Source organism: Lygodium microphyllum, chromosome 3 (genome assembly GCF_053477565.2).
Source record: "Lygodium microphyllum isolate KBCC chromosome 3, Lygodium_microphyllum_v1.1.10, whole genome shotgun sequence".
In the NCBI taxonomy this organism is placed as follows: domain Eukaryota; kingdom Viridiplantae; phylum Streptophyta; class Polypodiopsida; order Schizaeales; family Lygodiaceae; genus Lygodium; species Lygodium microphyllum.
In genome coordinates this window covers 24604068-24748246 of record NC_141137.1, presented here as the reverse complement: position 1 = coordinate 24748246, position 144179 = coordinate 24604068, and the positions used below count along the sequence as shown (strand labels likewise).

Sequence of the window (144179 nt, the reverse complement as noted above, 5' to 3'; positions counted from 1 at the left end):
TCAAGAGGAGGGAGAATAAGAAGCTCAGTCCAGTAAAAGGAAATCAAAGAAGTCTAAGAAGAAGACAACACAGAAAAAGCAGGAGGAAGAAAGGAAGAAAAATGAGAAAGTGGATTTGTAGAAAGTCAAGAAAGAGTCAAAGAAAGAGGTGGAGGAAAGGAAGAAGAAAGAGAGAGAAGAGTCTGAGAGGCTAGAGGCAAAGTTAAAAAGAGCCAAAGAAGAGAGGAAGAGAAATGCTGCTAAAAAGGAGGAGTTGAGGAAGAAGGAAGAGGAAGACATTGAGCTAGCCAAATGCAGGTCAATGGAACAATAAGGTGAACAAGATGAGATGGACACTTTGAGCCCAAGGAGAGATGAGGGCCCGAGTTCAAGCACACATGTGCCTGAAGGCACGCCAACCACAGTGCAAGAGGGCAAGGGCAAATCCCCCATCAATCCCATTCCACCCCTCATGGTACCTACCCCCACGACAACAATGCCTACTCAAGGCACCCTAACCATGGTAGATACCAATAATCTTATGGCTTGGGTGCAGTACTTTATTAACAAGGAACTGGCTCAAGCAAAGAGTGTGGAAACCCCAACCGTAAGGCAAAAGAGAACGGTAACAACAGACATCGAGTCAAGGAAAGATCCTACATGGCAAAAGGTGGAAACTTCCACAACTCCCATCCCACAACTATGACGCCACCCGCTAACTATGATGAGTATGTCGCGAAGCTACTCTTTTAGTTGGAGAAAGCTAAGGAGGAAAAGAGAATAGCAATGTGGCTGCTTTGGAAGCTAAGAAAGAGTTAATGGCGGCCTTCCAGCTGGAAAAAACCCGACAGTGGCCATGTACCAAAAGGAAATTAGCAAGCTAAAAACAAAGCTCAATACCAAGGAAGAAAAGGAGGAAACCTAGAGAAAAGAGCTCGAAGATAAGAACCAGGAGAGCTAGTTGGACTACAATGTGAATATAAACTCTTAATAATGCAACATGAGGACCTGGAAGCTCAACTAAAGAGAGTCCAACTAGGCATGGATAAGCTCGCTGCTACAAGAGAAGCAGAAAGAGAGTAGAAAGAGGAAGAGCATCATCAAGAGGTCGAAGACATGGCAGTAAGGGTGATGCTAGAGATAGATGAGCAGGAGAGGTTGGAGAGAGAGAGATCAAACATCTGAAAAAGGAGGAGGGGATAACTCAAAAGTGGAAAGAATAGGAATCGGCAATAATAGCCCTAACATAGAGGCAGGGGGAGAGCTTGGAGGAGATGACGAAGAGAGCAGAAGAGTGGGCAACCCGCAATGAAAGGAGGGTAAAAACCTTGGCGCGCCATCTGGCTCAAGTGGAAAAAGACAAAGTACTCTCGTTGAAAGCAAAGTAGAGGCTGCCCAAGTGGGCTTTGAAACTCAATAACATGCCTTCCTGAATACCTTACTAGATGTCACATAAGCAAAGGAAGGAGAATCCATAGGAGCCGTAAAGAAGAAGCTAGGGATAGCACGTAGGGCCCTGAGAGCAGGCATGCAGATGCCACCACAACCTGTGGAAGTTGGCCTTAGCCTTGAAGAGCAGTGCCACTATCTCTTATTGGCAGGCCTAACCCCACAAGAAGTTGATGCACTTGGATTCATAGAAGGGGCACAACAAGAGCCAAGGCAGGAGGAGAAGGCTGAAATGAACTTTGAAATGGAACTGCAGGAGAGGAAGAGCTTGTCCCACTGCCTTCTTCCCCATGACTAGATGAGCAACAAGAACAAGCAGATACCTCCATAGCCAAAAGAAAGGCAGCACTAAGAGAAAGGAGAAAAAAATGGTGGAGGAAACAAGAAGAAGATGGAATGCCAGACCAATAATAGTACCACATGTACCTATCCCACCATGCAAGGACTAATTCTTAGCAAGCTTCCACGCCAACCTTGTGATCTGGGAACGGCAATAAACAACTAGGAACCCCTTCGATCTTAATTTCCAATTCACCACCAACCTGCATAAAGTTTTTCCCATCAAGATGATGGAGGAGGTGATTAATATCGAAGGCAGGCTCGGGGAGAAATGACTGAAGGAGAGAGAATGAAATCCCACTCTATGAGGCATTGAATATGTTGAATTTTGGCAAAACAAAGTTTTTAAGTGCCAAGGTCTGTGCATGGTTATGAATGCCAACTTACATGGAGAATACGGATCTACGACGTCAACATGGACACTTGGATGGCCTTTTGCAACATTCAACCCTTCGAACAGAACAACCCAACGTTCATGCCATACCCTCGAAGGCTAGGAGTGGATTTTGACCCCAATGTCCACGGCCGATATGACTTCCCAATAATCTATAATCCGCATTGTACTACATAAGAAGATGCCCTTATTTTCACATTAACCCCCACTCAAGACGAAAGCAAAAGAAGTGAAATACAGATGAAATGGAAGAAACAAGTAGAGAACAAGCAAAGGTGCAAGGGCAGCCTCTAAAATCAAGTTAAAGGCAAAAGCACATTTTTAAGTGAAAGGCACCCCAAAACTTTTGTAAAAGAGCGCCAAGCTCCCTCCTATGCAAATTGTAAAAGGGTAGATGGGCATAGGTTAAAGAAATAGGCCATGTAGAAGGGAATGGAAAAGAGGGCCTTGCCACAATGGCCAGTCATGTAAAAAAGGGGATGACTACCCAATGGATTTTAGGGCATGTATATAAACCCCAAAAAGTGAATGAGAACTCATTCTTTGGTGTATGGCAACAAGAGTCTCTTCTTATTCTCTTCTTCTCTTCTATTTGCTTGCTTGTGTGTTCTTGAGAGAGGGGGAATGTAAGAGTGTGAGGGAGTGAGTGTGTGAGGGTGAGGGATTAAGGAGGTGAAGCTCTCCACCATCTTCTCTCTTCTTCTTCTTCTTCTTCTTCTTCTTCTCTTCTCTTCTCTTCTCTTCTCTTCTCTTCTCTTCTCTTCTCTTCTCTTCTCTCACGCACAGCTATGGAGGATGGAGCTTGGAGGTGGAGACTTGACGATGCTTGAACTTGCATCAAGAATTGTGGAGCTACCCGTGTGCTTGATGGAGGAGGCAACTCATTCGGGCATCGAGGTAAGCTCATTACACCCCTATAGGATTGAAGGCGTGTTAGCTAGGTGAGAGATAGTCATAGTAGGTGCTCGCTTGAAACGCTTGAACAAATAAGCGGTCCATGGGTCTTGGTGGTTGAAGCGCAAGCTCCCTCTACACTCAATGCTTTATTACTCAGCTCTTCAGCACTCTTGGCCTCAATCTTCTTGGCATCTACAGCCACTTGGAACTGCCATTGTTTTCTAGAGCCCCAAGAGAGACACCAAGGAAAAAGGGTTTCTACTACAAGAAAATCTATCTTTTAACATCAACAAGCTTTTGTTTCATTCTTGAAACACCACTTTGAATGGAAACAAGATCACATAGTTTCATCTTCATTGTCTTCATAGTTTTCTCTCTGTCTCTCATAGATAGATACATTGTTTTCATAGAATTAGCTATCCCTTACATATGATCTCTCTCACAATAGTATACTCTCAATAGTACATCAAAAACTCACCACAATAGTCAATAATCACTCACAATAATCCTTCTTAGGTCGTGGATATACCTCCCAAAGGGTGTGTCATATGCGAAGAGGCACCAGAGACATCATAGTGTCCTATGAGATCTGGCTTCTGTCACTACTCTTCTATAACCTTCTGTGAATCTTCATCAGCTACTTCTTCACTTCAATTAGCTTGAATAGAGCTTCCATTCATCCTTTTCTAAGACAAGAACACTTTCCAAAACATCCATACATCCAACATAATACTCAACAAAAACAAGCATCACAGACCACAAAACAACAGGACAACAAAAGAACAGAACTATAGAAGCTACAGAACCTTATAGAAGATCAACAAAGACCATAAAAACCACAAAAATCAAACCAAAACCAATTCAATATTTCATAAAACTTTTAACACAACATCAACCATCTCTCAAAACATCCATTCAATCATCTCAACTACCAAAATAGGAATAAAACAGAAGAAAATGAGACCTTACAGAACCAAACAAAGAGAATCACAAAACCTTGTAAAACAATATATCCTCATCAAAAACTAACATAAACCCTTCAAACATACTCAAACCATTCCAAACACTTCAAAACATCTTCAAATTCAAACAATCAATCACCAAAAGCAACCATTCAGCAACAAAAACAACAAAAAATCAATCCAAAAAACAAATCATTTTCACTTTCAACATATCCCCACACTTAGAAAGGAAGCGTCCTCGTGACCTCAGAAAGAAAAGGAGAATAAAAGCTCTAATATTTGCTAAAAAGAATCTTCAATCCATCACAAGTCACCAACTACTATCACTTCCCCAACATATCAGCTTCATAGAGCCTAGATCTAAAACACATATGAAAGGAAAACCAAATTTACCAAGAACCATTCCAACATCACAAAACCAAAATAACTCAAACTATTAAAGGATATAAAGTTCGGCATCCAAGTATTCAACTGCAATCATGTTATAACTAACATCATCAATCTTCACAGCTTCATCTTCATTAGCTCCACACAATCAAAAAAAAAACACATCACCCAACACAAAAATACCCATATACAAATATAGTCTGAATGGCATGAATCCCCAAAAATTGGAGAGCAACAAGAAGTTTCCATTAAGAAAAAGATGATACAATCATGAAAAGATCCACTGCTAAATAGGATGAAGATGATTCTTCTTAAATTGCATACTAAGCTTGAGGCACTCTAGAGCTTTACTCGCATCAACAAAATGTTGAGGCACATTCTGGAGGAACTATAAACAACACATCCTTTCCAGTAAGATAATGAACCTGGTAGGGAAGGCTTATACAAAGTAGTATAGAACATCCATTTGAGCAACAATCACATCCACATTTGGATCTATGATCAATGGGGGGAATACTCTTTCGAGTATTCAGGTTTGACTAGTGATGCATGAAAGAAAGATACCAACAACAATGAGCTACAAGACGAACAGTCGTATCCTCATAAGTAACATGCACTCTGGAAAAATGAAGATAAGGGTTCGAACATGCTGTAGACGTATCCCAAAACCATGGAATAAGAGGTGAGGTTCTGTCACACAGAATCATGCACTGTCCATTCTCTTCAATGAAGAATGTCATGATCATAGCCAGGTGTATCCAGCATTGACTGGGAAGGAAGGTTAATATAATCGGAGGGATAGGGTAATGGAACAAGAGGAGAACATTGTAAAGGAGGATAAGACAAATCATAAAATGAGGGTAAATGAAGAGATAAGAAAGGTGGAAAAGATGGAGAATTCAACAAAAAGGTTCGAAGGGAATCCATCGAGAAAACAAAAGGAATAGGAGGAGTAGTAGGTGGAGATTCAAAAGGGGTAGGAGATAATGTGGGATCAGCAATAAAAGAACAAATGGTAAACACAGGAATATGAGGAGATCCAGAAGGGGTAAAAGATAAAAGCGAAATGGTAGCAAGACTGGAGGAAAGAAGGGAAACATAAAAAGGGAAACAATATGCCATAAGAGAATAAGAAAGGAGATCAATAGGATCCAATGGATAAATAGAACAACAAAAATTAAGATCCTAGAAAAAGGACTTAGTAAATAACGGATGATCAGCAATATAGCTCAACAATTGAGTTTGTAATGGCTGGATATCGGATTTATGAAATACACTCTTGAGACGACAAGGTTCCAAAGCATCAGCCTCCAAAGGTGGGTGCCAAGCATGCCCTCTACACCAAGATGTTTGCTCATGATAGGTCTTCAAACTTTCTGCTAGCAGAAGCTCAATTGAATGCACATACATGACAGCTTGCAAGATCACATCCCCCACATAAACATTCAACTCCTCCTCATCAGGGATTTGCAAATGGCCTGTCATATACATGAAGGTTAACAACTGGACCTCATGGGAAACGAGCTCATCCACAAATCTATCAAATACAACTCTCAATAAGTCTGCAGACCATAGATTTGACCACCCATACTCTAGAGGTTCCAAATCCACATTGCTCAAAGAAATATGCAAGGCAAGCCTATGTTGATTATATTTGATCCAAAAGGATGGAGGAAGAGACACCAATTCAGTATAACGGATAAAATCTTGTAGCATGCAATCCATATGCTACTGAAGGTGGTCCACTTCAGCATAAAACCCATCACACAATTTAGATTTATATTGCAACTGATGAAACTCCTGTTCGAAAGACAAAACAGAAGATACAGAAGCTGGAGGAGGAATAGAAAGAATAGCCACCTTTTGGTGAAGTTCTTCAATAAGTTTCTTTTGGGACTCTACAGTTTCCTGAGAGTACTCCAACTAACCCTCACTAGAACCAAATTTACTAGCCAAAGTGACCATTTCCTCAAGGGTAGAATTTTTCTCAATCGCCAGATATGCATTTTCCTCCCCCAATTTAGTGACGATAGATTCCATCTCGTGAATGGTTGCCTTCTGTGAATCCATTAAGGTTGTGGCAGCAGTCATTTGTTTATGGATATCACTGAGAGTAGCCCTTTCTGAAGACAGATCCTCCAATGCCTTACTCAACTGACTAGTTAGGTAATCCACCTTGTCTTGCATGGAAGTGTAAACACTTGTGTACAATGTTTGAAGATAAGAAGTGAGGGTGGTTTCCAAAGTAGACTGGACAATTGAAACCATCTAGGGAAGCATGGGTCCAGATAATATGGTTTGTAAAGATAAAGGGATCTGTGAATCTAGTTGTCCTTCCCTTTGTGCTGAAAATAAATTGGTATAGGAGAGGAATGAAGGAAGGGCACTACTAGAAACAATAGGAGCAGATGCTTGTACATTGAAATCTAGTACAAGAGGACTGGAAGGACCCTTCATATGAAGGCGTTTTTGTAATTTAAAAAAACAACGGGGAACTCTTCATCTTCTGAATTAGGTTGCATGGACGAAGGAGAAGGGACTAAAGGTGGAGGCTGTATTGGCAAAGAAGCAAGATCAAACACTGGACACCACGAGGAGGAGGTGCAAAAGTGATAATGCATTGTAAGAAGGTACCATAGGAGACATTACTGAGTTGACCCTTCCATACTCGCTGAAAATGTTGATCCACTTTGAATAGTAGAAAGCGTGCACCCTCTAGAATCTTCACAGAAGCTGTGAACTCCTTGGATAGATAGTTAGATGTAAGTTTGCCAACATAAACCAGTCCTAGAGGAACCAACATGATTGCTTCTATACGAGAGAAGAGATATGGGCAACAGATATCCTTGAACTGTTAATAAGCTGGTTGAGAAGCAAGGGGGTAGAAATTTCCTTCTTCAAGAGCGTGACAATCTCTTCAGCAGTAAGTAACTGGTTACCGTTGGGCACAAATGAAGTAGAAATGGGCAAGCATAGTACTTCATTGATATTAGATGTAGATAAACAAAAGGTGCATTTATAAACCAGACCGGGCTGGTTTTTATAAGAAGCCAAGAAGGAGTAACAAAGCTTCTCATCCACAGGCGGTAATGTGAGGGCAACAAATGGGCGGAGGCATGCACGTTAAATGCAATCTGCCTCTAAAAGGAGGGAATAATCATGGACTACAAGGGAAACATGCTGTACCACGATCAGAGGGGTAGAAGAAGGTGCCATTCAAATTATATCAAAAACCCATACACACACATACACACACACAACCAGGAATAAAAAGAGAAAACCTGCAAAACCCACAAACAAAACCACCACTGAGACCATCGACAGGAGAAAGATTTATGACAAGATTGACTAGACTGGATCGGACCATCCCAAGCAAACCACATCCTACAAAAAATTTGACATGACCTACATACATATGCAACTGAAAGCTTCATGATATGCATAGCAATCAAGCACTCTGATCCCCATAGACAAGCACACAATAGAAAACAAAAGTGTCACGCATACCATAACCCAGACATAGACTCAAAAAGTCATGATTGAACCAAAAATGCAGACCAAAAATATAAAGAACACTGATCAAACCAAGGGCATACTAATAATCCCAAATCCCATGTAATGTTTATCATCCTATAGTGCGGTGAAGTGGGTGGGTGAAACTAACGACTCATTTTTTTAAATGATAAATTAAGCATAGTTCATTATTAATTTAATATGTTAATGCATGGTGAGTCGAAGACGTAGCCCAGCCCCTCTCAGACATGACACGACTTAACTTGATTGGGTCTCTACTAATCCAGTTCATTTTTACAATTATATGATGTGTGGCACTTGAGTGCATGCATGTGTGACTTCAGGGGATTCATTTTAATTACAATTTAAATGTGTTTGTAACGTATATACGTGTGCACTTGTGAATGGTTTTTTAATTTGCAAAAATTAAGTGGGTTTATAATGCAAAGGTGTGTGTGCAACAGCGGGGTTCCTTTTACAATTTATGAGCAACATTTTGGTTTGTTGTGGTTTGGATTTTGCTTTGTGTGTTTTTATTTGTTGGGTTTTGTGGTTTTTTTTTCCATACTATGACGGTATAGTATGGAGATATTTTATTTTGTTTTATGTTTTTTTTAAAACATTAAATGGAAAGAATTTGGGGAAGTATAATGGAATGGTTGTTTGTTTTTGTTTGATTTGTTTTTGGTTTTTTTCTGTTTTTCAAAAAAAACCAAGAAATAGATTTTTTCATACATGAAGACTGAAAATCATTTTGTTTCAGATTTTTGAAAAATTATCGATCATGTTTTCGAATTTTTAAAGAATTTTAAATTATAAGTATATTTTTATAAGATTTTTCCATGAAAGAATTATGTCCCAAAAAATATGTTGATATTTTCCATTCCAACCATCCATTAGCTTTATTCCTATTTTTGTAAAAAGCAAACTCAAAAGCTAAAAGCTTGATATATTTTTGTAAATTGGGCTATTATTGAGCATGAAGAAGAAATATACATAAAATACATGCTTTGTGAAGCGCTCACACAAGGCATGGGGGGAGATTGCACCCAATTGGTCTCTTGCTCTTGTCGTTCATGCTTTTTACCTTGTAACTTGTGCAAAAAGTAGAGTTCATTGTTCTTGGGGACCTTCCGGCATTCACTACGCAAGCATACAGCATCCGATCTGCACACCAGAACCATACAAGATGGGGATTGGGTATTGGTTTATGATAGCAGTTTAGACAACCAGCATAGTGCCATGTATAAAGTGTCCAAAAGATGGTTTGGACCCTATGTGGTAAGACAGTTGTTTGATAATGCTACTTATGCATTAAATGAATTGGATGGGACAGCCATAAAACTTCCGATAGCAAGGAAAAGAATCAAATTATTCAAGAGGCGAGAATTTACTGCCTATGAGTTGCCAGAATTGGAAGAAAATGGTGGCCATGATACATGGGATAGCCATGAAGATATGCAAGATGAAGAAGCAAAGGATATGGTTACAGAGGATGAGAAGGACTCAGAATCCGGTGACAACTAGGATTTTGGCACATACTGGAGGATGTGCAGGTTCAGAGGGGGTGGATGTCATGATGCTATGCAGACACTGTGTGAAAAAGCATGGAATGCATCATCATCTGACTTCTTTATTGATCTAGAGAGTCAGTGTGATCTAAGTCATTAGTACTAGTGTGAGTTGCATGGATTATCCAAAAATACTAGATTTTTGGATAATGTTAGCCTATTTTTTATATTATTTATTGTACAAATCCAAAAATTTTAGAAAAGCTTCTAGATTAGGATGGCATGCAAAAAGCAAGTTACTTTTTCAGCTAGTTATGAGATTTTTCATAAAAAATACATATTGGCAAAATCGTGAACATCGCGATCGATGTTGATAGGCTAAAAACTACAGTTTGAACTGGAAGAGGAAAAAGAAATGATCTGGGAGGTCCATTATCGGGTGTCCTAAGGTTTTACCCCCCTTTTGGAGCCAACGAAGCCATCAAATTTGGGTTTCGAGTAGCAGAGAAGGGGCTGTTATTTCTAATCCACGTTTTTGTTCTACGAGGGAGCTCCAGGAGATCTAATGCCTGGAGAGTGCTTTTGAGTAGTGCCGGCCAAAGGATTTCAGGCTCTATCAATACATACTGATTTGATTCATTGTGCTTTTTCATTATTGTGTTTACCTCTTGTGTATTATTTATCTTCTCTTCCATCTCCTATCTCTACTTCCTTCTACCTCTGATCCCCGATGGATACGACCTTTCGACAAAAACCCCTCTGACAACGGAATCCACTGTGGTCTCACAAAATCCATCGTGGAATATGCCTCCTAGAATCATGTTAAGATGAGGAAAAACCACCTTCACCAATAGGGGAGCATGTGGGCAACAGATAGATCTCAGAATTGATTATGCAAATATTATTAGTCTCCCCACTTGGGGAGGAGCAAGAACATCCATTTCACAGAAGCATCTTCATACAAGTCAATAGCCTTAGGAGATTACCAAGTAGTAGTTGCAAGGTTGTTGAATACTTCTCTCATTTATAGAGGCAACACTTCTTAAGGACCTTTCTTCCATCAACACCAACTTTGTAATACGACTACACACTTTCTAAAAAGATGGTATACCACCTACTTTGTATCTACTACTATAGGAAACAAGGTTGTCACCATGGTCAAACAATGTAAGATTTTCAATCTTCTCAAATATGATCCTATGTACTATGAGACCACATCCTTGCATGTTATCATTGAGGCCTACATGCTCATACCGCCCAAATAGTTGCTTCATCACCCACTGATTGACAAACTACTAGTTGAAGAAGAGCTCCATGTAGCAAGTTGGTTCAATGTCGCTTCATTCCTAGATAATGTCATGTCTTATCTTTATCAGCTATTGATTTGGCTCAATGCCCCAAATGCTCTGGGTAAACTAGAGTACAACCTGAACTTTTATAAATTGTGGAATCATGATTCGTCTTTTGACGTACATAAATAAAAACCCATATCCTTTATGACCTACACACATTATGACCTAAAAGTGCTAAAACATAAAACCACCTACACAAACTATGACCCACTCTTTGAAGCTGGGAAGCTTGATATAATTTTGCTAGGGAGAGAAAGGCATGACTAGATTTCCAAGATCAAAACTCAAAGATTGAGAGACTAACTCCAACATATTGGAAAGTCAAACCTTCAAAGACCTTTAGGAATCCAAGAGAGACCAAGAAACAAAAAACTTAACCCCAAACAAGTAACCATTATCTATGATGAAAAGGTAAAAAATATAGAAAAGGCTTGGGATTCTAGATTTTACAAAATCAAATTTCAATTTTGAAAAGAATAGTAAATGATATGAAATTGAATTTTTGTCTAAAGAACCTCACAAGCACCATTCCTCTCAACCACAACACAACCCATACCTATTTGAGATCCATTAAGAATGAGGATAAACACATTTTCTCTACCTAGCAAAGACATGAGCTAAAATTGAAGGTAGGTATGTAGGTAGTAGGCCACCTATGGTTTGTTGGGATAAAGGGCAATGCTCATGTCTGCCACCCGTAAGGGCCAGGTTGTACATAGTACATATACCTATCTAAAACATTATTGAGGTACACTCTTCAATACCACAAATCGTGTGTCTCTATCTCTTCTCTCTCTCTCTCAACCTACATCTCTACACAAAAGCTCCATTGTAGCTAACTCAACAAATCGGTATCAGAGCTTGGTTCATGCAATCAAGGGCTTGGCATTCCTTCAGGTGCAAGAGCTTGAAGTTGAAGAAAAGTTCACTGTGAAGAGTCTACATGCAAGGCAGCAAGGTTTGAAGATTATTCTTGAAGCTTGAAGCTTCCCTCTTCATTTGAGCTTGTTGGCAGCCATCATTGGCTGCTTGGGGACCCTCCCCATCATCTCCAACACTTGGACCAGCATTCCAATCTCTTCAGGGCTGAAGGCACCATCAACATGGATATGCAGATATGGTTTTCAGCATGCTCATGACCTACAACAGTTGCTCCTCTTCATTTGGCATCATGATTGTGCTCTAGACTTTGCATCTAATACTTAGCATTAAGCATTGAAGTATAGTATTACACTTGGGATTGATATACATTCAGCTTCAAGTCTAAAATACACAATATTCAGATATGAAATAAATAGAACAACACATATCTTTGTGTGCATGGTGCATACAGATCATGCTCATTTGATGGCCATTGGATATCTTGATGATAGATGCTTTGGGAATCATGTGGCATTGCCTTGAGGCTGTTTTGAGCTAATCTTGGTAAGAATTTGGCTCCATTTGCAGATGTGCTTGTGGATGGAATACACAATCCATAGCTTGCTATTTATAGGTAGCTCTCTATCCTTTAATGATATTGGTTCTTGGATATGCATCTTGATGTGTATACATGCTCAGGTGATGTCAAGACACTGAGGAATGATATGCATATGTATTGAAGTGCATTTGGGCTGATTTTGATTCAGATTTCACTCAATTTTGACAAAGATTTGGCTACTAGAATAAAAAGCTGAATGACATTTTGACTGCGTATGCATTATGTCTTGCTTCTAGACTTAGTCTCGTGCATTCTATACCATGTATTCATGCTTATGGTTGATATTACATACTTGGTTTTGATTTCGGAATGCATTTGAGCAGTGATTACATGTCATTTTTTGGATCAACTTTACTTACAAGTCTACTACTATACATTCATGATAGTTTCATGCATATCCAGGACAACATACCTCACTGTCAAAAAATTTGATGTTTTGAGCACCTTTGCATGGTCTTTAGAGCTCAATCTCAGTCAGTAGTTTGAGAGGTTATTTCAATTTTGAATTTTCACGACAGTTTTTTCTTGAATGTCTAGGGGGCTGCACTCCTAAATTGCAGGACAACCACCTATATTGTTAGGATTTTATGGACTGCACTCTTGAATTGTAGGACATCCATCTGTATTGTTAGGAATTTCAAGACTTCATTCTGCTTTTGTCAGGAAATTGGTATGTTTATTGTCATTGAATGCTTTTGAGGCATTTTGGGCAATAAATTGATGTATATTCTTGATGTACATACTTGGGGATATTCCTAGCATACTACTAAGTGGATTTTGGAGCTTTCATTGCTTGGCATTAGCTGTCATTTATTGTCATACAATTATTTGGCAGTGAATGATTGCTAGCAGCAGCAGTGGCAATTATCTTATGCATATTAAGAAGCTTGAAGTAGCACACAACTTTGCAGTTTGGAAAAAGAAATGCTATAATATCTTGTTGCAGAAGAAGCAAGCAAAGCCGATTAAAGTAAAGGGAACAAAACCAGCTAATGTAGAGCAAGACGATTGGGATGAGCTGAATGAGTTTGCATGCTCAACCATTGAGCTATCAATTTCTGATGCCTTGTTGTTTAACATTGAAGGGTTAGATTCTGCTTATGACATTTGGAAGAGACTGGAAGAGTTGTATGCCCAAAAGAGTGCTGCAAGTAAAGTCTACTGGTTGAAGAAAATCATGGATTTGCATATGAAAGAGGGTATAGCAATGTCTACTCACCTTAGTGAGTTTAACTCATTGATGATGAGCTCAAAGCTATGTTCTTACTTTGCACTCTAATAGAGAGCTAGGATACCTTCAAGATTGCTATGAACAATTCTAATGCTATGATTTTGTATGCTGATGTAGAGAGTGCTCTACTCATAGAAGAAATGAATCGATGGAACAATGATCCAATAAGTCTTCCAATGCTTTGCATACTACAGGCAGGTCATAGCAGAAAGGCAAATCTGATAGCAAGGGACACAATAAATCGTGTGGTAAGGATGTTGAATGCCATCACTCTGGCAAGAAGGGTCACTTCAAACGTGACTGCTATAAATGGAAGAAAGAGAAAGGGAAGGGCAAGAAGATAGATTACAGCAAGGAAGAGAAGAAAGAGAGTCAGCCTATTGAAGAGCAGTGTAAAGATTGAAGAGGTGAATGTAGTCAGCCCCCCATGAGAGCAACTGTGGGAATGATGTACTCTTTGTCTCTTCATGGTTTAGTGCACATGCTTTGATAGCCGATACGGATGATGATATGCACACTTGGATTTTGGATTCATGTGCCTCTTTTCATGTCACCGCTTATCATGAGTGGTTTACAGAGTGTATAGGAGGTCAACATGTTGTTGTCCATCTTGGGGACAATTATGCATGTGACATTACAGGCATTGTCAATGTGCAACTACAATTTTAGCATGGATCTATCTTCACTCTTCAGAATGTAAGGCATGTACCACAACTCAAGAAGATCTTAATTAGTATTGGTCAATTAGATGATGATGGTTTTCATACCACCTTTGGATATGGGAAATGCAAGATTTGTAAGGGATCTAGGGTTATTGCTAGAGGCTCAAAGAGCGATACTTTGTATCCTCTCCATGTATCTAGTGTGCATGACCATGTTTTTGCCATGACTAAGTAGCCAAGTGTTTCCTTATGGCATGGCCGGTTGTTTGGGACACATGAGTCAAATAGGAATGAAAGTACTTTCTCATTTGGGTTACTTGCCTTGTCTTCATTATGCTGATTTTGAGCACTATGATCATTGTGTTTATGGTAAGCATGCACAGACATCTCATAAAAAGTTTCTTTCACTAAAATCTTTGACTCTAGAGTTAGTACATTCCGATGTATGTCAGATGCCAGGATTATCTCTAGGAGGAAAGAAATACTTTGTCACATTTGTCGATGATGCTACATAGAAGGTATGGGTTTACCCTATTTGTAGCAAGGACGAAGTGCTTGACAGGTTTCAAAAATTCTTGGCATTGGTAGAGAATCATACTGATAAGACACTTAAGTGTCTTTGCTCTGACAATGATGGGGAGTATGTATCCAAAGCCTTTCAAGCATTTTGTGACAGCAAGGGGATAAAGAGGGAGCTCACTGCCCCTCATAATCCACCCCAAAATGGAGCTGTAGAGCGCATGAATCGGACCATATAGGATAAGGTCAGTATGATGTTGTCTCATGCTGCATTATCCCATGGATTTTCGGTAGCGTTTGTTATGACAGTCGTTCATGTGGTTAACAGGTCACCAAATAGGTCTTTGGGGGGGGAGAGTCCCTCAGGAAGAGTGGTCGGGCAAGCCACCCTCTTATGCTCATTTGCGAGTATTTGGCTACAAAGCTTTTGTGCACATATGGAAAGAAGAACGCAGCAAACTGGAACCAAAGTCATGTAAATGCATATTCCTAAGATATGGTGACGAGGGTGAGATGGGGTAGAGACTTTGGGATCCCAAGAAAAGAAAGATAGTATGCAACAATGACGTCATCTTCCATGAAGATTGCATGCATAAGCAGCCCAAGAAGACCAAGGAAGTCAAGAGGGTTGTTTTCAGGGAGGATGGACCTTTTAGATAGTCATTTGTGCCCAGTGGATAGCAGTGTATATCTGCTCTCCTGAAAATGCAGGAAATGGTGTTGGAAATGACTAGCAAGGTATTGCCCATGATACACCACAGTTTCAGCCTAAAAACATGTAGTTAGGACATCATGCTGGAATTTCAGAACAGCAACCTATACATGCATAATTACAGGCCCCTATTTCAAGAAAACAAGTTGTAAATGTAGATTTGCAAGCCCAGCAGAGCCAGCAAATGCAGCCTTCGCTTCATAGGTCGACTCCACCATCAAGATCACTTGACAGGTTTGTTCCTAGTGCAAAGTATGATGTAGATTATGTCATGTTGACGGATTGTGGTGAGCCGTCATGCTTCAAGGAAGCAATGACTAGACCGGACAGCAAGAAGTCGTTCAAGGCCATGCTGTAGGAAATGGAATCACTTGATAAGAATGGTACTTGGGACTCGGTGCTGCTGCCTAAAGGGCAAAAAACTCTTCCATGCAAGTGGGTTTACAAGATGAAGGTCACTTTTGGTTCTTCGCCAAAGTATAAAACACGGTTGGTTGTAAAGGGGTACAAGCAGAAACATGGAATTGACTTTGATGAGATCTTCTCTCCCGTATTCAAGATGACTACTCTAAGAATCATTTTGGACTTGGTTGTAGCTAAAGATATGGAGCTCATATAGATGGATGTAAAGATTGCATTCTTACATGGTGATCTACATGAGGACATATATATGCAACAGCCTGAGGGTTTTGTTGCTAAAGGCAAAGAGACGATGGTCTGTAAATTGAAACGGAGTTTGTATGGGCTGAAATAGGCACCGAGGGAATGGTATCATAAGTTTGATACTTTCACGCAGTCTCATGGCCTTCAGAGAAGTCAAATTAATCTCACTGCTTGTACACCAAGAAGGCAGCAAATGGCAGCTTGATTATCTTGGTTTTGTATGTTGATGATATACTGATTGCTAGCAAGGATACTCATGACTTGGATTCATTGAAGCAAAGTCTTCATGGCAGCTTTGACATGAAGGATCTTGGTGATGCCAATCACATTCTTGGGATGCATATACTCAAAGATAGATCAAAGGGGTTACTCTATCTATCTCAGCAAGAGTATGTATCCAAGATTTTGCAGTGTTTCAATATGTAGGGGGGAAGCAATCGGAGTTCCATCGCCTCCATATGTGAAACTCAGTGCAGAGGACAGCCCTACATCTAATGATGAAAAGGCCGAAATGCCAAGATTCCATATGCTTCAGCCGTTGGCACTTTGATGTATGTTATGGTTGCTACATGTCCAAACATTGCCTTTGCAGTGGGAGTGATTTAGCAAGCACATGGCAAACCCTTGCAAGAAGCATTGGGAAGCAGTGAAAGATGTTATGAGATACCTCAAGGGTACAAAGGATTTGTACATCTGCTTTGGTAAGCAAAAGGCATCTATCATTGGCTTTACGGATGCAAACAATGCTAGACATGCGGACTACAAGAAGTCCACTTCAGGGTATGTGTTTACCTTGACAGGGGGATCTGTCTCTTGCATATCCAGGCTGCAGAAGTGTGTTGCACTGTCTACTACGGAGGCAGAGTATGTGGCTACCACTGAGGCATGCAAAGAGGCCTTATGGTTGTCACGTTTGGTTGTTGAGCTTGGGATTACTGAGGTTCCTGTTCTCCATTATGATAGTCAAAGTGCTATCATGTTAGCACGAAACCCTGTCTTTCATGCAAAGACAAAACACATACAGGTGAAGTATCATTTCATCAGAGAGGTACTTGATATAGCAAGAGCATTGAGTTGGTCAAGGTGCACAACATTGATGCTAACTCTGTAGACCTTCTCACGAAAGGTCTTCCAATAGAGAGTTTTGCCCATTGCTGGCAAATGATGTGTATTGGATAGGTATAGTCTTTTCAGCTTTGTACATACTTAAACCTAGTTGATTCTTTTTCTCTACCTTTGGGCACATTGCCATTAGGGGAGAGGTTTTTGGGATAAAGGGCACTGCCCATGCCGCCCTTAAGGGCCAGGCTATACATACTACATATACGTATCTAAAACATTATTGAGGTACACTCTTCAGTACCACAAATCGTGTGTCTCTATCTCTTCTCTCTCTCTCAACCTGCATCTCAACATAGAAGCTCCATTCCAGCTAACTCAACATGGTTTCAAGCTCTAAGGACCAACCTTGAGAATTCTAGTTGAAAAACACCAAACTACCATGGATCTCGTAGCCAACTATGGACTTGGAGACTACAGTAGAGCCACATCTACTTATCCCCACTTTTAACCTATGTTGCTGGATTGATTGAGAACTACAAACTAACCACCAAATCAAGAAGGTTTATATATGATATAAAAGCTCATGGGAACAATAACAACCAGCATCAAGTTCACCCCAAAGATAGTATAAGAGACATTGGGCATTAGAATGGAATTAGAAAATTATGTTAAAACATAGAAGATCCCCCAAGTCTCTCAAAGGTAGGATGAGACCTCACTAGTAACAATTGATGGAACCATAGTAAAAGTAATGGCCAATGAATGAGTTTTTTTTAGAGAAATCCCAAAAGAAGAGATGAGGGTGATAATACAGTTATTTTATGATATTTTCACCTATAACAAAACTTGAACATCCTAATGAAGATTCATAAATGACTCCTCGAGTATATCTTGACAAGAAACCTAGTTAAGTAGGACTTAAATGCTTTATGGCTAGAACATGTCACAAAATCCTTGGCCAAGTCACAAAGGGTTGCTCCAAAGAATTCTAAAGTAAAGCTTAATCACGCAGAGGCCAAGCACACTATCATCAACAATGGCAACTCACTTATCCACATCATTATTATCATTGTAGAAGTGCCTGTCAAGGAGATCCTTGCCACCATACATAGACCCACTCAAACTATCCAAGGATTCATTTGAGGGAAAAATGGAAAGAGAAAAGAGGCAAAGAGGAGGAAAAAAATACTAGCCATAGTGATGACACAATCAAGAGAAAGAAGAAGCAAAGAAAAGAGGAAGAAGTAAGCTCATTCTTATTCTTGAAGGAATCCAATGAATGAGACATGAAAGAGGAGGATTGATTGTCTTAGAGATGCTAAAAGGAGGTCAAGAAAGGAATAGAGAAAATTAGAAACTAGAATGAGACAATCATAAGAAGAGTATAAAAGAGCTATTAGAGCGTTTGTAGAAGAGTTCGTGCATAGCAAGGACTAGTCCATCACATAGCAAGTAGGAAAACTTATAGCTTAGAAAGGAGAAAGAAACTCAAGAAATGGAAGGAGAACACGATAGAGGAACCAAGCACTAACTCTATGACCCTCACAATGAGTGATGTTTGCACATGCAAATAGTCCTGGGGGGTTGTAAGCCATCCTCCCCTTCCTAATCCATCAAACTAGGGAATGGGTCTTCCCCTCCCCACTCCTCAAAAGCTATAAATTAATCCAAAAAAATAATTATATAAATTACAAACAAATTAATTAAAATAATTAAAAATACATATAATAGATTTATAAAAGCTTGGAAATAATGAACATGTCTCCAAATCTAATTTAACAAAGATAAATATAAAAATAAACTAGTATATCTAATTTTTAAAAATACAACAAAGTTTAAAGAAAAACCGCAAATTGTAATCCTAAGGAGAGTGCTCGAATAGGTGGGGTGCTCCTTATTGGAGCCAATGTCACCATTCCCTCTACAGCAACACAAGGAGAGTGCTTGAATGAGTGGGCCACTCCCTTATGAGAGCTAGTGTCACCATTCCCTCTACAAACAATGGCCATCACAGGGGGGGGAGGGGCGGGGGGGTTGTTTTGGCACACTCCAAAACATGCCAAGACTCCCAAAGAAAGGTAGTAAGGGTGCCCTCCCTAGCCTCAAGATAAAGTTAGAAGGAGGCTTGATGCCCCCTTCATGGTGGGATCCCCTAGTAGAGGCCTTCTTCCATGTAGTAGCACAACTAATTGTGCCCCTCTCCCTAGGTCATTTCTTAGAAAGGTAGTAAGGGTTCCCTCCCTAGCCTTGAGAGAAAGTCAGAAGGAGCCTTGATGCCCCCTTCATGGTGGGATCCCCTAATAGAGGCCTTCTTCCATGTAGTAGCACGACTAATTGTGCCCCTCGCCCTAGGGCATTTCTATAGCAATATTGCCCATGTGGGTGGGGGGGGGGGGGGGGGGGGGGGGGGGGGGGGGGGGGATCAAGTGGGGGGAGTAGGGATCGCGGGAGGTTGATACCCGTATCATAGCCTTTTGACTCGCTTTTCCCCTATTCTCAAGATATAATACATGCCTTTCCCCTTTCTCCAAGACTGGCCTTCGTGGAGAAGAAGAATAGTGTCACCCCTCTTACTTTCTCTCATTTGAGGCCATGGAAGAGAAATGATGTAAAGAGGGAGAGAATGAATGTGTGAGAGTGTTTGTGTAACTTTCATAGAGGAAGCAATGTGGGCTTCTCTTGAGCTATGTCATAAAGGGAGAAAAATGAGATGGAGAGATTATAACCTTTTATATTTCCTCACATACATGCAAAGCTACTGTGTATATCCACTTTTAATCTTCTAGTTTGCACATTCAAGAAAGGATGTAGGTTCTTGATCGTGGTTCTTTGAGATTCGTTGTTGGTGGTTGGTTTTTTTAAAATTCTGTTAGGATGATAATCTCTAGAATTGTCACCGTCTATTCCTCAGAGATTCCAGTAATCCATTTACTCGTTTTTTTTTTTGAAAAAGAAATGTGAATGAATCAAAAAATTTCTCCCATTCTTCTCTTACTCAAATACAATGATTCTTTTCATAGTAAAACATAGTGAAGAGTGTCGACTTGATTGCACTTGACAACTACCTTCACTCCATCTTTGTGCTTGTAGTTCTTTCTTTCTTTGCCCATGGTGGCTAAAGCTAAAATTGAGTGATTTGTTGGATCTTAATGCTTGAAGTGCATAGTACTTCTAAAGGAAGGGGAATTTTTTTATCAATTATTACTTCTTGCAATCTCTCCTGCCTCTTCATCTTAAGCTAGTCGAAGTGCATGCTATGCTTGACCTTGTAGCCCATATGAAATGATCAGCATGCATCCTCACAATGAAATAGATGGAGTGCATACTATGCTTGACCCTTCCCCATACAAAATGATTAAGATTTATTCTCACTATGAATAGATGGCAGTCAATAATTTTTTATTGACTCCTCACTCTCATCTAAATACTATCTAGTTTGTTCATAAAAGCATGATCAAATAGAGGTGAGTAAACTTTTACAGTAGGAAGAGTTGTAGGCTGAACCAAATTTCACTCCTATTTTGTAGGAAATTTATGCTCCAACTCTCTTTTGGATTCTTTGAATGAGGATCCCTTCAAATAGAACACCAAGTGTTGACTTGGAGATTGATTTATTAGTTGGCAACACACTTCCACATCCTTCCAAGAATAAGGAGATACTACTTTAGATTTTTAGTAGTCTTGGAGGGCTCTAATGTGAGTAAAATGGAGACATCTTATTTATTTTTCCATCAAAATTTGGCTCCAAATCTAGGATTGATGGCATGTATCAGAATTTTCATGGGTACCTTTGGTCCAAGCCTCATGTGACTAACATATTTCCTAAATGCATATATCACATCAGTCATTGTTTAGGTTTTCTATAATGTCATTGTGTCACATAACCCTATTATATTAGTAATAATAAGCATAAAAATACGTATTTTCATGGGTATTTGAATGGGGCCATTGGCAAAGGTTATCCAAAAAGCAAGGAAACAACTAGCATTACATGTCACTTTTGTAAGAATATAGTGTATTACCTCAATAATTGCTATTGTAAGGCATACTACATTTTACCAATCTCTCCATGGAGCATTTGATGATGCATGTGGGTATTCTCTATTCATGACTTTTTTTTTCAAAGGCCTCTCTCAAAAAATTGATCATGATTTGGCAACAACAAGATCCTGAATTTGAAAGGTACCTTATCACATGTTTTTATAAAAGAAAAACATTGCTTATTGTCACAATGTGAAACCAAAAACTAGAATCTATTTAGTAATGTTGATCATCATCAACTTTTTGTGAATGTTATCGCACAAATTTAAAAGCATTGTTACCAATCACAAAAAAAGGGATGCATTTGTTTTGTGATGGGACTTTAACAATGTTATGCATTTAAAAAAGAAACACTTGTTTCCTTTTTTCAATGGGAGTCATTTCATTAAATAAGATGTATCCACATATAAGTGTTTCATCTTTAAAATATCTACTAAGGATCCTAGTTTAGGAGTTTATTTAGTAAATAAAATGCATGGATTTGGACTAACAAACCTTTGCAAGGTTTGGGTGCACTTCGACTTCACCCATAAAATTGAAGGATGGTGGGCTATAATGTCCTGCTCTAGATTTGATCCAATATATTTTATTTTAGTTTCTACAAATGGCATTCCATATCCGATATTTTTTCCTTGCAATTTCTATCTCATCAATTTGAAGGGCTTGGCGGTGATCACCATCTATGATATAGAGGAGGGAGACACACACATGTAGAACCTTTTTGGGAATGGTTAAATAATGTTATGAGAGACTATGGTCACCCTCAAATAGGTTTTCTTGGCTTCATCGAAAATCAAATTAGGGTAATTAGGATAATGTTTAACAAGGTCCTCAATAATGTGTTGGAGAGGAGAGCAATTGCGTTTATTTCATTGGAACAAAGTCTACTAAAATATTCCACCAAGCCAATCCCTCCAAGCCTTTGAAATTAACACCTTGTATTGTGAAAGAATGGTGATTATCTCAAATACATGAGATAACAAAGAAAAATGTATTGCATATTAGGTAGCACTTGCATAAACTACCGAAGGAGAACGTAAAGCTTTAGTGCAATGGCTATGATGGTGGGAGAATAGAATTGACAACTGTGTCAAGCACAAGTACATGCAAGCTCTTTCTTTTTCATAGATGTTATTATATTCTTCTAATGACTTATATGATTTCTACCACACTTGTAGGTGTAGCTGACCCCTGGGAGTGTGCTCAAATTCCCAATACTAAGTTTTTTGAGAGCATGCATGCAAGTTGGCAAGATGAGGAGGATAGAAAAACAAAATTATATTTATATGATGCATGTGTAATAGACGTAATAAACTCATACATTCAATGTTCTTATTAGCTTAGCATTCATGACTGGGAGATACAATGAAAATGGTCCAAGCATTGGTGTCTTGTTAAATAGTGTCCTTGCACGAAACACTCCTTTCCTCGCATGTGTTACACAAGCTGTCCAAGGTGCAATTGTGGGTAGTCTTTTTTATGGAGAGATCACTCTCATTGGAAATGGGGAATGTTGGGGTAAATGCATAATAATTTGAGACATTTGATAGACTTCTATTATTTTGAAAGTTGCAACTCGCTTTGATGGCAATCTCTCACTTGTCTTTCAACACTTCCCTCTAGCTAACTATGTATCCTTCTCTCTATCCCAAGAAAGCAAGAACATAAGACTAGCTTCAAACTCACCTATCTTATCTTCCTTTGTTATAGTCTAAAATCATGAAGGCTTGAAGATGGTTCCATGACCCAAATAACATGATCGATGCTATCACTCCTTCATATCCAAACATGATCGATGCTATCACTCCTTCATATCCAACACCAAGCACACCGATGAGTCGACAAGGTAATAGAGAAGAAGAAGCACACCAATGAGTTGACAAGGTAATAGAGAAGAAAAAGAAAAGCAAGAGAATGATGTAGAGCTTCACCTTTCCTCAATCCCTTCTTACTCAATACACCTCTTACACACATACACACACTCTCTCTCTCTCTCTCTCTCTCTCTCTTACTCTACAATGGAGGCAAGATGATAGAATGGAAGAAGAGAATAAAAAGCTTCAATAGTTGCACTAACAAAGCTTCCATAGCATGGATGCACCAAAATGGTTAAGAAAACTAAGACTTCCCATTCTTATATAGACCAAGATTAGGGAAGATAAGATCGACATTAATCAATCTAATCAAAACCTTGAGTAGCAGTATTTTGGGCTATATCTTCTTAGTCTTCAGCTCAATGCTGCACTATATTTTGTGATCCCCTATGATCTAGGTCAAATGAAATGGCCAATTGGAGCATGTTAAATGTATATACAACGTGATCTAAGCATGGATAAGACCCATGTAGATAAAAATGAGCTAACACATCAACTAGGCATAAACAACAACTCATAGATCAAAGGTGGCAAATAGATCGACACACAACATAAGCACTTGTACACCTGGAGGAGGACCTACATACCAAAACAAGCCGAAGACAAAATATCCCAATAACCCAAGACATGAGAAGGAATCAAAATGGTGACCTTGCCTTGCATCCCCTTAACCATGTTTTATGAATGAACCCTTTGATGAATGAAAATAACCTTAAAATTCCAATAGTCAAAAGTCTCAATGCAATGAAGATAAGGATCATGCATTCCACTCAAAAACAATTCTATTGAGTGAACATTATGGATAAAAAACTCTCTCATTACAATTATATTTCCAACATCCATCTCTATCTAACACATTGTGTTTTTTCTATCAAGCTTTTTCCTTCTACACATGTGCAAATAATAGAGCAATAAGATGAACAAGTGAAAAGGTCCAATAGTTGTAATGCATATGTTGCAACAAGCAAAAGAGGTTGAGCTTTGGTGTCTTGGCATTTTGAGTTTTAGGTTTTGAAATTTTGCGTTCTTTTTTCTTCAATGTACACAAAACCAAACAAGCACAATGTATGTTCAATCCACAATGATGTCACATGGTTTATTTAAGCAAAAAGAGTTTAAGTTTTAAGTAATGTGTTTTGCATTTTTGCAGTTTTGTCTTGTTCTTTTGAGTTGTGTATTTCCTTTTGGTCTAAGAAATCAAGTCTTTCCAATCTCAATCTAAAAAAACCATTTCTTCCAATTTGGTCATCTTAATCTAGCCGCATGTGTTTCAGGTATGCAAGTTGTGAGCGCAAATGATCGATATCTCATCAACCCCATCCACTCAACCGAACAAACCTCCTATCCTATGACACATAGAACTATTAACATCTAGATGGTTGCACCATCCTTGATCTTGGGAACGAAATCAAAATGTTGAGTTAAATGCACAATGGTTGGGATATTGCATGGACTCTTATTGTTTTAAAATCTATAACTCACTTCGGCAATAATCTCTCACCTTGTCTCTCAATACTCTAACTAACCACGCATCCTTTTCTCTATCCCAAGAAAGTAAGAGTACAAAAATATCTTTGAGGTGCTATAAACTAACCTATCTTACCTTCCCATATTTTAGTCCAAAATCTTAAAGGCTTGAAAATGGTTCCACAACCCAAACAGCATGATCCAATGCCGTTTCTCCTTCATATCCACTATTGAGCACACCAACGAGTCAAAAAGCTAATGGAGGAAGAAAAAAAGCAAGTGAATGATGTAAATCTTCACCTTCCCTCAATCTCTCACTCGTCGCACCTCTCACTCTCTCTCACTCACTTACTCTCAAAACCAAAGGTAAGATGATATAATGGAGGAAGAGAATAGAAAATCTAGTACTAGCTACTTATCTTCATCATAGAGGTTGTCAATGCCACTATGGCCACCATGCCTATCTATCGCTTTCACATAGGCCCCACCTCCTCCACCCATGCCATGTACATGTATAGGTACTCCATGTGTGGAGTACAATACCGATGATATCACTACAGTGATGTACTACTCCAATGAGGGTCTCATTTTACATCAGAAAATGCAATATTTGATCGACAATTACATGCCTTAGGTTCACGCAGGTTGGCTACGTTTCAAATTGCTTGCATGTGGTGTAACTTTATGTTTTTAAATTTCTATGAAATGCGATCCAAGTAAAATAATTTGTATTTTATATTTAGGGACCAAGATGAGCAATATAGAAAATGTGCATCGCAATGGTACATCAAGAGTTTGGGGTTGGCTGGAGCAAGAGTGCCCTTCTTCAAGAGATGGACATGCTACTGGTAACACATTGTGATATATATGGTAACAATAATACCCCATTTTTAAATATGTAATATTAAAGACAAAAGAAAAACCTAGCTTAATAAAATCAAAGCAAGCTATAATATATGCAATCAACGAAAAGAAGCTTACATGGTTCTTACATAGCTAGAGGTATTTTTGTGCTTCTCATGAATAAGTGACAATGTGTGGACCCCTCTACCATAGGGTAATTTCTCAATCTCATTCCCCTCTACAAGGCAGTGAGCATTTGGCTCTTCCTAGAAGCTCCTAGTCTAACACTTCTTGTGGAAAACCTTTTGGGTAATTGAGACCACCCTACCATAGGATGAACCTACTGCGGATTTTCTCTCCCACTTTCCATTTGATACAAGGTTTGCTTACTTATCTAATTATCTACCACATTAGTTCAATATATAAAAAGAAAACATAACCTTTCTTTCAAGTTGGAAAAACATTGTCTTATTACATCAAATTCTATCCATATATAGGACTCTAAAGGCAAGAATTACCAATCCACCCTCAACTAGCATTATGGCCTTCTAGGAGACCTTTTGAGGGTTTATAAGGGATTAGAGTAGTCTTAATGAGTCCTATGCATTATAGCAAGAGGCCCCCTATCTCGTTGGTGCCTCTTAGCTAAGTCTTAGTCTCTACAAAGAGACCTCTCATATTTGGATGAATGGCTCCTTGGTGAAGAGATCCTTGGCCAAAGTGTGAAGGTCCTCTAAGAGGATTGAGGTTGAGTAGCCTTGGGCTATCTTGATTAAATCTTGGATTTAAGAGTATGGGCTTCCAACTAGCTCCTTGGAAAGTTTAGAGTGGTTAGAGCTTCTAGTCCCCTTGAAGAAAGTATTAAAATACAAAGTTGATCTCATGTGAATTTTATATTGTGCTATTTGAAAGACCCTAGATTGTTAGGAACTAATGATTGTAGGGCTGATGTTTCTTTGCTTCGATTATATGAACCTCCCTTGAAGCTTATTCCCCTACCCCCCCCCCCCCCCCCCCAAAATTCTTGATAAGCTCAAAATTGTGAAATGTAATGTTGAAGAAGGGATGAGAAAGAGCATTGACATCGTGATGTAGCTCGACAACAATTTTTGTATATATAGAGAATTAGAATCTTTGTTTAGCTAATAGAGAAGCCAATTGGCCCTAGGACATTCTTCATAAATGGAAAGTTAAGCGACCACTAAGCATAGTTCTTAACAATCATTTGTCATTATTTATAGCTTGCCTTGGATAAAGAGGTTTCATTTCTCCAAGATTAAGCTTGGAAAAAGTGAATATCTAAGAGCCGAAGTGTCTTATCTTTTGTATCCCCTTTGTAGGAGGCACAAATAATCAATTGTGCATTTGTTCTAGGAATGTCAAGGAAGGGAAAGCATTGTGATGGATGTTTAGAAAAATGGACAAGAGGTACTAGATCACAAACAAGATTGATTCCAAGACCTCAAAATTCTTTAATGATGTTGCTAGTTTGGATTATTAATCCCTCGAAGCATAGAATCTCATTAGCGTTACTTCGATCAATTTGATTTGGAGATTCAAGAATATTTGCATATTTAAAAACTACCCTTCGTCTAGGAAATTTATGGGCTCAACTATGAACCTTGGGGAGGAGATATTAGTGGCTTGAAAGAGCTCAAGAAAGAAAGCTTCAATTCATAAAATGATTGATAGGAAACTTTCCAATGTTAGTGGGCCCTCTTATTTGATTGGTCCATTGTTTAACTAGTTTAGTAGTCAATCTAGGACTCATCTTCTTGATGATGTCAACATTGCTCATCCATAGGCACTATTGAAAAAAGAAGGTTAATGTCACCTAGTACCTTGATAAAGTCATAAGGTTTGAAAACCAAAACATTTCGAATGCTTCATAATCTCATAACTACTTTAGCAATCTTATCCCCCCCCCCCCCCCCCCCCCCCCCAACCTTCTTAAAGAACTTAAATGATTATGTTTTCCTTTGACAAAATGTGCCTTCTACAAACACCTTGACATGCTGAGCTTATAAAAGTCTATCAAATTCACATCTTGCGTACACTCGTATCCAATTATCCTTATTGTACTTAAGGACCTTTGACATTACCAATCCCTTTATATGCAAATTTCTTTCCAAAATATTTCCTTGTTAGGGCACCTTTGTACCCTATCATCATATATAGGTTTAAACTTTGTATCTTGGAAATTTTGTTCCGACTCTCTTTCATCTAGAGTTTTCCATAGATATACTACCACTAGAGATTATGAAGGTTGAGGCTATAAAAAACGTAGGCAATGTTTGCCTTAGAATAAAAATTTAGAGACAAACAAGAAACTTGCTACATTCGCTACAATACCCTGTAGAGTACCATTGTGCATGTGCACCATCTTTGTTGACAACACTTGTGGGAATAAAGCATTGTTGCTCTTGGCAATATGGCCGAATAACCCATTCACAAAAATTTATTTTCGTATTCTTCTTTCAGGTTTTGGTTAGCATTTGAAAATAAATAGCTGATAACAGGTTGAGCACCTAAATAGTTAAAAGACATGTGACCTTGTGAGCTTGTACATATATGCAATACAATGTCCTCAACAGGCATGCCACATGATAATTTCGTCATCAACTACTTGTCCTATATGTGCACAATATGCTGAAGCACAAATTCTCTTGGAAGGGCCAAAACTTGTTGGAGATCTGAACATTTTTGGAAGAAATGCAGAACTGAAGTTTGAGAAAATGAGTATTAAGAGGTCAGCCTTCAGATACATTATTAAGAGGTCAGCCTTCAGATAATTATCCTGACCAACTTTGTTTTGCAAATGTAAATCTGTGCACTGCCATACATGACATCACAATCTTTAATAGAAGCATAAAGGTAGAATATGGATTCCATTACTGGTCTCTGCATTTTCTGTGTGGGGAGGGAGTGCTAAAGGTGGAATAAGTGACTCGCACTCAAAAGCAGGATATCCACCCCAAAGTGAAGAGTTGGGAGACTTATTGCGCTCTTGAAATGTCAAGGGTAAACAAAGACACCCTAGTATGGGTAAAATCCGTTTCACTTCTGTGATTCCCTGAATATTTGGACCCCAGAGAAGAATCTACCTGAACCGCTGCTTACTATACAACTGGTTACACACCAAAAATTTCCAAATGCTCAAATCTACTGGTCATGCATGGTGGCATGTCTGAATCAGGTGCAGAACAAGGTTGCAAAGCTGCTGACTAGAAGGAGAGCATGTATCATGCTGCATGCATATCAGCAAATATGGTCTCACTCAATTTTATCCTCACCATTCTCTTCTTCAAGCCGAAACACATCAGTATTTACTGGCCTCTTCTCTCTGTCCCCCTCAGCTGCAGCTGCAGGTGGATTTGCCCCTGCACTTGTCAAAGCAATTGTTTCTTCCAGATCAAAATCCTCATGTGCATCTTCTGAATAGGCATACCTGTAACAGAAATTGAGATCTCAGAATAATCCAACTGCAACTATAATGAATTGCTTTAACATAGACAATGATGCATTTAGTTCTTGAGATCTAGGACATAGCCTGCTGGACAGCATGCTTCCATCCATCCATTGAGTTACACCCACCCAGCAACCCCCATCCCCCTCTCTTCTTCTTCTTTTTTCGTAATGAGTAATTATATTAATCACATGAGAAATACAGGAAGCATGGCAAAGTAGCAAAAGAAACTGCCATATGCCAAGAAACTAAATCCTCCCTAGGGAGAAAGCCAACATGCTGAATAAGATCCAACTGCCAATGGAGAAAACCCTTGAGCTTAGCGATATACGTTGAACCCCGGAGCCCTCCCCCGCCCCCCCCCCCCCCCCCCAAATAAAGGGTAACCCTATTAATTACTGAAAAAGTACAAGAGTCATTGATGAGTTAAAAGGGCAACAAGGTAACAGTGGAAACTGCCATAAGCCATGAGACCAAATCCTCATGGGGGAGAAGCCCTGCATGCTGCACCATATCAAGCTGCCAGTGAAGGACTTTCAATCAAGCAATGTGACTTTGAATACCTGAATGGGAGTGAAATATATAGGCATTCTAAGTGACCTAGTTATGCTAACATCCCCTCCTTGCCACCAGACATGAAAGAAACCTATGATGAGAAGACTTAATTTGGTATAGTGTGTGATGAGCGTTAGGTGGGAAAAGTATGATATGGTATGGTACGACAAAATACGGTACTAAATATGGTAAGATGAGAAGACTTAATTTGGTATGGTGTGATATGAGCGTCAGGTGGGAAAAGTATGATATGGTATGGTACAACAAAATACCGTACTAAATGGCATTTAAGATGTTTTTAAGGTATGGTATGATAAAAATACATTATTCTCTCCCTAAGGCTACTCAAAACTTTTTTTTTTTTAATTTAACAAGGTAGAGAAGTTTGAATCTCAAACAACATAATCCCATGAGAGAATTATGTTAGCGTAAATAGCATTTAACTCATGCCAAGCGTAGATTAGAGCGGAAAAAAGGAGTCCATTAAGTTGGTATGTTATGGTACTAATACATACAATACAGCACCTACAATATGGTATAGTATGAAGCCCTTCATACTTGTAATTATTTCTACTATGGTGCATGTGCATATATCCCAATGAAAAGCATTGGAGGCACAATCTCATATGAAAACACTCGAACCTTGTTGACATCAACATAAGAGAAGCATCGGAACTATGAAGGAGATCTCTACAATGTAAGATTTGGAGATCAAGGGGATAAAGTTGTTGAAATCACAGAGCTGGCTCAAAGCATTACCCAAGTACTTGCGTGCATAAAAAAGAGGAATTTCAAACACAAATAGTCATTTCAATGACTGAAAAAAGATTGGAAATAATCCAAGCTTTCCAGCCTCAAATTAAGAGACTCAAAGCACAATTTGTTGTTCTCAGTAGGAAAATGCAACCCTCCATGCATGTGCAACACTTGAAGAAGAGGAAATCCAACCATTCTTGAATGAATCGAGAATTTTAAGGAGCAAATGAAGAACCTTTGAGACAAAAGTAAGGAGAGGCTACAATAGCAACGGCAATGATTGTAAAAAACTAGTTGAGGATGCAAGCGGTGAGTTCAAATGATCAAAAGCTAAAACCCTCCAACTTGAGCTTGATTAGCAACACTATTGAGGAGGATCTAGGCTCTACATATCAAAGTAGTAATATGGAAGGAAGGAGATATTATTGACACACTATTAATCTCGGAGAGTGGGTAAGAAAACCTCAAGGGAACAAGCCCTCATCCTGCAACTTGAGAATATTTAAAATAGAAGACAAGAGACATACTTACAAGATGGCCTTACACCAGCACAACTTGTCACTGGGATGTGAAATTTTAATGCTTTGCTTAGCATTTGATTAATTTAATAATCAAATGTGCAAATGTGAGATGTGGTGTAATGTGCAAACAAGTTATTTCATAGAAGTGGGCCAAGGATCCCAAAATATAAGTCAATGCCAAAGGCAAAAGTTGTAATAAGTTACGTTTGTTAGGTTCGAGGTGGTTTCCTGTGTCACATATTTGCCTAGAAAACTTTAATTAGCCATAAGTGTCCATGGTGATACTAGAGACTTGGCATCAATTAACTAATTAATGTCAGTCTAAGGCTAATAAGTGCTTCGAGATACTTGGGGAAAATTTTGGCCAAGACAATTAAATTGTTGACTGGTTAGATTATTTTTCTAGGCATATAATAATTATCAAATTAATTTCCAAAATTTATGTTCTAAAAATCAATTTAGTGAGCTGGATAATGCTAGAAATCCATTTTAGATGGCTGCCACTTGGAAAAACTTGCCCATACAAGTTTGGGAAAGCTGAATCGGGACTGAAGGGAGAAGGAAATCTAGTTTTTGCATTTTGGAGCTATTGGAAAGAGGTGTTGGATTGTTATTGCTTGCTTTTGGAGCCATTTCCCAACCATTGGAGACTATTTTGGTGAAGGCGTCTGCATATTCTTCACCAGGGGAAGATGACGATCGCAGCTGATACACTCTCTCCTAAAAATTACAGCCTCTAATGCTCCCTTTGTCATTAGTGAATCCATTTGGGGCTGGAAAACCGGGTCAATAGCTCAATTTACTGATTTCTCGCAATAAATCTCTAAATTTTCTCTCTCTACAACATTCTCTCTCTTTCTCCAGCCATTTCCCAGCTTTGCTCCAAGTTTTATAACAATCCAACCATTGGAGGTAGAGATTTTTGTGAATCTCTATTGTAAACCCTAATTTCAATAAAACTTAGGGTTTAACAATCACCTCAAGAACTATGCCCACATTTGAAGGCTTTGGCCTTGAATCTTTAAACATGAAATCAATGTATTTCAAGAGGATTCAAGAGGCCAATCAATCAGGATTGAACTTGGGGCTATTTTATTTCCCAAGGTGCACAGGTGAAGGCCCATCCCTTAGCAAATCAAGGGGCAAATTGATTTGAAGGCTTACTTGTCATTTATGACAGTTAGAGGCACTTGGATTAGTGGAGGAGATTGAAGAATCTAAATTATACTCTATCCATTTGCAATAGGGTTGGTAATACTAAATAGGGAGCTAGTAGAACAAGCTGGTAGAACAATGATGAGGCATGTTTATGTAGATGAAGAGAGGATAAGAGACATATACCTAGCAATGTGCTACTTTGTGCTTGCTACTTCATGATATGCTACACATAGAGGCTCGCATGTGAAAGCCCACTTGTGTTGTGAACAAGGGCCAACAAAGTATTCAAATTCCAAAATACAAATTTGTTGAATAAGAAATTTCTGTAGCCAAATGAAATATGGAGAAGTACTAAAAAGTTGCATCCATGATTTCTTCCTATTTCTTTATTGAAGATGGTCAATTTTATTCTCCAATCTCTCATCGCGACAAACCCTTGTTTGTTGGCTTGAGTTTTGCATCACTACTCAAGAATCTATTTTCATGCTTTCTCTCTTCAACATTCAGCTCAAAGGAAGGCTTCATCAACACCCTAATAGTTTGGGCAATAGGGAAAAGGCTTGAGAAAAGCTCAAGCACCCACTTCAAGCTCTTCATCAAGCTCTTGAAGTTTCCATGGCAGGCAACCAATGAAGATATGATAGCTGGCAGACAGCAAAAACATAGCCTACAGATGAGTGTTGAAGCAATGTGTGTCCTCTGTGTAGGGGCCGATTAGGCACGAAGATCAAGATAGGCTGTTCTAAGCACAGTGAGAGCCACAAAGAGAGAGAGAGAGAGAGAGAGAGAGCAAAGTAGAGAGTAAGAAAGCAAGAAAGTAGCCTTAAATTCCTCATCAATCATGAACTTCAAGGCAACCAACTGGCTGAAAATGGAGTTAAACTCACTCAAATGAGTAGACATTGATGTACCCTCTTTCATATGCAAATCCATAAGCTTTTTCAGCCAATACACCTTGCTTGCAGCACTCTTTTGTGCATACAGTTCTTCCAGTCTAGTCCATATAGCATATGCAAAATCCAAACCTTCAAAGTTGAAGAGCAAGGCATCAGAAATCGATAGCTCTATGGTTGAGCGTGCAAGCTCATTTAACTCATCCCAATCATCCTGATCCATGTCTGCGGGCTTTGCTCCTTTGGTTTTGATCAGCTTTGCCTACTTTTGTAATAGGATATTGAAGCATTGCTTTTGCCAAACTACAAAATTATGTGCACCTTCAAGCTTCTTTATGTGCATCAAATTACTGCTGTCATTGCTGCCAGCCATGATTTTCAGCCCAAATGTGACCAAAAAACCAGCAAATACAGGCCCAAACTGTCACCCAAGTGACCAAGGTACAAACAAATACCAATCAGTAATAAATAACCATGCAAAAGCACAGATTTCACATCTGTAATTAAATTTTCAGGAGCACCAAACCATGTGCTACAGCATTATCCAATTGATTACAGTTGTTCCAAGGGCATGTGCATCACATTACATGAGGAATCCCAAAATTTCAGCTGCAATTTCTGTTGTACATGTACCCACGGGCATAAAATTTGACATGAACAGTAAAAAGCCCCAAAATTTTGTGCTCAAAGCATCAATCACACATCTGCATTTTCTCTGTCATGCATAGACCAGTCCAATTTTGCCAAAATAGAGCAATTTCAGCAAAACCCCCAAATTTTACCAAGTGTTGATGTCCAAATTGCGTGGAATTCAACCTACATGTACATAAAATGACCAGATGATGCACAAATTTTGACCAAACTGCAAAAGCCCCAAATTGCACAGGATCCAATGTGCATCAATGTCGCGAAATTGGGTAAATTTCAGCCCAATTTGCGCATGTACATTAAAAGCCCCAAATATAGGGGACAAAATGTCACAAATTCCTGCAATTTCTGAGACAGATTTGCTTGTCTTGCATCAAATTCCCCAAATCTCGGAAAAGCCCCAAATTTCTGGGCCAAGAATGCACAAAAATTGGAAGTTATGCCTCCACACGTGAACGTTGGGTAGGGAAACTTCAAAAAAAAAATTTGAAGAAGAAGAAAAAAAAATATCGAACGGCGGACCCACCGTGCAGGTCGCCATCTAGTGCCCGTGTCGCGTCACGTGACCCTGAAGGCGCTTGCTCTCCTAGTCCCTCACGCCGCTTGTCGCCCAGTCATGCACCAACAGCCGTCAAGCGCCAAGTGCTGCTGCCCACTATTGTTTGCACGTTTGCTTACGCCCGCTAAAGCCCTGTTGAGCACGTCGCAGCTTGTCACGTCCGTTGCCCACTGCCTGGTCCTGGTCGCGTGCAGTTCTTTCGTGACCCCCTTCGACCTGCAACAGTTGTCACCTGACGTTTTGACTTGTGTGCAGCCTTGGAATTGTTGCCTGGTTCTGCCCGACTACTACTCACCTCCTGTCTGCTGGAGTCGCCCATATCAGGCCGTTGTCTACTCGCCCAGCCTATCACACGCCTGCTGTCGCCGTGGTCCACGCTAGAACTTCTACAGCTCATGACTTGCTCGCCTATCCAGTTCGAACTCCGAGAGGCACAAACGCCTAAACTGCAGCTCTGATACCAATTTGTAGGGGCCGATTAGGCACGAAGATCGAGACAGACTGTCCTACATGCAGTGAGAGCCAGAGAGAGTGAGAGAGAGAGAGAGCAGAGTAGAGAGTGAGCACGTTTTCAGGTACAATGACGAGAGTGTACCTTTAGGTTTTTAGATAGATATATATGTGTAAGTACAAATGCTAAGGGTGTGTTCACACCCGAGCACATTTAAAAGGCAAGAGGCCTTTATTCCCAACACTCAGAGTTCTGTCCAGCAGCAAGCAATTGATCATGCCTGAAAACACAGCTGTCCACATGGCTCAAGAGCAAGGTGGCAACTGGGAAGAGGCTATCAAGAGCTGTAGCAATCAAGGTGGTTATCCAACAAGTAGTAGAGCGGAAGACAATGAAAACACTAAAACTAAGTAACCTAAAGGATGAAGTAGCCTATGGGCCCAACTTTGTAGCCTAATGATCTAAGAGTAAAAGTGAATGCTAGACTGGCTTAATTTTTGCTATGAGACCCAGAAGGAGCTAGCCTAAGGGTGGTCACCACTGCATATGTCCATCAGCAAGAAACTGCCAAGGAAACTTGTGGTGAGGTGGGGAAATGCAGCTAAGTGGGGCTGCACACGAAGTCTCTACAATAGTAACTAGAAGCGCATGTAGTTTGAAGTCTATTGGAACAAGTGCACCAAACCAATCAACCAAACCTCTAGGGACCTCGAAAGGTGGGGATGGAGGGGATTCTCCATATGCTACACGTCCAACAGTGCACCATTGAGGTGGATGGGTACTAGGAGGAGCAAGAGCAATCGGTGCAACACCTCGAGGAGTAACCCCCTCTCAAGTCTACGGAGAGTACTGCCCATGGGTGCAGCCATGGCCTGTTGTGAAGTGGAATTAGGTGGAAGAGCCTAGGCCTTATTATGACACTCCTCGCCTATGTGGCCAAGTGCTAGTAATGAATGCAAAACCTATTTGTTTTAAGGAGCTGCAACCACATAGGTTTAGTTCCCTTGGTTTGATCGCAAGAAGGGGTATCACCCTTGTTAGGACTTGCCTTCCCATTTTGAGAGTTCTTTCCACCTCCATATTTCCCCTTCAAAGAAAAGGATACCAAACCCTCTCTAAAGTGAAAAACATAGGGGAGGTCTTTTTGTGGACTTGGTCATGCAACCTTGTGTAGCACAAGAGTTGGCATCCAAACTCATAGAAGGTTGGCAATCAAGGTAACGAAATGACTTGTATGAAGTGAAACTATTTAGGAGGCAACATGTTTAAAAATAATATGACATCATCATCATCTGACTCGACCATCTCGACTCTCAAAGCATCCCCTTTCTTAATGGAGAAATCTTGTAGCTTGTGATCATGATTGATACGTCACATTCAATCCCTTGCTACATAGTGATCAATGAGATGACTCTAATGATTGATTGCTAGGGAAAAGGGTTGTAACTGTGAGTGAAGCCTGGGTAGTAACCCTTGCATCACCTTGACACTTGCTGTAGCATTGCGAGCCTTCCATTGAGGGATATAGTCAAGGTGAGCCAATCGAGGGGTCGAATGAAGCCTCTAGACCAACATACCCTGAGACTCAAGCACGTGTTACATTAGGTTTGACCAAGTTATGGAATTTGATCCATTAAAATAAGTCTTATCAGTAAAGCTTTTCTTCGCCATAGAAACTGCAATGTGCATGTTGAGTGGTGAGTAGGTAGGAGACTGGAGAACACTTGGGGATGTGCCCTAAAGTGCCCACCATGCATCAAAGATATGTGCACAATGGATGCATATGTGTATGTGGATTGACTAGACATAGGCATGGTAACAATATGAGTATCCTAGGAAGGGTAGATAGGCACAAGATAAACAAAGGATAGAAGTCCTTGCATTGAAGTGGCCCATGGAAATTCCTACATTTGAGTGGCCAATGAGAATATCATGAGAAGAAGGAGAGACAGAAGGGAACTGTGAATGTTTAGCATCAACAACATGCTCAAATGAAGCAGAAAATGAAGTAACACTTACACCTCTAGATATGCATTTGCCTTTAGAGCCTCCTCTATGGACATTGACATATCATACTAGTCATGGTCTCCTAGATGACTTAGATCTGAATCCTACAAACCAAAAGGAGAAACAGAGAAGGGTTTTTGTTTATATGAATCAAAAGAATTATATGAACCCGATAACAGGCCTAGTTGTGATGAAGATGAGTGTTTGCTAGTCATCCCAAATGTGGTATCCTCCCTAAGTGGAGAGGTGGCCAGCCTCATCAATTGACCCTTACTAATGCACTATCCTTTTTGGAGAGTAGAGTTCTAAAGGGGAATGTAGTCGAGATATCTTCTTTGCAAGTATTCAATGAATTCCACATCAGACCTCTCTCGAAGATAAAGTTGTATTGTCCTCCTCGTTGAGGCCATAATGCCTCCTCAAGGCCCCCAATGAAGAAGAAACTTGAGAAGACACCGTAGCTTCCCAAGAGTAGGGTGTATCGGTGACTGGAGTTGGTCATGTCTCACTTCTATATCTTGCACAAACCAAACATCCGCGTTAGCTGTAGGATATTCTTTAGAAGAGCACCGTCTCTAACACAGTGTGAAGGTGTGCTAGGGTTTACATTGAGAAAACACAAAATATACAACGCCCAAAACAAGAACTTAGACAAACACATAAAAATGTGAAATGAAGAAGAATAAATACTCTGATAAATTGAATGAATGTTGAAAGTAAATGAATGTCTGTATACAATGCTCAAAGGCAAAGCTGTCCAACAACCAATCATTTGTTGAGAAACCCTTCACCCGCAGTTTGTGTTTTGCGTTTAGGGTTTGCGTTTAGGGTTTGCAACCCCAAAAAGGGGCGCCATCCTAGACTAACTATGCCTATTTATAGGCCACTCTCTCATTCATTCCTCATGGCTGATTCATTCAGTCCGTCACCTCTTCTCTCCAGCCTCTCAACTACCCTCACACCCCTTCATGAGGATATTGCGGTTCGTGGTTCATGGTTGTCTTTATCATCTTCCTTGTGCTACGAAACCCTTGTTCCCTTGTATCACATTCACTCCATGATTCGGAACTTCATCATTCCATTCATCAGAGTTTCTTCTCTCTTCTCTTCTCCTCTCCATGTTTGCCGAGTTCACTCCGTGTTCCTCCCCGCAAACCCTACTGTCTCGCTGGTACGTCATCTTTTGACATGGTATCAAAGCTGGATTTGCTCACCTAGCGGCAAAGATCCTCCACTCCAGTGAAGGCGGGTTTGGCATCCACTTCGCTTCTTCTTCCGCTACATCAAAATCTCATTTTTGCAAATTTCAGGTGTTTCAGCTTACTGCCCACACCCAGCTCGCGGAGGACATCTCAGTCGAAGCTATCCATTGCTGTCTCCATCAGTTGGCGCCTGATTTTCAGCCCTCTTCACGCAATTTGGAGCTGATTCCAACCAGGCGATTGTTGTTCCTGTGCAGACCTACTGCTGTACAGCCTGCCACGTCATCACAGTCCTACTGCCTACGTTTTTAGTCTTTCTCTCTCTTGCAAACTGTCCTACCTGCGTTTTTAGTCTTTCTCTCACCTTTTGCTTGCGCTTTTAGGCTCTCTCTCTCCTGCATGCTATCATGCCTGCGTTTTTAGTCTTTCTCTCTCCTCAACTATGTTTTCCTACTGGTTGCAGTCTCTTACTGCTGGTCACATCCTCCTCCCATTGGCAACTCACTTCCAGCCCTTCCACTACCCTCCCACCCCTTGAGGCGGACATTGCGGTTCGTGCTTCACACTACCCTCACACCCCTTGAGGCGGACATTGCGGTTCGTGGTTCATGCTGGCTGACCTCTTCCTTCTTCAGCAAGGCACACTGGTATCCATGGCTTCTTTTCCAATAGATGATCAGACTACTAGGTGCTCCTACTGTGGCATCACCAGACACACCAATGCTTGCCGACTTCAATCTTTGTTCCCCACCCCCCTTGGAGTATATGCGTCTTCCACCTGGCACTCCTTGTGTCACCTCTCCTTTCTAGGCCATAGAGATTGTTCTACATCGGCTATCTAAATACTATGCTCAAGGCAATAAGACACATCCAATGCACACTAAGTCCTTTCGAGCACATGGAGGATCGATTGGCACTACGACCTCTTGGAGATCGTCGCAATGCCAGCGGCAGTCTTCTCCCACTTATTTTCAAGTACAGTGGCTTCCACAATCTACGGATTTGCCGTCCGCTCCATCGAGAGACAGTGATTGTTTGATACCATCTCCTCATCAGTCCGCTCCTTCGAGAGACAGTGGCTGCTCGACTCCTTCCTCTTCTTTGGCTACCCAGTCTACTCCACTGAGAGACAGCAACTGGTGCCCACCTCTTGCTCATTCTCAGCCCCACCCTTGCCCACCCTCGACTACTCAAGTTCAAGAGGCTACCTTTGGGAGCTCTTCAGCACCCCAGATACCTTCTTCAGCACGACCGGCAGTACTTTCTTCGCCATCAGACATTTCAGAGTCCGTGATCCATGAGTTTTTAGATTCCCTATCTACTTCAGAGGGGGATGTTATTTATTTTCCCTCAGAGGGGGCATCTACTTCTTCGACTTCAGCGGGGCCCCCTCCACCTCCCACCTCAGAGGGGAAACCTACTCCACATGAAGTTCTTCACCTATCCTCTACTTTCTCAGGGTGGTTGTCTTCGACCAGTCATCTCTTCTACTGATACCCAGGATCTTCAGATACCACCTAGATTGGGACCTCAGAGGTTCAACCGCGACTTGGTGACGAGGCCTTCATATTCCTTCCAACATGGATGCACGGAGCTAGTGGCTTCTCTCCCGAGGTTGAGTTTCGGGTTCTCCACTTCACTCTGTCTATTGTTCTTTACTGCAGGTTCCCTTTATGGTGGAAATCTTGGATATTAGGGATCCTCTACATCTTCTTCCTCCTCTTCTCTTCTTGCCTTGGTCACTTGGTTGGCATGGAGCCACCTCTCCTGAGATTGAGTACGGGCATATTCTTATGGTTCATGACACCACACAAAGTCCGACATTCCTCCTATGCATTACATGTTTTCATCATCTTTGTACTAGGGCACTTGGACAAGTGAACAATTTCCCCACAAGGGACATTGTGCAAGTGGCACTTACTGCATGAGCATTCTTCAGCAAGTAGAATTGCATCTCCACCTCACTCTTCTCTTGTTCCTCTTTTTGGGCCTGAGAGGGGGTGTTGAGAAACCCTTCACTAGCAGTTTGCGTTTTGCGTTTAGGGTTTCCGTTTAGGGTTTGCAACCCCAAAAAGAGGCGCCATCCTAGACTAACTATGCCTATTTATAGGCCACTCTCTCATTCATTCCTCACGGCTAATTCATTCAGTCCGTCACCTCTTCTCTCCAACCTCTCCACTACCCTCACACCCCTTCAGGAAGACATTGCAATTCGTGGTTCGTGGCTGTCTTCATCATCTTCCTTGTGCCACGGCACCCTTGTTCCCTTGTATCACATTCACTCCATGATTTGGAACTTCATCATTCCATTCATCAGAGTTTCTTCTCTCTTCTCTTCTCCTCTCAATGTTTGCCGAGTTCACTCTGTGTTCCTCCCCGCAAACCCTACTGTCTCACTAGTACGTCATCTTTTGGCATCATTCTCATGGGAGTGGATTGAGGGAGGTGTGGGAGTGTGACATCAACCGCAAACAAATCCCAAGTGTTGAAACCACCAATTGGAGCTCAAAGAAGAGGGCAATAAAAACACAGCACATAGCTAAGTGTTAAGAGCAATGTGTATCCTCCACAAGCTGTCCAGCAGCAGGCAACTGATCAGGCCCGAAAACCAAGCTGTCCACATGGCTGAAGGCTAGGGTAGCAGTTGGGAACAGGCTGTCATAGGCCACAGCAATCAAGGTGACTGTCCAACATGCAGTAGAGGATGACCAGCACGCAAATGATTGCTGGAATCAGCCAAATGCATCAGCCAAAATGTCGAAAAGCAGTTGCCAAGAAACTAGGATGAAAATGCAGCAATCAGCAACCTCTAGATGGGCAGGTGGTAGCTGAGGATGGCCATGCTATGGGCTGCAAGATGGTGGCAGCAGCAAGCGATGGAACTAGCAGCCACGTTATGATGTAGAATGTGTCAAAATATGTAACAAACCACAAAGACAATAGGGTTGCAAGGAGAAACACAGAGTGTGTACGGCAAACACTAAGACAATATAAAAAACACAGAACAAGATGATGATGAAGCATTGAATCATGTTATATGAAGAAAAGCTAATACAATGGAGCAGAAGCTCTAAAGATGACTGCATTGTCTCGTTTGAATTAGGTGATAGCATTTGAAGGAAATCTACACTATAGAGGGAGCGAAATGCAATCCTCTGAGCAACGGGCTATCGAAGTAATCACTGGAAGGTGAAGAACAGCTATCGAGGGAGCAAAGCAGGGTCCTATGATGCTGTCAGGGATGAAGAAGATGATCACCAGTTGTCGAGGGAGCAAAGCGCCATCCTCTAATGCCAAGAAGTGGGCCAGGTTGCAAACGCAAATGCCTGGGGGTGTGTGAGCTGCCAAACACAAGGAGAGTAGCCAAGATGCTAACGCCTAGGGGTGGATGGCAACGCTAGATGGTAGGAGTGTCCACAGGCTGCAAATGCAAATACCAAGGACTATGTGGATAATGCCAAAAGTGTGGAGACTGACGCCAAGATGGGAGATGTTGACACCAAGGTAGAAATGATGATGCGAAGATGGGGAGAAGACCTCCGGACAACCAAATGCAATGATAAGTGACACCTGAAGGGAAAGAGAGATGACGCCAATGTTGTGTGTGCTAACATCAAGCTAAGAGAAGCCCTCCATACTGTGAAATGTAGAAGGTGGGGGCAGCCAAACCGACACAAGTAAGGGAAAGGATGATGGATGGTGGCCACAAACTACAATGTCCTCCAATAGGGGTATGAGCAACAGTGGTGAGGAGAGAGAAGAGTGTTGGAATGACGAAGAGAGAGTGAAAAAAATGACTTTAGAAATATGTGGAATGTGTAGAGAGATTGCCGCCTATTTATAAGCATCAATTGTCTAGGGTTGCACACCACTATGTGGGCACCCACTAATAAAGTGCCCAAAATGAGGGTGCTAGCCTTTTTTGGAGCTATCAATGTGAAACCCTAACTATAAAGTAAATAAAGTAAAGAAGTGGACAAACCATAGAGATAGTAGGCTTTGTGCGAAGAAACACAATGTATACAGCAAGCACTAAGGAAGAGAACAAACTCACAAAACACAAAAGAAGATGATGATGAAGCACTGAATCATGCTATCTAAAGAAAAGCTAATACAACGGAGCCGAAGCTCTAAAGATGCCGTGAGGGATGAAGAAGAAAATCACCAACTGTCAAAGCTACAAACACAAATGCATGGGTGTGTGTCAAGTGTCAAACGCAAGGAGAGCAACCTAGTTGCTAACACCTAGGGGTGAATGACGACAACAAATGGTAGGAGTGTCCACACGAGGCAAATGCAAGTGCCTATAATTGTGTAGTTAACGCCAAAAGTGTGGAGACTAACACAAAGATGGGGGATGTTGACACCAAGCTGGAGATGATGACACCAAGATGGGAGAAGACCTCCAGACAACCAAACGCAATGATGAGTAACGCCTAAAGGGAAAAAGAGTTAACACCAATGTTGTGTGTACTAACGCCAAGCTAAGAGGATCCCAAACTACCAAACACAAAAAGTGGGGCAGTCAAACTGACACCATGAAGGGGGAGGATGATGGATGGTGGCCATGAACTACAATATCCTCTAGCAGGGGTATGTGCAACAGTGGTGAGGAGAGAGAGAGTGTGTGGAAAGAATGACTGAAGGAGTATAAGGAATGTGTGGAGAGGTGGCCTATTTATAGGCCTCAACTGTCTAGGGTGGTGCACCACTGTGTGAACCCCCACTAATAAAGTGGCCAAAATGAGAGCAACGGCCCTTTTTGGGATTGTGAGTGCAAAACCCTAACTGAAGTGAATAAACTGAAGAAGTGGAGAAACCAAAGAGACAGTAGGGTGTGCGAGGAGAAACACAATGTGTACGACAAACACTAAGAGAGAAGAGAAACTCAAAAAATACAAAAGAAGAAGATGATTAAGCTAAATTATGATGTGTGAAGAAAAGTCAATACAGCGGAGTTTAAGCTCTGAAGATGATTGCAGTGTCCTATCTGAATCAAGCAACAGCACCTGAAGAAAGTCTGTACTCTAGAGGAAGCAAAACGTAGTCCTCCGAGCAGTGAGCTATCAAAGTAATCACTAGAAGGTAAAGGGCAACTATCGAGGGAGCAAAGTGCAATCTTGTGATGCCACAAAGGATGAAGAAGATGATCACCTCTAATGCCAGGAAGTGGGCTAGGCTGCAAATGCAAATGTTAAGGTGTGTGTGAGTTACCAAACGCAAGGAGAGCAACCCAAATGCTAACACCTAGGGATGGATGATAATGCCAAATGGTAGGAGTTTCCATAGGCTGCAAATGCAAATGCCTAGGATTGTGTGGATAAAGCCAAAAGTCCAGAGACTGACACCAAGATGGGGGATGTTGACACTAAGCTAGAGATGATGACACAAGGATGGGAGAAGACCTCCAGACAACCAAATGTAATGATGAGTGATGCCTGAAGGGAAAGAGAGCTGACGCCAATGCTGTGTGTGCTAATGCCAAGCTGAGAGGAGCCCTCCAAACTACCAAACACACAAGGTGGGGACAGCCAAAGAGATGCCAGGAAGAGGAAGGATGATGGATGGTGGCCACAAACTACAATATCCTCTAGTAGGGGTATGAGCAGCAATGTTGAGGAGAGAGAAGAGTGTTGGAATGATGAAGAGAGAGTGGGAAGAATGATTGAAGGAGTATGCGATATGTGTAGAGAGGTGGCCTATTTGTAGGCATCAGCTATCTAAGATGGCGCACCATTGTGTGCATGCCCACTGATAAAATACCTAGAATAAGGGCGCTAGCCCTTTTTGGGGCTATCAGTGCGAAACCCTAACGAAAGTGAATAAATTGAATAAGTGGTTTCTCAACAAATTGGATAGAGTAGGCTAAACTAAATGGCAAGGGATGCCAAGTTGTTAGGATAAAGGCCCGTTTAACCTTTCGTGTATAGTACACGCACATTATTTAGCTATACATGTGAATGCACCCTTACGTGCCCCAAGTATAAATACATTTTACTCTTTGTGTACCAACACATTGCTGATACACTCATATCGCATCGTACTTTCACTTGGCTCTCTCTCTCTGACTTACTCTCACCAACCGTCACTCTCACTTCTCCTCAAATTGCTACTGCACATCCCCAACTGAGTTCTCCAACAACCGGTATCAGAGCATAAGGTTTCGTGCTCTTCCCAAGATCTGACAAAATCAGTTGATGGAGTTAACAACTAGCACACAGCTAGAGTTCTTGGCGACTCAACGGGGCAGTGGCAGGCGAATAGTCCAGACGGCAGGTCCAACGTGACGCATGTCCAGCGTGACGACAGGGGACCAAGCAGCAGGCATGCACGTGGCAACGGGCAGTGACGAGTCGCCAAGGCAGGTCACGCGATGACTAGGTGCCAGCAGAACTGGCACGTGGCAGACAGGTCGGCGGACGGGGAACGACCAGTGTGCAGGGGACGATCAGGCGGCAGGCGCACGTGGGGAACCAACGACAGCAGGTCAACGGAGAACCCCCTCCCCTCCCCCCCGGTCATTCCACCATCTTTGGAAATTTCTTCTCTTAACAGGGGTTCGCGCACCGGAGGCATAGTCCTCAGATCTGAGTGAATCTCACCCAAAAATTAGAGGCTTTTCCTGGTTTTGATCTCGTCCAGGCTTGGCAGTGACACTCACGTTAGAAATTGTAGATATTGCGTGTGGTGACCTCAATTAAATTGGGTATTTTGCCAAATTTGTTAGAATTTTGCTCTTTGAGTAAAATTTCTTGACATTGGATCCCAGAAAATTGGGGCTTTTGCTCAGTTGGGTCAGATCGGCTGACATTCATGCACTTTTGGACCTGAAATTTTAGGGCTTTGTGCGGAATTTGGTAAATTTCTGCATTTTTGCCCGTGTGGTGGCTGGTTCATGTACAAAGTGCAGAGATTTATTTCTGGTTGAGGAAGAACGGCAGTGTGTTTGCTGGTTCAACTTGTGCTTTTGCAGTTCAGGGGCATTTACTCTTCTGTTCATGATTAAATGGCTGCAACTTCTTCCAATTCAAACATCAAGAGTTTGATGGAAATTAAACAGTTTGATGTTGACCTTTGGAAAGACCGTATGCACGGCATATTGTTCCTAAAGGATTGTGAGGATGCTTTGCAGGAAGATAAACCCGCACTAATGTCTAATGCAGATTGAGCCAGAGTAAATAAAAAGGTTGTGGCTTACATTAAGATGGGTGTCACTGATGACAACTTGACTAACATTAAGGGTTTAGATACAGGTTATGCAATATGGGAGAAGCTCACCCTGTTGATCACGTGCATTTAATGCACAAGTTGGTGAATATGCGACTGGATGAATCAAAGCCTGCAGTTAAGCACTTGAGTGCATTTACAAGGATTTTAAATCAGCTCAAAGATGCAAATTTGGACTTTGATGATAAGTTGAGGGCAATCTTTTTTATCATGACACTGCTTGCTGACTCTTGGGAAACCTTGGTGGTTTCTCTTAGTAATAATCTCAATCTCTTATATGATGAGGTGAGGGGCTCAATCTTGAATGAAGAAATTAGACGTATGTCTTGTGGAGAAGGCAACAACTCAGCTTATAATGTAAGAGGCAAGGCTGAAAAGAAAAATGCAAATGCAGGACAAAGAAACAGGAGCAAGAGCAAAGGAAAGGAAAAGAGTGATATCATTTGCTATCATTGTGGTCGGAAGGGCCACAAGAAACTTGATTGCAAGTATTACAAGAAGGAACAGAGAGAAAGAATGTAAGTGCCCTGAACAACATAGTATGCTTAACAATTATGATATTCGCTTGTTTTCGAGCTTTAATATAAAAGAGAATGAACACTTAAAGCTGAAAATGAAAATTACTCACAAAATTACAGCCATGAAAATGTAAAAGTAATGGAGACAAGATTGAGGGTTAAAGATGGGCAACCCTTCCCCCCCCCCCCCCCCCCGAAGTAATGTATTTCTACTCAACCCAAGTCCCTTAGGGAAGAGCTCAATTACAATCAACCTGAGAGTGAGGAGAAGTAATTCTCACTCTCACAAGATCATGCAAAGATATACAAACACACATGCATTATCTATTATGCAATGATAAGAACTGATTTCTTTATAGTATGAGAGAAGAAAGAGGGGAAATCACCCTTTCTCCATCGTTGAACAGTAGTACATGGATAGGGCTTGCTTCTTGTTGCTAAAATGGAAGAAAGAGCTTGAGAAGGAGGTGCTGTAATGAATTTACAGGCTTGCTGTCCTGTAAAACAGCAGTGATAGAAGAGGGAATATGGAGGAATTTGATAATGGAGAAGTGGGGGATGATGATAGGGATGGATGGGGCCAGTTTCTAGCTATCTGTGGGTGCTGTATATGAGTTTACAGCAAAGAAAAATGATGCTGAATGAAGAAAAACGAGCTCTTATTTATAGGAGAGGAAAGAGCTAGTACAAAAGGGAAAAGTGGAGTAGCACAAGACAAGTGTGTAGCCACATGTCATGAGATGTGACAAGTGGTGGGACACTTGGAAACTTGTGTGACAAGTGTCTTGACACTTGTCTCTTCTCTATGGCCTTCCTTTTTGGGCTGAATACTGTCAAGAATAGAAACAACCAAATTTAGTAAGCACAGTCAGAGTACAGAACTTACTATTTTTAGAATGACATCCCTATTTTTTAGGACTAGCATTTTTAGGCTAATTCGAGGCCCCTAAAATTTAGGGACTGTTAGATTCCGGGAACAGATTTCTTGAATCTCATGGAAGCACGAGTCTTCTTCACCTCCCAACTACGCCTAGATAAGTGCTGGCCTTCAAACTTATCTTTTTGCCAGCCGTCAACTGGCTGGAGTCCTACTATTTCTGGACTCCCTTACTCTCTAGGCTCCCCTTGACCCCGTTCGGGCGCCCAAGAGCCCGGACGGTCACTCTCGTGCATGTTCCCCTAAATTTACCTTAATGTAACATTAAATATCCCTTTTAATGTCACATTTCACACTTATGACCTTAATGTAACATTAAATATTACTTTTAATGTCACATTAATGTCACATTTCCTTCCCCTTAAGAATCGGTTTCGTCCTCGAAAACGATATTTGGAAGGTCTAACTGTAAATCGGGAAACCTTTTCTTTAAAGTACTTACTCGCTCCCATGTTGAGCTTTCTTCTGAAGAATCTTTCCACTTAACCAAATATTCTTGATAAATAGTATTCCTCGTTCGTCTATTACGAACATTTAATATTTTTTCTGGTTCATGTGGATTAGATTGGTCATAGAATAACTCCTCAATGTCATCATTTAAGACTAAATTATCCAAATCACCCAGCTTCTTCCTTAATTTGCTTACATGAAAAACTGGATGTATTTTACTACCAATAGGTAGTTGGAGCTTGTAAGCCAATTCTCCCACCCTTTTAAGTATTATGAAAGGACCACAATACCTTGGTGAAAGCTTTGGACAATGTCCCTTTTTCATAGTTTTAGTTTGTTCAGGCACCTTAAGATAGACCAATTCTCCTTCTTCAAAGGAGATGTCTCTACGGTGAGGATCTGCATATGCTCTAGCTCGATTTTGAGCTTTTTTAATATTTTCTTGAGCAAATTTCAACATACTATTCATATCCTCCAAAAAGTCTTTAGCTGCCTGAACCTTTTCCTTATGCAGTCCTACTGCAAAAGGAGCTCTGGGCTGAAACCCATACATCAACATAAATGGACTATATCCAGTGGAAGAGTGTTTGGCACTGTTATATGCAAACTCTGCTATCGGTAAATACTCTTCCCAATTAGTTTGCCTTTTGCTTACATATGCCCTAAGCATATCTTCAAGAATTTGGTTAACCCTTTCAGTTTGCCCATCTGTTTGCGGATGATCCGCCGCACTCATGCTAAGTTTAGTATCCAATTTCCTAAATACCGCACGCCAAAAATGGCTATCAAATTTTCTATCCCGATCAGAAATTATATTTGCCGGAAGGCCATACAATCGGTATATGTTCTCTACGAACAATCTAGCCAATTCTGGTGTTTTAACATCAGTTGAAGTTGGAATAAACCTAGCCATTTTGGTTAACCTATCCACAATTACCCACACAGAGTCGTGCCCCCTCTGTGTTCTAGGTAGAGCAACAATAAAATCCATGGAGATACTCTCCCATTTTCCCGAAGGAATTTCTAATGGATGGAGAAGTCCTCCCATTTTTAATTTTTCAGCTTTATTAACCTGGCATTTATTACATTTGACCACATAGTCAAGGACGTCCTTATTCATTCCAAGCCAATAGAACTGCCTTTTAATAAGACTATAAGTCTTATTAACTCCTGGATGTCCCACACTAGGGGTATCATGACACTCAAAGAGTATCTGGGGCCTTATTTCTATATCTTTCGGGACACATACCCTACCCTTGTAGAGTAAATAACCATTATCAATGGTAAAATTCTTCCATTTGAATCCAGTTTGAGCAACCCCTGATGCTCCATTTCCTAGTTGAACATCCTCAGATATTCGTTCCTCAGTAGAAGCACTTTCATTTGGATCCCCATTTTTTATTGCTTCCCATATGTTGGAATATGCCGGATCAACCTAACATTTCCCTTTTAAAGATTCAAGCAAATTGGAAGTGAACTGAGTAAAACTCAATTCATTAATGATGGGCATTCTGCTGAGTGCATCAGCTACTATATTATACTTTCCTTTCCTATATCTTATTTCATAGTCGAACTCTTGGAGGAGTTCGGCCCATCTGGCTTTACGCCCATGTAAATCTGGTTGATCATTAAGCCACTTAATGCTTTCATGATCCGATAAGATCAAAAGTTTGGCACCATACAAATAGTGCCTCCATTTCTTCATTGCATGTACTATTGCATACAGCTCCCTCTCATAAACAGAATAATTCTGTTTTGCACGATCTAATTTCTTGCTTTCAAAAGCAATTGGTCGACCTTCTTGTAATAAGACCGCATCTATTGCCTTATCACTGGCATCAGCTTCAACCACAAATGGTTTATTGGGATCCACTATTAATAATACTGGAGCTGTAGCAATAGCTACCTTAAGTTTTTGAAAACTTTCATTTTGGTCTGTTCCCCAATTAAAACTTTTCCCTTTCCCTTTAAGTTGGTCTGTCATTGGAACAGCTATTTTGGCATAATCTCGAATGAATCTACGATAAAATCCAGATAAACCTAGGAAGATCTGCAGCTCTTCCAGGTTCCGTGGAGGTGGCCATTCAATAATTGCCCTTACTTTTTCTGGATCCATGTTGATTCCCTCTTTCGAGATTATATGCCCTAAATATTTGACCTCTTGTGCAAAGAATTCACATTTAGTTTTCTTCGCATAAAGGAAATGTGTTCTTAACAGTTGGAATACTAATTGTAAGTGTTCCAAATGTTCTTCTCTTGATTTACTAAAGATCAAGATATCATCCAAAAAGACTACTACAAAATGTCCTAGATAGGGCCGTAAAACACTATTCATCAGCTTCATAAAGGTAGCTGGTGCATTAGTGAGACCAAAAGGCATCACCAAGAAATCATAATGCCCGTATCTAGTACGAAATGCCGTTTTGGAAATATCTTGTGCCTTAATTCTTATTTGGTGATAACCTGATCTTAAGTCTATCTTTGTGAAGAATTTTGCTCCTTGCAATTGATCAAAAAGATCTTCCATTCTGGGCATAGGAAATTTATTTTTCACCGTTATTTTATTAAGTGCTCTATAGTCAACACAAAGTCGCATAGAACCATCTTTTTTCTTTACCAATAAAATTGGTGAAGCCCAAGGTGAATTACTAGGTTGAATAAATCCTTTATCCAGGTAATCCTTAATTTGTCTCTCAACTTCTTGATGCTGTGTTTCACTTAACCTATATGGTGGTTTTGAAATTGGGTGTGTATCCTTATTTATATCAATTGGGTGATTTATTTCACCCCTATCAGGTGGAAGGCCACTAGGTAAATCAAAAGGAAACACATCTTTAAAATCATCTAACAAACTGTTCAATTCATTATTTACATTCAATTCGCAAACATAAGAAAATTGTTGCTTTATATTATAGAAAGTAAAAGTATTTTGTACAGGAAGAGACCATAGCATATATACCTCACAAACTTCCTTCTTTATCAGCTTCTGAACTTCAGTAGAACACAGCAAAGGATTATCAGATACTTCATGTTCACCTTGAATGACAAAAGTCTTACCATCCCTTTCAAATTCCAGTGTATTATGTTGATAGCTCCGTTTTAAGGATGGTTCCAATCCCCATAGCCACTCCCTCCCTAGAGCAATATCAGCTCTTTCCATGTTCATTATTTGGAAATCAAGCTTATCTTTATATCCTTGAATTTCGATTTCCAAATTGGATACCATTGTATCCCATATTTTATTGTATTGGCCTTGCATCATACGCACAACATATTGATGCTCACTGTTTTGTTGGGGAAGTTTTAATTTTTTGACAAGTGCATAATTTATAAAATTATGTGTGGCAGAGTCATCAATCATGACTCTAACCCGTTTTCCAGCTATCAATCCATGTACTCTAAGTAAATCATGTGGCCCAAAAGTAGGCTGCCACAAAGAAGTTGACATACAACACTTATGTTGTATATCCATGTGCAAGACCTTTAAAGATTTATACTTTTCATGGCCCTTTAATTCTAAGGTCTGCACTACATGGATTTGTTTTTCTTTTCCCTTACCCTTGTCATTTTCTTTGTCTTCCCCCTTTTTCTTTTGAGGGCAATTCCAAGCAGCATGGTTAGGGGATAGGCAATTAAAACACAATTTTTGTTTTTTGGCCTTATCAAAGTCATCAGGACTTAGCTTTGGCCTCATATATGGTTTCTTTTCAAAAGGTTGTTTTTTACCTTTGAAAAATGGCATTTTTCTTTTAAATTTGCCCACAAATTTTGAGGTTTCTAGTTCCTTAGACTTGGGCTCCATATCAGTGAGACTGGTGAGTGTACCTGGACGCGTACTATCTTCATAAATTAATGCAAATTTAATTGCCTCTTCAAGCGTCTTAGGTAAACTCCGTTTTACTTCCTTTTTACAGGCTTTGTCCAGTCCCCTAATGAATCCTCTTGTTTTTTGGAATTCATCAATTCCTTCTAGTTTGAGGATTATCTCACGATATTCCTCCAGATATGTCAGTAGGGGCCGTCCCTTTTGTCTGACATAATCCCAATCTTCCCAATTTCTTTCCATTTCATTTTCAGGAAGAAATTCTTTTAAAAATACGGATTCAAATTGAGCCCAAGTTTCAGGTATTTTATTCGCCTCCTTTAAAGTTCGCCACCACTTATATGCTTTGGGCCCCAAAGTTAAACTGGCCTCCAGTGCTTGGAGATGTGGTGGTGTATTTTTTAATTTATGTAAATCTTCCCATTTTTGGAGGAAATTAAAGATTGTATCTTTATTCCTATCTTTTTCCTCCCCGTAAAATTGAGGTGGTTTCATATCTTTTAAAACCAGATTATCCCTCAATTTATGATAGGTTTGGGATTCTCTAGAATCTCGAATCGTCGCATCTAAATCTTTCGATGAAGATGGGACATCTGAGATTTCTATTTTATTTTTATCTTTTTCCAACAATAAAGTTAGCTGAGATTTTATTTCAGTAAGTGTTTGGGTTAAAAACTCCATTTGAACCCCTTGAGTTTCCACACGAGCAGAAAGATCATCAAATTGCTCTCTCGTGGCAAAAAATTCTTCCCATTGTTCTTCTTGTATGTCTGGTTCATGGGGATCTACCATAGGTTGATCCCCGGAGCTAGAACTTTCCATTACCCTTTCTTTGCCTTTCTCTGCCATTAATACACTGGAATTGGAAAGCAAAAATAAGAAATTTGCATACAAGATAAAATACTTCCCTGATTTTTTATGGCAGGCAGTGGCTTCAGTTATATATGAAGTTTTTCTACCTGTCTCACAGCAGTCGCAGTCCAATCCGACTCAGCAATCTGATACTGGCGGCTCCCCTCTGATCTAATTCTCGCGGATGCTGACAGCTTCACATCAGATCTGGTTGGTCTTCGCGAATACTGACAGCTCCACGCTTGGTCTAGTTGGTCTTCGCGCTGGTCTGGTTGATCTTCACGATCATGATCCTTACGTTTTTTTTTTAATTCTGCCCGTTACGTTTTCTGCCACGGGTCCCGTAACGTTAAACCAATGATAAAGGTCACTTACGTGACGTGGCGCTGTATTACTAATGTAATAAGTCTTCTCTGTTTTCCTCACGGTCCGTCGATTCCCTCGCGACGAGACGGTTCTTCACGGCCCGTTTTCTGACTGACGATCCGTCGACTATTATCGACGTCTTGATGACTAGCAACCCCAGCAATTATTTCCGTGATGAATCACTTCACGTCTTCACAGTTCCTGATTCTGGCTGCTCACGCGATATGACCAAAAACTGACGACCTGACGAATTCTTGTTTTTTTTAAAATGATCAGAAACATAGGCTCTGATACCAATGTTAGATTCCGAGAACAGATTTCTTGAATCTCATGGAAGCACGAGTCTTCTTCACCTCCCAGCCACGCCTAGATAAGTGATGGTCTTCAAACTTATCTTTTTGCCAGCCGTCAACTGGCTGGAGTCCTACTATTTCTGGACTCCCTTACTCTCTAGGCTCCCCTTGACCCCGTTCGGGCGCCCAAGAGCCCGGACGGTCACTCTCGTGCATGTTCCCCTAAATTTACCTTAATGTAACATTAAATATCCCTTTTAATGTCACATTTCACACTGATGACCTTAATGTAACATTAAATATTACTTTTAATGTCACATTAATGTCACAGGGACCTCCTAAAATTTAGGGATCTCCTAAAATTTAGGAACCCCCCCCCCCCCCAATATGGGTGTCATATGAAAGCTTTTTCCGTGTACATCGCAAAAACGGTATCAGAATCTTCATGTGACTTTCCTATGCAAAGAAATGTGCATTTCAAGCTTTCAGCCCACACATGTACATTATACAAGCATTTCATGATCATGCCATCTTGTTAATTGTAACTGTCTATTCTGGTGGATCTAGCCCAAACTTCAAGGCATCAACCTTTTCTGTGTGCGAGTCTAACCCTGATATGCGTGAGTTCTAGTCACAAGCGCCCAATCGGGCCATATAGGTGGAAGTGTGAACTATCTTTCCTCTAACCCACCGTGTGGGTCCACCATAACCTGTGACCACTCATCAGTGGCCAGCTCCAATGCACTTTTCTTTATATCTAATTAGGGCAAAGGAAATAAATTTAATAAATCATTATATAGACAAATTAATGAAAAAGAATACAAATTCTGTTTCTATAGAGTTGTGACAGCCCTCTGGCTTTTATTCAGCTGTCCTCAGCTGAAAAGCTTCTTGATATGGCTGAAGAATGTTTGGGTAATCCTTCATGAATTTTTCATCTACCCACTGTGCATCTGTTGTGGGTAGATCTTGAATTTTAGTAAGAATTTTCGTGTCACAAGGCCACTTCTCGTGGTTCGATCCTTGTGAAACAAAATCTGTTCAAGTTCCAAGAGTTGCTCTGTTTCTTCAACTTCTGGGGGATCTTCAGTAATGGATTCCTTTGAATCTGGTCCTATGTAAGGTTTTAGCAAACTTACATGAAAAGCATTGTGTATTTTCCAATGAGCAGGGAGCTCAAGTCGATAAGAAACTTCATTTATTTTCTCAATCACTTTGAAGGGTCCAAAGTATCTACTAGAGAGCTTTGGGAAAGATGAATTTTGATCGGAACCTTGTTTGAATCTGCTTTTATGAAACTTTAGCAAGACATATTGATCTTTTTCAAAAGCCAAAGGTCTTCTTCGTTTATCTGCTTGCTTCTTTTGTCGCTCTTGGGCAACTTTGAAGCGAATAATTGGAGGAGGAATCACTTTACCCTGTACTATTTCATTTGGAGTTTTCCCTGTGGATAAGTGCACTATATTGTTGTAAGCAAACTCCAATAATGGAAGATATTTCTCCCATTGTCACTTATGTTCACTAAAAGTGGTTCCCAAATTCTCAAATAAAGCACGCCACAAGTTACTTGTGAATTTGGAGTCTCTATCTGAAATGATCTCAGAAGGCATACCATGTAATCTGAAGATATGTTGAATGAAAAGTCTTGCAGTTTGTGCGGATTTCAATGTTTTATGACATGGAATAAAATGTGATTGTTTGTTGAATCTATCAATTATGACCCAAAACATATCATGACCTTGAGGTGTTCTTGGAATACCTGAGATGAAATCCATTGTGATAGATTCCCATGGATATTTGGGCACTGGAAGAGGTTGCAACAATCCTGGAATCTTCTGCCTATCATACTTGGATTTTTGGCATACCAGACAAGCCTCAATGAAGTTATGTGTATCTCTTCGTAATGTTGGCCAATAAAAGTAGCGCTCAATTGCACTTAGAGTGGCTGCCCTCCCTCTATGCCCTGCATAAGGGGGTTCATGACTTTCTTTAAGCACCTTTTGTCGAACAGGAAGAGTGACAAAAAGGCGATTGTTCATGAGAAGGTAACCGTCTTTGATGGAATAATCTGGATGAGAACCTCCTTGCTGTAAATTTGACCAAATTGCTGCAAAATCAGTATCTTTATCATAAGTATTCTTCATCGTTTGAAAATCTTCATAATGAGCCACTGTAATAGTTGCAATGCGAGGCACTCTAGAAAGTGCATCAGCAACTACATTTTGTTTCCCTGGAGTGTACATAATTTGAAAATGAAACATAGACAAGAAATTTTTCCATCTTGCATGTTTCTCCTACAAATGCTTTTGAGTCTTGAAATACTTTAAGCTTTGATGATCTGTTCTAATAAGGAATTCATTGCCTAAAAGATAATGTTTCCATATCTTTAAAGCATGAACCACTGCTAAGAGCTCCTTTTCATAAATGTCGTACCTTTTCTCCACATCATTTAGACGGCGGCTTTCAAAGGCTACAGCATGGCCTTCTTGATTTAGCACTGCACCAATACAATCACCGCAAGCATCTACTTCCACCACAAATGGTTTTACCAGATCTGAAATGATAAGAACAGGTCCAGAAGTAAGAGCTGTTTTCAGCCTTGTGAAGGCTGCCTTCTCTTTTTCCTTCCATTGAAAAGACATCTTCTTTGTAAGGTCATGAAGTGGAGAAGCCATATGTGCAAAATGCTTGATGAAGCGGCAATAATAAGAGCATAAGCCAAGAAACGATCGCACCTCATGTACATCATGAAGATGAGGTCATTCTTGAATTATCCTGATCTTTTCAGGATCCATCTGAATCCCTTCAGAAGAGATGACATGCCCAAGGTAATTTATTTTATGCATGAAAAATTCACTCTTTTTACCATTTACCAAGAGTTGATTTTGTTGAAGTAATTGTAGAACAATCTCCAAGTGCTGATGATGCTTCTCTTCATTCTTGCTAAAGACAAGAATATCATCAAAGAAAGTACCAACATATTGTCGATGCTCTCTAAAGATGCGCTCCATCGTTCGATTAAAGGTGGCTGGTGCATTGGTTAATCCAAAAGGAACCACCAAGAATTCATAAAGACCGTATGAAGTGCGGAAAGCAGTTTTGTGTACATCTTGTGGTATTACCCTAATTTGATGATAACCACTCTTTAGATCAATGCGGCTGAAAACCTTTGAGCCTCCTAGACAATCCAAAATGTCGTCAATTCTGGGAATAGAAAACTGATTCTTCACAGTGATTTTGTTGAGGGCTCGATAATCAATGCACATCCTGAATGTGCCATGTTTCTTTTGAACAAGAAGAACCGGTGAACAAAATGGTGAGCTACTTTGCCTAATTAGCCCACGGTTGAGTAGGTCACTGCCCAGAATAATATCAATATGATGGTCTTCTGGCCTTTCTGGGGAAAGCTGATAAGGAAGATCTTCCGAAAAACAATCTTTATACTTTTCCAAGAGCTGAAGTCGCTCTTGGTTTTCAGCATTCATATTATCTTTTACATCAGTGACATAAAGCAAACAACATTGAACACAATCCTTAATTGCTCTAGAGACTTGCATATGGCTTACCATAGGTACGGTGTCTCCAGAAACTCCAGCTTGGATCTCGTACTTCTTGCCTTTGTTGGTGAGTTCTACCTTCTTTTTCTGAGAGAAGATGGTTGAATCTACTCTATGATTCCAGGGCATGCCAAGAATCACATCGCAACCATCAAGGTCTCCGATACAGAAGGTATCTTCGTCACTGTAGCCTTGAATTTGAAACTTGAGCTTGCCAATGTAGGGTATCACAGGCTTCACTGCGTCACCTTCATCAGCATTTAAAGCTTCGCGAACTTCTGCCGAAGTGTCCATCTCTTCATTCTTTAATCCAAGCTCTTTAGCTAATTGCAAGGAAATGATATTTTCATTCGCCCCAAGATCTATCAAGAATAGTGCTTGCTTACCTTGCAACTGTCCCCAAGCTTTTAATAATTTGCGTGTCTCTGGAGTGTGAGTTGTGTTTGCAACTATATCACTGATAGCATTGATTTTCACTGGCAACTTAGGCTTATTGTCAGAAACCTTGCTTTGTCCCTTGTTTGGACATTGCTTCGCTATGTGGCCTGTTTGTCCACATTTAAAGCACTTCCCTTCTTTCATGAAGCATTGCTTTTCTTCTTCGGAAAGTTGCTTTGCTTGTGGCTATATATTGGAGCGAAATTGAGGAGCATTAGGAGGTGCATAGGGCTTCATCTTCTTTTGATTTGATGGCTGCTTTTGCCGCTGTTTTTGTCTTTCATTTGAGGCTGAATACTCCTCATCATCAGCTACTCTCTTCTTATCATTCTTTTGGAATGATTTGTTGCCATTGTGCTCCATTTCCCATGTCTCAGCATGGTCAATGAGTTCCCTGAGACTAGAACAATGATAATGATTAAGAGCAGTACGAAGTTTAAAATGCAAACCTCCTTGAAACTTCCTAAGCTTTTCCGAACTGCTGATCTTCTTTAAATGTTGGACCTTCAAAAGTAGCTCCCAAAATCTCTTGGTATAGTCACCTAGTGACTCATTTTTCATTTGCCAAAGCCGATCCCATTCCATTTTTACATCTCTTTTGAAATGAACAGGAAGAAATTGGCTTTGTATCATGCGAACAAAGGACCGCCATGATTTTGGGGCAACATGATCATATTCCAACCCCGTCCACCAAGTATGGGCTAAGTCAGTTAAATGTAAAGCTGCAAACTTAATCTTTTCTTTTTCTTTATACTTATCACGACCATACAAAATTCGAAATTGACGAATAAACTTCAGAAGAAGATCAGGATTTCGGAAACCATCATACATACTGAACTTGATCTTCTTTTCAAGTTGAGATAGTGACTTAGTCTTCTTCTTCTTCTTCTTATGCCTTCGTCCATGCCCGGATCTTGAGGTTGAAGATGATGAAGTCCTTGATGGGGATGAAGATGGAGACGAGGGTGAAGAATGTCGACGCCTTTGACGATACATACTGAACTTGATCTTCTTTTCAAGTTGAGATAGTGACTTAGTCTTCTTCTTCTTCTTCTTATGCCTGCATCCATGCCCGGATCTTGAGGTTGAAGATGATGAAGTCCTTGATGGGGATGAAGATGGAGACGAGGGTGAAGAATGTCGACGCCTTTGACGATGATGAGGTCTTCCATGAGAAGGATGTGACTCTTTGTCACTAGAAGAGGGTCCATCAGAGTAGGCGCCAGATGACTTTGAAGAAGAGGATGAGCTTCGACGCGATCTCTTTCTTTGTCTTGAAGTAGAATGGGACTGCCTCTTAGAAGTAGTTGGACTTCTTGATCGGCTCCTTTCATTGGTATGGCTTTGCCTACTTGAAGCAGACGGGCTTCTTTCCTTGAATTCTTTGGGATTTTCAACTTTTTCTAGTTTGAGAAGTTTGTCACGAATTTGCTAATTTTCCTCTCTAAGACTTTGAATGGCTTGAAGGATAGCACTCGACTGATCCATTGAGACTCTTAAGAAAAAAATATGCTCAAGCACTCAATGCAAGGGCTGAAAACAAACAAACTTATAATTGTAAGCACTACCAGTGTTAGGGCGAGGACCGAGCCAAAGCTCTGATAGCACTGTAAATGCCCAGAACAACGTAGTATACTTAACAATTATGATATTCGCTTGTTTTCGAGATTTAATATAAAAGAGAATGAACACTTAAAGCTGAAAATGAAAATTACTCACAAAATTACAGCCATGAAAATGTAAAAGTAATGGAGACAAGATTGAGGGTTGAAGATGGGCAAACCCCCCCCCCCCCCCCCCCCCGAAGGAATGTATTTCTACTCAACCCAAGTCCCTTAGGGAAGAGCTCAGTTACAATCAACCTGAGAGTGAGGAGAAGTAATTCTCACTCTCACAAGATCATGCAAAGATGTACAAACACACATGCATTATCTATTATGCAATGATAAGAATTGATTTCTTTACAGTATGAGAGAAGAAAGAGAGGAAATCAGCCTTTCTCCATCGTTGAACAGTAGTACATGGATAGGGCTTGCTTCTTGTTGCTAAAATGCAAGAAAGAGCTTGAGAAGGAGGTGCTGTAATGAATTTACAGGCTTGTTGTCCTGTAAAACAGCAGTGATAGAAGAGGGAATATGGAGGAATTTGATAATGGAGAAGTAGGGGATGATGATAGGGATGGATGGGGCCAGTTTCTGGCTATCTGTGGGTGGGAATATGGAGGAATTTGATAATGGAGAAGTAGGGGATGATGATAGGGATGGATGGGGCCAGTTTCTGGCTATCTGTGGGTGCTGTACATGAGTTTACAGCAACGAAAAATGATGCTGAATGAAGAAAAACGAGCTCTTATTTATAGGAGAGGGAAGAGCTAGTACAAAATGGGAAAGTGGAGTAGCACAAGACAAGTGTCTAGCCACATGTCATGAGATGTGACAAGTGGTGGGACACTTGGAAACTTGTGTGACAAGTATCTTGACACTTGTCTCTTCTCTATGGCCTTCCTTTTTGGGCTGAATACTGTCAAGAATAAAAACAACCAAATTTAGTAAGCACAGTCAGAGTACAGAACTTACTATTTTTAGAATGAAATCCCTATTTTTTAGGACTAGCATTTTTAGGCTAATTCGAGGCTCCTAAAATTTAGGGACCTCCTAAAATCTAGGGATCTCCTAAAATTTAGGGGGCCCTCCAATATGGGTGTCATATGAAAGCTTTTTCCGTGTACATCGCAAAAACGGTATCAGAATCTTCATGTGACTTTCCTATGCAAAGAAATGTGCATTTCAAGCTTTCAGCCCACACATGCACATTATACAAGCATTTCATGATCATGCCATCTTGTTGATTGTAACTGTCTGTTCTGGTGGATCTAGCCCAAACTTCAAGGCATCAATATTTTCTGTGTGCAAGTCTAACCCTGATATGCGTGAGTTCTGGTTACAGGCGCCCAATCGGGGCATATAGGTGGAAGTGTGAACTATCTTTTCTCTAACCCACCGCGTGGGTCCACCATAACCTGTGACCACTTATCAGTGGCCAGCTCCAATACACTTTTCTTTATATCTAATTAGTGCAAATGAAATAAATTTAATAAATCATTATATAGACAAATCAATGAAAAAGGATACAAATTCTGTTTCTATAGAGTTGTGACAGAGAAGAATGCAGGAGATAAAAAGGAGGAGGAGGATAAGACAAATGCATTTGAGGCAACCAAAGGCAAGGAAAAGGCCAATGTGGCCTCTAGTGTGGTCATAGAGGAGCTTTCAGATACAGAGGTTGATGTATTACGTGCAGTTGATTATGATGCCCTTGTATGTCACATGTACGATATGCAAATTACCAAGGCTGATGTGATTGATGCACTTTTGTCAGTTGATGATGGCGTCACTCAAACTTGGATTGTAGACTCTGATGCCTCTTTTCATGTAACTCCTTGCTTGGAGTGTTTTGCTATATTCAACGCAGGAAGTTATGGAAAGGTGTATCTTGGAAATAACCATGCTTGCATCATTGATGGGATTGGCACTATACACTTGTCTTGAAACAATGGTCAAGAGCTTGTGTTGAAAGATTGTTGGAAAGCTCAGCTAGGGATGTGCAATAGCAATTCGAGGAGAAGTGAGAGTGACGGATGGTGAAAGTAAGTTAGAGAGAGAGAACCAAGTAAAAGTACATTAAAAACGTACTCGACAAATTTAACATCACTGAAGCTAAGCCTTTTGGGGTACCCTTACCTCCTTATCTTAAGCTTAGTAAAGCCAACAGCCCAAAAATCGACGTGGAAGCAAATGCTATGAAGGGAGTCTCTTATGCATCAGCTTGTGGCTCTCTTAGGTATGCTACGGTTGCTACTCGCCCAGACATTGCTCATGCAGTGGGAGTTGTTAGCAAGTTTATGTCAAATCCTGGCAAAACACATTGGGAGGCTATCAAGTGTATTCTTCGATACCTAAAGGGTACACAAAGAAAGTGTATTTGCTATGTGCAAGGTGCACTTAGTTTGCAGATTTATTGTGATGTAGACATGGCAGGTGACTTGGACATTCATAGGTCCACCAGTGGATATGTCTTTACAGTTGCTGGTGGGGCTGTTTCTTGGTTTTCCAAATTACAGAACATCGTCGCACTGATACCACTGAAGCTGAATACATATCAGCTACTGAAGCTTCTAAGGAAGCTATATGGTTGAGCAGACTTACTGAGGATCTCAGCATGTCTATGGGTACTACAGTTTTGGGATGTGATAGCCAGAGTGTTGTGTATCCAGCTAAGAATGCCATGTATCATTCACGCACAAAGCATATAGATGTGCGATATCACTTCATTAGACAAATTCTGAAAGATGGTCAAATCACATTGACCAAGATCAAAACACAAGACAACCCTGCAAATGTTCTCACTAAAAGTCTAAGCAAAGCTCAGCACGAGCATTGCATACGACTAGTGAGAGTTTGTTAGAGGTTCACTTCGGACCTTTAAGTGGGAGGTTGTTGGGATAAAGGCCCGTTTAACCTTCTATGTATAGTACACGCACATTATTTAGCTGTACATGTGAATGCACCCTTACGTGCCCTAAGTATAAATACATTTTATTCTTTATGTACCAACACATTGTTGGTACACTCATATCGCATCGTACTTTCACTTGGCTCTTTCTCTCTGACTTACTCTCACCAGCCATAGCCATTGCAGTTTTGTAAGAAGCTGATGCCTATGCAAAGCCTTTCTGTACTGGAGGCTGAATAAATGGCTGATGTAAATATCCTACTTCTACAAAAAGCACAACCTCGTCCTGACCTCAATCACTCATGTGAATGCACGGATCCACTGTGCTGGGCTGATCTGCTGCTCCAAGATACGATACTAGGCTTCAATTCCACATGTAATACTAAACTGATTTAGTGGATATAAAATGCAAAAAGATGCATTTATTATGTCCACCAAATACAACAGCCACAAGGCACTCTGGTACATGAGAAATGCAAATGAGAGAGTTGAGAACTTAGTTAAATAATGTTAAATAACTAGCCATTTGCAAGACTTCAGTCTAATGTGACGATTTTATTGTTGTAATGATGCCCCATAAAGAAAGTTTCGTTTGGACAACCAAGCAATGATATGCAAGCTCTGCTGGTTTCCACACAATTATGGCCATTCATATCTCCATTAATTCAGAATCCAACCAATTATTCAGCAGATTTGTCTGTTCGACCTACCGTCTAGCATTCTTGGATGGAGCCCATAGTATGCATATCACACACAAAAGTAGGAAACTGATCAAGTTCCAGAAGGCCACAATTATCCATTCATTTTGCCACCTCTCACCAAAGGGATCTGTTGCCTTGAAGAACAACTGCAAAGTCAACAGGAACAAATCAAAAATCAAGTCCTGAAAATTAAATTTTAAGTTACCCAGAAATCGATGTGAAAAAACTAGTTATGATGCAACTTCATGAGGACATTATTCTACCAGTGTACCAGACAACAACATTAAGCTTAAAAGTCATCCTCCTAAGGCACAACATACTGAAGATATAAAAGAGAAACTGAACAACTGTGTTCACGGTTTCAAGGTTAAATACTAAGAAAATCAAGCACATCTCTCAATTTTGGATAGTGGTGAACCTCGTATCCGATCCATGCGATTGACACGACCACAACCACGGCCAAGGAATTTGTGAACTTTCTGTACAGCTCAAGTTTTGCACTCAATTTTCTTGCCTGCAACAACAAATTGCTGTTACCAATTCATAAAGCATCTGCATGTTTCCTAAACCAGCATTCTCCACCACAACAGCTAACTACCTATGCCAGAACAAAGTAGGCCTGTTTTGCACAAGAATCTTACAATAATGGCAGAATCAATTACAAGAGCTTGTGTTTATGCAAAGTACTGCATTAAACTTAGAAACCTCTCTTTCCAAATTTCCAAAAGTCCACATAATCTTATACAGAACAATCAAATACTAAATCCAAAAAGAAAGTCAAAAGAGCTGCTAATCAATTGACTAACCCTTTGTAGAACCCACTACGAGAAAGTTTCAGAGCATTTCAAAAATGAAGAGTTGAACCTGAAAAAGGGCCCAAATGCTCTCTTAAAAAGGACAAGGCAATCAAGCATCCACGCAAGCAAGTTAGCAAGTTGCTGTTGCATTCAATGATTTCTTTAGTCTCTAACAACTCCCTAATCAAGCCAAATACACAACTATTCTACCCATCTGGGTGTGGGCTGATGGTGAATGACAGCACAGCAATGAGCAATCAGTAAGCATAAGCTGACTTGCATAGCTGCTAGTATCTAAGTAACCTATTGAACAGAGTGTTTTTTCAGGGCGAAAGTTTGCAAATTGAGCTGTAAATGAGATCCCAAAAAAAAAAAGGGCTGTATTTTGTGGCAAAAGACACCTTTTTTGCCAGTATCACTAGAAACTAAACTTTTCAAGGCATTATATCATCATACATGTCAACTTTCTTCACTTCCATATACCAGTCAATCTACCTATGGAACTACTATTGAGTGTGTGGATTTGTAAGAAAATGTCAGGTTTTAAATAGTTCATCAGAGTCTTCAAACTGGGCAATGAAGCTGAGGAGTATATTGATATGATGTGGCCTTAAAGGGGAGGAAAGCAGAACTATTGAGCCATTGACAGGCCCGGCAGATTATGATTGAAAATAGACAAGGGGAGTTACACCCCAACCAAAATCCACATTATAGAACCAACATATCAGTATGGTGGAGTGTAGGTGGAGAACGGTGGCATTTCTATGGCGAGGCTCACACCCCTCCCCCTCTTTGACTCCATACTATCCCATCTCAACTTCCCTCTGACCACCATCCCCTCATCCAAAGCGTGTTGGCCTTTGTGCTAGCTAGCCCTTCCTCATCCGCATCTTCCAATACTCCCCTCTCATTACCTATGGAAGGCAATGTGAAGCACCCTCTTCATCTTTCTCTCCCAATAGCCCTACACACCCACACCCACCACCAATCCCATTGGTACCATTTTCTTTTGCTCATCACCAATCTTTGATGCATCTTTAAGCTACAATGGCTGTCTTTTGGGAGCTCTTGTTGCCCAAATACTTACCAGCTTAAAGGATATTTTGTATTTACCTAGCATTCAGAAGAATCTGTTATCAATGTTAGTCATTGCTACTAGAAACTTTGAAGTTCGCTTCATTGGGCCACAATGTGTGGTTAAGGGCACTAATGATGATGATGATGTGATTGTTATCACTCGTACCTTATGTTGTGGCTTGTATAGACTCAATGTTTATGATAAGCAACCTTGTTCGGATGCTATGGTTGTGGGTGCTTCCCCCTTACATGTTGTTAAGTTATGGCATGCTTGATTTGGGTGCTTGAATTTTACAGTTTGTCATGCTTGTACAAAGATGATATGGTGCCCGATTTGCTCGAAATGCATGTGCCTTGTAAGCACATATACAAGGGGGTATTTTCTTACCAAAATGCATAAATTCAGTTTTCCCAAGGATGGGAGTGCGGTTGCCACACGGACATTGCAACTTCTGAATAGTGATGTATGGGGTCCTACTCACTCCCTCTCTTAGTGGATACACCTCCTTTGTTACCTTCATTGATAACTACACACATCACACTTGGGTGGTTGGCTTGATCCCCAAGTCAAAGGTATTCTCGTGCTTTCAACATTTTATTGTCATGGCTGAAAACTCCAATAGCTGCAAATTGGTTACTCTCCGCACTAATAGAGGAGGGGAGTACATGTCGAAGGAATTTGCAACATTTCTTTCTTCTAGGGGCATTATTCATTAGTGCCCTACACCTGTAGAATGGTCTTTCTGAGCACAAGAATAGATCTTCTGTGGAGATCGCTAGATGTATGCTTAAAGGAAAGTCTTTGCCCAATAAGTTTTGATTGGATGCAATTCATATAGCTTGCTATGTGCTGAATCGTTCATCTACTCGGGCATTAAAGACTATCATGCCTTATGAGGTACCAACTTGTGCGTGGATTGTTAGATGTTGGGATGAGTCGTCCACCTTGTGTATCTTGCATCCCTACTAAGCAACATAGAGATGCAATTCCCAACAAGGCTTCAACACAAGCAAAGGAGCCCTTGGAGCTTGTTTCTACAAATTAATGTGGATCAATGTGGATGGAGACCCTAAAAGGGAGTCTCTACTTTATACTAATTGTTGTGGATAATTACAATAGGATGACATGGGCGTATTTTCTAGCATTTGCAGCTTTCTCACACTTCAAGGATTGGCTCATCTTCAAGGAGAACCATTCATATAGGAAGCTTAAGACAACAAGATCCAACAAGGGTGGAGAGTTTGTCTCCAATGAGTTAGCTCGGTTCTGTGTGAATCAAGGGATTTATATGGTACAAGAAGATTATCAAGGGATTTATATGGTACAAGAAGATTCATTCTTACTTGATTGGCCTAGGCCTTTAGAACAGCCCAATTGAGAGCACTCTGTACATTAGACATGAGGGGCATGCTATTCTCATTTTGATCTTGTATGTTGATGATATGCAAGTTTCATGATTCATCCTCCAAGAAGATAATCATAAGTTGTGAAGCTATTTTCAATGAGTAACTTATGGGTAGCACATGGTCTCGGGAGGATACTGGGAGGATGTGGTCACTAGAGGGCGTTAATGATACAGAGTCATTACTCATTGCTTTTCTTTTTCTATATGATGATGAACATCCTTCACAGGATAATATTGACTCTTCAACAACTCAAGATTCACAACCTGCACCTATTATTGTTGATGATGACTTTGGCTTTGATCTTTATGTTGATCTTCCAATTGATAATAAGCATGGTACCTATCATGTTTATGATGCTGATATTATTTAGAATGCTCTCAATATTTGTGAAAACCATGTCTCTTATAGTGATACAACATCATCAACACAAAAGGAACAATGGCAAGAGGCTATGGAAGCTGAGTATGAAACACAGAGTGAACTCGGCAAACATGGAGAAGAGAAGAGAAGAGAAGAGAGAAGAAACTCTGATGAATTGAATAATGAAGACTTGAATCATGGAGTGAATGTGATACAAGGGAACAAGGGTGCTGTAGCACAAGGAAGATAATGAAGACAGCCACGAACCGCAATGTCCTCCATAAGGGGTGTGAGGGTAGTGGAGAGGCTAGAGAGAAGCTATGACGGACTGAATGAATCAACCGTAAGGAATGAATGAGAGAGTGGCCTATAAATAGGCACAGTCATTCTAGAATGGTGCCCCTTTTTGGGGCTGCAAACCCTAAACGCAAAACACAGAAACGCAAGCCACTTGCACTACTAACTTGATATACACTTTGATACTGTTGAAGGGGGAGGGGGGGTTTGTTTTGAGGCAATCCAAGTACATTGGACAGTTACTGTAGTGTTTCCAATTTGTGGACTATAAACCTGTATCTACTCCAATCGAGTTGGGCTTTTGTTTTTCTCTTGAGGATGCTAGTGATCCTTTTGACACTTCTCTTTATCAACGGGCCGTTGGATGTTTGATCTATTTATGCAATTAATGGCCAGACATTCAGTATGTTGTATTCTAGTTGAGCAAATTTATGCATAGCCCAGGCTCATAGCATTGGCAAGCAGCTAAGCGTATCGTCCAATACCTCAAAAAGCACACAGGCTTTGGGGCTGTTTTACCCTTGCAACACCTCTACTTCCTTCCACGCTCTTAGAAATAGCGATTTAGCAAGATGTTTTGACACGAGAGTGTCCACTAGTGGAAACTATTTTCTACTTCACAATGCATGCATCTCTTGACTAAGCAAGAAGTAACTTATAGTGGCCACTTCAAGTTGTGAAGCTGAATACAGGGCAGCTTTTATAGCTTCAATTGATTGTGTTTGGCTCAAACACCTTTTATCAGACTTGCATATTGTACTCCATCAACTGCATGTATCTACACTAGCAATCCGCGCACATTGGCACTTGCAAGTTCCAATATTTCACATAAAAACAAAGCACATTGAGGTGCATTATCACTTCACTCACAGTGTCTCTTGAGTTTATTTTGGATTATCTTATGGCCACCCTTAAAAGTGTACATTCAACGAAGGATCTACAGCAAGATCTTACCTATGATTGACAAATCATGCAACATTCCCAAACATTGTGGCATCCTGCAGATTTTCCAACATCACCGCAAACCAAAAACGTGTCAGATCTTTGTTAAATATCTACAACCTATAAACATCATACACAGACACCTTGGCATAAATATTTAGCTAATTGTGAACCAGCAAAAAATACCTACTGTAGAAGGAGTCATGTGTCGGGATGCACCACTATCAACAATCCACTCCCGAGTATGTGGGCCGATCACGGTAGCATCAGAGAACTTCAGGGTCGATTCCTCAACCACCTCCAAGTGGAGGAAAGCACCTAATGGGGGGGGCAACCACTGCTTCGGAATCCTTTGAAGATTTCTCCTTCTTCTCCTTTTCCTTCTTCTCCTTGTCGAGTCAATCCTTCTTCCAATAACCTGTCTTGCCACAAATGTGACAAGTGGACTTCTTTTCCTTGTCCTTATTTATTTCTTCTTTTGATTCTTCCCCTTCTTCTAAGAGGATTGACCTATCAATGCCTCTGATTTAGAAACATTGGTCCCTTTCAACTGCTCCTCTTGGTCCAAGACCATAGGAACCAACTCCTCCCAATGAAGAGTCTCTGACCACCCTGAGGCAATCAAAGCGGAATAAAAACCATTGAAGAGTCTCTTCCTTGTGCTACGGCACCCTTCTTCCCTTGTATCACATTCACTCCATGATTCAGATCTTCATCATTCCATTCATCAGAGTTTCTTCTCTCTTCTCTTCTCTTCTCCATGTTTGCCAAGTTCACTCTACTGTCTCACTGGTATGTCATCTTTTGACAGAAATCTCTGAACAAAATATGTGAAAGTGTGTAGAGGCTGGGCAGAATAAATAGCCCAAAAGAAATGCTAAAAATAATGCAGCCGACTGCACAGAAACTAATCGACTGCTCCTATTGTGCCACGTGGCACTTGCAATGACTGAAACCTGTTGTGCCTGCTTACATCACCTGTTGTACAACTAGACTACCACGTGTCCTACCTACTGCGACTGCACATAAATCTGCCACGTGGATATCCTACCTACTCCATCACACAAAAGTACTCGCGAATGCATACAACTGCCCATCCAAGGGATAACAATCTCTAACAGGGTCTTTCTCCTAAGAAACCTCAACAAACTCCTACAACTACCTCCGCTCCTACTGGACAATCCAATGTGGCTACACCTCCCGCTGCTACCTCATCTACTCCTTCCGCCTCAGTGGCTGCTAGACATGTGGCACACGGACAATCTCAACAGCCATCCTTCTCTACTCTTGAGGGGTGGTTGTCTAATTGGTCTGCAAGTACGAATCCCATTACACTTTACGTATCCACTTCACATCCACCTCCATCTAGGACCACCTCACCACCTCGTCCAGTGTTTCATTGGTAGAGAATTGCTAGTAGGCATATGCGATGGTGGTCACATCCCTAGGTCAGCTTCATCTTCGCACTCTTAGGCCTTTAGGCTATTGAGACGGGCCCATAGGATTTTGTCCTTAGATTTTCATTTCCCAAGTCTTCCACTACATTTATTTACCCGCACATATTTACATCATTGCATTCATTCAGATAGCTTTTCATTTCTGTTTTGTTTTGTTTTTGGAACATCTCACTATGTTTTTGTTTTTAGTGTAGGACTAACATGCAAGTTTTGCACCACTCCTACCTAGGCTGGAGACTTGGGATGCGTGTTGTTCCATTCATGGTTTCATCATCCTAAGAGTTTTGCTCTTCTACTAGCATGAAGACTTACCCTCTCAAGACGGATCATGCATCATCTCTCTTGTGCTATTATGGCGGTGACTTCTATCTTTTTCTTTCAATTGGGATGCTTTCTCACAACATAGTTCTCAACACCACACAAAGACCAACATCCGGCTCCTCTTCCTCCTTCGGTATCATTATCCAAGGTTGAGAGAGGGTTGCTACCCTTCTCAGTATTCTATAGGTTTCAGCACTTGTCTTCAACATTAGTCCCCTCTATTATACCTTCTCCTTTTGTATTGCATGATTTCATCATCTTTGTAAAGGACGCTTGGACAAGTGAACAATTTTTCCATGAGAGATAGTGTCCAAGTGGCACCTACTATATGAGCATTTCACAGTAAGTAGTATACTCGTTCTACAAAGAACCACTAGATAGATCCTAAGTTGTTTCCACTAGCAATTTGTACTCCACACAACCATTGCTTCAGCACCCTTCCCTCATCATAGACACTCTGGAGTGGAAGGATAGCTTGTCTGTTTTATAATCGGTTGAACCTTACTATCCCTTCTCATTCTCCTATGTGATACAATTACTTAATCCACCGCAAACTTTCTCTCAAAAAACCTTTACCCAAAAAAATACACATACAGACACACAAAAAAAACAAAATAAAACAAAGTCCATTATGGTTCCATCTACCTTTGCAAGACTTGGTAGGCTACTAGGCAGCCAACATGCAAATAATCATCACCTCTATAGCCTTGATAGGCCACTGGGCAGCCACTGTACACACTTACTCCAATGGCATAGTTGCTTTGGGGTGGGACGCCTTGGGCAGGCCTTCCTTTCTAGCCTTGTTTTGGGCCTAAGAGGGGATGTTGAGCTAAGAAATGCATTACATGTTGTTTAGCCTCTTAAACAGCCCCAAAACATGCTTATTTAATGAAAAATACAAAAAACGATATAGGGTTCAAGAGAGTTTTTGTAAAGCCCTGATTTGGGAGGATCCATCCACATCTATAAATAGATAAGCTGTAACCAACCTTCCTTCCGTGTTCAAGAGAGTTTTTGTAAAGCCCTGATTTGGGAGGATCCATCCACATCTATAAATAGATAAGCTGTAACCAACCTTCCTTCCGTGGATGGATAGTAAATCCCTGATTACAACTTAATTACAGGAGCAAATAATTAGTGCAAATCTGAAAATACAAATTTACCTACTGATCTTGGACAATGCACACCCGATTGGCCCCAAAATTGGCGCCCCTTTCGGTATTTCTTTAGCTTTATTGAAGAAGTTGATCTACAATGGGATTCTGTGAGAGTGCGCTGCGGAAGAGGGAATACGAACACGGAGGGAGAGAGAGAGAGAAAGCAAACAACAAGGAAGAGAAATCTGCACTGACTGAAATGAATGCTGAATACAAACGGGAAGGCGGAAGGAGATTGATCAGTCCCTGCACGCAGCCCACAGCATCAGTGAGGGCACCAGATCAGGCTGATAATGATGGCAGCACCATCACGGGGAAGAAGGAGTGTCAGAATCTGCAAGAAGACAAGTGATCAAGTGGGAAGGGGGGCTGCCAATAAATAGGCAAAAGGACAAACCCTAACCCTAACCCTAAAATGGGCGCAAACCCTAAAAATGCCCTAAAATGGGCGCCCCACATCAGTGACCAAAAAAGTGGCCAGGCAGCTAGTGGCTGCCCACTAAAAGAGGCCAAAAAAAAATACACATCCTAAGATAGCTAGTCGAGAGTGACTAGTCTCCCCCATCATAAACATGACAGACATGTCAGAGCTCCTAATGTCCTCATCTGACTCAGACTGAGGCTCACAGGCAGGAGATGACAAGGCATGACAAACATGACTGCTAACACCCCCTCTCAGATCCTGGATGTGGCTGAAGGCCGAAGAAGAAATAGATCCTGGGGTAGCAAGAGGAATGCCAATGTCGATGAAGTCCGTCGATGTAGACTGCCCCGCTGAAGGAGCTCCTCACGAGCCTGGGAATCCCCCTCTAAAACACTAGGAGCCAGGGAATCCACAACCGCATCACCAAGATCGTCCCCTGCTAAAAGGGATGGGGGGTACGAGGGAACCACCGGAGGAGAAGGTGGGGGATGGGAAGGAACCTGTGGAATAGAAGGTGCACAAGCGGGAACGAGTGTAGCAATAGACTACCTCGGAGGACCCTGCATCAAAGAAGGGGAATGGAGCCTGTAAAGCTCGCTCTCCTGCCAACCTGTAGATAAGATAGCTCCTGTAGAAGAATCCTCAATAACAACGGCATGCTCGATGAAGATCACTCGTGTGCCAAGCCTCGTAAGGCCATGAACTGAGAGGAGGGCAAGGCCCAAATCCGGAATATGTAGGACCTGTGAAAAGGAGCTCGAAGGTCGGTCGGTAAACAAAGGCAATGTGCCAATACCACTAATAGGCACTAATAAAATGTCACCAACAGTGACTAAACCCTCTGATGGACGGAGATCCTGTAACAAATCACCTCGGGGAGTCATATGACTCGAAGCACCATTGTCCACTAACCAAGGCTGCGCAGAAGACACTACAGCCACGGAAGAAGGATCCTCCTCCAAAGCATGGATATGAAGGAACACTGACTCATGGGTAACAGCTGGTGTAGAGGTAGAAGAAGGCTCCGATGTAGATCCACCCTTCGCTCCCAGACGAAGATGAGGGTACTTCTTCCAGCATTTTTCCTCGGGATGTGTCCCTTTCCCACAGTGTGGGCACTTCGGTCTCTCTGAATCTGAGTCAGAGACGGAAGAACTGTCCTTCTTCTTAGCCTTTGACTTCTTCTTCTTCTGTCCTCCCGAACCTGCAACAAAGGCTCTAGTGGAGTCGGATCCACTAGCACTGACCTCTCTAAGTCACTCGTCATGCTCCAAGACAAGCGGGGATAGCTCCTCCCATAGAAGCTTCTCACGGGTCCTCGATGTAAGAAAGCTGGTGTAGAAGACATCAAACCGAGGCGATGGCAGCTGAGTCAAGAGAATCATAGCCATGTCTTCAGAAGATATCGTCCGACCGAGGGATGCAAGCTCATCCCTCATATCCTGTAATCTGTTGATGTGGTCCTTCAGGGAAGGACTATCATCAATAGCGAGCATCCGCAACTTCTTTTTGAGAGATATCCGGTGGGCAAACGTCTTCTGTTGATAGAGAGACGCGAGCTTTCTCTACATGTCTGCTGCAGTCTTCAACTTGTGAACATGAACAAGGACAGAATCCTGCAAACTCAGAAAGAGGAAAGATCTGGCTCTAGAATTGAGCCGATCCCATAAGGCTGCACGATCCATAGATGTCCCATCTGCGAGATCCACCTTAGGCCAGGGAATAGGAACAAAAACAAGCTCCCAAAGATCGAAGGAGTCCAAGATACACTCCACCTTGCAGGACCATAGAGAAAAGTTGGAGCCATCCAACCGGTCCTCTTTGGGCAGCTGAGGAAGTACGTGTACCTATACAGGGGGTACCAAAGGCTGCATCTTCGGCCCACTGGAAGGGGCTCGCCGAGATACATGAATAGAAGGGGGACGGGAAAGAGGAATAAACTCTGGACGATGGTCCTCGTGATAGAAATCACGCCTCCGTTCAGATGAGTGTCGAGACAAAAGCTCGTCATCTAAGTCATCAAAGCCCGTAAACTGATGATAAGACATCTTCAATATCTGCAAACACCAAAACACAACAAGGGAAGGTTGCCAGTGCCAAAACACAAACACCAGAAGCTCCTGAGCTGGCCGCCTTGCACAAAACGCAAGGATGATGTCAAACGCAAGTGCTAACGATGCAATCACCATAGAAAAACAACCTCCTGCCTCAAAACGCAAGGAGAAATGAGGTTGCCAGCTTGGAGGAGTGCCGCCAGAGGTTGAACGCAGCCACAGAAGCTGAAAACGCAGCTTGGTGGAGTGTCGCCCAGCTCTAGAGAAGGGCCGCCCAAGCTGAAAACGCAGATTTTGGGGATGACGCCAGCAGCAAACGCAAAGATGTGACACCAAAACAGGCCGCCTTGATCAAGAAGATGGTGCAGAAGGTGACGCCTCTGCTGTTGGAGACGTCTTGACCAGCAAACACAAGGTTGTGGGTGTTCTCCCGCGTAGAACTCAGTTCCGTGTACTCTCCTTCGGCTCTGATACCATGTGAGAGTGCGCTATGGAAGAGGGAATACGAACACGGAGGGAGAGAGAGAGAGAGAAAGCAAAAAATAAGGAAGAGAAATCTGCACTGACTGAAATGAATGCTGAATACAAACGGGAAGACGGAAGGAGACTGATCAGTCCCTGCACGCAGCCCACAGCGTCAGTGAGGGCACCAAATTAGGCTGATGATGATGGCAGCATCACCACGGGGGAGGAGTGTCGGAATCTGCAAGAAGACAAGTGATCAAGTGGGGAGGGGAGCTGCCAACAAATAGGCAAAAGGACAAACCCTAACCCTAACCCTAAAATGGGAACAAACCCTAAAAATGCCCTAAAATGGGCGCCCCACATTAGTGACCAAAAAAGTGGCCGGGCAGCCAGTGGCTGCCCACTAAAAGAGGCCAAAAAGAAATACACATCCTAAGACAGCCAGTCGAGAGTGACTAGCCTCCCCCATCATAACACATGACAGACATGTCAGAGCTCCTAATGTCCTCGTCTGACTCAGACTGAGGCTCACAAGCAGGAGATGACAAGGCATGACAAACATGACTGCTAACAGATTCTCCAAGTCTCTTTCGGTATTCCAACTCCCCTTGCTGTGATGAATCACCAGCAAGTCTTTAATCCGATTTGCCCCTTGATTCAGGCAATCAATTGGCCTTCACCTGCTTTGATGGAGATGGAAAATGCCCTAAATTCAATTATTTGATGGTCCCTCCACTTGAATAGGCTAAAAACAACTTCAGCCCTGTTGAATCCAAGTCTTAGAGCTTTCAATTTTTGGCACGCTTCCCGAGGCTGATGCTAAACCCTAATTTCTACTGCAGATTAGGGTTTATAGCAAAGAAATCTGATATTTCTCAGCCTCCAAATGTCCAAATGCTGAGATCTTCAGAGCAAGGCTATGAAATGACTAGGAGATGAGATGCAAAGCTGTAGAGAGAGAAAATTTAGAGTTTTGTCACGAAGAATGACTGAAAATCAATCAAATACAGCTACTTGCCTACCACAACAGCTTGGAGATGCAAAGAACTGAATAAAACCAATCATTTACTACTGCTGCCCTATCTCAATAGCCTGTAGATGCTGTCTCCTGTTGTTGATTAGTCTTCTCCTGCCCTTGGCAGCCTTAGAAGGTCCTCCAATGGCTGCAAATCAGATGAGTAGCCTCCCCTCCCTCTCTCTTGCAGGCTGAATTTATAAAAATGCCTCTCTCCAGCCTCTAAAGACGTTTTTCAATCTTGCATGGGAATTTTCGACAAGTGGCAGCCTTCCCAAATGGTTTTTCCAGTATTTTTTATATTTAAATATTAATTTTCAGTCTTTAAATACTGAAAATTAATCTAATAATTATTTCGGTGCCCTGAAAAATAATCTGACTAGCCAATAATTAAATTGGCTAGGCAACTTTCATTCCCGAGTGTCTCTGCGCCATCTTTGACCATCCGATTGGCGTTAGGTACCATTAAACGCCACTTCTCTAGTGTCACCAACTGACACTTATGGCCAAATGGATAACCTAGGCCAACAACTAGCACCAGATACCACCAAGTACCTGTGCAACATAACTTATAGCAACTTTTTCCTTTGACATCCTGTGATTTCTTCGGGTCCCGGGCTCGTAAATTTACTTTAATCCCAATTGCACCTCACATGTGCAACATTTACGTAATCATGTGATTAAAAATTAATCCACATGTTAAGTGAGGTTTCAAAAATACATATCCTCATGACAACCCCCATTCAGTCTTTATCCTTTTGTACATGTTTCTCACTCTATCATGCATGTTCAGCCATTAGCCACCTACCATCTGCTGTCCAACCATCACCAACTACAACCCATCACTATCCAACCCTAACTAGCACATTTCTAGCCATTGCCTTGTTGTTTGGAGTTTTCCATCTGCTGCGTCATCATAGCACCTGATTAGCCTGAGTTTTCAACATTTGGTGTCAGGCAACAGGCTATTGTCATCTCTCCCATCAAGCAATTGATGCAACACCTACGTTTTTTTTGTCTAGTAGGCCACCTACATCAACAAACAGCTCTCCTGTTGTTGCCTGGCAGTTCTCTACCTCGGGTGATCAATTTTTAGCCCTCTCTGCTGATACACTGCTGCGTTTACCAGATTTCAGCCTTCGACTGTTGTGTTTTGGTGACCAGCCTACTACCCTTCATTATTCAGCACTCTCTCATTGACTAGTGGTTACAGTACTTGGGATCCATCTCCAGTGGATGTCACTCTTCAACACCACTAGTCTACCCTTGGGCACTCTGTACACTCTTCATTCATTTAAAGTTTTCATTCACTTCAAAGTTGTGTTTTTTCTCTCTTCTTCTACTTGTGTTTGTTTCTGTGTTTGAGTTTTGTCTTTTGTTTATAGGGTTTGTGTTTTGCATATCTGTGTCTATATTGTTATGTTTCTATCGTGGCCGTACACTCTTATGTTTCCTCAATGTAAACCCTGGCAGCTACTCTACAATTTTATTCACAACTAGGCCCCGAACAACATAGTACACTTAACAATTATAATATTCATTTCCTTTCAAGACTTAATATTTAAAGAAATGGAGAGAACAAATACTTAAAGTTGTTCCCTCAATGAATTTATTTCTGCTCAATCCAAGCTCTTAGGAAAGAGCTTAGTTACAATCAACTAGAGAGTGAGGAAAAGTAGTTCCCACTCTCATAAGATCATGAAAAGATATATATACACACATGCATCACTTAGTATGTATAAAGACAAGATTTCTTTACAAGATATGAGTAGAAAGAGGAAAAATAGTCTTTCTCCGTCGCTGATCAATCATATGTTTATATGGCTTGGTTTTTATTCCAGAAATTAAAGAAGAGCTAGAGGAAGGACTGTAATGAATTTATAGTTTGTTGTCCCATAAAACGGCAGCGAAAGAAGCCTTTCTCCATCATTGATCAGCAAACAATACATTCATATGGCTTAGTTCTTGTTCTAGAAATGAAAGAAGAGATAGAGGAAAAAGAACATGGTGGAGGAGAGGAAGATGATGATGTAGATAGATGGAACAACTTTAGGCTATCTTTAACTAATGTACAAGAGTCTACAGCCAAGAAAACTAATGTAGAATGAAGAAAAATAAGCTCTCTTTATAGGGAAACAAGGAAAACAAGTACAAAACAGAAAAGTGGAGAAGCACAAGACAAGTTTCTAACCACATATTATGAGGTGTAACGAGTGGTACGACACTTGGAAGCTTATGTGACAAATGTCCTGACACTTCTCTCTTCTCTATCACCTTCCTTTTTGGGTTGAGTACTATCAAGAATAGAAACAACTAAATTTAATAAATGCTATCAAAACACAAATCTTACTATTTTTAAAATGTCATCCATGTGTTTTTCCCTAAAATTTAGAAATCCCTCCCCTCCCCCTCCCCCTCTCTCTCCCCCTCCCTATGGGTATCATATGAAAGCCCTTTGCGAGTACATTACAAAAACAATGTTGAAATCTTCATATGAGTTTTCCATGCAAAGATATATGCATTTTAAGCCTTCTACCTACACATGCACAAAGTGCAAATATTTCATGATCGTGCCACTTGTTGATTGTAACTATCTCTTTAGTTGAATCTAGCCTACACTTCGAGGCATTAATCCTTTCTGTGTGCGAGCTCACCCCTAATATACTTGGTCCAATCACAAGCACCCAATTAGGTCATATAGGTGAAAGTATGTACTATATTTTCTTTAACCCACTATATGAGTCCAACATAATCTATAACCACTCCATCAATGACCAACTCAAATACACTTTTCTTTATATCTAGTAAGTGCAAAGGAAAAAATTTTAATAAACAGTTACACATACAAAAGATACAACTTTTTTAGTTATGTTATGACGGATTTGGTCCATGGGCCTACATAAGACAACATAGCAAACATATTCACCAAGGCTATATTCAAATAAATTTGAAGCTTTTCACAAAGCTTTAGGCTTACTTCCATTTGGGGATTGATCTATGACGTCCCTATTTCATTCACATCAATCACTCCGAGGGGATTCGTTAAATATACCTTTTATTTTCCTCTAAGTCATTCTGCCATGAATGCATCCTATCCACAAGCAATTTTTACCCTCTAGCACAAGAGGGGGTTTTCCCCCAAATGAACACACTTCAATGTGTAGGTCTATATAATATTAGGGTGGTACCTTGTATTCTCATTCTTATGATTCATTTAAGTAAAGGACCCTTGCATGCTTCTTTATGCGTCTATTCTCACTCTCACTCTCTATACCACTTCTTGTCTATCAAGTTGTCCATTCAATCTAACACAAAACAGGTCTAGTGTCACCACATGCTCAATATATAAGGTTGTGTTATCTACATACTTTTGAGTCCAACAATGCCACCTCTATTCATATAGGCATCCTAAGCCTCCTCAATCTAAGCAAAGAAAATAGGACATCACCTACACAAAAAGTATGAAGAGGTATGGAGCCAAAGAGCAGCCCTATTTGATTGACCACTCCAAATGGAATGTTGATTCTTTTTGCCCTCTAATGATAACCTTGCTGCTAGCCGACCTATGAAGTACTAAGTTCCTGCTGATCCACTACTAGGGAAAGCCTAATTGGGCCATGGTTCCCTCTGCAAAGTCTGAATAAACCTTGTAATAGGCCTTCTAAAAACCTAAAAGAAGCACTCCAATCCTCTACCTATTGTGCTCGGCCCACTCTATAGCCTTAAAGAAGGTGAAAAGGTTATCAAGGATGCTTTGAACTTGGATGAAACATGTCAAAGTATCATGATGTCTGGGAGGGGACGAACTTTGCCTTGCTGATCATCTTTGCGAGTACCTTATAGACCATTGATAACCAAGTGATTGGACACTACTAAGTAAGCTCCAATCAATCCCCAAAGGGTTGGAGGTAGAAAAGACCAATTAAAAAACTAACCAACATTTACCTAGAGCTAAAGATCTATTGAAAGACTTGTAATAGAGGGTCTCTCACATCCTCCTACAAAGTGAAGCAGAACGCCTTGGTAGCCCGTCCTCTCATGGGTAGTTTTACCCGTCTTACAACTGGATGACTCAGAACAAATCCTGCTCCATGGAGGATGCAAGGAGCCATCACCCCATCTCATCCATGACCAGAAGTGAGAGACAATCACATAGTTGCTCCTTGCAAGGGAGCACTTGCCATCTCTTCGTGAGAAAGTTGTACATAGAAGTCAATGGCTAGCTCCTTCACCTCCTCTAGGCAAGATCTAACTCTCTAGTACCGATCTTAAAGACTATGAATCTAGTTCCCCAAGGTGTTGGCTATTTTCACCTGGAAGAACTCTCTACATGTATTTTCACCCTTCCATGCTTAGAAGGCAGCTAAGGTGTGGAAAGAAACTTTGTGCTCATGTCCTCTATGCTCACTAAGGCAACTCCTCCATGCGGCTCCTTGGTCTGGAGGGTATGGTCCTCAAGCAAGTTTTGTAGTAAACATTGGATGACTGCTAGGTCATGCGACATCCCTTTAGCATTGAGATCAAGTATGTGCCAAGGAGAGGATGAACTAGTAGATGTGCTGAGCAAGCAGCCCCACACAATGATGATGATCACTTGAATGGGGTAAAATTTCTTCAATCTTAGGAAGTGCTCTATGAGGCTGATCACAATTTCACTCATAGTTCCATAAGTGTGAGTTGGGCCTCTATTTTGAGTTTCTACTTAAGAATAGATAAATATATTTTCATGATAGAGTTTAGTTTGCTGTTACAGCACCTTACAAGACTAATGTTTCTTCAAGAGTTCCAAAGACATGTATCCAAGTGTGGTTCCTACACTTGAGAAGTTACCTTGGCACTTCTTTTGGCCTCCAATAAAGCAAGGTATTCACCATAACATAAGGGGATACCAACCATGCCAAACCTCAAAACCAAAGAACCAAAAAGTAGCAGGGAAGTTAAAGCCATTGACTATTCCAAAACTACTCTCATTAAGATGTAAGAGCCAAGCCTTTCTTGCAAACGCCCCGAACAACGTAGTATGCTTAACAATTATGATATTCGCTTGTTTTCGAGATTTAATATAAAAGAGAATGAACACTTAAAGCTGAAAATGAAAATTACTCACACAATTACAGCCATGAAAAAGTAAAAGTAATGGAGACAAGATTGAGGGTTGAAGATGGGCAACCCCCCCCCAAAGGAATGTATTTCTACTCAACCAAAGTCCCTAAGGGAAGAGCTCAGTTACAATCAACCTGAGAGTGAGGAGAAGTAATTCTCACTCTCACAAGATCATGCAAAGATGTACAAACACACATGCATTATCTATTATGCAATGATAAGAACTGATTTCTTTACAGTATGAGAGAAGAAAGAGAGGAAATCAGCCTTTCTCCATCGTTGATCAGCAGTACATGGATAGGGCTTGCTTTTTGTTGCTAAAATGGAAGAAAGAGCTCGAGAAGGAGGTGCTGTAATGAATTTACAGGCTTGTTGTCCTGTAAAACAGCAGTGATAGAAGAGGGAATATGGAGGAATTTGATAATGGAGAAGTGGGGGATGATGATGGGGATGGATGGGGCCAGTTTCTGGCTATCTGTGGGTGCTGTACATGAGTTTACAGCAAAGAAAAATGATGCTGAATGAAGAAAAACGAGCTCTTATTTATAGGAGAGAGAAGAGCTAGTACAAAAGGGAAAAGTGGAGTAGCACAAGACAAGTGTCCAGCCACATGTCATGAGGTGTGACAAGTGGTAGGACTCTTGGAAACTTGTGTGACAAGTGTCTTGACACTTGTCCCTTCTCTATGGCCTTCCTCTTTGGGCTGAATACTGTCAAGAATAGAAACAATCAAATTTAGTAAGCATAGTCAGAGTACAGAATTTACTATTTTTAGAATGACATCCCTATTTTTTAGGACTAGCTTTTGTAGGCTAATTCGAGGCTCCTAAAATTTAGGGACCCCCCAATATGGGTGTCATATGAAAGCTTTTTCCGTGTACATCGCAAAAACGGTATCAGAATCTTCATGTGACTTTCCTATGCAAAGAAATGTGCATTTAAAGCTTTCAGCCCACACATGCACATTGTACAAGCATTTCATGATCATGCCATCTTGTTGATTGTAACAGTCTGTTCTGGCGGATCTAGCCCACACTTCAAGGCATCAATCCTTTCTGTGTGCGAGTCTAACCCTGATATGTGTGAGTTCTAGTCACAGGCGCCCAATCGGGCCATATTGGTGGAAGTGTGAACTATCTTTTCTCTAACCCACTGCGTGGGTCCACCATAACCTGTGACCACTCATCAGTGGCCAACTCCAATGCACTTTTCTTTATATCTAATTAGTGCAAAGGAAATAAATTTAATAAATCATTATATATATAAATTAATGAAAAAGGATACAAATTCTGTTTCTATACAGTTGTGACAGCCCTCTAGCTTTTATTCAACTGTCCTCAGCTGAAAAGCTTCTTGATATGGCTGAAAAATGTCTGGGTAATCCTTCATGAATTTTTTATCTACCCACTGTGCATCTGTTGTGGGTAGATTCTAGAATTTTAGTAAGAATTTTTGTGTCACAAGGCCACTTCTCGTGGTTCGATCCTTGTAAAACAAAATCTCTTCAGGTTCCAAGAGTTACCCTGTTTCTTCAACTTCTGGGGGATCTTCAGTAATGGGTTCCTTTGGTTTTGGTCCTATGTAAGGTTTTAGCAAACTTACATGAAAAGTATTATGTATTTTCCAATGAGCAGGAAGCTCAAGTCGATAAGAAACTTCATTTATTTTCTCAATCACTTTGAAGGGTCCAAACTATCTACTGGAGAGCTTTGGAAAAGATGAATTTTGATCGGAACCTTGTTTGAGCTTGCTTTTATCAAACTTTAGCAAGACATATTGACCTTTTTCAAAAGCCAAAGGTCTTCTTCGTTTATCTACTTGCTTCTTTTGTCGCTCTTGGGCAACTTTGATAGTGGCTCGAACTTGATTCATTGCTGTTTTTAAATTTGAAGCAAACTCATCAGCAGCAAAAATCTTATCTTTAGTGCGAATAATTGGAGGAGGAATCACTTTACCCGGTACTATTTCATTTGGAGCTTTTCCTGTGGATGAGCGCACTATATTGTTATAAGCAAACTCCAATAATGGAAGATATTTCTCCCATTGTGACTTATGTTCACTAACATAAGCTTTCAACATATCCAAAAGAGTAAGATTCATCATCTCTGCTTGGCCGTCAGTTTGACGATGAAAAGCTGAGGAGAACTTTAAAGTGGTTCCCAAATTCTCAAATAAAGCATGCCAAAAGTTACTTGTGAATCTGGAGTCTCTATCTGAAATGATCTCAGAAGGCATACCATGTAATCTAAAGATATGTTGAATGAAAAGTCTTGCAGCTTTGCGGATTTCAATGTTTTATGACATCGAATAAAATGTGATTGCTTGCTGAATCGATCAATTATAACCCAAATCATATCATGACCTTGAGGTGTTCTTGGAATACCTGAGATGAAATCCATTGTGATAGATTCCCATGGATCTTTGGGCACTGGAAGAGGTTGCAACAATCTTGGAGTCTTCTGCCTATCATACTTGGATTTTTGGCATACGAGACAAGCCTCAATGAAGTTATGTGTATCTCTTCGTAATGTTGGCCAATAAAAGTAGCGCTCAATTACACTTAGAGTGGTTGCCCTCCCTCTATGCCCTGCATAAGGGGGTTCATGACTTTCTTTAAGCACCTTTTGTCGAACAGGAAGAGTGACACACAGGCGATTGTTCATGAGAAGGTAACCATCTTTGATGGAATAATCTGGATGAGAACCTCCTTGCTGTAAATTTGACCAAATTGCTGCAAAATCAGTATCTTCATCATAAGTATTCTTCATCGTTTGAAAATCTTCATGATGAGCCACTGTAATAGTTGCAATGTGAGGCACTCTAGAAAGTGCATCAGCAACTACATTTTGTTTCCCTGGAGTGTACATAATTTGAAAATGAAACATAGACAAGAAATTTTCCCATCTTGCATGTTTCTCCTGCAAATGCTTTTGAGTCTTGAAATACTTTAAGCTTTGATTATCTGTTTTAATAAGGAATTCATTGCCTAAAAGATAATGTTTCCATATCTTTAAAGCATGAACCGCTGCTAAGAGCTCATTTTCATAAATGTCATACCTTTTCTCCACATCATTTAGACGGCAGCTTTCAAAGGCTACAGCATGGCCTTCTTGATTTAGCACTGCACCAATACAATCACCGCAAGCATCTGCTTCCATCACAAATGGTTTTACCAAATCTGGAATGATAAGAACAGGTCCAGAAGTAAAAGTTGTTTTCAACCTTGTGAAGGCTACCTTCTCTTTTTCCTTTCATTGGAAAGAGATCTTCTTCTTTGTAAGGTCATGAAGTGGAGAAGCCATATGTGCAAAATGCTTGATGAAACATCGATAATAAGAGCATAAGCCAAGAAACGATCGCACCTCATGTACATCATGAAGATGAGGCCATTCTTGGATTATCTTGATCTTTTCCGGATCCATCTGAATCCCTTCAGAAGAGATGGCATGCCCAAGGTAATTTATTTTATGCATGAAAAATTCACTCTTTTTACCATTTACCAAGAGTTGATTTTGTTGAAGTAATTGTAGAACAATCTCCAAGTGCTGATAATGCTTCTCTTCATTCTTGCTAAAGACAAGAATATCATCAAAGAAAGTACCGACATATTGTCGATGCTCTTTAAAGATGCGCTCTATCATTCGATTAAAGGTGGCTGGTGGAACGATTAATCCGAAAGGAACCACCAAGAATTCATAAAGACCGTATGAAGTGCGGAAAGCAGTTTTGTGTACATCTTGTGGTATTACCCTAATTTGATGATGACCACTCTTTAGATCAATGCGGCTGAGAACCTTTGAGCCTCCTAGACGATCCAAAATGTCGTCAATTCTGAGAAAAGAAAACCGATTCTTCACAGTGATTTTGCTGAGGACTCGATAATCAATGCACATCTTGAATGTGCCATCTTTCTTTTGAACAAGAAGAACCCGTGAACAAAATGGTGAGCTACTTGGCCTAATTAGCCCATGGTTGAGTAGGTCTTCGACTTGCTTTCTGATTTCTTCTTGTTGAGGATGGCTCACACGGTGTGGTGCTATATTAGGAGGAGAACTGCCAAGAATAATATCAATATGATGGTCTTCTGGACTTTCTGGGGGAAGCTGATAAGGAAGATCTTCCGAAAAACAATCTTTATACTTTTCCAAGAGCTGAAGTCGCTCTTGGTTTCCAGCATTCATATTATCTTTTACATCAGTGACATAAAGCAAACAACATTGAACACAATCCTTAATTGCTCTAGAGACTTGCATATGGCTTACCATAGGTATGGTGTCTCTAGAAACTCCAGCTTGGATCTCGTACTTCTTGCCTTTGTTGGTGAACTCTACCTTCTTTTTTTGAGAGAAGATGGTTGAATCTACTCTATGATTCCAGGGCATGCCAAGAATCACATCGCAACCATCAAGGTCTCCGATACAGAAGGTATATTCGTCACTGTAGCCTTGAATTTGAAACTTGAGCTTGCCAATGTAGGGTGTTACAGTCTTTACTGTGTCACCTTCATCGGCATTTAAAGCTTGGCGAACTTCTGCCGGAGTGTCCATCTCTTCATTCTTTAATCCAAGCTCTTTAGCTAATTGCAAGGAAATGACATTTTCCTTCGCCCCAAGATCTATCAAGAATAGTGCTTGCTTACCTTGCAACTATCTCCAAGCTTTTAATAATTTGCGCATCTCTGGAGTGTGAGTTGTGTTTGCAACTACATCACTGATAGCATTGATTTTCACTGGCGACTTAGGCTTGTTGTCAAAAACCTTGCTTTGTCCTTTGTTTGGACATTGCTTCGCTATGTGGCCTATTTGTCCACATTTAAAGCACTTCCCTTCTTTCATGAAGCATTGCTTTTCTTCTTCGGAAAGTTGCTTTGCTTGTGGCTATAGATTGGAGCGAAATTGAGGAGCATTAGGAGGTGCATAGGGCTTCATCTTCTTTTGATTTGATGGCTGCTTTTGCCGTTGTTTTTGTCCTTCATTTGAGGCTGAATACTCCTCATCATCAACTACTCTCTTCTTATCACTCTTTTGGAATGATTTGTTGCCATTGTGCTCCATTTCCCATGTCTCAGCATGATCAATGAGTTCCCTGAGACTAGAACAATGATAATGATTAAGAGCAGTACGAAGTTTAAAATGCAAACCTCCTTGAAACTTTCTAAGCTTTTTCAAACTGCTGATCTTCTTGAAATGTTGGACCTTCAAAAGTAGCTCCCAAAATCTCTTGGTATAGTCACCAAGTGGCTCATTTTTCCTTTGCCAAAGCCGATCTCATTCCATTTTTACATCTCTTTTGAAATGAACAGGAAAAAATTGGCTTTGTATCATGCGAACAAAGGACCGCCATGATTTTGGGGTAGCATGATCATATTCCAACCCCGTCCACCAAGTATCGGCTAAGTCGGTTAAATGTAAAGCTGCAAACTTAATCTTTTCTTTTTCTTTATACTTGTCACGACCATACAAAATTTGAAATTGACAAATAAACTTCAAAAGAAGATCAGGATTTCGGAAACCATCATACATACTGAACTTGATCTTCTTTTCAAGTTGAGATAGTGACTTAGTCTTCTTCTTCTTCTTATGCCTTCGTCCATGCCCAGATCTTAAGGTTGAAGATGATGAAGTGCTTGATGGGAATGAAGATGGAGACGAGGGTGAAAAATGTCGACGCCTTTGACGATGATGAGGTCTTCCACGAGAAGGGTCTGACTCTTCGTCACTCGAAGAGGATCCATTAGAGTAGGCGCCAGATGACTTTGAAGAAGAGGATGAACTTCGACGCGATCTCTTTCTTTGTCTTGAAGTAGAATGGGACTGCCTCTTAGAAGTAGTTGGACTTCTTGATCGGCTCCTTTCATTGGTATGGCTTTGTCTCCTTGAAGCAGATGGGCTTTTTCCTTGAATTCTTTGGGATTCTCAACTTTTCCTAGTTTGAAAAGTTGCTCACGAATTTGTTGATTCTCCTCTCTAAGACTTTGAATGGCTTGAAGGATAGCACTCGACTGATCCATTGAGACTCTAAGAAAAATATGCTCAAGCACTCAATGCAAGGGCTGAAAACAAACAAACTTATAATTGTAAGCACTACCAGTGTTGGAGTAAGGACCGAGCCAAAGCTCTGATACCACTGTAAACGCCCCGAACAACGTAGTATGCTTAACAATTATGATATTTGCCTATTTTCGAGATTTAATATAAAAGAGAATGAACACTTAAAGTTGAAAATGAAAATTACTCACAAAATTATAACCATGAAAAGGTAAAAGTAATGGAGACAAGATTGAGGGTTGAAGATGGGCAAACCCCCCCTCCCCCCCCCCCCCCCCCGAAGGAATGTATTTCTGCTCAACCCAAGTCCCTTAGGGAAGAGCTCAATTACAATCAACCTGAGAGTGAGGAGAAGTAATTCTCACTCTCACAAGACCATGCAAAGATGTACAAACACACATGCATTATCTATTATGCAATGATAAGAACTGATTTCTTTACAGTATAAGAGAAGAAAGAGAGGAAATCAGCCTTTCTCCATCGTTGATCAGCAGTACATGGATAGGGCTTGCTTCTTGTTGCTAAAATGGAAGAAAGAGCTCGAGAAGGAGGTGCTGTAATGAATTTACAGGCTTGTTGTCCTGTAAAACAGCAGTGATAGAAGAGGGAATATGGAGGAATTTGATAATGGAGAAGTGGGGGATGATGATGGGGATGGATGGGGCCAGTTTCTGGCTATCTGTGGGTGCTGTACATGAGTTTACAGCAAAGAAAAATGATGCTGAATGAAGAAAAACGAGCTCTTATTTATAGGAGAGAAAAAAGCTAGTACAAAAGGGAAAAGTGGAGTATCACAAGACAAGTGTCCAGCCACATGTCATGAGGTGTGACAAGTGGTGGGACTCTTGGAAACTTGTGTGACAAGTGTCTTGACACTTGTCCCTTCTCTATGGCCTTCCTTTTTGGGCTGAATACTGTCAAGAATAGAAACAATCAAATTTAGTAAGCATAGTCAGAGTACAGAATTTACTATTTTTCGAATGACATCCCTATTTTTTAGGACTAGCATTTTTAGGCTAATTCGAGGCTCCTAAAATTTAGGGACCTCCTAAAATTTAGGGACCCCCCAATATGGGTGTCATATGAAAGCTTTTTCCGTGTACATCGCAAAAACAGTATCAGAATCTTCATATGACTTTCCTATGCAAAGAAATGTGCATTTAAAGCTTTCAGCCCATACATGCACATTGTACAAGCATTTCATGATCATGCCATCTTGTTGATTGTAACAGTCTATTCTGGCGGATCTAGCCCACACTTCAAGGCATCAATCCTTTCTGTGTGCGAGTCTAACCCTGATATGTGTGAGTTCTGGTCACAGGCGCCCAATCGGGCCATATCGGTGGAAGTGTGAACTATCTTTTCTCTAACCCACTGCGTGGGTCCACCATAACCTGTGACCACTCATCAGTGGCCAGGTCCAATGCACTTTTCTTTATATCTAATTAGTGCAAAGGAAACAAATTTAATAAATCATTATATAGACAAATTAATGAAAAAGGATACAAATTCTGTTTCTATAGAGTTGTGACATTTCCATACTTGTACACCTCATCTGAAAGAGGACTGTCATGGTTACCTTGCTTCACTATAAAATGAGCTTTTGTGCTGTATCGAATTGTTCCAACCCGACTTCCATTGAAGTATGACAGCATTGAGATCATTTCTAACACAAACCTGTACACATGCACATGCATGCGCATGTGTGTGCGCAGACGCGTGCACACACACACACACACTCTCTCTCTCTCTCTCTCTCTCTCTCACACACACACAAATTTCGTCGATGTAAGAAGTCCAAGTAACAGTCAGTTTGAAAACGTACTTCTTGCAGCCGGGCATAGTAGGCATTTTAGTATGCAGAGAACTCCAGATGATGATAGAAACAAGTAAATTAAGGACATGGCTCATGGGAAATTAAGAAACTGGGAATATAACCAACTGCAGGAGCGCAAACTGCATCAACAGTGTATACATAACATCCAGAAATATCTGCATACCTGTAGCTTTTCCAAAGTTTTGGACAAAGCAGAGAATATCCACATTATAAAAACTGCATCAAGGATAGCCACTGGCAGCACAAGGAGAAGTTTGGCTTTCCCTGACAGATCATTGATTGCTCCAACATTTTCAACTACATCAAGAAGCTCTGCTACGACAAAGTAAGCAGCTCCAAGAATCAAGACCCGTGAGGTAAGACCACCAAGGGTTGGCCTTACAACCCCGTACCCCATAGAAACTACCAGAAGAAGAGATCGAGATATAGTTTTTTTAACTGCTCCCATAGTTACGGCCCAGAGTGTTATTCCAGCAGGCCTGTAGCCTGTGGAGTTGAAATTTGTATAATCAAAGTACCACAGAACCATTTCACACATACCAAGGGCGATCACCAGACTTATGTAATTCTGCAGTTGTAGTATGTCTCTCCAAAACCATATATATTGTAATAGCCATATCACGCCAAGAATCAAGTAACAAAGTGATAAAAATCCATAAAACTTCATGAGAGGTGCCAATCTGCCTGGCAGGTACCCAGTCGGATTCTTCCAAACAGTTTTGCCATTAATAACTGAGCCATAAAGATCAGGGTCACAAAATATGAAGTATAAATTGTACATTCCAGTCTTTGTTATCACTACAGGATCTTCATTCAGGGTAGCTTCGAGTTTGTTTCCTCTGAATGTTACATGGATTGATTTGGGCCATCCATCACTTGTATCCTTTATCACTTCACCAAGTTCACAGCCTTCCACTTCTGTGTATTCTTGGCTGCAACATAAAGCATATGGAGACTTTTTATCCTTACTACCAATCTTGTCCCTATCACCAACTTCAAAAATGATAGCCTCAATTGACTGGGTGTAAGTTTGCATGTCTGTATACTTGGCAGCGGCTGCTTCAGGCCTTCTGAAGGTTAAAGATTCAAACCTAAACTCAAGGAGAAAGGACAAAAAACATAGAAGTAGGTTACTTTTAGAGCTTTTACAGTTAAATATACAAATACAACAAATCCACAATGTTCCGTATTATGTATTCTCCGTTTAGACTGGTTTTATTTTGTGGCATTTAACGATAGAAAATATTTGAAATTCAAGTGCCATTTATATTATTCCTATCTGTCAGCATGTCTCTGTCTCCCCTCAGATAATGTGGGGACACTGTAAGCTGCTAGGACTTGTCTTGGTTTATGCATGTCCCATTGAGAAGAAATGAAACCACCCTAGGCTGTCTATTCAAAATTGAATGGGATGTAGTTATAGCATCTGTTTTGTTGCCAAGATCCACTTAGAAAAACACACCAAAGATCATACCATTTGAACCTTCCACCCTCTTCATTTGAGCCTTTACGACATGCTAGTGGTAGAATTTGTGAATTGCTTATAACAATCTCCATACCCTTTAGAATCGAGAGAGGTTGTATATTGCTTACACTAATGAGCAGAATGCATATATTGCTTACAGCACTGTCCCTATCCTTTAGCATCAATGGAACAACCCCTGGCCCACCCACTCTTTAGAATCGAGAGAGGTTGTATATTGCGTACACTAATGAGCAGAATGCATATATTGCTTACAGCACTGTCCCTATCCTTTAGCATCAATGGAACAACCCCTGGCCCACCCACTCTTGCTTGAAGCTGCAGCAATGCTTGGTTGTGAGCCACATGCCAATGTTTGGCCATATACATCATTCAAACAATAATGTTTGGCCCACAAATATACTGGCTTCTCCTGGGCCTTCAGAAATTTCAGGCCCTAAAGCAGGACTCTCCCTAGTCCTTTAGCTTTTGTCTAACATCCTTTTACATGATGTATGAAGTGAAATTGTCATAAACTATGATGTTACATTAGGTGGCAGGTTATTGATGTGAGAGACTTTTATATTGGGTAAGAATTCACCATAGTTGATGCATAATTTGGAGGATATGTCCAAGCTTCATAAAAATATGCAAGGATTTCCCTCAATCAACATTCACCTAACTTAAAAACATGTGATTGATTAAAGGTAGGCCATAATTACTTAGCACTGTATTGGGAGCACATTTTGTATTGCTCTCAAAGGAAAAAGCATGCGGTTGTAGCCACAATCTATGTCAGTCACCTAGTTAATAGTCATCACCTTTGACCATGTGGACCTAAGTCAGGCTCTTTGATTAGCATAATCAGTCCATTGGATCTCTGTCGATTTCTCCACCAAACAACAAGCTAGGGACTGCATCCATAAAAAAACGTTTGATGCTGATGTTCCATCAATACAACCCAAGAATGTATTGTCCATGATCCATACACTCACTCAATCCACCATGTTTGTAAAAGTGCATCTGATTCTAGTCCACACTCCCAAGCCTCCATCCATAAGTAGTGCTTAATAATGATGCCCAAACCACCAATTGTTAGCAAATATGTCAATTCATGGTCAAGTCTATGCATGCCAGCGAGGTCTAAGCACATTCTAGATATTGTAGGCATTTTTTATTTGTCATTTTGATGGTGTTTACGGCATTTATTGCTGGTCGACCAGCATTTAATATTGGCCGACCTGACATCATTTATGGCATTATTTTTGTCTATTTATTAGGTACTCCTCCACAATTTTTATCATCATGCATCATCTATCATTTATCATCTGACAGGTTCTAGTGGAGGGAGAGAAGCATGTGCCAATGCCTTCACGGCCACTGACTCACATTGGTTCTACACTATCTCATATCTTGGTATATGGATTCCATTTCCCGAGCATCTCTTTGCTTCTGAGTTCTTTGTGCAGTGTTCTTTCTTTTGCTCTTTCCTTTAAATCTTATGTTCAGTAGTCTATTACAACAGTTTTCCACACTTCCATCACTACATCCACTTCTAATATGGTATCAGATTGTAGGATCATTGTTCCTGCTGCTGTTTTACACTCTTTCAGGTCTGAGTTTTGAACTTTCCGTCTGCTGATCTGACTTACTTCAAACTGCTGCACCTGTTTTGAAGATTGGGCAACCATCTTCTGCTAATTTTTGGCCTATTCTACTATTATTTTCTCAGCATTTTGAAGTCTGCCATTTGGGTTTACAGTTTTTTTGGGGCTGTTTCAAGGCTAGGGACCTCTTATTGGCCCTTCCAAATCTGCATTTTGGGGACAGCAAGCTGAGGCTGCCTGTTTTCCTCCAAGTTGACTACATTTAATGCAGCTACTGCCTACATTTTGTCATCAACATCTACGTTTTGCCTTTTTTGCTTCTGTGCAGGTTGGGCGACAAGTTTCAAGCTATTTTTTGGCTGTGTTTGGTCCATATTTTCCTTTTGTGATACACTGCTCAACTTAGAGAGGGTTCATGTGCATTCGGTGGTTGTGTTTTTTTCTCTGTGTGCTTTCTTTACTACTTTGAACTTGTGCAATCCTTGTGAGTCCATATTTTTAGCATACTTCTCCCTAAAGATCCCTAGTCTTTCTTCAACTTCTCTATATCTCCCTTGTCATGGCTCCTCCAGCCTCTCCTCATAACTTTGAACTTGTGCAATCCTTGTGAGTCCGTATTTTTAGCATACTTCTCCCTAAAGATCCCTAGTCTTTCTTCAACTTCTCTATATCTCCCTTGTCATGGCTCCTCCGGCCTCTCCTCATAATGGTCAGCATGCGAACATTATTTCCTCATCTACGAGTGTTATGTTAGAGACTTGTTGTCTTCAACTTCAAGTTTCTGTGAGGATGCTATCTCTTGGTGCTTCAAATGTTCCAATTTCAAAGAGGGGTGCCATATAGAAGAAGAAGTAGTCTCAATGCTATTATTGTGGCAAGATGGGGCACCTCCGGAGGGATTGCAGGACATTAGCAGTTTTACGACAAGAGCAGGAGTGAACGGTGACGAAGGGTGATGACTCTCTTGGAGAGTCTTCCTCATCTCCAAGTCCAAGTTTAGGCCATTATGTGGCCCTGGCGATGGCTGTAGAGGCCTCTCTTCCAAGTTGCTAGTACAAATGATACGGTCATCCCTCAAACTCTCTAGTGCCAGAGAGGGAGTGTGAGAGGGTGGTGAGATGGGATTGGTACACCTCATCTATATAGGTATACAAGTGCACAGGTTCCCGAGAGGGGTTTCCCTGACACATCGACTAAAGTCTAATAGATTCAAATCCTAGAGCTAGGATTGATATCCAAATTCATGACGAGTTGGCTCTTTGACAGCAAGCGAGTTCGGCTCCTAGGCCGAGCTCACATGAGGGGACACTTTGGTGGTCTAGCCAAAGGCGGGGAATCCATGGTCACATATGTTCAAAGGCATTTTTGACAAGATGGACTTGTATGCTACTGTTAGACATTATTGACAGATATTGAGAGTTACTATGATTCTTCTCTATTTTCAAGAGTCGATAAGATCGACATCAGCATTAGGTGCTCTCCAAGGCACCTTGGTGGTGGCTTGCGCACACACTACTTGGGTATCCATGGTTCTACTCTAGTGGTCTTTGTATGTACTATAATGGACCATTATCATTATATATTCTATTGTATCAGATCACCCATAATCTAAGAGAGGGTCTTAGCAAATATGGCAATTCATGGTTGAGTCTGTGCATGCCAAAGACGGCTGGACACATTCTAGATATTGTAGGCATTTTTTATTTGTCATTTTGATGGTGTTTACGGCATTTATTGCTGGTCGACCAGCATTTAATATTGGCCGACCTGACATCATTTATGGCATTATTTTTGTCTATTTATTAGGTACTCCTCCACAATTTTTATCATCATTCATCATCTAACAGGTTCTAGTGGAGGGAGAGAAGCATGTGCCAATGCCTTCATGGCCACTAACTCAGATTGGTTCTATACTGTCTCATATCTTGGTATATGGATTCCATTTCCTGAGCATCTCTTTGCTTCTGAGTTCCTTGTGCAGTGTTCTTTTCTTTTGCAGTGTTTCTCTTTCCTTTGTCTCTTGTGTTCAGCAATCTATTACAACAATTTTCCACGCTTCCATCACTGCATCCACTTTTGACACCAATACGACCCAAGCATAGATTATGTTTGATCCACAAACTATTATGGCAAGAGTACACCCAATTCTAGTCTATACTTGCAAGCTTTGATCCTAATTTCACACAAAAGCCATTGCTCTGGTTCTTTCCAATGTTGCAACATTCCTAGATTATTTATGCTGCAACCAAACCCTAAGTAAAGGTTAAGGCATCAGCAGAACCCTTCTCAAAGCCCAAAGCCAGCCTCCTATAATGATAGCTCTGGGACTCCCCCCTCCTAAGGCTTTTACATATTCAGACCTATGGATTCTGTCACATATAAAGTACAGCATGCTTGTAAGGCCTAGATTATATGGGCAAATTCAGATACCCATCAAACATCTTGTACCAAAAACTAAAAGGTCAAGATAACATTTCAGGGTATGTACAGATTTCCAAATTTGCATTCATTGCAGTTGGCCTGATTCATGGTCTGATCATCTGAGAACTGTGTTCTGTGTGTTGCTTTAGTGGTACGAAGCAGGTCAGATTTCGCAAGCCTAGTTTGTCAGGCAGCAGATGGCATGACAACAAGGCAGCAAGCCACAAACCAACTGTTAAGCTGATACTTGCAGATCATGATTGCAAAGTGCAGCAGTTAAACAGAGCATTTTGAGTCTAATCATGGCAGAAAATGACAGTGTACATACAAATCATATAGCAGATCAGAACACACTTTGAGACCAACAACGCACACTGCTTGATGTAGCTATGGTTTTTTGGTGAAGACTGATGCTAGATTGCTATCAGATGTTGATTATATAGATATAAATCCTGATGAATTTGTGTACGAGTACATGAACTGATAGGTAGTATCCCAACCAATTTTAATTATAAGACAATACTGCATGAATTTATGGTTGAGCCACAAAGGGCGCATAATGAGGAAACCGTTATAGCTATGGTTGAGGCTAACCAGTTGATGGGTTAAGAATCCCTGTAACATTTTCGAACAAGCTCAAATTGGGAGAAAACAATACCATACAGATCAGAGTTGAATCAATCTTTAAAGGCTGATGATAACAGGGGTATGGTCTGATGGAAGCGCAATACAAGTGGTTAGAAGTGTTTAATTCATTAACCAACAGGTTGTCAATCTCTTTACTTAGCTTTTAGCTGAGCAATGCATGAAAAAACAGCATAACCAAACTAATTATTGGAACAAATGCTTAGTCACATTGAGATGTGACCAAAACTGTCCCCATTCCAGTGTGAGGATGTTAACTCACAAAGTTTCTCATGCAACCCATAAAACTATCACAATCAAAATCCCCATGTCATGACTCATTGCACAAAGTAGCTGGGGCTCCTTGCTGAGGCCTCCACCTTGGTGATTTATCTCAATGAGTACTCATTGGTTGATTTTGTCCGCCAAAAATCTCATGCATTAGGGTTTCAAAAGAAAAGATTGTATACCAAGCTTATGGGCTGCACATGTAAAGCAACAGGAGATATATGCAGCCAGTTTTCCAAGTAAGATAAATAAGTAAGGTCCTTAAAAAGGGCGACACTAACTTTGGTGCAATTTGAATGAGTGCAGTAAGGCTTTTTTAGTTAGCCCAGATTCAAATGTATGGCTCAGCTCATAGCTCAGCACCTTTTCAGTTGCTTCACATCAGTAGCTGTGTTATTGCAGTTCCATGCTGCTGCTGTCCTTCCAGTCCCTGCTCCTGTTGAACAAATGAGAACAGCAAACAGTCTTCATCAAAACTGAAGACTGGAGTCATTCTTCTGTTTTCCACAAAATATCACCGAAAGCAGCCAATATTGACTCAGCAAGTAGCTCTGCTTGCATTTCCCATCTTTTGAAGCACTTTAACTCACACACCCATAATACATCAGAATTTATCTTTGCTTCTGTCCTTTATGAAGCATTCTATTCAAATTTTTATTTGCTGATTGTAGGTACATATTTCTTTCTTTTGATCACACATGCTCACAATAAGAGTGTGACTAGCATTGACTTGCTTCCTATTGATCCAAGTAGAGACTATCAAACACCCACATGCATCCAGCCTGCACACACAGGACAGAACACAACCCATAGTCACACCCTACGAAACATAAAAGGATGGATAGTGGACCACCTCCCAGTCATAGAGCCAAACAAGCTTACTCAAGCCTAGCATAATGGGCCACAGACATCACAAGGGCTGCCCTGAGCCCACCTTTGCTGCTGCCATGTCACTCCAAGAAGGCAGGTTCTGGTATTGCTCATTCAAACACATCCTCTGGTGCTCCAACAACCCCTCGGAATGCTGTGAGATACTGCTAACAGGCCAAAATGCAGCAGGACCCCACAATCTTACTGCCAATGCTGTCCACTGGTGAACTGCAGCAATCTGCTGCCCAATGACCACTCTTGTTGCTGCCATGTCATAAGTTCACTACCCTCAGACCTTGTTAGTAACACATGTATATCCCCTCTTGTTTGAGAGCCATATCAGTAAGTCAGTGGTGGCATTACGGAGCTCTGATATTTTTAGGTCATTTGTGGTTGGTTTGGTCATTTAGTCCATTGTGGGCAAACCATAGTCACATGGGATGGCCATTTTCGGGTCCCCTATCCCTTTTCCTTGTCCCCAGTTCCAATCTTTGTGCTTATTCCATATCACTACATAGTCACAAGGAATGGCAATTCATGGCCATGCTGAGCTAAAAATATATTAGCTTCTTTCAAACCACCCCCAAAAAATGCTTAATTAATGAATTAAACCTCTTATTAAAAGAAACACATTCCTAGAGAGTATGTATATCAAGGCTTCAATCCGAACACTCAACCGTCACGTCGCGCTGCTGTCCCCCCGCCCTGATTACGCGCCATCCGACTGATCACCTGTCCGATCGCGCCATCCGACAGTTCGCCCGCTGTCCGATCGATCGCCCTGCCCCGACTGTTTGGCCTCCCGCCCCGACTGATCGTGGCCGTCCCAGCACTATTCGCACCTCCCAATGTTGTTCGCGCGCCCTCGCCCCAACGTTGTGTAACGGCCGCCTGTCTGCCGTTTCCCCCTCCTGCCTGGCTATCCCCCTGGTTGGCCGTTTCCCCCCCCCCCCCCCCGGCCAGGCCCATTGACAGTTACTTGCGCGCACCATCTGCATCCGCCCTACCCCCCCCCCCCCCGAGTGCCACCTTGACGGGAGGCCTGGCCCACGATCAGGCTGCAACACCACCGCCATTGAAAACAGAAACCCCCTCCCCCTCTTTTCCCCCTCCCCTCCACTTGCTCCCTCCCCCTGCAGCAACTCCCCATTCAGCAGCACAGCAGCGCGATAGGTAGGTTCTCCCAAAAGGGACGGGCAATGGAAACCTTTGGTCAGACGCCGGCGTACTCACCGAGTGCCCCCCAGTCGAACACCTTGCGCGTAGTCCTCTCTGAGGAGCAGCTCTTAGCCGTCCGAGCTAAGGAGCTGGAGCTAATGGAAACAGCAATTTATGGTCAGGTAGTAGGACATTCCCCAGCTAGGGCCCAGCTTCGGGACTGGCTCCACTACACGCTGAGCATCGGCACGGCGCAGATCATGGAGGCGGTCCTATTGGGCCAAGGGATCTTCATGGTCCGCCTCAGTTCAGCAGACGCAGCTGAGCTGCTCGCCAGTTCACCATATGCATCCACAAAGGGGGTCATATACATGGTCCCTTGGTACAATGGCTTCACTGTGGAGGCGTTTGCACTCAACAACAGGTTTCTTCGGCACCCGATCACCCTCCTCTTCCCCGGCCTGGCGATTGAGTACCGCCAGTTGGTGGAAGACTTTGGGAGGCTCTTCGGCACTGTCCTTCGCGGATGCAGTGACAGTGGCAGGGGTCCCAAAGGTACAGGTGGCAGTGAAGGAGGTCAAGAATATCCCACGGTTCCTAGAGATTGAGGTAGGCGGGCATTCCTTTAGGCAGCAGGTCATTGTGACTGGGCAACCAGGGCAGTGCTTTGCCACGACTTTGGGCATCAGCAAGCAGTTTGTACATAGTTTGGAACCAAGGCGGCTCCACCCACAGGTCCGCAGGGGGACGCTGACGGTTTCACAAAGGTCCAAAGGCGACAAAGAGGGAGACGGCAAGGGGAGGCGCAGCCAGCCCCTCAGGCCCAGCCTCGCCAGCAAGGTGATGGCGGACGAGCGCCCCCCTTTCGGCACAGCACTCCACAGCCCCCCCTGCTCGCCCCACCCGACAAGACCGATCCCCCCCATTTTCTCCACATGAGCCACAGACTGCCTCGCCGAAGCCCCCACACGCCCCTCACCCACCCCCCCTCCCCTCCCTCCACTGACCTTGGCCCACAACCCCCCCTTGCCAGGGCTACCATCCCCTCCCCACACCCACCATGCATCTCTAGCCATCCCACCATAGCTCGATCCACTCCACCCCCATCACCCCCCCTACCGAGCACCCCCCCTGATCCGCACCCACGTCAGGTGAGCCCCCCCAAACCCACTCCCCCTCCTCCCACAAGAGGTGATGAGCCACACACACCTAACTCCTTTGCACACCAGCAGTCCCCCTCCCATCCACACAGCCACCAGCTCATCTGCCCCTGCCACCCGCCATACTTTCCCGAGACAGGCACAGCTGCTGCCACAAGAGTTTTTTCACAGTGGCCCATGGTCTTACCTGCGAGTTGCAGAGCGCGGAGTGTTCCCACTACCTCTAGAGGTGGAGATCTTCGTGGTTCGTAAGTCAAGGAGGGGCAAGGTCCACCTACTTGCACCACCGGATGGACCAAACTACGCTTTCTTTTTTCAGTCATCTTTCTCAGAAGAGTGGACGACTATACAGATTGAGGAGGAATTGAAGAGTCAGGTAGCAGATCACACCTCCCAGTGGATGGGAGATGAAGAACTAGCATTGTTCACACAACAATGGCCACGTTGCATGATGGACATTAACTGGTGGGCTGGCGCCGACGTCCCGAATTTGAGCATTATCTTTCAAGCCCCCCCACAGTGGGGAGCGCCGAGGGACATGATCGAGTGGCCCCTAGCACAGGCGGCCCACTTCTACCAGTGTACATAGTCGCGGTTTTCAACATGGTTGATAGATGCATTGATAGTACCACCTGGAGCATCTATCACCCCTATGGTCCAGCCGAGGGCCACCATGGGGGACTGGAGCTCACCATCCAGACCGGCGGCAAAACGTACCTGCATGCTTCGCAGTCTCTCTTCCTCGTCTGCAGCTTCCACACCGAACAGATGCATGTTTGGTCAGTCACAGGTTTCCCCATGAACCTACATCTTGCATCCTAGAATGTGAACAGTCTCCACTACAGTGGGGCGCGTGGCTCGAGGAAGCTGATTATCTGGCAGGAGCTGCAGCTTGCCCTCGCCGGACGGATAGACATCTTGCTACTGCAGGAGCACAAGCTCACCCTCGCCCAAGCTCAACAGGTTGGGAAGGTACTGCCGGGCAGCTCACATACTTATTGGGAGCAAGCTATAGGTGCCCACGGTAGGAGTGGAGGCGTATGCACCTCTATTGGCCCGAGTCTCACCACCTGTGTACGAGACCACGGGACGATAGTGGCAGGAAGGGCCCTATGGATCAGGCTAGATATTGGGGACTCGTGTATTGGAGTCCTCAATGTCTATGCCCCTACGGAGGTTAGGACACGCAACAGGTTCTAGGTGGAGATTGTAGATGGACTCCCAAAGGTGGATTCCTGGATTGTTGGAGGAGATTTCAACAATCTGGAGGCTTTGGAGGACCAGCAGGGCAAAGGAAGAAACTACCAGGGCATGGCTGGGGAGGAGCAGGAGGCATGGGAGGTCTTTTTGCTTGCAGTCAGAGCACGGGATGCCTGGAAAGACCCCGCCTTCCACAGGAGGGAGAGGTCGTTGGACTTTTCTTGGGGTTACAAGTGGCTAGGCGGAGCCTTGCTAGAGCGGTTGGACAGGTTTTATGTGGGAGAGTGGGGAGGTTCTCACGGAGGCCAGATTGAGCAGTTGGCAAGCACCACACTATCCGATCATTGCCCGGTTCTCCTGGCACTTGATCCCCCAGCGTCCGCCCTAGATACACGATCTTGTCGGATCCCTGACTCGATCTATAGGAGGGAGGAGGTGTCGAGACAGATAGAGCAGATCTGGACCAGAGAGTGGATTAGGAGGGACAGGATAGCAGAGGAGGTTGCAGATGTCCTAGCCGAGTCAAGCAAAATTTGCCAAGAGGCAGCCCTACAGGCCAAGCAGCAGTGCTGGGAGGAGGAGAGAGCACTCTAGCAGGACCTAGCAGCTACGCACAGATTGTTGCAAGAGGCACCAGGGGACCCCATCCTCCACGCACAGGAGGTGCGCGCACGTGGAGCCATTGCTGGCCTAGAGGACAAGCACTCGGAGTTCTCTTTCCGCACTTCAGCAACCTTTTGGGCACGGAAGGAAGACACGATGTGCAGGGAGTTCTTCCAGGTGCACCAGCCCGCACCGCAGAAGAACAGATACGCAGCCTTAGGGACCAGTATGGGAGGACCCGTTCTAGCCCTTATGAGGTGATTGAGATTGCCACCGACTATTGCACACGCCTCTTCCAACAGGAGACAGCTTCAATTAGAGGACAGAGATGCAAACAGCAGGTATGGGATCACATCCTGTCCCTCGTCACAGAGGAGACAAGACACGCCCTACTAGTCCCCTTCACAGAGAAGGAACTAGAGGAGGCTTTCCATACACAAGATGGGCAAAAATGCCCGGGGGAGGATGGCTTCTCTAAGGCCTTCTTTCCTACCTACTGGGAGGTGGTGAAGGATCCCCTACTGAGGGCTTTCTAGGAGATATTCACCTCAGGACAGATGCCAAGGAGGATCTCTGCAGGCCTTATCAGTCTTCTCCCCAAAGGGGGAGACCGGTTGGAGCTATCCCAGTGGAGACCGATCACCTTATTGTCAGTAGCCTATAAGGCTCTGGCAAAGATGATTGGTAGACGATTACAACATGTGCTTCCAGACATCATTCATGACACACAGACAGGCTTTGTCCAGGATAGGAGCATCCTAGACAATGTATTTACATTTTTTGAGGCGACAGAGTGGGCTCAGCACAGTGGGCAAAGACTGGCAATACTACTATTGGACTTCGAGAAAGCCTACGACAGGGTGGACTAGGATTTCCTAGAGGGTACCATGGTGAAGTTAGGATTTCCCCACGCTTGGATTCGCGGGGTCTCCGGCCTGTACAGATCAGCCACCAGCAGGGTTCTCATAGACGGAAGGCGAGGGGAGAAGGTCTGGCTAGAGAGATCGGTCCGACAGGGCTGCCCCCTGGCCCCATACCTGTTCCTACTCTTCACAGAGGCGATGTCCCACTTCCTCAGATCACGTGTGAGTGGACTACGCGGCCTCCGACTTCCAGTGAGAGAGAAGACTGAGTTGTTAGACTCAGTACGCAAACGACACAGGACTCTACATAGAGGACGATGAGGTGATGCTGGAAAGAATGAGGCTGGCTCTTGAGGTGTTCTGTGTTGCAGCGGGTGTGAAAATCAACTGGGGAAAGTCGGTTGGTTTCCTCATAGACCCGGACTCCAGCACGGAGTGGGGAGTCCACTTGGGTTTTAGATGGGTGAGCAGAGGGCAGACCGTCCGATACCTAGGGTTCCAGGTGGGACTTGATATCACTCCTGCCTAGCAGTTTCTTCCTGTTCTAGACTCTATTAGGAGGAAACTGACCTACTAGAGCACAGCTCGCCTCTCACTAGCCGGTCGAGCCCTGGTGGTTAACCAGGTCCTCCTAGCGACGGCCTGGTACATCGCCTCGTATTGGTGTTTCTCCTCATCGTGCGTAGGGTAGCTTTGCCGCCTGGTGCAGAATTTCCTTTGGTCGGGGTTTAATGGCTCCAGAGACTCCAGGGCCAAGGTGGCGTGGGCGACCATCATACGACATCGATTAGAGGGAGGGCTTGGGATCATAGACCCAGAATATCAGAGTATGGCCCTCTTGGGCAAGCTAGTTGTCCGCGGTCTCACACCAAGCAAGCAGACCTGGAAGGTCTTACTGCAAGAGGGCCTTCAGGACTGTAAACCGAGGCTTGGCAGGGAGTGGAGGCCGTCCCTGAGATGGATCTTCACTTCAGCCCAGATTACCCTGCCCAGATCACCTTTCCTGCGGAACCTACTCCGCGTGTGGCAAGGCCTCCGTAAGACCCTAATCCAGAGCCCCCCGGGTTGCCAGGAGGAAATAGACCGTCAGCCGGTGATCCGGAATCTCCAGGTCAAAGATAGAGAAGGGGCACAGATAGGTGAACGCCCCCACATCCAGTGGGCTGGGTGGGAGGCCGGTCCGGCTCGTTCCATCAGGACATGGCGGGAGGTGTACAAGATGGCAGACAAGGAGGTGCTACAGCGAGTATCAAGGTGCAGGAGAGGAGTGGAGTTGAGGAGAAGAGAGATAGACGCAACAATACCTCCGTGGCTTGCCTCCCTAATACGAGAACCGATAGAGGCCGGGGAGGTATGGACAGCCAGGTTCTCTCCAGCAGGCATCCCTCTTCAGGTGGCACGTAGAGTAGGTGGCGCCTCCCAGGGGACTTTCTTTGCTGTTCAGGAGGAGGGACGTCTGGCCCTTGACACAGGGCAACAGGATGAGGGGATTGGGGATTGCCACCCTTTCATGGAGAAGGATTCGGATGGTGGGTCTTCAGGGGAAGACTTGGCGACTGAACCCCTATGTTTTCTGGATGGAGCTCAAGGAGTGGCGCCTTTGGATCTGGGAGGGTAGACCACTTGATGAGCTGGAGTAGGATCCAGGAGAGTGGCTATGGCCGGCCTCTGCGGTTGCAAAAAAGCCACCCAGGTTCCTAGAATACACTGCCAGGATTGGCAAACATGTACTGATGCAGGAGGATATGGACTGGGCGCCGTCACGCAGCAGGCACTGGGCAGAGCACGGCATCACAGAGCCCTTCCGACGGACGCCTATGGGATAGCTAGAGGCCGAGGAGGGTGTCGTATTTTTAATGGCTAGTGGCACATGGAGGATTGGCGGTAGGAAGCTGGCTTGCCCAAATGCAGGAGGAGGGAGATTGTAAGCGCTGCACACAGCAGCTTCTAGAAACCCCAAAGCACTGCCTTTGGTCTTGTGAGGAGGCGCAACTGGTGTGGAGAGGAGCATGTCGTATCCTTCGACGTATAGCCCCCAACCTCGGGTATATTTCATGGGGAGCTTTCTGTTGGCAAGCAATTAGCCAAGGTCGTCACCTTCTGTATGAGGCCGGGATGCAGGACACGATTTTCATGATTGAGGCAGGGTCATGCGCAGTGGTTGGTCTGGAAGCTTTACCTATCCGACAGGTACTGGAGCCCACAATAGACCGCTCAGAGATATGGGAGATCATAGGGAGTCTTACTGGATGGCATATCTGGAAGGCGCGATGCCAAGTGGCCTTCGGCGGTGAGAGACTCTCAGCACCTGCGACCTTAGCAGAGCTATGGACCTCCATCATTCACTCCCTCCGCAGCCGATGGGGTCAGGTGCAGGGTGAGTCCAAGGCTCGTCAGGAGCTCCGTGGTCACTTCATGCGTACCTAGGGCGGCCAGGGCCTATTCTTCGTGATACAAGCAGGCAGTCCCGTTTGGCGATATACCCCTCCCCCATGGCTTCTTGCCCCCATGCCCCCTAGACCGCCTTGAGAGGCTTGTATACATGATGTAGTGGTGACTTTGCATCAGCTCCAATTTATTCTGTTGAGCATGAGCACTCTGTTGTAATCAATTCTTTTAAATAATATAATCAGCCACATTCTACTGGAAAAAAAAAGAGAGTATGTATATCCCATAAGCACAAACCCTATTGGGAGGACCTCAACTTTCTATAAATAGGCATGCTGCCCTCCTTCCAAACTCAATCTCATTTTTGCAACTTGTAGGTGCCTTCTCATTGCTGCCCACACCCTGTTCATGAAGGATATCTCAGCCAAAGTTGTCCACCATTGTTGTCTACCATTTGGCGCCTCCTGCCCAGTCCCCCTGTTGCTGTTTACAGAGGATTCCCAGCCTGTTCAGCACCTATATCAGCTGGTGACTGCTGTCAGAGGCTGTCCCAGCCTTCCTGTACTCCTCATTCCCCTTCAGATGCTGCTGACCAGCCTGCACAGCTGCCACCCAGCCTGCTGACATCAGCATACAGCTGCACTTGCACGAGATTGCTGCTCCAGCCCTTTGTCAACCCCTAAAAATCTGGGTTTTGCTAATCAGCCCATATGTACAGCTGCCAAGTCATCAGCCTGATTTGTGTTTGCAGATTCAGCTCACTCTGTTGCTCATCTATCCACTTGCATTCGCCTACCAAGAGGACTCCAGCAGCCCATATCCTCTTTTCCCTACATCATGCATGGTGGGCTTTATTTAGCTGCCTAGTCATTACAGCTCTGTGTGACCTCATTTACCACAGGATATCTTCTACATCTTGTTGGTTCTTGACATCTGCATGTTGGCTACTATTGCACATGGTGTTGAAACTGTTGGTTGGTAGTACCATCAGGATTTCCACCCTTCTAGGCTGTCTACATGTTCTCCACAATTCCGCATGGATAGAGTTGTGTTTTATGCTACTATAATGATATAGGCTTACTACACATTCTTTTGCTCATACTCTCTACCCCAATCCTCAAGAGACAAAAGTTGAGGGTCAATTTTTACCTTGAATAGTGTGTTTGCTGCATTGAACATTGTCTTATTCATTCATAATTCAGATTTCATTATGTTCCGTGTTGTGCATTTGTCGTACGATTGTGTTTGTATTCTGTAGACGAGCATTTATTTACATGATGTCAGAGCTAGGTACTCACTGAAGAAACCTCAACCTTGGATCGAAAGCTCCATCTATTAGAATTTGCCAATTCTGTAGGCAATCCCCAATATTTTAGTCAATTAGTTTGTAGTGTGAACACAACTAAATAAGTTGTGTCACCACATTTAGAATTAGCACTAAAGTTAGACTTCAGTTGAGTTAGGGGTTAGGGTCTACCTTAGACCTAAGGTTGTACTTTCATTCTATCACTTTCAGTTCAGCGAGTATTCTATCTTTCTTCCTACTTGCACCACCCTTGCTACTACCCTACGCCACCAAATTTGTTGCCTGTGCAATGTGCCACCACAACCACCACCAATCGCTACTTTTGCCCTACAACACTGCCCTCATTCTACCATTGATTTGTCACTGCCAACTCCATCGATTGTCCTACCAACACTGAAGTTCTCAACATCTTCAGTACGCTTCTCGAGGCAACCACATCACCCAAAACTTAGGATTTTTGCCCGATTCAAGCTCCAAAGCATGAATCTCCATTGAAATTGTCAATATTGCACAATTTCTTGAACATTGGGGCGAGAAATTTGGGGATTTTGTGACTTTCGTGTCCAACATGCATCCAAAGGCGAATCAAGTATCTTGATTACTGTTTGCATGCATCCCAATTCGCAAGGTGACATTACATCAGATTTGCAAGCTATAGGTTTAAATTTTCTTCAATTTCTTGATTTGTGTTTGCAGATTCAGCTCACTCTGTTGCTCATTTATCCATTTGCGTTCGCCTACCAAGAGGACTCCAACAGCCCATATCCTCTTTTCCAGCAACATTTTGTGTTGTTGGTCCTACTAAAGCAGTTGCCTATTTACAACCTTCCTCATCGTTATTTCAACTGTCACCTTTAATCAACCTCAGCTACCCTCTACATCATGCATGGTGGGCTTTATTTAGCTGCCTAGTCACTATAGCTCTATGTGACCTCATTTACCGCAGGATATCTTCTACATCCTGTTGGTTCTTGACTTCTGCATGTTGGCTACTATTGCACATGGTGTTGAAACTGTTGCTTGGTAGTACCATCAAGATTTCCACCCTTCTAGGCTGTCCACATGCTCTCCACAATTCCACATGGATGGAGTTGTGTTTTATGCTACTACAATGATATAGGCTTACTACACATTCTTTTGCTCATACTCTCTGTCCCAATCCTCAAGACACGGGAGAGGGTCAATTTTTACCTTGAATAGTGTATTTGCTACATTGAACATTGTCACACCTAGGTACTCACTGAAGAAACCTCAACCTTGGATCGAAAGCTCCCTCTATTAGAATTTGCCAATTCTATAGGCAATGCCCAATATTTTAGTCGGTTAGTTTGTAGTGTGAATACAACTAAATAAGTTGTGTCACCACACTTAGAATTAGCACTAGAGTTAGACTTCAGTTGAGTTAGGGGTTAGTGTCTCCCTTAGACCTAAGGTTGTACTTTCATTCTATCATTTTCAATTCAGCAAGTATTCTATTTTTCCTTCCTACACCACCCTTGCTACTACCCTACGCCATCAGATCTATCACCTGTGCAACATATCACCGATGACCACAACCACCACTAGTCACTACTTTTGCCTTGCAACACTGCCCTCATTCTACAATTGACTTGACACCGCCAACTCCATCAATTGTCCTACCAACACTGAAGTTCTCAACATCTTCAATACGCTTCCCGAGGCAACCATGTCACCCAAAATTTGGGGCTTTTGCTTGATTCAAGCTCTGAAGCATGAATCTCCACAAAAATTGCCAACACTCCACAATTTCTTCGGCATTGGTGCGAGAAATTTGGGGATTTTGTGATTTTTGTGTCCAACACGCATCCCAAGGCGAATCAAGGTTGTTAATTACTGTTTGCATGCATCTCAAGGTGACATTACATCAGATTTGCAGGCTATAAGTTTAAAATTTCTTGAAATTCTTGAAATTTCATGAGAGAACTTAGGGGCTTTCGCTTGGCACACATCCAAAGCAGTGAACGCATGCTGCAATAGCATTATCTTGCTGTTCATGTCAGATTGGGCAAAGAAATTTGTACAAATTTGGAAACTTGCAATTAAAATTGAGGATTTTCGGCATTAAGTTATTGCATTTTATATTTGCCACACATTTCGAGGCACGTGCAGTAGCACAGCACTGAATTGCTATAAATTGCAGATTGGGCTGTTTTGCACAATGTGGGCATGGTTTTCAAGGAGAGTGACAATTTTGTACTTGCATTAGTATCCGGTGTTGGGATCTGGTACTCAATTGAGTACATTTCACACTTTCAGCTTGGAAATGTTTGGCTGCTGAATTTGTGCATTAATTTGCAGCAATGTCAAATCACAACACCCAAGGATCACAGCAACACTTTGGGAGTCCTCACTCAAGAGGATAAGCTAGATAGCACCAACTACCCTTTATGGAGTTCTATGGTGCACAATCTACTTGTTGCAAATGATCTTTGGGATTATCTCATCAATGATTTGTAGAGATCGAGAGAGCTTGCACCTCAAACGCCTCAACGTGGTGCTAGAGGACAGCCAGCTTGCCCCTGCTTCTGCCCCCACTTCTCCTACAGCAAAATAGAGAAGGTGGGATTTGAAGGAAGGCACAAGCTTTGTCATCGATTACCTTATCACTTAAGAGAGCTATTATACCTCATATTGAGTCATGCCAGACCTCTAAAGCAGCTTGGAAAGTCTTGGAAAGTGCATTTGCAACTCATAATGAAGCTAAAATATCTTACTTATGAAAAAAATTGGCTAATGCACATATGGATGAGGGTGTCAACATGATTGATCACCTTCAGGACTTACGCGAGCAACTACTGAATATTAATGAGGTTATTGGGCGCAAAAATGGTGAATGTTACTATGAATTCACTTCCAAAGTGTTATCTTGGGTTCCACACCTCGCTGAATTTGTCTTTTTTCTTTTTCTTTTTCTTTTTTTTCTTTTTTCTTTTTTTTTTGGTTGGGGGGGGGGGGGGGGGGGGGGGGGGGGGGGGGTGTGTGTGGGTGGGTGGGTGGGTGGGTGGGTGTGTGTGTGTGTGTGTGAGCACAATCCCTTACTTTTGTGGTATCGGAAGGCCTCTTGTTACAAGACCAACAAACTTTGAAAAATATTGCTATGCGTTCAAGTGACGTAGCTATGCTTTCAAAGTACAAAGGCAAGGGTAAAGAAAAGCAATATGTAAAAAATCAACTCAAGGCTCACATGGAACAACCATCTAGCAAGGCTGCCCAAGACATAGAAAAGACAAAGAAAAAGGGGAAATGCCACTACTATAAGAAGCTTGGACATTACATTGATGAATGTAGGAACAGGTATACCGGCTGTCTAGGAGACATCCGCCACTCAGTCTTTGGATGGGGGTGCTACAACCAATTTTTGGAGGAGGACTATGCATTCTGTTGAGCTAAAACACGCTTTTCAGCTGATTAGCATTCTTAAACAGCCCCAAAACATACTTAATTAATTTAAAAAAACCCTAAAAAGGGGAGTGGTCTGAGAGAGTTTCAGTGGTCTCCCAAAAACCCTAATTCTTTGGGGCATCCTTCAACATCTAGAAATAGACAAGCTGCCCCCATTCAACCTCATTCCCATCCGTGTAGGTTTCACACCCTTGAGTGCAGTTTTCAGCCATCAGTCCACATAGACGTGGCTGTCCAGCCCTAGAGACTACTACTACACCTGTTGTTGTGTTTGCTCCTCCAGTGTGTAGGCGACAGCTGGCAACCCATCTCCATCATCAAGCGACCTTCTACTGCTGCATTTGGACCTATTCTACACCTAGCGCCAGCTGGTGACTGCATACACAGCTTGCGTTTGGTGTCATCTTCCCAGGTGACAACTGTCAACCCTCTTCGTCATCTATGCAGCTTGCGTTTGGTACTCCACGTCCTCCTAACACCTACGTTTGTTGCATCCTCTCCATCCTACACTCCAACCAGTGGTCACAAACTTAGGATCTGTCTCCAGTGAACATCCCTCTTTGACACTTTGCTCTGCCCTTAAGTATCTATACACTCTTACATTCATTTACAGTATTCGTTCCCTTCAGAGTTGTGTTCTTCTCTCCCTTCTTCTGTTTGTGTTTAAGTTTCTAAGTTTGAGTTTTTTGAGTTTTGTGTTTAGGGTTGGAGTTTTACTTTCTGTGTCTATGTCTGTCTCTTTGTTGTCCTGTCATGGTCGTACACTGTGTTTCCTCAGTACAAACCCTAATAGTTTTCTTCACGTGGTATCAGAGCCGGTGCTCTTGTAAAGAGTATCCTACAGATATTGTGACGAGCTTGGTTTTGCACGAGGCACACAATACGACTTGTAAAACCGAATCACAATGTCACAGACATCTTCTTCTCTAGTTCCTATGATGTCCTATCAAGCTTCTCCGTCACTAGAGGCCCTAAGACAGCATTATGGACTCAGTGAGAAGGACGACACTCCACCTTCACCGTCACCTTCTATTTCTACTCCTATTCCAGATTTCACCCACATGACAGAGACTTTGAGGAGTACTATCACAACAAGTACAGTGATATTTACACCCCTCCTACCAATTTTACTACCACATTCGGACTAGTTGGTGAGGCTGGCCACCTCTCCAATCATGGAGGATATACAGCATTCAGAACGTCTCTAGCAATCCATCTTCATTATCTCATCTAAGTCCAGTGTCAAGTTTATATAATCCTTTTGAGTTGCATGAATCAAAACCCTCGCCTGTCCTTCTTTTGAGGTACAAGATCCGGATGGCTTTGCGTATGTGAAGTTCAATAGAGGGGGCTCTCGAAGCAAACGTAATTTAGATACATCTACAGCTTCTATTTCATTTGAGCATGTAATACACACTTCTCAATTCGCTCCCATCCCACCTCTTCTACATCACACCTTGATCACCTCTTATCATCTTTCCAAAACCAAGGATTACACTCCACATCCGCATCACACACACTAGGGGTTGGATCTTCCATCTCCGCTCCTAGCACTTTCTCATTCTCTACCCCATTCTCTACCTCTTTGCACCTTGGTACTTCATTAGGGGGAATGTCATCCTTTAACAGTGCCTCTCACCTTTCTGCAAATGAGCACATCCATAGCACCTGGGACAATTGTGATGGGCATCCCCCTCACTACCCCAAATTCACATCTCACATGACCTCTCGGATGCACGGGTTTCCATCCTCAGCTTATGGTGCGTCTTCACACTCTCCTTGGGTTACACCTCTGCAAGGATTCCCATCTTCTGTTCCACGTGTTCCCATACTACCTCCTTGGGATCCTCATGCGGCTACCATGTCCATGCCTAGTCAACCCATCCCTACCTATGAATCCACCTTACACACTCACCATATGCCTGGTGGGCACTTTGGGGCCCATTTCCAAGTGTACTCCACTTTCCTATCCTATCCACATTACACTTTTCCCCATTATCCATTAACTAGCACTACCACTCATGTTGCAATGCCCAAAAATGCCTTCACAGATAAGACTCGTTTTAACAGGTTGAATTTTACCGCTTGGTCAAATTTCATGCAGCAAGTGCTTGAGTCTCAGGGTCTTTGGGACCTCATCGTTGGTCTAGAGCATATGTCAGACCCTCGACTAGCTCACCCTGACTACATCCGTCAATGGAGAGCCTACAATACCACAACCGATATTGAGTTGATGTAGGGATTGCTTCCTAAGTTTCACTCTCAGTTACAACACTTCCCGCTCACATTGGAGTCACCTTCTTGACCGATATGCACCCAGAGATCGTACTCAACGCATAAATCTCGACTTTGAGCTTCAAGAGTTCTCTATTAAGGAAGAGGATGATTTGAAAGTCAAGTTGACTGAATATAGGTGGTTACTCGCCGAGTTCGCCACTACTGCCTCTTTGAAGTCAAACGACGATCAGGTTACATTCTTCTTGAATAAGTTGCACGAAAAATACTTCGATTTCATCCAACACATCATCTCACAGCCTAAACTACCAACCTTCTACAAGTTTAAGTATCTGTTCTTGCATTATGTGAGGCTGCATGATCAAGTCCATAAGAAATCCTCGTCACAGTCTTATTCAGAGCAAAGGAGGTTGGTTGCATCTTCTTCGGGAGGAAAAACCAACAGTGGCAAGAACTCGCAAGATGCGAAGGCAAGCCAATCCAAGGGTGACACCTCTTCCTCAGACGGAACCAAAGAATCAAGACCTATCTGGTAGCAACTCCCTAAGAAAAATAGGATTTACACACACTACTAGAGATCTAGCCATGTGGATAAGGAGTGTCGCTCCAAGGCCTCCTTGCTAAAAAGCCTCAGCAAACCGTTGCGACTCCATTGTCCAGTGGGGCTACACTACTTCATCTGCTCTCTCAGCACCAGTCCTTGTTGTTGGACATGTGGCATGCGGACAGTCTCAGAAGTTAATCTCTTTCACAACCCCTGAGGAATTGTCTAATTGGTTTGCAAGTTCCGATCCCATTGCACTTCATACATCCATCTCACCTCCCTCTCCACCTTGTCAAGCGTTTCATTGGCAAAGATTTGCTACTGGGCATACGTGATGGTGACCACACTCTTAGACTAGTGTGTCTCTAGGTATTGTACTCTTAAAGTCAAGCCTATAGGTTTCATTGTCCTTAGCTTTTCCATTCTTATGTCTTTCACTGCATTTACTCATATTCATACACATTCATTGCATTGTACTTTCAGTTTGCTTTTTCTTTCCGTTTTGCTTTGGAGCATCTCACTATTGACCTCTTGCAGATTCTTATCTCTTTTGCAAGGTTTTGTATTCCAGTCGGGCTAACTTGCAGGTTTGCTTTGATCCTTCCTAGGCTGGAGACGTGGGGATGCGCACCGTTCCTTTTATGGTTTCATCATCCTAGGAGTGTTTGCTCTTCTTCCAACATGGAGGCTTCCCCTCCCGAGACAAATTGTGCAACATCTCTCTTGATGCTATCATGGCAGTGACTTCTACCTTGCTCTTCTAGCAGGGTGCTTCATCCTTTAAATCATCATCTTCTTCCATTCATCATGGTTCTCGGCACCACACGAAGACTGACATTAGGCTCCTCTTCCTCCTTCGGCATCTACATCCAAGTTGAGAGGAGGTTCCTACCCTTCTTGGTATTCTACCGAATTCAGAACTTTGTCTTTGACATCGGCTTCTCCCCCCCTATTGTACCTTTCCCCTTTGCATTGCATGATTTCATCAGCTTTGAACTAGGACGCTTGGGCAAGTGAACAATTTTTCCATGAGGGACACTATCCAAGTGGCACCTGCTTGTAGCATACTTTGTATCTCATTGTGTAGAGCACCACTTGAGCAGATCCTACTCTGTTTCCACCGGTGGCGGCTGTTGTCACCACACTATTATACTCCATCACATGGATACCTCATCACTTTTTTTCCTCGTCATCAACACCCTCGAGTGGATGGATAAGCTTGTACTATTTTATGATGTGTTGGGCATACCCTCCCTACTCCCGTCTTCTAGGCCACTATTACTTAATCGGTCGCATCCCATAAAATTTAACTCTTCACTTTATTTTTTAAAGTTCAATGTGGTTCCATTGCCTTTGTAGGGCTTGGTAGACTATTAGGCAACCGGCGTGCACCCTTTGTCCGATGCCCTATCCTCTCCAGGTGACTACTTGGACTACCTTGGTAAGATAACCATCGCCTCTGTAGTCTTGGTAGGCCATTGGATAGCCGATGTGCACCCTTTGTCCGATGCCTGGCTACTTTGGGATGGGACGCCTTGGGGTCACTAAAAATCAAAGTGGTTGGCCTAGCCTTTCGGCTCAATTTTGGGCTTGAGAGGGGTGTTGAGCAAAAACACGCTTTTCAACTGAGGAGCATTCTTAAACAGCCCCAAAACACACTTAATTAAAAACCCTAAAAAGGGGGGCAGTCCAGAGAGTTTCAATGGTCCCCCAAAAACCCTAATTCTTTGGGGCACCCTTCAACATTTATAAATAGACAAGCTGCCCCCATTCAGCCTCATTCCCGTCCATGCACGTTTCACACCCTTGAGTGCAGGTTTCAACCATCAATCCACATATGCGTGGCTGCCCAACCCCAAAGATTGCTGCCACACCTACTGCTATGTTTGCTTCTCTAGTGTGTAGGCGACAACTGGCACCCCATCTCCATCATCAGGTGACCTTCTGCCACTGTGTTTGGACCTATTCTACACCTTGCAACAGCTAGCAAGTGCATCCACAACTTACATTCGGTGCCATCTTCCTAGGCGACAGCTTCCTCCATCAGGCGACAACTCCTCCACACCAGGCGACAGTTGCCAACCCTCTTCGTCATCTGTCCAGCTTGCGTCCAGTGCTCCATGTCCTCTTGACACATGCCTTTCCTGCATCCTCTCCATCCTACACTCCAACTGGTGGTCACAGACTTGGGATCTGACTCCGAGGGACGTCACTCTCCAACACTTTGCTCTGCCCTTGAGTATCTGTACACTCTTACGTTCATTTACATTATTCATTCACTTCAAAGTTGTGTTTTTCTCTCCCTTCATCTGTTTGTATAGTTTGAGTTTTTTGAGTTTTGCGATTAGGGCTTGAGTTTTGATTTCTCTGTTTGTGTCAGTCTCTTTGTATTTCTGTCGTGCTCATACACTATGTTTTCCTCAATACAAAACCTAGTAATTTTCTTCACACATTCTTGATATACAGTTATGACACTTCCATGGCTAATTCTGCATTTACTGCTATTGAAACGCAGCATACTTGGTATTTTGACAGTGGGGCATCAAGGCACATCACTTCACAAAAGTGCATTCATGTATTTGCATTTAGCCCCTACAAAGAGTGTGCTACATGTGCTAGTAATAGCAGTTATGATGTCTGTGGCATTGGTTCAATACTAATTACTGCTCCGCAGATAGCTCAAGTTTTACGCTTTGAGATGTCTTGTTTGTGCCTAGTTTCACAAAGAATCTAGTCCATTTCATCTTTCAATAAGCATGGATTTCACGTTGTCTTTGAGGATGACAAGTGCATTGTCAAAGACAAAGAGCTTGATTACGCTCTTTGATTGTCAAGCACCTTGTATAAGGGCCTATTCTTGTTGGACATTTATGAGAGGAGCTCTCATGCCGCTCTGGTAGTCAGCACTCTTATGCCCCCATGAAAAATGTGGAGCCGTGGCATGCCCAATTCAGTCATATGAGTTTTGGCAATCCGATGACTCTTCAACATTGTCAGATGGTGGATGCCTTACCTCCTGTGGAGATCCCACCTCCCCATGCATGTGAAGGATGTATCTTGGGCAAAATACATGGGTTTGCTTTCAAAAAGTGTTATGTCCCTGGACATCCAGATGGACACTAGTAGCATTGGTCACAATGGGTCCTACCTCCCTAAGTGCTAAGAGAAATCTACTAGTCTAACCTAGTCCTCACGGGACTATACCCTACCCCTATCCACAAATGCTACAATGCCTCAATATGGTACTCTAACTCAATTGCAGATAGTACCTCCAATCACGGCCTAGTCACAACAACAATGGTCTCAGATAATGCCACAACAACAATGATGGAATCCAGCCAACTCAAACAAGCAATTAAATTAGAATCAAAACAGAGCCCATCTTGCATCAACCTAGCCAATGTATGCGATGATCACATAAACTCCACAAAATCCCACTATAAGTGCATCAGGATATGTGACTTAGTGCAAATTTACTAAGGGCACTTCAAGGTTAGGGCAGCCAAGTCCTATGTATAGGACTCAAGGTCCTATTGAGCACATTCATTCCGATCACCACTCTTGGACTGTTGGCCCGTTGGCTAACGCATCCATACAGTAGGATGGTGTGGGCTGGTGGTATGGGATGCCAACCCTTGGGATGTGGTCGTGACCCGAAGTGCTGCTAGCTCCCAAGCTCGAGGGTGAGCCCGTTTGGCTCTACAGCTAGGAGGTGAGTCTCATGTCTAGTCCCTTTTATATTGAGTTTTGCTTGCATCATGTCTCATATGCAGGTTAGATCATAGGGGGGGTATTTCATTGGTATCAGAGCCAACCTGCAATTGTACACGAGATCTGATGATTCGCAAAAAACCACTTTTGCTCACGAAACCATGATGGGTTCACACCTGTCAGGTATACCTTTATCTCATTAAGAGTAATATGGTATATTGCTGGCAAGAGAGGCGTGCACGGGGGGCACGTGTTACAGGTGATGGGTATGAGAGCAAAGTCTATTTTCTATTTTGTACCCATGCTTGGCTTTTATGTTGAGGCAATACTTGTACACATGAATTTTTACAATTTTTAATAACTGGAGTCCAGGGAGCTGCCACTCCATGGCTATGGCAAGCCGTCATCAGAGGCCGAAATCTTATAGCATGGATAGGCATCACCATTTTAACTGATAGTAAAGTGCTTTTAATTTTAACATTAAGATTAAATGTTGTGTTCGTATTGTAATCAATATGGGCATCGAGGAGAGAGAGATTGTGATTGAACCCCCAAAAAAAGAGTTAATCGTGGAGAGAGATGAAGACTCTTATGTTGTGGAGAGAGAAATAGCAATCGTCTTGAAGTGACAAGCTATGGGAGTGAGAAAGAGAAGGGTAGGCAATACTTCGACTGGCAAGACTCAAATATTCAATTGGGGCAAGGACAGATTGTCATCGCATATTGCAACTTGCACTTGTTAGCAGAAGCCACGGTCAAAGCAAGCAAATTGTCCCACATTGCGGTTACCGAAGTAAAGGGACGACGTCGTCTCACATCATGATTTGCAACAATCCACAGGGGCCAAGGGGGGATTCACCCTTGACACATGGGATCGATTGTCCTCCTTGCGGTAATAGGTGGGAGGCAGGCCAATTCAGTCATAAACGTGTTCATTAAAAAATTTGGCCACATATTTAATTTCTTTTTTTGAAAAAAGAAGAACCAAGGTTGCATTGTGAAGTAGCCTTCTCCTAAACTTCTTGCCCAAAGCTATTTGTCCCTTTTTCTTGTCCATCCCACCCCACCAATATTTATTTATTTATATACAATCATGCATTTAAACCAAACTATTTCTACTTCTCATGCTCCTCTCTCTTGAATTTCTTAAGCTCCAAAATCCAAAACAAATCATCTCTTCTCTCTCTCTCTCAAAATCTCCCCTATTGTTAATACCATGTCTTCTCACTGTGTATCTCCCTTTGATGTGAAATGATACTTTGCCACATCCAAGAAAATACAAGAAAACTAACAAGAAATGCTTCCAAGAAATGCTAGAAACAAACCATAGCTTGCAATTCATATTCAATGAGTAGGAGAAATACAAATGTTGAAGCCATGGCTGCTTGTTGAGAATACTATGATGATAGCTGCTGCAAGATACACACCCTTTGCAATGGTGGGAAGAAAGAAACCTTCTAGCTCCAAGAAGTGGAGTTTCAAGAAACGAATTGACAAAGATATGTTACATTGGCACTCTCTTGCCTTTTATACTCTAGCCTAAAATAGACTAATTGGCCTAATTAAAGTAGCATGAAAATTGCTTTATTACAATCCATCCCTGCCCAAAAGTTTTGTCCTCGAAACTTTGAAGACTGAAATGACAAGTGGATGGTAAATGTAAAGGAACGAGAGACCAATGCTGAATATCCTTGTTGAAGTTGTCTTTTGAAGAAGATACTCTTCCATGAAAAGAATCTTGAAGATAAACCCAAAACAGTGGAAATCTGGAATGCTGTCTTGAACAGGGTAGTGATAGTAAATGACCCATAACTTTGGATAGAAATATCGGAATGACGCATATGAGGTATAGAAATGAAGTTTACTTCATAAGGTATCCATTCATGTCATCAAAATCCAATTTTGATGTCGATAGATCAATTATTTTCATGACAGAAATTTATAACAGCAAGCTGTCCACTGTGTAATGAGCTAAGTATCTTCTTGAAGAAGCCATGGATATTGATCCAAATATGAAGCATGCTGCCAAGATGATTCTTCCATAGGCAATCCTTTCCATTTGACAAGGTATTCCATAACAATATGATTCCTTAAAACCTTCTCCCTCTTGCCAATAATCCTTTCGGGCTCATAGATGATTAAGCCATCTTCATCAAGAGGAGGTAGTTCTTCAAGAACTTGTATGTCAGGGCCAATATACTTCTTAAGTTGAGACACATGAAAAACATTATGAATGCGTGTGGATGAAGGCAAATCAAGTTGGTAAGCAAGATCTCCAACTTTTCTTGTGATTTGATATGGACCATAATAGCGATGAGCAAGCTTATTATGTCCGCCCTTGAGAGAAGCATAACGAGACTTAGGTACTTTTAAAAATACCCATTCTCCTTCTTCAAAATCCACATGCCTTCTCTTATCATCCGCATATAATTTCATTGTCTCTTGTGCCTTCCTGATGTTTTCTTTGCATTGCTTCATTAAGGCTTCCATCTTTTCCAACTCTTCTCGAGCAAGAGGATTCACTTCATCATGAAACAATGCTGAAGGTACTTGGACTTTGTATCCATACAATGCCTCGAATGGTGACATACCAATACTCATATGATGAGTATTATTATAACAGAACTCCGCAAGATGAATCCAATGATCCCATGCATTCTGCGTATCATGACAAAAATGTCTCAATTAGACCTCTAACCATTTATTGACCCTTTCAGTTTGGCCATCTGTTTGTGGATGATAAGCAGTACTTGGAGTTAATTTGGTACCCATGGAAGTAAAGAGACTTTTCCAAAAATTTCCCATGAACTTGGAATCCCTGTCAGAAACAATCTTCATAGGTAATCCATGAAGTCTGAAAATTCCTTCCATGAACTGATCTGCCACCTATTTGGCTGAATATTGGACTTTGGTAGGTAAGAAGTGGGCTAATTTGGTAAGACGATCAACCACAACAAAAATGCTATTCCAGCCCTGCTTAGTGGTAGGAAGTCCTGTAATGAAATCCATACTGATATCAGTCCATTTACCATGAGGAATAGGCAAAGGCTGAAGTAAACCACTGGGCAATAAATTGGAATCTTTATTCTGCTGGCATGGTAAGCACCGCATCACATACTCCTTGGCATCTTTCCAAAGTCCCTTCCAATAGAAACATTTATGGATCTTATCAAAGGTTTTAAACAAGCCAATATGTCCTGCCAAAGGAGAAGAATGCATCTCCTGCAAAATACGTGGCCTAAATGATGAGGGGTCAAATAGACTCTTCCTTTGAACCAAAGAAGTCCATTTTGCCACTTGAAATTGGAAAATTCAGATCCATTGTCTTGCTGTAATTTCTTCATAATGTTGGCAGTGTGTTCATCCAAAAGATATTCTTCTTGAATGTCCTGAATCCAATCTTTATGTATGGTAGAGATAGTAGAAACGGAACATGCCCACATCCTAGATAAGGCATCAGCCACTACATTATCCTTGCCTGCCATATAGGATATCTCAAAATCATATCCTTGAAGAGTAGCTAACCACTGTCTTTGTTTGGGAGAGAGATTTGGCTGAGAAAGAAAATACTTCAGCACTCGATGGTCACTCTTCACCTTAAAATGGCTGCCATAGATGTAGTGATGCCACTTCTTAATAGCATGAAGAATGGCTAACATTTTCTGCTCATAGACATGGAGTTCCCTTTCTTTATCATCTAACTTCCTGCTTTCATAAGCAATAACACCATGGTCTTGGCATAAAACTGCCCCAATACCTCTGCCACTAGCATCTGCATAGATGGTAAATTCCTTGGAAAAGTTTGGGCACACTAAGATAGGTGCTGAAATAAGAAGACTTTTCAGCTCATTAAAGCTCATAGTGGCTGTAGCATCCCAGAAGAAAGCTTCTTTCTTCAATCTGTCAGTAAGAGGAGCTGCTACATGGGCATAATTCTTGATGAATCTCCTATAGAAGGAAGATAATCCAAGAAATCCTCGCAATGAAGTAGAATTTTGTGGTATGGGCCAATCTTTGATGCACTGTACTTTCTTTGGATCAACCATGATTCCTTTCTTACCAACTATATGACCCAAATATTCCACTTCATCAGCCATAAAAGTACACTTGCTTTCCTTTGCAAAAAGCTTGTGTCTTCTCAAAGTAAGAAGAACTTCTCTGACATGTTCCAAATGTTCCTCTCTATTCTTGCTATAGATGAGAATATCATCAAAGAATACCAAGACTGATTTATACAAGAATGGCTGCAAAATCTTGTTCATAAGTGCTTGAAAGGTTGCAAGTGCATTGGAAAGTCCGAATGGCATGACTAGGAAGTGGTAAAGACCTCTTTTTGTCCTAAAAGCTATCTTGTACTCATCCCCTGCTTTCATTCTGATTTGATGATACCCTGATCTTAAGTCGATCTTGGTGAAAACCTTTGCATCCTTGAGTTCATCCAACAAATCATCTATGCGGGGAATTGGGTACCTGTTCTTCACAGTGCTCTTATTTAGATCTCTATAGTCCATACACATCCTAAATGACCCATCTTTCTTCTTGACAAGTAGTACTACGGGAGAAGCAAAAGGTGACTGACTAGGCTGAATAAATCCCATTTCCAACAAGTCTTTAACCTGTTTCTCTTGGATAATCTGTAAGGAGGTTTGTTGATGGGTTTAGTGTCAGGCATTAAATCAATAGGATGATCCACTTCTCGCTGAGGAGGCAACAATGTAGGTGGCTGAAATATGTCCTTAAACTCTTCCAAAAGTTTACATAGACATGGATCTTGCTCCTTAGGTGAAGTAGATTGCTGATTTTCATCTGCCTTTGATACAAGAAGTGTGAAAATGCAAAACATAGCATTGATTTCCCTTTTCATCTTCTTCTTACTGATTATTTCCACTTGTTTCCTCTCAATGCCATTAAGTTTTACTTGCTGCCCATTCCAAGTAAACTCCATAAACATCTGGTTAAGATCCAAGGAAAATTTTCCAAGCTGTTTAAGCCAATCGCAGCCAATGATAATGTCAATAGGACCCATATCTAGGACAATCAAGTCTGTCATAATAGTGCAAGACTATGATAGTTCAATAGGAGTCTGCCGACATATCTCTTTACTCAACTCTTGAGCTCCATTTGCCACTTGTACCTTCAATAGGGAATCCATTTCTTGTGGTAATAACTTCAGCTCATACAATGACTTAGCATTGACAAAACTATGTGTGCTGCCCGTATCAATGAGAATATGAGCAACCTTTGAATTTATAGTACCTTTGAGCCGAAGTGTATTTTCACCCTTACAACCCATCCATGCATCCTGAGATATGGAACATAACATGGGTTGACAAGAAACCATAGAACCACCTGGATCATAGGGAAAGCTATTGACCGGCTCTAAATCCTCCTGCACATCTTGGTCCTCTTGATCATGCATATCTTCATATATGGGGGCTGCATCCACTTGCAAAAGAGCATCTTCATTTGCTTCTTCATCCTCAAATTCTTCTATATTCAGCATGTTTGACTTTATTATGTATCCCTTGCACTTCTATTTATGTTCAGGAGACCACTTCTCCCCACACTTGTAACATAGGCCCTTGGTTTTGTCATTGGGAAGTGCTTTATTGTTGTTGGCAATGGGATATGGTTTGGCTACAGCTTCAATCCTCTTGAAATCCCCTTTTGAATCAGCATTACTCCTAAAATTAGTGCCCTGCCTTGAAGAATAAGCTATAGAATATATAGGCACCCTGCTGAAATTATTTGAGAACCTATTTTCAGCTCTATTTCCTTCTCTTTGTTGGCTGAATTGCTGTCCAAATCTCATGGGCTAATTTGCTTGATAATGTGTCCCTGTTTTGGACTAAAATGCAATCAACTCTCTTCTATACTTTTGGCTATACCTTTCAGCATATTGTATGGCTGCATGTACACTAGTTGGCTTGGCTGCTCCAACTTCAGCTGAAAGGTTAGGATCAAGACCAAAGATGTGCTTATTTAACTTGGCTGCATCGGAGATACCTTCGACATACATGGAAAGATTTAAGAATTGGCTGGAATAATCCCTTACGGAAGATCCCCTTTGCCTAAGATCGTACCATCTTCGTTCAAGTCTTTCCTTTTCCATGGGTGACACAAATACTTGAGTCATGGCTGATTTAAACTCATCCCAAGATTGAAAATTTTCTCCTATCTTGCACATGTATCTCCACCAAGTATGTGCATACCCTTCTAGGTGTAGGGCTGCATAACAAATCTTTGCTTGTTCGTTGCGAGGGTATAGAGTGAAGTACATTTCCAATTTATTGATCCACTCCTCATGATTGTTGAAGCCAAAAGATTGTAGTCTATGAAAATAGTCACTCCTTGCTTGCTGCCCATGATTGTTTGTATATGATTGCTGCCCATTGCGATGGTTTCCATGAGATTGATGGCTAAGCAATGAATTTCCATGTGATTGGGTATGATTAGAAACACCATGTGGCATTCTATCCTCATGAACATTAACATGCTGAAAACTGTCATAAGCATTAACATGCTGAAAATTGTTCCCATGTACATGCTGTCCATGATCTTCTCTCACATTAGGTGCTCTTACATTAGGAGTTTGAGCATGATGAGTATCAAACTCTTTATAAAAGGGGTGACATCCATAAATAAACTCTTCTTCATCTTCATGCAGTGAATGACCTTGCTGTCCATGTTCTCTTGAGATAGGAAATTTAGGCATGCCTCTACTCCATGAATTAGTACGTGGCTGAGCGGTTTCATTGACTCTAGAAGGACCTCCATGTTCATAAGTCGATGCTATATGTTGATGAGCTGTAGTAGATCTCACATTCCCATGAGTAAGTGGCACTTCTTCAACATGGGGTGGTGGTTTACTTTGGAATCTCTCTCCCAAATTGCTGAATATAGTGATTAGCTGATCAAACTTGGTATCCAATCTACTACTTTGTTGCTCCATATGAGAAATCATCTTGCTAAATTTGTCATCCATGGAGTGGGTAAGCTGAAGTAAACCATCATTCATGTTGCCAAGTTGCTTAGACATTTGTTGGAAGTCGTTAGAATCACGTGAGATGTTTACTTCATTCCCATGATCTATGACATGAGGGTTCTTTGGCCATTGCACTTCGTCATTGGTGGTACTAACTCCCATGAATTCTTGCCTCTGATTTGTGGCTCTATTATTGTCATTTGTCTCAGCATGATACTCCTCCAAGCCTTCCTCAATGTGGTCTAACATTTGCTCTTTCTTCTTGTTCCTTGCCATGTTGTAATTTCAGCACTGTCAATCAAAGATTGGTCTATATCTTGAGCTATGCTTCCCCGATCCAAGTGCTTTATAGCTCCAAACGGATCTTACAATATGTATATATACCAGATTTACTGAAATAAGCACTTTGGAAAAGGTATATAATGGTTCCAGACCAAAACAGTGTCTCTGCCTGCCTGTCAAAGTGCAGTCTATAGTGACCACCTGTCACAAAATGGGCTATAACTTGAGCTCCGCTACTCCAAATGAGGCGTGCTATAGCTAGGATCGAAGAGACTTCGAGCTCTACATACTGAGCACAAGAACCCTTATTGCAGAATTAAAAATGCCTTTCTTGTAATAGGTTCTTTATGACTGTCCAGAATGGGACTGCACCCTGTAAAACCCTGTAAAAGCACTATTTGAGCACTGTTTCATCCCATATGCATATAGACCATGGTAAATCTCAATCAAAATATGAAGGATTATATGATGAATTTTGAAGTCTTCAATCAATCAAATGCAATAGATCAATGGGATGATCAAAACTCAATCAATGAATGGCTGAATGACTTGAGTAGATACTCAATCAATGCTTAACAATCCAAATTGAAGGCTCATTATATGAAATTTGATGATTCATTATCAATCAATGCTGAAGGTAAAGTCTATGAAGCAAGTCATTGCTTAGATTACTCTCTTAATCTCTCCTTCAACAATAGAAAATGCAGTCAACAAGTGGATCAATGATTGGAGAGATTAAAAAGAGTATTAGAAGTACCTCTTTCAATCCTTGGAGAAGATGATGTTGCTTGTCTCAAACCTCAACCATAAAGAGTGATAGCCCATCTTCATAAGTCCTCCAATTGATCAAGAGAGAGTAATACTCCATAATTCCATACAATAGCTCCAAGTATGATCTAAGGATGATGCCTTGAGTGAGTCTTCAACTCCAAGAAGCCAAATGAATGGAAGATCCTTAGAAATTCTTCAATCCCTGTCATGCTTGAAGTCCAAGAGAAGATTGGCCTTCAATCTTGAATCCATTGCTTAAAGCCTTCAAAATATTGAGTGTTTGGAGTAGTAGGAAGGTCCCTGAAGTCATTTAAGACCATAGCTTGCTTCCCTATTTTGACTCCATAGCCAACTCTCTTTGAAGCTTCAAGTCCAAGAATGCTTCAATGTCGGTACCTTGAGTGTTGAGGAAGCTCCAGGAAGTAAAATGGAGTAAAAACCCCTTGATCTCTTCAAGAAATTCCAAAAATTTTGAGTGCTGTCCTGAAATCTGCCATAGCTAGGGTTTGGGAGAGGAAAAAGATTACAAATGCTTGAGATCTTGCCAAGGAGTTGAAAGGGACCATCTGCCACATGAGAGGAGTGATCTCAAAGCTCTATGGGAGCTATCTAGCCCCAATTTTTTTGTATCATACGTGAGTATGTTCTTGAGCACCATGGCGGCAGCACACACACTCCGAGATGCGCAAGAAAAACGCGATGAAACTAGCCGTAAGGCTACTCCTCATGAAGCTCATGCTGAAGAGAGGCAAGATTTGAAGTCCTTGGATAGTGTAGAAGCCATAGATTGAAGATATGAGCAAGGATCCACCATGAAAGCTTGAGGGAAGCTTGAAGGAAAGAGGAAAAAGAAAAGAGAAGCTTGTTTCAAAAAGTAACCAAGGTTTAACTCCTGTAATCCCTGTTTAGACTCCAATTAGGGCCAAGAACCTTCAAAATGGGCCTCCATTTGACCACAACCTCCTATCTTGGCCAAGAACCTCCATCTTCCTCAAGATCTCTCCAAGAAACCTCCAAAATTAATCCCGACTTGCTACAGAGAACCCTGACTAGTCACGGTTTGAACTGTACCAAACCCTGTGACCAAATCTTGATGCTCCAGTTACTTGCTGCTTGTCCCTGTGACTAAATTCTCCATGACAGTGACTCTTCCCATGGATCAAAGTTACAGCTCTGATACCAATTGAAATGATACTTTGCCACATCCAAGAAAATACAAGAAAACTAACAAGAAATGCTTCCAAGAAATGCTAGAAACAAACCATAGCTTGCCATTCATATTCAATGAGTAGGAGAAATACAAATGTTGAAGCCATGGCTGCTTGTTGAGAATACTATGATGATAGCTGCTGCAAGGTACACACCCTTTGCAATGGTGGGAAGGAAGAAACCTTCTAGCTCCAAGAAGTGGAGTTTCAAGAAATGAATTGACAAAGATATGTTACATTGGCACTCTCTTACCTTTTATACTCTAGCCTAAAATAGACTAATTGGCCTAATTAAAGTAGCATGAAAATTGCTTTATTACATGATGCACCCGCTTCTTCTAAACTTTAGCACACGAGGGATATCTATCCTGCTTCTCGCGAACCCGAAGACATGCACGAGCAACATTCCAAAGTCTCTTCTTCTTTCAAATCTCAAGGAGATACATCCATCATGGCGATTAACTAAGCTCAAGTTAAAGAAATGCAACCGCAATTCGCCGAGCTACGCACTTCCCATTTTCTGTTTGTGCCCACATCCATGAGGACGTTGTCTCTTCAATTGCAATCAGATCCTTTAAAATTGGAGAAGAAAAAATGTGATGAGACAAACATCAATTCATGGCTGGCCAAATGGATGGAATATTTTGATTTATAATAATTCAATGATGATCAACACATCAACCAGATACAAATCATGTCACATGGAAAGGCATATGCTTGGTGGGCAAATCTACGCCCTAAGCCGATGACTTGGACCCAATTTTCAATTCGTTTTTTAAAAACACTTTGTGACCATTAATCACATTGAAAATTTTTGAAAGTTATTTAAGCTTGATATGGGGAAGAAAAGCTTGGATACATACTCTCAGGAATTTAAAGATTTATTGCATAAAACAAAGGTCCTGGATGATCCTTAAGCACTGTTGAACATGCAACACCTTTTTAGATTGCCGTTGGACTGCCAAAATGAGATGCTTGGCAATCCCCTTTACTCGCTCAAGAATGTCTACAGTATGCAAAGAATTTTGATTATACTTTGGCTGTAACGAAGTTCCATAATAAAAAGAACGGCAAGCGTAAGGTCACTCACCCTAAATTTCTCGAAGGGCCATTGCTTCGCCTATCATCAAACGGGTCATCTTTGCAATGATCACAAGTGTTCCCAAAACAAAAAGATAAAGTCTACTTCCAAGACTTTGATAACCTGATGGACTTCCGTCATCTCACAAAACCTTAGACCATAGGATTGAAATCGTGCCCAGTAGACCATCCCTAGTCTCTGGGCAACCTTATAGGTTTAGTCGGAAAGAGGAGGACAAGATAGCTAGGCAACTTCAAGACTTTTTGGCTAAAGATTATATTGACCTGAGTAAATCCCATGGGACGCGCTTGTTTTTCTTGCCAAAAACAAGGATAGCACAATACACTTCTCTGTTGATTACAAAGGTCTCAATAGTTGCCCATCAAGAATAAATATCCATTGCCGATGATGGATGACCTTATAGTTCAGCTTTGTGATACGCCCTATTTCACTAAAATCAATCTAAGGTCTAGATTCAGATATGCAAATAGCTTTGGAGGATGTCGCGAAAACAATTTCAAATGCAGTATAGACATTATCAATTTTTTAGTCCTACCTTTTGAATTGACCAATGCTCTCACAACTTTCCAATGGATGATGAATGATTAATTTCATCCGTATCTTGAAAAGTGGATAGTTCTTTTCCTCAACAACATCCTTATTTATAGTAAGTCGTTGGAGGAGCATGCCAAACACTTACATATCGTCTTACATCTCTTAAGACAATAACAATTGTTTGTCAAACTATCTAAGTGCGAATTTTTTCACATAGAACTGTTGTGCCTTGGTCATATCATCAAGGACTGTGCTCAAATTGCTAAACCCTTAACACATTTTCTTAAGGGTATCCGAAATAAGCTGAAGCACATTAGTCCACCAGTTCTTTGGACTATTGAGCTTGATCACGAAAGAGGAATACGGACAAAGAGAGAGAAGGGAAGAGAGAGACTACAAAAAATTTAAAAAAGAAGAGAATGAAGTGATAAATCTCCACTGAACCCAAATGGAAGCTGAGTACAGAGAGTGGACTGATTGGTTCTTGCATGCAGCCTATGCATTGGTGAGGGCACTGGATCAAAAAGCTAATGACAAATAGCAGCACCGGAGATGAAGGAAAGGCTAAAGTCAAAGTGTGCTTAAGCAATCTGCAACGGAAAACCTGTGAATGAATGGTAGCAATGAGTCGCCCTGCCATATATAGTAAAAGGGCTGAAAATTAGCCAACCTGATCATACATGAGGCGAAAATGCTGGCCAACCTGATATCCAGCAATAAAATATTGCTGGCAGTCAGTAAAAATGCTGATTGCAGCCTGCAACAGCTGATAGCCACCTGGCAAGTGTGAACAAGTCCTCCAACCACTGAAGTCTGAAAAAGAAATGCAAAAGCTGGAAATATTAACCTCTAACAATGTGAACACACCCAAAACTCATTGACAAAGAAATGCACTCAAACAGAGTGCCCTGAAAAGTCCGAGCTCCTATGTCTCTGTCAAACTCTGACGAAGCTCACAACCAGTAATGACAGACTGACAAAATGCAAGCTAACAAAAGGTTAGTGGCCAATAATGCAAGTGCCCATCATGAATGTCCAAAGAAGGCAGGAGTAGCAGCAAGACAAGACATGACATGACAACACTAGGCACAGTTCGACGGCACCAATGCCACATGGTAGGCATGACAAACCATAATACTTAATCCGTTGGCAAAGTACTCCTTGAGAGCTAAGTTTTTGGAATGGTTGGCATGGATACTCCTCTTGCCTAGATGAAAATTTGTCAAGACAAAAAATGTCAAGGGATATAATCACAAACATGGATGTGGGATAGCCAGAACAACATGACAAATTTACAAACAAGTATCGACCTCTGTGATCCAAAGATTCTCTTTCACAACACCTAGACACCCAACAACAATAGCAAATTGAGCCACAATATGACACACTTATCCAAAAAATTATGACTTGTGGCTTTTTCTACCAGGCCTAACCATTGTGCAGTCTACTTTTTCCCCATCGTGGGCATGCCTACTCTCTCAAGAGCATATGCTTTGTAGACTCCAAGATTGTGCTAGTCAATAATTGAAACTTAATTGTAGTTAGCACAAAAGCTATAGACTCAAATAGCCAAAGATTAAGACTTGGCATCAACAAATTCAGAATTCCAAGCTGATCCAAACCTACAGTATGTATCAAAGCTTAAACTTGGAGATAGACATTTAAAGTCCCAAACCAAATGAATTTCTCCAAGCACAACGTCATGCGGGAGCTAAAGTCTCCCTATGAAAGTTGTAGTTGTCCTACCAAATTTGTCAAAAGGTTGCATCATGACCTCATAACCATAACCACAGGACCATCTTCTTTACAACACAGCATTAAAAGCTTTGGTGGTTTGGTTGATTCCATAGCTTAGAATCCGGCCACTTTCTACTCACCTTCTTTCTCAACATGGAGAACATTATGAACATTTCGCACCAGATTGCAGCCCATCGAACATGACTGGTAACCTGTATCAACACTCTCCAAAACAAACCCGACCACTTGTACAACAAGCAGACAGAACAAAAGGTCTGTATGATTTAAAATGCATCCCTTCCCATTTCTGTAGGATGGAAAAATGTTTTGTTTGGCGCTCTTACTTTTTCTCTATCAGTCTCTTTTTGTGGCATGTAGTAAGATTATGAAATTGCCCAAAAAATTAATTTCGAAAGAGCATTTTAGTGCAAGAAACAGAAGGTGTGAGGCTGTGGATCAAGTTTCTCGCATTGGATGCATAATTCTTATGTTAGTTGTTTGCAATAACCGTAATTATAGACCTAAATTGTACAGGCTTTCAGGTAAGAGGAAAAATATACGCTAGCAATCCAAGTAGGTAATTCTCCTGTTATTTCGTGCAGAGAGGAACCATAATTACAAGACCTGAACGAGCCTTCCGGGGATCAAATGTTAAAAGCAAACTATTACGCATGTATCTGAGCTAACCTGATGGAAGAAGATCCATAGGAACCTTTTGTCTTCTGAAAAGAAGCTCGCATGCCTTCGCTGCCGCCATTGAACACGAAGGCGTTGGTCTGATTGGAGAAGTGTCCATTGAGGTACTCATGGACAGAGCTCGCAACGAGGCCCAGGTGAGAAGCTCCCAGGAGACACAGAAGAGTCAGTAGTACGAATGAGTGCTGCTGCCCCATATCTCGCAAATTCGTCTCAGTTCTAGCATCACTGGAAATAAAACAAAACTTTGACAGGAGCAAGTAACTTTGACAGGAGCAAGTTTGGTATCTCTCTTAAAACTATCTCGGGATTGTTCCTACCATGTAAAAGTGCGCGCACAGAACTTTTCTTACCTTCAAAACGTAGACATTTCTTGAAGCAAAAAATAAAACTTGCTTATTTTCACCTTTTTCTGAAAATAGTGGCAAGAGATAGGATACTCATGCAAGGTTGAATGCAAGGGCAGGTACGTGCCAATTATTTCAGTACGCACACACACAGGTGCTCTCTACATTTTTCTTACCTTAAGAACATAGAAATTTCTCGAACCAAAAAATAAAACTAGCACAAACACTCACTTTCTACGTTTTTCTTCCCTTAAAACATAGACATTTCTCGAAGCAAAAAATAGAACCTTTTTTCACCCTCTTTTGAAAATAATGGCAAGAGATAGGATGCTCGTGCAAGGTTGAATGCAAAAGTAGGCACATGTCGAATTCTTTCTAGAGATAGAGGTGCTCTGAATGATGAGACTATCAAAATCTAGAATATTATCAAAGTTGTAGTTATTTTAGGCAGATTTGGTTACATAACAGCTTTACTGTGCTGCATACACAAGATTGTGTTTATGAGTCCAAATCTCAATCTTGGAACCTAATTCACTTGTATAACAAGTCAAGTCTTGTCTATGTCATCATGAGTTTAATCTTCCTCTTCGATCCACCATAGCCACTGCCATGCTCTAGATCCCATGTCTTTTAACAAAGTTTCCAATATAATAAAGAAGTTTGTTTTATTCAAGGATTGCTTGAATTGTATGCATGTCCATGAGATAAATTATGTGAAGGAACGTGTGATTTAATGGACTAATTAAGAAAGCTGGTTGTATATGTTCCAATGAATATGCTGTAGGTAATTTAAAAAACTAAAGATGATATCATCATCAAAGGAAAGGGAATGGGCATGACCCCCTACGGGTCCATCCAATGGTAGGGTGGTCCCGGCTAGCTGGGAGCTTTTCTAAATTGGCAATAGAAATAAGAAAACGATAAACTGACCAATTAGTCATTAAAAAATCAATTTGCATTGTTTTAGGGGGCCCAAATGGGATTTTTTCCTATGGGCAAGAGGGTTGACATACCACACTCCCCTCTGTCTCCCATTCTCGTTGAACCAAGTGCAATGGCAAGTCTACTTCAGATCGACTAATCATGTAGAAGTGGAAACTCGAAATTACTGACGCTAGATGGCTGCTAGGAGCCCCATCTAATTTTAGGAACCCGAAAATTTAGGTCGATTTTAGTGGGTTCGGCTGGAACTCTTCCGTTGCAATGTAGACTCAATGAGATCGAAGTGAAAAAACCCATGATGTTCCTAGGGAGCGCCGGGCGGTGTCATTTGGAAAACCTTTTGATGGACTACAAAAAGGTAAGCCTTAGAATGAGCCTGGCGAAAATCTCACAGTTGGTATTAGAGCACACACTAGTATAGAATACGACGCAAGCTTAAGAAATAATTTGAGTATCAAACTCTAATATTAACGTTATATAAATTTTGTAAAATTTAACTTGGGATTTGCTAAAAATTTCCCAGAATTTTGCACCCACGATAATTTGCAACGAAGCCCAAGAGAAAAGGAGTCTTTTAAAGTAAGTCAAACCTTCGAAATTTGATGGGAAATGCGAGAATGTGGAAGTCGATGTAGAAATTTAGATCAAATCCATGGAAGATCATTTTACTGTTGTTGGAAATGTCCCAGCCAACCAAGCCATGATAGCTAAGCTAAAACTAATTAGCGAAGATCGATTCTGGTGGAAGCAATGGCATCGAGATCAAGGTGTCCCTGAAAATACCATTACTTGGGATTTGCTGAAAGAAGCTATAAGAGGAAGGTATTTACCTCTTGCTTATCGCACCTAGAAGATGAATGAGTTCTTTCATTTGAAGCAAATGGGACTGACCCTAGAAGCATATTACTCCAAGTTTGTTTCACTTATTAAGTATACATCCTCCATGGATACTACTCAATAAGTGTCCAAATTTTGCAATGGGCTAAATTCTCCTTTGAACACTCATTTGGAATCAACGCGCCCAATAGACCTCCAAGATTCTTTGATTTAAGCAGCTCCAATTGTGTGGGAAGTACAATTAAAGCCTAACAATAATAAGTTCTAGAGCTATAGTAACCAAAACAAATGAGGATTCAAAGGTCAAGCAAAAAGAACCCAAGGCCAATTTTACCTAGGACAAAAAAAAAAAGCAAAATCCAATGCAGTTGGAAATTTTGTTCCTACCCAGGGAAACATGGATGGTCTTAGAGGTGCTTTCATTATAATGAGCCAAGACATTTCAGGAGAGATTGTCCAAAGCTTGGTGAAAACCATCGCCAATGCCAATTTTAAGGTAAAGGCAAATCTTCCCAAGACCGTGGTCAAGTAGCTACGGCAAAAGGAAAAACATCAAATATTACCTTAAAAGAGACAATAGGGAGGAAGACCCTACTATGGAAGAAGATATTGAAAGAGAAGCTGTTCATGCTGCATTTCCTTAGGAAAGGTCCAAATTGTCAATATTCGGTAATACAGACACCAGTTAGTCGGTAAATCATTTAAAGTTTTGATTGACTGTGGAAGTACACACTCATTTATTTCACCCAAGTGTGCCAAGAAGTTAGGAATAGATACAGTAAATGCGTCAAGACTACTTGTGGAATTAGCAAATGGAAATGAATTACTTTCTACACAGCAAATTGCCAAGGTAGAGTTTAGCCTAGGATAAAACCTTTCAAGTATGAGGTTCAGAGTAATGAGCTTAGGAGCTTATGAATGTTTACTAGGAATGGATTGGATGATTCCCAATGATGCTCATATCCATTGTGGAAAAGGTTAAGTCACATTCCAAGATTTGAACAATGAAATAACAACTACTCAAGGTGAAACAAGGAAACCTAAAGTCCAATTATCAAAAGCTTCTCAAATTGTGAAAGGCTTGAAGAAGGGATTACTTGTTTACTTGATCAAGCTTAACAAGGTAAATCATAATGGTAAGAACCATCCTGGTTAAAAGAGTACACTGACATATTTCCTGAAGAGCTAATTGAGTTACCTCCAGAAAGAGAAGTCAATCATGAGATCAAACTTGTTCTAGGAGCTGCTCCAATTGCAAAAAGACCTTATAAAATGTCTATTCCTGAAGCCATCAAACTAAAAGAGCAACTTAAATAACTACTAGAACAAGGGTATATTCAGCCAAGTAGTTCACCATGGGGAGCCCCAGTGTTATTCCAAAAGAAGAAAGATGAAACTCTCCATCTTTGTATCAAATACTGAGGGCTAAACCAGGTAACAATAAAGAATAAATACCCAATCCTGAGGATAGACGAGCTTCTTGATCGTCTACAAGGAGCAAGGATATTTTCTAAGATCAATCTTTGGTTAGGATGATCAGAGTCAAGAATGAAGATATTCCAAAGGTCGCCTTCAATACAAGATATGGTCATTTCAAATTCATCGTGATGTCATTTGGGTTGATAAATGCCCTAGCTACTTTCAATAGGTTAATGCAATACATTTTTAGACCTCATCTTGATGGCTTTGTTCTTATATTCTTTGATGATGTCCTAACTTATTTTAAGGAGGAAGAAGATCATGAACCACATCTTCGCATTGTCCTAGAGACAATGAGAATACACAAGTTGTATGCCAAGAAAAAGAAGTGCACTTTCTTCAAAAGAAAGGTTGAGTACTTTGGATTCATAGTGTCTGTTGAAGGTATATTAGTAGATCCTGCCAAGGTCAAAGATGTTCAAGATTGGCCACCCCCAACCACTATCAAGAAAGTGAGAACTTTTCTAGGTCTGATAGGATGGTATAGGATATTCATAAGAAACTATGCCCAAGCAAATTTTAGATATTTTAAATATTATTCATTGTAAATATCCTAAAAAGATATGTAATTTTCTAGAATAGGATATCATGTAAGAAAAGCAATTGATTTTTTTCAACTAGTTTTGAAGATTTAATAAAAAAAAGAATGATTAGCGAAATCGTGCGCGTCGCAATCGCAATTTACAAGCAACAAATAGCACTTCGAACAAGGAGAAAAATAATTAGTGATCCGAAAGATTTCTAATCAAGTGTCTTGGGGTTGTACCCCCCTTTTAGAGCCAATGGAACTATTCAATTTTTTATTTCAACATCAGATTCATGACTTTTTCAAGATCCCCTCCACAAAGAGCTCTTCTTCTCAGCCACAACCCTTCTTCTCTTGTTTAGCTATAAATATGAGACATGGAGAGCAGTTTGAGAAGGATAAGGAGACCTCGAGAGGCTATGAGAGAGAGGCAGAGAGAGGGAGGTAGAAGGATACCCCTCCAAGAGGCTGCGAGAAGGAACTTGAGAGAGAGAGAGAGAGAGAGAGAGAGAGAGAGAGAGAGAGAGAAGTTACCTCGAGTGGCCATGAGGGAGACAATTAGCTCAATTTCTCCCTATCTCGTTCTTCAACTAAGACATCTTCTCTTATGCCCTCCTATCTCGAATTCACTCCTCCTTCTTTATCTCTCGAATCTACTTGCGAACAATGGCTCCAAAGCAACGAGGTGGAAGGACCACGAGAACCACCACAACCAGTTAAGGAACGGGTATTGCTAGAGATACGGGAGTGCCTGAGGTTGCCGGAGTTGCCACTACCAAGGGAAAATCGGGTGTGGGGAACACAAGTGTGGTCAAAGACGAAATTCCCAATGTCATCGTGCCAAACCAGGTTATTCATTACTAGGTTATTATTTTACCATATAAAATAATTACATAAAATATTAGCTTTTATATTTTACACTTACACGAATTGATAGTTTCATCTAGAAAGCATACTAGTACACACATAAACAATTAATTGCTATGATTTGTAGTAAGATTAATTGAGATTCTAAATCGTGGAATCATGATGCAAATAGTTGTAAGAGGTTATTGCACATATGACTTTATGCACACTTGAGATTGGTAAAATATCTCGATATAATTATTGTCAAACACGACAAGATTAAGTGATGACTAATGCTTAAAAAGTAAAACTATTTAAAGGATCTTTAATTCATCTCATTAAGTTATTGGCACAATATAAGTCTTTAATAAATTTGGCTTATGTTGGGTAAGATAGCCCAAACAGAAAATTCACGCCTTGCTTAACATGTTGTAAGAGATGTACTCAATACTTCTTTATGAGGAGGAGAATCCTCATTAAAATGTAAGGTTACCTTAGAATAAGGTCTATCTTGGCTATGTGAAGCTATGAATTGCATGATGGTGTGATTGTCATTGCATCATTTGATATACATTTAAAATGACTGTTTGTGTTTGCTAGAATGTAGATCTCTGATTGAAAATATTAACAAACATGATAAAATGAAGGATCGTGCTAGGCTACCCCCAAGCTAGCTGTGGGACCCTACTTCAAGGGGGTCATGGTTATAGCTTCGTGAGGCTTAGACTGACTTCGTTAGTTGTCCGTAGGGATAGTCTTGAGCAGTAGGAAATGGGGGTACCAGGGGGGCTCTGGCTGTAAATCCTACATTGTTCCTAGAATCTGACAAGCCCCTTCATGACCTAGGATGGGATTTTGAAACCCTAAATACTAGTTACAAGGGTGGAATCTTGGTGGGCAGAATACCCTCGTGGAATTCTGTGTATCTTTCCCAGGGTTGGAAAGATGGAAATTGTAATAAGCTTCCAATATAATAAATAAGTTTGTTTTATTCAAGGATTGTTTAAATTGTATGCGTGTCCGTGAGATAAATTACGTAAAGATGTATATGATTTAATAGACTAATTAAGGAAGCTGGTTGTATATGTTCAAATAAATGTATTGTAGGTAATTAAAAAACTAAAGATGATCACGTCATCAAAGGAAAGCGGGTGGGCATGACCCGCGATGGGTTCATCCATTGGTAGGGTGGTCCCGGTTAGTTGAGAGCTTTTCTAAATAAGCAATAGAAATAGGAAGACGATAAGTTGACCAACTAGTCGTTAGGTAGAACTAACTTGCATTCTTTTAGGGGGGTCGTAAGGTAGAACTGACTTGCATTGTTTTAAGGGTTTGGAAAAGGGATTTTGCCTTATGGGTAGGAGGATTGACGTACCGCACTCCCCTCTGTCTTCCATTCTCTTTGAACCAAGTGCAATGGCAAGTCCACTTCAGTTTGAGTAATCCTATAGAAGTGGAAACTCAGAATTACTGACACTAGCTAGCTGTTAAGAGACATGTCTGTATTTAGGAACTCGAAAATGCAAGTCCATCTTAGTGGGTTTCGCCAGAACTCTCATGTTGCGAAGTAGACTCAATAGGGTCTAAGTGACAAACCTTGTGATGTTCCAAGGGAGCACTGGGTGGCATCATTTTGAAAAACCTACTAATGGACTACTAAAAGGTGTTCCGTGGATTTAGACTAGCAGACACCTCATAGTTGAAAGTTAGTTAGTCAATTAATAAGTTAGTAAGGTTACTAACTAACGGTAATAACTAATAATTTTTATTTAATTAAAAATATATTTAAAAAATAAACAAACAAATCCAAAATCGAAACTCGATATTTTTTTCGTATTGATAAGGATTGTAGCCACCCATCACGAAACTTACAACGTGAACAAGAGGTATGAGTCATATTAGTCATTAGTGTCAATGCGTATAGTATGGATGGTCCAAAAATATTAGATTTTCAAGCAAAACTAGCATATTTTAGATAATTATAGATATTATTTATTGTAAATATCCTAAAGAGCTATGGAAATCTCTAGAAGAGGATGTCATGCAAAAAAAAAGTGGTTTTTTTCAGCTTGTTTTCGAGATTTAATACAAAAAAAGAAGGATTGGCAAAATTGCGCGCATCATGATCATAATTTATAGACATCAAACAACACTTCGAATAAGGAGAAGAAGAAGGAGTGATCTGGAAGATTTATAATCAAGTGTCTTGGGGTTTTACCCCACTTTTGGAGCCAATGAAACTATCAGATTTATGATTTGAGCATCAGATTGCATCTTAGAAGTTTCAAATCACCAATATCCCCTCCACAAAGAGCTCTTCTTCTCAACCACAACCCTTTTTTTCTTGTCAAGCTATAAATATGAGGCATGGGGAGTAGTTTAGAAAAGCAAAGGAGACCTCGAGAGGTTGCAAGAGAGAGGTAGAGAGAGGGAGGTAGAAGGATATCCCTCCAAGAGGCTGGGAGAAGGAGCTTGAGAGAGAGAGAGAGAGAGAGAGAGAGAGAGAGAGAGAGAGAGAGAGAGAGAGAGAGAGAGAGAGGAGTTACCCCGAGAGGTTGTGAGGAAGAGAGTTAGCTCAATTCCCCTTGTCTCGGTCTTCAACTAAGCCATCTTCTCTTACGCTCTCCTATCTCGAATTCATTCATCCTTCTTTATCTCTCTCGAATCCACATAGAAAGGATGCCTTCAAAGCGAGGAGGTGGAATGACCACCATGGGAACCACCGCAATCGGTCAAGGAATGAGTATTGCCAGGGATACGGGAGTGCCTGAGGTTGTCAGAGTTGCCACTACCATCGAAACATCGGGTGTGGCCAATGTAAGCGCAAGCAAAGATGAAATTTCCAATGTCACTGTGCCAACCCAGGTTATTCATTACTAGGTTACTATTTTGCCACATAAAATAATTACGTAAAATATTAGCTCTATATTTTACACTTACACGAATTGATAGTTTCATCTAGAAATCATACTAATACACGCATAAACAAAGTAATTGCTATGATTTATAGTTAGATTAATTGAGATTCTAAACTGTAGAATCATGATGCAAATAGTTGCAAGAGGTTATTGCACATATGACTTTATGTGCACTCGAGATTAGTAAAATAACTTGATATAATTATGGTCAAACGCAACAAGGTTAAGTGTTGACTAATGCTTAAAAAGTGAAACTCTATTTAAAGGGATTTGTAAGTCATCTCATTAAGTTATTGGCAAAATATATTTCTTTAAGGAATTTTGCTTATGTGGGGTAAGATAGCCCAAATGGAAAATTCATGCCTTGCTTAACATGTTGTAAGAGATGTCCTGAACACTTCTTTATGGGGAGGAGAATCCTCATTAGAATGTAAGGTTACCTTAGGATAAGGTTTACCTTTGCTATGGAAGCTGTGAATTGCACGATGGTGTGATTATCATTGCATCATTCGATATATATTTAAAATGACTATTTGTGTTTACTAGAATGTAGATCTCTGATTGAAAATATTAACAAATAGGATAAAAGGAAGGATTGCGCTAGGCTACCCCCAAGCTAATTGCGAGACCCTACCCCAAGGGGGTCATGGTTATCGCTTTGTGAGGCTTAGACTGACTCCATCAGCGAAAGGTCTGTCTGTAGGGATAGTCTTGGATAGTAGGAAATGTGGGTGTCAAGGGGAGCTCTAGTTGTAAATCCTGCATTGTTCCTAGAATTTGATGAGCCCCTTCGTGACCTAGGATGGGATCTGGGAACCCTAAATACTAGTTACGAGGGTGGAATCTTGGTGGGCAAAATATCCTTGTGAAATTATGTGTAACTTCCGTAGGGTCGAAAAGATGGAAATTGTAATAAGCTTCCATTATGATAAAGAAGTTTGTTTTATTCAAGGATTGTTTGAATTGTATGCGTATCCGTGAGATAAATTATGTGAAGGAACATGTGATTTAACTAACTAATTAAGAAAGTTGGTTATATATGTTCCAATAAAATGTGTTGTAGGTAATTTAAAAAACAAAAGATGATTCCTTCATCGAAGGAAAGCGGGTGGGTGTAACCCCCTACGGGTCCGTCCAACGATAGGGTGGTCCTGGTTAGCTAGAAGCTTTTCTAAATCGGCAATAGAAATAGAAAGACAATAAATTGACCAACTAGTCATTAGGTAGAACTAACTTGCATTGTTTTAGGGGGTCAAAATGGGATTTTGCCTTATGGATAGGAGGGTTGAAATACCACACTCCCTTTCGTTTCCCATTCTCTTTGAACCGAGTGCAATGGCAAGTCTGCATCAAATTAAGTAATCTTTTTGGAAGTGGAAACTTGAAATTACTTACTCTAGCTGGCTACTAAGAGACCCGTTTGATTTTAGGAATCCAAAAATTTAGGTCGAACCTAGTGGGTTCGGCCATAACTCTCCCGTTGTGAAGTAGACTTAGTAGGGCCTAAGAAACCCCATGACGTTCCAAGGGAGTGTTGGGCGGCATCATGGCGGCACACCTTTTAGTAGTCCATTAGTAGGTTTTCCAAAAATGATACTATTGGTGGGCGCTCCCTTGGAACGTCATGGGGTTTATCACTTAGGCCCTACTGAGTCTACTTCGAACCGTGAGAATTCCGGCCGAACCCACTAGGATCGACCTGAATTTTTGATTTCCCAAAATCAGACGGGTCTCCTAGGAGCTAGCTAGCGTCGGTAATTTCGAGTTCCTACTTTTACAAGATTACAAAATCTGACACGGATTTGCCATTGCACTTGGTTCAAAGAGAATGGGAGACAAAGGGGAGTGCGGTACATCAACCCTCGTGCCCATAAGGCAAAATCCCATTCTGGCCCCCTAAAACAATGCAAGTCGGTTCTACCTAATGACTGGTTGGTCAATTTATCATCTTCTTATTTCTATTGCCAATTTAGAAAAGCTCCCAACTAATCGGGACCACCTTATCGTTGGACGAACCCATCGCAGGTCATGCCCACCTGCTTTTCTTTCATGACAGAATAATCTTTAGTTTTTTAAATTACCTACAATACATTTTATTCGAACATATACAATCAACTTCCTTAATTAGTCTATTAAATCACATGTTCATTCACGTAATTTATCTCACAGACACACATACAATTCAAACAATCCTTAAATAAAACAAACTTCTTTATTATATTGGAAGCTTATTACAATTCCATCTTTCCGACCCTACGGAAGATACATAGAATTCGACAGGAGTATTCTGCCCACCAAGCTTCCACCCTCGTAACTAGTATTTAGGGTTCCAGGATCCCATCTTGGGCTATGAAGGGGCTCGTCAAATTCTAGGAACAATGCAGGATTTACAGCCAGAGTCCCCAATGGCACCCACATTTCCTACTTCCTGAGACTATCCCTCTGAAAAGACCTTTCGCTAACGAAGCCGGTCTAAGCCTCATGAAGTAATAACTATGACCCCCTTGGAGTAGGGTCTCGCAGCTAGCTTGGGGGTAGCCTAGCGCAATCCTTCCTTTTATCATGCTTGTTAATATTTTCAATCAAAGATCTACATTCTAGGAAACACAAATAGTCCTTTTAAATGTATGTCAAATGATGCAATGCCAATCACACCATCGTGCAATTCACAACTTCCATAGCCAAGGTAAACCTTATTCTAAGGTAACCATACATTCTAATGAGGATTCTCCTCCCCATGAAGAAGTGTTGAGTACATATCTTACAACATGTAAGCGAGGCATGAATTTCTCGTTTGGGCTATCTTACCCCACATAAGCGAAATTCCTTAAAGAAATATATTCTGCCAATAACTTAACAAGAAGACTTACAGATCCCTTTAAATAGAGTTTCACTTTTTAAGCGTTAGTCAACACTTAACCTTGTCGCATTTGACCATAATTATATTGAGTTATTTTACTAATCTCGAGTGCGCATAAAGTCATATGTGCAATAACCTCTTGCAACTATTTGCATCATGATTCTATGATTTAGAATCTCAATTAATATAACTACAAATCATAGCGATTAATTGTTTATGCATGTACTAGTATGCTTTCTAGATAAAATTGTCAATTCGTGTAAGTGTAAAATATAGAACTAATATTTTACGTAATTATTATACGTGGCAAAATAATAATCTAGTAATGAATAACATGGGTTGGCACGACGACATTGGGAATTTCGTCTTTGCTTGTGCTTACGTTCGCCACACCTGATGTTTCGTTGATAGTAGAAACTTTGGCAATCTCGGGCACTCCCGTATCTCTGGCAATACTTATTCCTTGATCAATTGCGGTGGTTCCCATGGTGGTGATTCCACCTCACCGCTTTGGAGCCATTCTTTCTGTGGATTCGAGAGAGATAAAGAAGGAGGAATGAATTCGAGATAGGAGAGGGTAAGAGAAGATGGCTTAGTTGAAGACCGAGATAGAGGGAATTTAGCTAACTCTCTTCCTCGTAGCCTCTCTGGGTAACTCCTCTCTCTCTCTCTTTCTCTCTCTCTCTCAAGCTCCTTATCGCAGCCTCTTGGAGGGGTATCCTTCTACCTCCCTCTCTCTACCTCTCTCTTGCAACCTCTCGAGGTCTCCTTGTGCTTCTCTAAACTGTTCCCCATGCCTTATATTTATAGCTTAATAAGAAAAGAAGGGTTGTGGCTAAGAAGAACAGCTCTTTGTGAAGTCACAAATTTGATAGTTTCGTTGGCTCCGAAAGGGGGGTAAAATCCCCTAGATACTTGATTAGAAACCTTCCAGATCACTCCTTCTTATTCTCCTTATTCGAAATGCTGTTTGCTGCTTGTAAACTCTACGATCGTGATGCGCGTGATTTTGTCAACCCTTCTTTTTTAGTATTAAATCTCCAAAACAAACTGAACAAAGCCACTTGCTTTTTTTACATGACATCCTCTTCTAGAAATTTTCATAGCTTTTTAGGATATTTACAATAAATAATATCTATAACTATCTAAAATATTCTAGTTTTGCCCAAAAATCTAATATTTTTGGACCATCTTTATTATACACATTGACACTAATGGCTCATAACTCTCGTTTACGTTATAACTTCTGTGATGGGTGGCTACAGTCCTTATCAATACGGAAAGAATATCGAGTTTCGATTCTTGATTTGTTTGTTTGTTTTTAAAAAAAAATGAGGATGTAATACTTCCACACAATTATAAGTTAGTTGGTTAGTTCGAAAGTTAGTTAGTCAATTAATAAGTTAGTAATGTTTCTAACTAAAGACTAACTAAAGAAGAAAAACTAACTAACGTTAATAATAAAAAACAATTATTTAACTAAAAATATTTATTAAAAAATCGAGAGTCGTAACCTAATATTTTTTTCGAATTGACAAGTATCGTAGCCACCCATCACGGAAGTTACAATGTAAACGAGAGTTATGAGCCATATTAGTCACTAAGGTTAATGTGTATAGTATGGATGGTCCAAAAATATTAGATTTTTGGGCAAAACTAGCATATTTTAGATATTATTTATTGTAAATATCCTAAAAAGATATGGAAATTTTTGGAATAGGATGTCATGTAAGAAAAGAAAGTGGTCTTTTCAGCCAGTTTTGAAGATTTAATGAAAAAAAGAGAATGATTGGCAAAATCGCGTGCGTCATGATCGTAGTTTATAGGTAGAAAATAATACTTCGAACATGGAGAAGAAGAAGGAGCGATCTGGAAGATTTCTAACCAAGTGTCTTGAGGTTTTACCCCCCTTTCGGAGCCAATAGAACTATTAGATTTGTGGTTTGCATCAGATGGCTGATTTTTCCAAGATTCCCTCCTCAAAGAGCTCGTCTTCTTAGCCGCAACACTTCTTCTCTTGTTTAGTTGTAAATATGAGGCATGGGGAGCAGTTAGAGAAGCATAAGGAGACCTCGAGAGGTTGTGAGAGAGAGGTAGAGAGAGGGAGGTAGAAGGATACTCCTCCAAGAGGCTACGAAGAGCTTAAGAGAGAGAGAGAAAGAGAGAGAGAGAGGAGTTACCCCAATAAGCTGTGAGGGGGAGAGTTAGCTCAATTCCCCCTATCTTGGTCTTCGACTAAGCCATCTTCTCTTACGCTCTCCTATCTCGAATTCATTCCTCCTTCTTTGTCTCTCAAATCCACTTGCGAAGGATGGCTCCAAAGTGACGAGTTGAAAGACAACGAGAACCACCACAAAACCGATCAAGGAACGTAGGTATTGCTAGAGATACAGGAGTGCATGAGGTTGCCAGAGTTGCCACTACCAATGAAACATTGGGTGTGGTGCGAACGAAAGTGCGAACAAAGATGAAATTCCCAATGTCATGGTGCCAAACCAGGTTATTGATTACTAGGTTTTTATTTCACCATATAAAATAATTACATAAAATATTAGCTTTTATATTTTTCACTTATGTGAATTGATAGTTTCATCTAGAAAGCATACTAGTACATGCATAAACAATTAATCGCTATGATTTGTAGTTAGATTAATTGAGATTCTAAATCATGGAATCATGATGCAAATAGTTAAGAGGTTATTGCACATATGACTTTATGCGCACTCCAGTTTAGTAAAATAACTTGTTATAATTGATTTTAAATGTGACAAGGTTAAGTGTTGCTTAAAAAGTGAAACTCTATTTAAAGGATTTGTAAGTCATCTTGTTAAGTTATTGGCACAATATATTTCTTTAAGAAATTTCCCTTATGTTGGGTAAGATAACCCAAACAGGAAATTCATGCCTTGCTTAACATGTTGTAAGAGATGTACTCAACACTTCTTGATGGAGATGAGAATCCTCATTAGAATGTAAGGTTACCTTAGGATAAGGTTTACCTTGGCTATGTGGAAGCTGTGAATTGCACGATGGTATGATTGTCATTGCATCATTTGATATACGTTTGAAAGGACTGTTTGTGTTTGCTTAGAATCTAGATCTCTAATTGAAAGTATTAATAAATAGGATAAAAGGAAGGATTGCGCTAGGCTACCCCCAAGCTAGCTGCGAGACCCTACTCCAAGGGGATCATGGTTATCACTTTGTGAGGCTTAGACCAGCTCCGTTAGTGAAAGGTTTATCAGTAGGGATATTCTCGGGCAATAGGAAAATTGGGTGCCATGGAGGGGCTTTGCCTATAAATCCTGCATTGTTTCTAGAATTTGACAAGCCCTTTCATAACCTAGGATGGAATCCTAGAACACTAAATACTAATTACAAGGGTGGAATCTTGGTAGAATATCCTCGTGGCATTCTGTGTATCTTCTGCAGGGTCGGAAAGATGGAAATTGTAATAAGCTTCTAATATAATAAAGAAGTTTGTTTTATTCAAGGATTATTTGAATTGTATGCGTATCCATGAGATAAATTGCATGAAGAAACATGTGATTTAATTGACTAATTAAGGAAGCTGGTTGTATATGTTCCAATAAATGTGCTATAGGTAATTTAAAAAACTAAAGATGATTCCATCATCAAAGGAAAGCGGGTGTGCATAACCCCTGACAGGTCTGTCCAATGGTAGGGTGGTCTCAGTTAGCTAGGAGCTTTTCTAAATCGGCAATAGAAATAAGAAAATGTTAAATTGACCAACTAGTCATTAGGTAGAATTGACTTGCATTGTTTTAGGGGACTGGAATGGGATTTTACCTTATGGGTAGGAAGGTTGACATACGTAGTCCCCTCCGTCTCCCATTCTCTTTGAACCAAGTGCAATGGCAAGCCCGCTTCAGATCGAGTAATCGTGTAGAAGTGGAAACTCAAAATTATTGACACTAGTTGGCTACTAGAAGACTCATATGATTTTAAGAACCCAAAAATTCAAGTCGATCCTAGTGGGTTTGGCAGCCGAAACTCTCTCGTTGCGAAGTAGACTCAGTAGGGCCTAAGTGACAAACCCCATGACGTTCCAAGGGAGCATCAGGCAACATCATTTTTGGAAAACCTATTGATGGACTACTAAAAGGTGTGCCGTGGATTAAGACTGGCAGACACCTCACAATTGGAGGATGTAATACTTCCACGCAATTAAAAGTTAGTTGATTTGAAAGTTAGTTAGTCAATTAATAAGTTAGCAAGGTTACTAACTAAAGTAAAAACTAACTAACGTTAATAACTAATAATTTTTATTTAGTTAAAAATATTAAATTTAAAAAAGAGAGGATTTTAATCAGATATATTTTTTGGAATGGCAAGGACTATAATAGGTACCCATCACGAAAGTTATAACATGAACGAGAGTTATGAGCCATATTAGTCACTAGTGTTAATGTGTATAGTATGGATGGTCCAAAAATATTAAATTTTTGAACAAGACTAGCATATTTTATATATTATTTATTATAGATATCCTAAAAAGCTATTGAAGATTTCTAGAACAGGATATCATGTAAAAAAAGCAAGTGGTTTTTTCAGCCAGTTTTGAATATTTAATGAAACAAAAGAATGATGGGCGAAATCGCGTGCGTCGCGATCGCAATTTACAGGTAGAAAACAACACTTCGAACAAGGAGAAGAAGAAGGAGTGATCTAAAAGATTTCTAATCAAGTGTCATGAGATTTTACCCCCCTTTTGAAGCCAACGGAACTATCGGATTTATGATTTGACCATTACATTGTTGATTTTTCCAAGATTCCCTCCATAAAGAGCTCTTCTTCTCAACCACAACCCTTCTTTTCTTGTTTAGCTATAAATATGAGGCATAGGGAGCAGTTAGAGAAGTGCAAGGAGACCCTGAGAGAGAGAGAGAGAGAGAGAGAGAGAGAGAGAGAGAGAGAGAGAGAGAGAGAGAGAGAGAGAGAGGAGTTACCCGAGAGGCTACGAGGGAGAGAGTTAGCTCAATTCCCCTTGTATTGGTCTTCAACTAAACCATATTCTCTTATGCTCTCCTATCTCAAATTCATTCCTTATTCTTTATCTCTCAAATCCACTTGCGAAGGATGGCTCCAAAGCGATGAGGTGGAAGGACCACGAGAACCATCACAATCGGTCAAGGAACGGGTATTGCCACTACCAACGGAACATCGGGTGTGGTGAACATAAGTACGAGCAAATACAAAATTCCCAATGTTGTCGTGCCAAACCAGGTTATTCATCACTAGGTTATTATTTTTCCGCATAAAATAATTACATAAAATATTAGCTTCTATATTTTACACTTACACGAATTGCCAATTTCATCTAGAAAGCATATTAGTACACGCATAAACAATTAGTTGTTATGATTTGTAGTTAGATTAAGTGAGATTCTAAATCATGGAATCATGATGGAAAGAGTTACAAGAGGTTATTGCACATATGACTTTATGTGCACTCGAGTTTAGTAAAATAAGTCGATATGATTATTGTTAAACACGACAAGGTTAAGTGTCACTTAAAAGGTGAAACTCTATTTAAAGGATGTGCGAGTCATCGCGTTAAGTTCAATGTGCTTCATACTCCACTTTGCATTTGATCATGTGCTTGAACGTCCCTCCAAATAGGACTTCTTTCCCCACATCATCTTGATTTTAAAGCACACAAAATATGGTTGAGAGGCTCTCAGTTTCAATGGCCATAAGAATTTTGCATTTTCTTAGGAGGGAATATGGGATTCTTCATAATGTCAGATAGCTACATTTGTTGTCACAAGTTTGGGTTTATTTAATCTCATTCTATGTATCATAAGTTAAGATGTTGTAATCCAAACATTCATCAATGAGAACATCAAACAATGAATACTCTCTCTCTTGGCAATGAGTTTAACCCTAAGATACACCAATGGTATTAGTTTCTCATCATCGAGATTGATGTTTGTGATGTTGACCTTTTATATCTTAGGCCTTGTAGAGTCACATGGGGTGCTATTGGATGCCTTCCGTCTAGGACAATCATGATGCATATGAGTGATACTACACTATGTGGATCTTAGGTTAGTCTTTCTTAATTGATTTGCCTCCATTCAATCCACTAGCCTTGGTATTGGACCTTGTTTTCCTAGTTCCATCATTTTGTTAGTGAATTGCTAGATAAGAATATTCTCCAGTCCTTATTGAATCATAAGAAGTCAAAACTTGTAGACCCAAAAGTTTAGTCCACTATAAAAGTGTGTCAATAAAGTAGTAGGCTCTCAATAACCTAATGGGACTCTTTGATTCTTCTTGTGAGCTCATGTCCAAGTGTTTATATCTTAATTGGGATATTGAAAAACTTTGTATGTGATGTCCTTAAAGCTCTAGGGCTTGTCAGTATGTCGAGTTTCCTATTTTTAGATGTACTTGCACATCAATATGCAAGATACTTAGAGTAAGAGGGGTGAGCTAAAGCTATCCTAGGGTTAATGCATGTGTACCTATGGATGGAGCCCGTATGAGGTGGGAATGAGGTGTCTAGGGATGATATATGCACCTAAATAATGGTTAGGTGTGTGGAATGCAACCTGAGACTAGAGTTGCATGTGTGGAATTAGAGGAAGTGTGATCCCAAATTAAATGCCTATGGGAATGGTCTAATATTAAACTATGGTGTGTAATTACTCAAAATCCCAAAAGCTTCAAGGAGGGTAATTATGTAGAGTGCCCGAGGCTATGGGGTGAATACCTAAATGTGTATGGGTGTATAGGATTTAAGGGGGTATAAATACCTAAGGATTGGACTTGTGACAATCTTAAGAGTAGGATCCAAGATTCATGAATGCCTAAGGTGAGGGTTTGTGGATTTTCAAAGATTTTTAGAATTTTAAACTTATGTGAGTATGTGCCTATGTGACATTACAAAGTGTTATCGTAACTAACTTGTGATACATGGGTGAATCTTGCAACCTAGGGTTGTGTAGCATAGTGCCCATGCAACATGTGTGTGCCCTTCTAGTAGTGGATGAATATGCCTAATATGTGCATGTGAGTTTCTTATGTGCTTGACACAAGATGCAAAAACTCATGTAAATTGCATGCCTATGTGGTGCGAGATTATGTGTAAGTGGCTATGCCTATACAACTATTGTAAGTGACATGCGGGTGTGTGTGACCATATTTCCTACATGCCTAAGTGAAGGTAGTGCCTTAAGGGGGCTTGGGTGCCTCAAAGAGAGCTCAATTTCTCTGCCTAAGGTTGGTGTGTGTGTGGCCATGTGAAGATGAGTGTCTATGTGAGGGTAGCATGTATAAGAATGCGTGACCTCTAAAAAAGTAGATTCTATGCCCAAGTGTGAGTGTGTGTGCACACCTACACAAGTCTAAGAATACATATGCCTACATGTCCTATACTAATGGCATCCTTAAGCTATGGGTTGTGTATTTACTAAGGGTAAATGTGTGATGGATGTGTTTCAATAAAGTAATCAGATTCAAAATCTTAGTTAACTTATCATGAGTCAATAGAAATAATGGAAACAAAAACCTTGAGAGGAAAGTCAAAGTTAATATGTGTATAGTGCATAGCTATGAATATATTAGAATATATATACAAAGCAATATAGAAAAAAATTTGGAAGAGAGGGAGGCTGTCTCATATCTACAAACCAAATAGGTAGATTGCTAGTAAGAACTAAAAGATCTAACATGTGTCACCAGCATCAACAACAACCTTTAGTTGTTATCCATGCCACTCTTGCAAGTACGTGCTACATTTCTATGTTCTAAAAATAGATGAGAGATTTGATGGGGATGCACAACGAAAGGTGGTTGAGACACTGATATGGAGGCTCAATCTTTCTTCATACTCTTTTTCTTCATTCTTCTAATTTTATCTTTTCTACTGTCTACTTTTCCAAGTCTCTCACAAAGAGATAGACACTTTAACCTTTAGGACCCTTTACACAGCCTCTCACACACTTACTTAATACAAACATAGGATGAGGCTTAGGCTATGCCTTATTTCTCAACACTCCCCCTCAAGCTCAGAATGAGCTTGCAAAGATAATACTCCAAGTGTACTCCTGAAATACTCAAACTTATCTTTACTTAATACTTTGGTAAAGATATCAACAACTTGGTGGTGGTCATTTGTTTTGACATGGACCAAGTCAACCTCTCCATCAATGGCCTTCTCTCTAATGAAGTGATAGTGCAATTCTATGTGTTTTGTCTTGGCATGGTTGACTAGGTTCTTTGCCAACATGA

At 41.3% G+C, this 144179-nt stretch overlaps 1 protein-coding gene across 2 annotated transcripts; it reads right to left on the bottom strand.

The window, feature by feature from the left end:
• Positions 1-27822: 27822 nt before the first annotated feature.
• Positions 27823-125493, bottom strand: LOC148038157 (uncharacterized). 2 transcript variants are annotated; one of them, XM_087669678.1, is made up of 6 exons: positions 125157-125288; positions 92753-92825; positions 86151-87078; positions 61646-61741; positions 61237-61373; positions 27823-28785 (listed from the first exon to the last, which is right to left on the bottom strand). In XM_087669678.1, exons 1-6 carry the CDS (start codon positions 125275-125277, stop codon positions 28611-28613), a joined length of 1530 nt encoding a protein of 509 aa, XP_087525804.1. In that variant the 5' UTR covers positions 125278-125288; the 3' UTR covers positions 27823-28610. The 2 variants fall into 2 exon arrangements, with proteins under 2 accessions (XP_087525804.1, XP_087525798.1); XM_087669672.1 differs by lacking the exon at positions 92753-92825 and having other exon boundaries at positions 27828-28785; positions 125157-125493.
• Between the last annotated feature and the right edge of the window lie 18686 nt (positions 125494-144179).

Bases quoted from the DNA above. Each gene is read 5' to 3' on its own strand.
- LOC148038157 (XM_087669672.1), bottom strand. From the start codon at position 125,362: ATGGGGCAGCAGCACTCATTCGTACTACTGACTCTTCTGTGTCTCCTG. The intron at 61,374-61,645 runs GTTCACCACTAT...TTGACTTTGCAG, and splicing joins TCGCATGGATCGGATACGAG to TTGTTCTTCAAGGCAACAGA. The intron at 28,786-61,236 runs GTAGGTCGAACA...TTTCTGTTACAG, and splicing joins CCATCCAAGAATGCTAGACG to GTATGCCTATTCAGAAGATG.